The sequence below is a fragment of the Rhinoraja longicauda genome, chromosome 27 (assembly GCF_053455715.1).
Source record: "Rhinoraja longicauda isolate Sanriku21f chromosome 27, sRhiLon1.1, whole genome shotgun sequence".
NCBI lineage: Eukaryota > Metazoa > Chordata > Chondrichthyes > Rajiformes > Arhynchobatidae > Rhinoraja > Rhinoraja longicauda.
The window spans coordinates 11,358,961-11,483,353 of record NC_135979.1 but is presented as its reverse complement, the minus strand read 5'-3'; the positions used below and the strand labels follow the sequence as shown (position 1 = coordinate 11,483,353).

General features: G+C 43.0%; 6 protein-coding genes and 2 long non-coding RNA genes across 16 annotated transcripts; 7 read left to right on the top strand and 1 right to left on the bottom strand.

Moving 5' to 3' along the window:
• Nucleotides 1-2,182: 2,182 nt before the first annotated feature.
• Nucleotides 2,183-26,255, top strand: LOC144606758 (keratinocyte differentiation factor 1-like). The gene is made up of 4 exons (XM_078423104.1): nt 2,183-2,368; nt 21,907-23,007; nt 24,032-24,106; nt 24,997-26,255. The coding sequence occupies exons 2-4, from the start codon at nt 21,924-21,926 to the stop codon at nt 25,071-25,073; spliced, it is 1,236 nt and encodes a 411-aa protein (XP_078279230.1). The 5' UTR covers nt 2,183-2,368; nt 21,907-21,923; the 3' UTR covers nt 25,074-26,255.
• A 6,028-nt stretch (nt 26,256-32,283) lies between these two features.
• nudc (nudC nuclear distribution protein) lies at nt 32,284-44,840 on the bottom strand. The gene is made up of 9 exons (XM_078423186.1): nt 44,559-44,840; nt 43,284-43,361; nt 42,879-43,076; nt 41,507-41,584; nt 40,472-40,591; nt 39,602-39,796; nt 37,201-37,284; nt 35,254-35,372; nt 32,284-33,396 (listed from the first exon to the last, which is right to left on the bottom strand). The coding sequence occupies exons 1-9, from the start codon at nt 44,823-44,825 to the stop codon at nt 33,345-33,347; spliced, it is 1,191 nt and encodes a 396-aa protein (XP_078279312.1). The 5' UTR covers nt 44,826-44,840; the 3' UTR covers nt 32,284-33,344.
• A 6,276-nt stretch (nt 44,841-51,116) lies between these two features.
• Nucleotides 51,117-53,519, top strand: nr0b2a (nuclear receptor subfamily 0, group B, member 2a). Its single transcript, XM_078423114.1, has 2 exons — nt 51,117-51,657; nt 53,169-53,519. Exons 1-2 carry the CDS (start codon nt 51,117-51,119, stop codon nt 53,408-53,410), a joined length of 783 nt encoding a protein of 260 aa, XP_078279240.1. The 3' UTR covers nt 53,411-53,519.
• Nucleotides 53,520-58,803: 5,284 nt separating this feature from the next.
• On the top strand, nt 58,804-65,638 carry gpatch3 (G patch domain containing 3). The gene is made up of 7 exons (XM_078423241.1): nt 58,804-59,138; nt 59,789-60,222; nt 60,692-60,863; nt 60,993-61,070; nt 62,051-62,172; nt 63,027-63,154; nt 63,574-65,638. Exons 1-7 carry the CDS (start codon nt 58,808-58,810, stop codon nt 63,767-63,769), a joined length of 1,461 nt encoding a protein of 486 aa, XP_078279367.1. The 5' UTR covers nt 58,804-58,807; the 3' UTR covers nt 63,770-65,638.
• A 2,648-nt stretch (nt 65,639-68,286) lies between these two features.
• Nucleotides 68,287-75,829, top strand: gpn2 (GPN-loop GTPase 2). 2 transcript variants are annotated; one of them, XM_078423230.1, is made up of 6 exons: nt 68,287-68,507; nt 69,867-70,323; nt 72,829-72,985; nt 73,272-73,432; nt 74,058-74,188; nt 74,414-75,829. In XM_078423230.1, exons 2-6 carry the CDS (start codon nt 69,907-69,909, stop codon nt 74,526-74,528), a joined length of 981 nt encoding a protein of 326 aa, XP_078279356.1. In that variant the 5' UTR covers nt 68,287-68,507; nt 69,867-69,906; the 3' UTR covers nt 74,529-75,829. The 2 variants fall into 2 exon arrangements, with proteins under 2 accessions (XP_078279356.1, XP_078279355.1); XM_078423229.1 differs by having other exon boundaries at nt 69,834-70,323.
• A 3,506-nt stretch (nt 75,830-79,335) lies between these two features.
• Nucleotides 79,336-98,557, top strand: dhdds (dehydrodolichyl diphosphate synthase). Of its 8 annotated transcripts, none has more exons than XM_078423203.1 (9): nt 79,336-79,476; nt 83,883-84,117; nt 85,388-85,504; nt 85,990-86,132; nt 89,592-89,708; nt 90,774-90,875; nt 91,299-91,413; nt 95,616-95,723; nt 97,178-98,557. In XM_078423203.1, exons 2-9 carry the CDS (start codon nt 84,055-84,057, stop codon nt 97,427-97,429), a joined length of 1,017 nt encoding a protein of 338 aa, XP_078279329.1. In that variant the 5' UTR covers nt 79,336-79,476; nt 83,883-84,054; the 3' UTR covers nt 97,430-98,557. The 8 variants fall into 8 exon arrangements, with proteins under 8 accessions (XP_078279329.1, XP_078279321.1, XP_078279324.1 ...); XM_078423195.1 differs by lacking the exon at nt 79,336-79,476 and adding an exon at nt 79,499-79,664; XM_078423198.1 differs by lacking the exon at nt 79,336-79,476 and adding an exon at nt 79,502-79,650.
• Nucleotides 98,558-101,489: 2,932 nt separating this feature from the next.
• On the top strand, nt 101,490-106,526 carry LOC144606786 (uncharacterized). The gene is made up of 6 exons (XR_013548984.1): nt 101,490-101,654; nt 102,517-102,537; nt 102,623-102,652; nt 102,984-103,016; nt 105,220-105,324; nt 106,007-106,526. It is a non-coding gene; the product is annotated as an uncharacterized LOC144606786 (long non-coding RNA).
• Nucleotides 106,527-109,410: 2,884 nt separating this feature from the next.
• On the top strand, nt 109,411-119,397 carry LOC144606785 (uncharacterized). Its single transcript, XR_013548983.1, has 3 exons — nt 109,411-109,481; nt 113,069-113,395; nt 118,177-119,397. It is a non-coding gene; the product is annotated as an uncharacterized LOC144606785 (long non-coding RNA).
• The last annotated feature ends 4,996 nt before the right edge of the window (nt 119,398-124,393 follow it).

Sequence of the window (124,393 nt, the reverse complement as noted above, 5' to 3'; positions counted from 1 at the left end):
CGTGCCACCACCAGTTTGTCTGGCGGTAGCCTCCTGGCCCGAGCGAAAACAGGAGGGCCTTCGGTGCGGATGTGATGGACCACGCCGTGCTTGGCCGAAGACGTGTCGAAATGTTGAATGAGCAGCTCTGGAAACTCCGCCAGAATCTCAGCATACGAGTCGGGGGCCGCGACGACGGCCTGGACAGTAGGGCTGGGCGAGGAGGCGATTGTCGGAGCGACGTGCTCATCTTCGGCGGAGGGTCGGAGGTCGTTACCACGGACATCAGGGACCAGTGAAAAAGCCCAGAGAAAATCTGCTCCCAAGATCGCTTGTTTGACGTCGGCTTTGATGAATGGCCATTCGTACGTTCGGAGGCCTAACACAAGGGACATCTTCCGTATACCGAAAGTGCGAATTGGGCTGCCATTAACCACGATGAGGGTGGGACCTGTCTTACCCGATCTGGTTTCGAGGTCGGTCGGCGGCACTATACTGACGATGGCTCCCGTGTCCACCAAAAATTCTGTGTCCGTGAATCGATCATGGACATAGAGGCGCCGGTTCTGGCCAATCGTAACTGCCCCTATGTACGATCGGCCGAGGCATTTCCCGCGAAGGTACAAGGTGAGCGGCAGTTGCGGGATTCGCTACCCCATCGTAGGTGATAATAGCACCAGCCGCGCTTGTGCGGATCTTTTTGGCAGGCTTTCGGAGAATTGGCGGGAGACGTGGCGCCATCTTGCCGTCGCTGTGGCGTGGTCACTGATGTCGAGACCTTGTTGATCGAACCGCTTGCCTGGTCCTTTGCCTTGTTTTTAGCCGCTATGAGCGTGTCCGCTTTCGCTGCATATGCTTCGGGGTCCTTAAAAGAACAATCCGTGAGCAGCAGTCGGACATCCTCAGGAAGCTTCTCGCGGAATGCCTGTTCGAACATAGGGCAATCCGTATGCTCACCGGCTAGCATCATCATTTCGGACATGAGGACGGAAGGCAGTCGGTCTCCAAGATCCGGTAGGTGCAGAAGTCTTGCCGCACCACCATGCTTATTAAACCCGAAGATTCGCAGTAATACTTTCTTCAGGGCCTCGTACTTGCTTTCCGCAGGTGGATTAACGATGAACCGCATCACGCGCGTGGTCGTCTCCGATGATAGAGCGCTGACGAGGTAGTAATACCTCGTGGAGTCGTCCGATATCTTCTTTATATGAAATTGAGCTTCGGTGTGTATAAACCAAGATTGCGGTGCGTGCGTCCAAAACCACGGAAGGTGAACGCTTACCGCGCTTGACTCCGGTGTGCCCGGCGCGGCCATCGCCGACGAGGCGTCGGGTCCCTGCATAGTCGGTGATCGTCCAGATCACGTCGGGGTCACCAATATGGCGAGTCCGGAAACTTGTTGGTTGTAGAAGAAGTTTATTGCAGCCGCAATATTCGAATACAGAGTTAAACAACGAGGTAAAGGACAACCATCAAAAACTTACTGTCTTCTTCGAAGACTTCGCCGAACTAACTATTTCGGGCGCCAAACGCGCACATGACATCGCTGGCCAATCAGCGATGTCGCTCCCTGGACCAATCCCCATGGTCGCGTTCACACGTGACCTCGCTGGCCAATCCGAGGGTTCGACGACCTGGACCATTCTCTATGGTCGCTACATGGCCATGATTCTTATCTTTGGCTGGTCTATATACACCTTGAAACGATTGCACAGGGTGAAAGTTCAGGTCCTTTGAACCACCTGATTTGTGTCAGAAAATAACTGCAGATGCTGGTACAAATCGAACGTATTTATTCACAAAATGCTAGAGTAACTCAGCAGGTCAGTCAGCATCTCAGGAGAGAAGGAATGGGTGACGTTTCGGGCTTCAGACCTGATTTGTGTCTCTGGTCACTCCACATAAGAGTGTCATATAAGTGTGTGTCACTTGTCCAGCAACTCTACCCTTCCCTGAAATCACAGCTCAGACTCCAGCTGGATGTGTTTACCACCGCATGCTGGTTTTAACTTTCTGATGTGTGTTTATAATAAATTGCTAACTTTAAATGGGTTAAACTGAGAACGGTGGGAGGAGGCAACAATGTGGGTCGAATAGATCGATTTTATGCTGCAAATATTGGGTAATAACTTGAAACATTTGTCCCTTTTGCGTTGTGTATAAGTCAGCGTTTCCTGTTTCGTTTTTTCTCCCCTTCCTGGAGCGGCCGGTGACGTCAGTGCTCACCTGGTGCAGGTGAGGAGCTGCCGAGACGCGGCGGGACAGACCGGGATCGACAGGGAAACCCGGGCCAGAGAGTGGGGCAGCGGCCGGCTTGTAACCCGGAGCAGCGCTGGTCGCGGAAGGCGATCTCAGCGGGGCCTCGCCTCGCCTCCAGCAGCGTGTTATGGTAAGGATCTGGAAACTGCGGCCCTGCCCCCCAAGCCCTGGGAAGTTCTCTCTTGTTGGTGAAAAACTTTTTTGTTTTCCCCCCCACTCCATAGGGAAATGTAATAACTCTGGAGTGAGAGGGCAACAGGGAGAGGGAAAGAGAGAGAGAGAGGGAGAGAGGGGCGAGTGAGGGAAAAGTGGAAGAGAAGTCTGGAATGAGATGGGCGAAGGAGGAAAAAAGTAAAAGAATGTGAACAAGGAAGGTAACAGGAGAGAGAGCAAAGGGAAGGAATTTGGGGGTGGGGGGGGTGGGATGCGGAGAGAGAGGCCAGTAGGAAGAATCAAAGAGGGGGGTTTGCATTTCTGTAACACCTTTCAAGATTTATTTTTTGCAGCAAATAATATATATTTAAATTGTAGTCAATATTGTGATGACGCGAATATGGCATCCAACCTGTGTCTCACAGATTGACATAAAGTGCTGGAGTAACTCAGGCAGCATCTCTGGAGAAAAAGGATGGGTGACGTTTTGGGGCAGAACCCTTCTTCAGACCTGTGCACAACAGAACAGATTTATAGAAAATATAGGTTACAGAAGGCCATACGACCATCTTGCCCATGCTGGTTGTGGAAGAGCTACCTGAGCTAATTCCAACTTCCAGCATTGCCTTGCAGACAAAGTATAATAATTTTTCTGGGCTGCTTTTCTACCACCTAGAGTAGTCTTGGCTCAGAGATTCTATGAGACAGCAAGGATGTCACATTTCTTTTCTAAGGAAGCTTTGAGGAGATCCTTGGGCATTTTCTCTAGCCTCCTGGAAACTGATGTGATGCCAGTCAGAGTGGAGAGCTTGTTCCGTGAGTCTGGTGTTGGGATGTGGATGGTGTGGCCTGCCCTCGGAAGCTTGTGCGGTGTGATCAGAGCTGCTGCTCATGACCTTGGCTTGGAAGAAGGTGCTGACCTTGATTCATCAAGGCTGCCAATGGATCTGGATGATTGTGTGAAAGCAGCATTGTTGCTGCTTCAGTATTTTCAAATGCCTGTTATAATTATCCAACAAATTCAGGAGGGCAGGAATGATTTTTTTTGCAGCAAATAAAATATATTTAAATTGCAGTCAATATGGTAGACCAAGGCTCTTTTTAGCCATTTGGGAAAACTGATCGGAACATGGGATTAATATAGGATTAGTATAAATGGACTCGGTGGGCTGAAATGCCTTTTCCATGCTGTATCTCCTGCTGACTCTGTGACTCTAATCAGTCAAATGTTCTGCTTGTGTTGGAAGTCTGTGATTAATTTTGCTGTCAATGTCTGGCCTTGGGATGGCTCTTGTTATGTGGGAACTGATACATGTTGACCAACGGCAATAAGATCATAGCTGATTCACATCTAACTTCATCCACTTAACTTAATTCTGTAATGTTTTAGACCCTTGGTACTTTTTTTAAAATATATTAATCTCGGTTTTGAGATTTACACCCTGCCAGCTTGAGGGGAAAGTGTTCCAGCATTCAAGCAGACATTTTGAGTAGGAATCTTTTCAGACTTTGCTGCTCAACAGCCTGACTTTGTTATGATGTAGTTCTGGGCTTAGCTCAGTAACTCTGCCTCCCCACCTCACATCCCAAAGCAAAAACGTATTTCTCTTTATCCTATCAGTTTCTTTAATCATCTTTAAACACTTCAACCAGATCATCCTTTAATCTGCTCAACTCAAACAAGTACAAGCTTAGTTTTATTTTATTCAGTTTACCCCATGTTCATACCAAGACTGTAGATGCAAGGAACTGCAAATGGTGGAATATCACATAGAACACAAAGTGCTGGAGTAACTCATTGGGTCAGGCAGCATCTCTGAAGGGCATGAATAGGTTTCAGGACTATTCTTCAATCTGAAGAGGGTCCCACACAATATATCACTATCCATGTCCTCCAGAGATGCTGCCTGATCAATTAAGATACTTCCAGCACTTTGTGTCACACTTTAACAGTTTTAGTGAATTTGGTTTTGTGATTTCAGTTCTTGAACACTCTATGACCCATGGTTTTGAGTTACTTAACATTTAAGGAATAACTAGATTTGGTTGCTTTATCAGAATGTTCATGTGTCCAAGGTTGCAATCAGGCTATTTCATTTGGAGGAGCTTAGTTGTCAGGGTTCCGGTGAGTCAGTGCGGATGAAGTCATTGGCACTCAGTTAAGATTGCCCAAGGTTGCTGTGGAGCCTGAGCTCTTGGTATCATTGCTAGCCTGTACATGGTGAATGTATGGAGACGGTAAGACAGCTGCGCCCCAAACCCCATTTTATTTCTAAGAATAACTGACTCTCCACTCCTCCACCCACCATTCCTCTGGCAGCTCAGTTTCCAGTTGTGCAATGTTTTAGGACTGGATCATATCATATGATTCGGCTAGTTTATGTTGGGATTTGGTCTATACAAGCCTCATTCCATTGCTAATGCTTTAATCCTGCCATCATCTCCTTCTATTCCGTTCACCTTGTGCATATTTAGCTTTCCATTAAATATACCCGTGCTCTATTCCTTCACTGCTCTGTGTAACAGTGATTTGCATGTCTCTGGAACAGTAACTTTCTCTTTAACTCCTTACTGGACTTTGATATTCATTGTCTTGTATTTATGGCAAAGTAATTTCAAACTTTCTGTAAATGTAAACAACAACATCATCCCACCTGAACATGTACATTATCAGAAATCCCTGAACCTTCTCTTTTTTAGAATAACGAGCCTGATTAAACTTTCCTAATGGCATGACAATGTTTGATTATTATTCTAAAATGTCTTTTTTGTCTGGGATAGAAACATGCATGGCAGGGAACTATGCTGTGTTGGGGCAAAATGTCTGTGGTTGCCCGTTTTTGGGAGAGCCTGCTGTCAGATTAGACTCCCACAGCTGCATGTCCAACCATTTGGAATGTGGCAATGTCACCTTGACCTCTCTCTTTGCTTTGAGAAGATAGAACATAGGCCTGTTCCGATGCTGTACTGTTCTATCAGCACACAATGTCTGTGCCGAACATGATGCCAGGTTCAACTAATCTCCTTTGCCTCCACATGATCCACTTCAAAGAGTCAAGAGTGTTTAATTGTCAGGTAAACAGGCAGCAGAACAATGAACTGCCTTCTGCAGTCTTGATTTTGGTGTTCAACTTTGTTAGACAATTTGAATAATGTTCTCTAAGCAGCTGTTAATATAACAGGAGTGAAACCAGCTGAAATATTACAGGAATTGTTTGAAATAATCACATCCTGATGCTCGGTTGCTGTTTCTTGGCATACTTCCTGAATGGCGACAGTACAATGTTATTGCGTTCCATCATTACACATCAGAGGGTGAGCCTGCACAGACCCAGCACTGCAGACCCTAGTCTTGATGGCACTGAGTCTTGATGAGCAGTAGGGAGAAAAATGAAGAGGTCTCCGGATTACAACGGAGACCAGAGATCAAAAAGTGCTTGTGTAAGTTTTGGCGGCAAAAATAAGGAGGCAGATTTTATCTCAATGGTGTCAGATTAGGTAAAGGGGAAGTGCAACGAGACCTTGGTGTCCTTATACACCAGTCACTGAAAGTAAGCATGCAGGTACAGCAGGCAGTGAAGAAAGCTAATGGCAAGTTGGCCTTCATAACGAGAGGATTTGAGTACAGGAGTAAATAATTCCTTCTGCAATTGTATAGGGCCTTGGTGAGACCACATCTGGAGTATTGTGTGCAGTTTTGGTCTCCTAATTTGAGGAAGGATGTCCTTGCTATTGAGGCAGTGCAGCATAGGTTTACAAGATTAATCCCTGAGATGGAGGGACTATCATATGAGGAAAGATTGGAAAGACTAGGCTTGTATTCACTGGAGTTTAGAAGGACGAGAGGGGATCTTATAGGACGTATAAAATCATAAAAGGACTAGACAAGCTAGATGCAGGAAAAATGTTCCCGATGTTGGGGGATTCCAGAACCAGGGTCACAGTCTAAGAATAAAGGGGAGGCCATTTAAAACTGAGGTGAGAAGAAACTTTTTCACCCAGAGAGTTGTGAATTTGTGGAATTCTCTGCCACAGAAGGCAGTGGAAGCCAATTCACTGGATTAATTTAAAAGAGAGTTAGATAGAGCTCTAGGGGCTAGTGGAATCGAGGGATATGGGGAGAAGGCAGGCACAGGTTACTGATTGTGGATGATCAGCCATGATCACAATGAATGGCGGTGCTGGCTCGAAGGGCCAAATGGCCTCCTGCACCTATTTTCTATGTTTCTATTTCTAAGTAATGAGGGTGTGAAAGATGCTTTATAAATGTAAGAGGTTATTTGTTTCCAAAAGTTCTTTGTGTATCCTTTAAATACTAAAACACTAGGTACATGTAAGTGCTGCGTATTTGCAGTAACAGTTGAATATGTGTGGAAGGTCAAACGGGTCAGGTACATTACTGGAGAGAAACAGATAACTTTAAAGGAGACTCGGGTCACTGCATATGCTGGAATCTGGAGCTAAAAGCAAACTGTTGGAGAACTCAGGGAAATGACAGTCGCTGTGCCGGGTCGAGAACCTTCCTCTGGACAGTTTGATTTTTGCTCCAGCTAACTTTTCAATTTGACCACCTTTCATGGGTCTAGCAATTTAATTGTTGTCTGTATCCTGCTGATCAGTGAAGGAAGAATAGAGAGGCACTTTTCATTGCTTCATTTGACAGGTAGAAGATTTGAAATCGACGGAGCAGAACGATTGCTTGTTTAATAATATCAGAAGGACATGAGATTATCAATAATGTCTCTGTGACAGAATGGAACTTTGACTCTGGTCCAATGCCTGTTGAATAAAGTTATGTGAAGGCAGCTGGACAGGTGCTGAGTGACTTCAGTTTGTTTGGAACAAAATTGGAGATGATTCAGGGATGTCTGACTATCCCAAGCTAATTTTATTGTTAACATCCGTTATATGACGTTGAAACTAATTGTACACAAACTGAGTCTGTGCCTGAAGTGGGTGGCTCTTTGGTCTCTGAGTTAGATGGTTGGGGTTCATGTTTCAATACAGATCAGGGCTGTACTGAGAACTGGCTGCATTGTCCCTGATGAGGAATGGAACAAAAGCCGTACATTGAAGTAAGAAGTCTCAGTCACCATATTTTAAAAGTAATGAAGCTTAACTTGCCAACTGCATATTTGTGCGTACATTAATATTATTCAGAATTATATGATAGTGCAGTACAAAGGCCTGACCATCTGACCCATCAAGTATGTACCAGGTCTTTGATAGCCCAATCCAGTTAATTTTTCTTCCTGTCTCTTTCCTCGTATCCTTTGGTTAATTTCTCAGCCCAGTTATCCACAGTTCAGAAAGCTACTGTTGAATCTATAATCACTTCCAATGAAATGCCACGCTTCAAATCCCAACTATTTGTTATGGGTTTTTTCTCCCTGTTCTCCCTGATCCTTTTGGCAATCACCTTCAATCCGCACACTCTTATTACCAACACTTAAACCATTGCAAATAGTTTCCCTTAATTTATCCTGTATTAACCTTTTGTGATTTTAAACAGCTGGATTTCTGTGCTATGAGGGAAAGCAATTGCAGCTCTTTCTGTCAGTCCACGGATTATAGATCCGGAGATGTGTACTCCATTCTCACTCGAATCCTTCCAGTAAATCCTCTGTTGTCCTCTCCCAAATCTCCACCCCTTCTTAAAATGTGATCTCCAGCATTAGGCATCAGTGGGAGCTGAGTACTCTATATATTTATGCCATTTGTACCCTGACCCTGTTTATGATAATGATGTATTATGGAGATAAGGAAGAATGCTTTTGGCCAGAAGGTGGTGAATCTGTGGAATTCATTGGAAGCCAAGACATTGGGTATTTTTAAAGCAGAGATTGATAGGTTCTTGATTAGTATGGGCATCAAAGGTTACGGCGAGAAGGCAGGAAAAATAGATCAACTGTGATTGAATGGCAGAGTAGACTTGATGGGCCAAATGGCCTAATTCTGCTCCTATGTGTTAGGATTCTGGGTTTATAAGACCATGTGTTCCTTATTGACCTTTATGTTAGCATACTGCTACTTTCTAAGATTTAAACAGAGGCTTCTAAGTCTTCTAAAATGGTGCCATTTAATTTCTAGTTTTTTCTCTGAGTACATGACACCTTGCAGTTTTACATTGAATGTCATCTGTCAGGTGTTCACTAATCAATCAGCCCAATAGAACACTATGGGCCCACAGGTAACAAGTGGCCTGCTGGTTCATTTGTTTCAGCCACCGACAGAGGCTGTGTGTGTAATTGTTGCACTCCGAATCCCGCTAATGGCACAAAACTAATGGAGAACGCGAGCGGTGATTAGGATGCAGAGATACTCCATGCAATGTAGATAGGCAGAGAGAGTGACCAACTACATATCAGAGTTCAGTGTTGACAATTGTGCTTAAAAAATCACAGAAATGCTGAGAGTTTTTTATATGTTGAGTGATTGGGAAATGTCAATGTTCAAAGTGACCTGGGAATCCTTGATCAAAAGACACTGACAACTATACTCGGGGTCTGCAGGCAGTAACGTGTGCCCACTGCAGAATACCAGAAATAGGATCTTGTTTTATACCGAGGTCTCCCTCCTCTGTACCCGTGTGGAGTTACCATTGTGCTGAGTGGGATAGATCGCAAACATAACATCACAGAGGCGCAGCTGATAGAGCTGCAGCCTCACAGCGCCAGAGACCATCAAGTTTGATCCTGACCTCGGATACTCTCTGTGTGGAGTTTGCACGTTCTCTCTGTGACAGTGCGGGCTTCCTCCCGCTGCTCGGGTTTCTTCCCATATCCCAAAGAAGTGCAGGTTTGTAGGTTAATTGGCCTCTGTAAAATTGCCTCTGGTGTGCAGGGAGTGGATGTGAAAGTGGAATAACATGAAAACAGTGTGATCAATGGTCGGAGTGGAGTTGGTGGGACAAAGGGACTGTTTCCATGCTGTATCTTTCAATCAGTTCAATCAATAACCTGCAACGCAAAGGTGAACATTCATGACAAACTCTGGGCCTTCAGACCACAAGACTACAAACATTCCCCACATTCTGCAACCACTTATCCTGGCATAACCCTTGCACTGTTGTTGCTCTTGTGCTAGAGAAATAACCCCATTCAATGGATAGTGCAGATAGCCATCCCATGAGAAAACGCACACAAGTAGGCCACTTGTCCTCTCTTTTGCTTGGTCATCCAATACGATTGTGGCTGATATTTTATCTTGTTGCCACTTTGTACACTAACCCCATATCTCATGGCGCTGGTAATATCGAAATAGCTCTTCCTAGAATATAAGTGATCGAACATCCATAACTGTTTATGGTAGAGAATTTCAAAGATTTGACATCCTCTGCAGGAAAAATGTTCTTCTCATCCTTCAGGTGAATGACCACCCTTTGTTACGGGATGCCAACCTGCTCGAGCTGTACCAGAAGGCTACGTGCACGCTGAACAGCCAAGGCCATTTGCAATGCACAGCAAGTGATCCCACGCTAACGCATCAGATCAAAGTTCTGCAGTCTTGCTACATTCAGCGTGTTTGTGGATAATTAAGCAGCTGGAGGAGACTTTGAGAACATCCCCTCTTCAGTAATGGTGGGGACGAACGTATAAGTGCCAAAGGCAAAGCTAAACCATTTGTAACCATTTTCAGTCGATAGTGCTGAATGGAGGATCTACTGTGACTTCCTCTGTTCCTTCCTGTCAATCCAGAAGTCAGGTAAGTTTAGATTAAATTAGAGATACGACGTGGAAAAGCCCTTCGACCCACTGAGTCCGCGCCGACCAGCAATCCCCCATACACTAGTTCTATCCTACACGCTAGGGACAATTTACCGAAGCCAATTAACCTAAGCATGCAGGTACAGCAGGCAGAGAAGAAAACTAATGGCATGTTGGCCTTCATAACAAGAGGAGTTGAGTATCGGAGCAAAACGGTCCTTCTGCAGTTGTACATGGCCCTGGTGAGACCACACATGGAGTATTGTGTGCAGTTTTGGTCTCCAAATATGAGGAAGGACATTCTTGCTTTTGAGGGAGTGAAGCGGTTAATTCCCGGGATGGCGGAACTGTCATATGGTGAAAGAATGGAGCGACTGGGCTTGTATACACTGGAATTTAGAAGGATGAGAGGGTATCTTATTGAAACATATAAGATTATTAAGGGATTGGACACGCTAGAGGCAGGGAACATGTTCCCGATGCTGGGGGAGTCCAGAACCAGGGGCCACAGTTCAAGAATAAAGGGTATGCCATTTAGAACCGAGATGAGGAAAAACCTTTTCACCCAGAGAGTGGTGAATCTGTGGAAATCTCTGTCTCAGAAGGCAGTGGAGGCCGATTCTCTGAATGGTTTCAAGAGAGAGTTAGATACAGTTAAAGATAACGGAGTCAAGGGATATGGGGTGAAGGCAGGAACGGGGTACTGATTGTGGATGATCAGCTATGATCACGGTGAATGGCGGTGTTGGCTCGAAGGGCCGAATGGCCTATTCCTGCACCTATTGTCTATAAACCTGCATATCTTTGGAACTTGGGATGAAACCGGAGCACCCGGTGAAAACCCATGTGGACATTGGGAAAATGGGCAAACATTGCACCTGTTGACAGGATCGAACCTGGGTTTCTGGTGCTGGAAGGCAGCAACTTCTCCGCTGCACTGCTGTGCTGCCCTGGTCTTTAGCCACTTTGTTTCATGCCATGTGATATTAAGGGATAGTTGTGACTATGAAACAATACAATATTCTGTCTATCTATAGACATGGAGACTTTTGCTCCAGACATAGCAGTGTGTCGACTCTGGTTACCCCAATGGCTCATGAATGTCCTGACCACAAAAAAACAGCCCCAAATCAGTTTAGCTAATTATAAACCCATCAGTCTACTGCCAATCCTCAACCACAGGATGGAAGATGCCATTAACTCTGCTGTTGAATGGCCAATAACCAGCTTTCCAATGCTTCGATTGGGGCATTGCCAAAACCATTCACTCTGGACTTCTGTAGAGCCTTTTATCTGAATGTGGACAAATGAACTGAATGCTGTAACTGAGGCAAGAGAAACTGTCTTGACATCAAGGCAAGGTTTGAGTGGACACAGTGCCAGTGGGTCTTGGTGAAACTGAGCATTGGACATTAAGGGTAATGCTGTCTGTAACTCTTGTCGTAACTTGCACAATGGAAGATGCTTGTGGCTCTGGAGATCAGGGACTCAACTCCAGTATAGATAGATACAAAAAGCCGGAATAACTCAGCGGGTCAGGCAGTATCTCTGGAGAAAAGGAATAGGTCTGAAGAAGGGTTCCGATCCGAAATGTCACCTATTCCTTTTCTCCAGAACCTGACCCGCTGAGTTACTCCAGCATTTTGTGTCTATCTTCGGTGTAAACCACCATTTGCAGTTCCTTCCTACACATCTCAACTCCAGTATGTTGTTCTTCCTCAGTATCTGCAGCCATGTTATCTTCAGCTGCTTCCTCTATGATTCTTCCATTGTAAGGGGTTGGACACCCAACTAATCAGCTGCAGGAGCCAGTGGGAGGCAGGGATGTTCTGAGGTGACTGATTCACCTCCTTCCCACAAAGCATTCTAACTATAGTACCTACAAGGCGCAAGTCAAACGATGATGTTTGTCCTATAGTTCCTTCCCAACCTCCAACAAGCAACTGAACCATCCTATCACCAACTGGAGAGCGGTCCTGACCTAATGTCTACATCGTTGGAGACTCTTGGACTATCTTTAATCAGACTTGAATGAACTTTATCTTGCACTAAGCATTATTCCCGTTATCCTGTATCTGTACATTGTGGACGACTTGATTGCAATCCTGTATAGCCCTGTTGACGCAACAACAAAAAATGCTTTTCACTGTACCTTCGTATACGTGACTATAATAAACTAAACTATATAGTGTATATTGTCCTCTTGCCTGGATTTGTGCAGCAGCAAAAATACTCAGGAAGTTTGTCAGGCTCCAGAATGAAGCAGCCTGCTGGAATGGCACCCCATCTGATAATAATGTTCACACTCCACCACTGGTGCACGGTGGCTGTTCACAACATGTACAATTATTTGCCAGGGCTACTTTGTCCCAAACCCACAACCTTTCCTACCTTTCAGAACAAGGACAGCGTCCCTCCAAAACCCTCACCATCCTGATTTAAAAATGCATAGGTGCTTTTTCATCACGGGATCTAAATCCTGGAACTTGTCAAAGGTGATTATAGTCAGGCTGTAATTTGCCAGCAATGATCTCGTTCCCACACAGTGAATGAAAACAAGGCTATTGTATCACATATTTTCACATTCATCCCCTTTGTTACCTTATCAAAGCAATTAATTATTTAAAAAAACATGAGAACTAGGAGTATGCCCCTCTACCCCTTTGTTCCTGCTCTGCCATTCAATAAGGTTGTAGCTGATCCTTTATCTTGGTGCCACTTTTCTGCACAACATCCTTGATTATCTTAAAGACTAAAAATCTTTATCTCTTCCTCAAATACCTTCTGTGATTGAGCCTCCACTGGATGCCTGGGTCGTGACGTCCAAGGATTCATCACCATCTGAAGAAAGTTCTTAATGGAAAAACTCTTGTTTTGAGGCTGTGATCCTTGGGGCAGGAGAAACATCAGCTCCACAGACATTTACCTGATCAGGTCCCATAATAATTCTGCTACTTCCACTTCTTATACTAAACTCAAGAAAGTATAGGCCTACTCTGCCTAATTAGTTTGATTTGTTTTTTAAAATTATTGTCATGTGTACCATGGTTGGTTGGTTTGCTTGCCAGTCAGGGGCAGCGAACCTTGCCTTAGTACAACAGGTCATGCAAAAGAGAAAATAAACAGGGCAGAATATAATGTCGCAGCTGCAGAGAAAGTGCAGATTAAAAAAAATACAAAGGCCACAAGCGGTAGATTGGAAGATCGGGAAAAGAACAGCATACGAGAGGTTCATTCAAGAGTTTGACAGTAGCAGGGAAGAAGCTGTTCTTGAATTTGATAGTATGTGGTTTGAAGCTTTTGAACATTCTGTCTGATGGGAGAGGGGAGGAGAAAAGAACAAGGATGTGAGTGGTTCTTGATTCTGCGGGCTGCTTTCCCGAGGCAGCATGGTCGATGGTAGGGAGGCTGGTTTGTGCGACGGATTGGACCGTGTTGACGACTCTACAATTACTTGCGATCTTGGGCAGAACAGTTGCCATGCCAAGCTGTGGTACATCTGGATAAGATGCTTTCTGTGGTGCATCCTCGTATGAAAAATCTCCATCCAGGATTCCATCTAGTGAACCTTGGCTGCAATCCCTCTATCGCATCACCCTAGTTCAGCCTTCACACCGTCCATAGTGCACCATGGGATGATTTGTTACTGGATTTGTGCCAAGTTCCCAGCTCAGCACCATGCACCAGTGGGGCAGCCCATGGTTTGTGCCAGTTGTCTGACACAGCACCGCATCTCTCTCTGTTCAAGAGTCTGATAACAGTGGGGGTGGGCAGCAATCTTGAAACTGGTGATACTAGCTTTCAAGCTTTTGTACCTTCTACCTGATGAGAGAGGGGAGAAGAGAGAGTGACTGTGAGTGTGAGCGGCCCTTGATTCTGTTGACTGTATATAATGTAGTAATGATGCATTTCAGTGCTGATTTCATTGGTGCTTTCACTCCTGGGAACACCTGCTGAGCTCTAAGGGAAGTGCAGGTGTGTACAGGTTCCAGATTTGATCTTACTAGGGCTCCATACATTTGAGCAAGACTTCTCATCCAGGACCTAAATCTCCTTGTTTTAAAAATCAACACCAACATTTGTCTCTAATATGAGTGAGTTCAGCCTCTTGACATTTACTAGCCCAAGGTCACTCTTCTACTGAGGCTCTCTACCATGGTCACATGTACACCCCGTACATATACCCTGAGCTTGCATTTTCTCATTTCAAAATTGGGCAGCACAGTGGCACAGCGGTAGGATTGCTGCATTAAAGCACCAGAGACCTGGGTTCGATCCTGACCACGGGTGCTGTCAGTACAGTTTATACCTTCTCCCTGTGATCCCACGGGTTTTCCTTGGGTATTCCCGATTCTTCCCATTTTCCAAAGACGTGCAGGTTTTTTAGGTTCATTCTGTGAATTGTCCCTAGTGTGTACGATAAAACTAATGCGTGGGGTGATCGTTGGCTGGCGCGGATTCAGTGGGGTCTGTTTCCACATTGTATCTCTAAACTAAACTAAACAAATCACACAAATTCTGGGCAAAGAAGCAGTTTACAGAGCATCTAACAGAAGGAGGGTGGTGGACAGACTGGTTTTGGGAGGAATTTCCAGAGCATTGGCCCTGGAGTAGTTGAAAACATAATTACTAATGGTAGAGCAAGGAATCCACTTATCTCACTGTCAGGTTTATTGCCTGTCACTCCTACGCCAACTCGCAATGTAAATGCTTCACTCTACTGATGTACTGCACCCTTCTCAATAAAGCTGACCTAGAAGTACAAACGGTTAGCTACATCAACACATGGTCCAACAGTTCTCTCAGAGCTTTCAATCACTACCCATCTTTCCTCAAAACAAAACAGTGTTGGAGTAACTTAACGAGTCAGGCAGCATCTCTGGAGAACATGCATTGGTGTCGCAACCCTTCTTCGGACTGGTTTGGTTGGGACACCCCGACCCGAAACGTCACCTATCCATGTTCTCCAGAGATGCTGCGTGGCGCCGTGAATTACTCCAGCACTTTGTGTCTTTTTTGCAACCCAGCATCTGCAGTTCCTTGCACTCTCATCTTTCCTCTCCTTTTATTGCTTGATTTCTTTCCAGTTATTGGGTTCTTCTCTGAGAGAGCATTGAAACATCCCTTTATCGTAATCAGTAATGACACCCCTTTCCCATGCTGACCACGATATCCCATCTGCCCGCATTTGGCCCATATTCATCTAAATTTTTCCTATCTATGTATCTGTCCAAATTACTTTTAAACTGTGTAATAGTGCGTGCCTCGAATACCTCCCCTGACATTTAGTTCCATCGACTGAGTGAAAAAATTGACCCTCGGGTCCCGATTAAATCTTTCCCTTCTCTCCTTAAACTTATGTCCTCTGGATTTGGATTTCCCCTATTCTGGGTAAAATAAAACTCTATGCATTCACCCATCTATCCCCCTCATAATTTCATGCCCAAACGTCTTAGATCGAGAAGGTCTTGCATCGTAGTTCTTGCCCAATCAATTTTCTCCCAAATTCTCCTAAGCCATTCTTCCCAGATCCCTTCCATTTCTCAGTTGCCACCGTCAGCCAACTGACGATGGCCCATTTAACTTTTCTATCACCTTGTTCATCTACGCCTTGCCTCCTCCCACTTGATTATTCGGTTTCCTGGTCTATTTCCTTTCTTCCAGTCTCCCATCACTTTTATCATCACTTCCTACTCCCACCTGACATCTATCCGTTGCAGATATGCCAGGGCAATATATTTAATCTTCATCCTTGACAGAGTTACAGTGCACAGAAATGGGCATTTGACGCACCATGTCGTGTTGACCATCAAATACTCATCTATAATAATCCCATTCAACAGCTCTTGTTACGTAGATGTTTTCCGATCAACCAATTATTTTGGTGCTCCCAATCTATAGCCTAATCTTGAGTCCTTTGTACGTTTAATTGTTTAGAGATACAGCATGGAAACGGGCCCTATGGACCACCAAGCCCAACGATCACACGTACACTAGTTCAAAGTCAAAGTCAAAGTCAATTTTATTGTCAATCCTCAGCCAGTTTACACAGAAAGAAAATCGAAATACCGTTTCCCACAATCCCGAGGAACAAAGTGCATAAAACTAAGTTAAAATTAAAAAGGCACAGCAAACAACAATCAACATAAAATATAAAATATAGTCACTTCAAATGCGTTATTAAAAAAAAGTGTCTGGTGCTGGATGTGCGTGTGTGTGTGGTGTTAAAGTCCAGGTCCAATGGGGGCAGGGGAGAGAAGGGAGGGGAGAGAGTTCAGCATCCTGACAGCCTGGTGGAAAAAACTGTTCTTTAGTCGGGTGGTGCTCGACCTCAGGCTGCGAAACCTTCTCCCTGAAGGCAGGAGGGTGAAGAGGCTGTTGGAGGGGTGGGAGGGGTCACCCACAATGCTCAATGCTTTGCGGGTGAGGCGGGTGGTGTAAAGGACCAGGAGTGTTGGGAGTGAGGCGCCAGTGATCCTCTCAGCAGTGTTCACTATGCGCTGCAAGGTCTATGTTATCTCAGTTTTGTATCGTACACACAAGGGGAAATTTACAGGCCAATTAACCTATAAATCTGCACGTCTTTGGAGTGTGGGAGGAAACCCACGGGGTCACAGGGAGAAAGTACAAACTCTGTACAGGCAGCACCCGTAGTCAGGATTGAACCTGGGTTTCCGGCACTGTGAGACAGCAACTCTACCGTTGTGCCACCTCTTCTCCAATATTTTTCCCCTTGCGCATCCCTGAATTTCTTTGCTCCACTGTCGGTGGCTCTGCTTTCAGCAGCTTGGGGCCGAAGCTCTGGGGTTTCCTCCTGAAGAGCTCTCTCCTCTGCTTTACACTCTCCCTCTTGAAAATGCTCCAATATATCATCTTTTTGCCAGAGCTTTTGGTAAACCTCTGATTTGATTCGCATTGTTGTCTGAACATTACCTCTACAAATTATTTCAGAAATGTTGATAGGTTATCGGTGTTTCATATTTCATATTTCATATATTTCATATTTCATATATATACAGCCGGAAACAGGCCTTTTCGGCCCTCCAAGTCCGTGCCGCCCAGCGATCCCCGCACATTAATACTATCCTACACCCACTAGGGACAATTTTTACATTTACCCAGCCAATTAACCTACATACCTGTACGTCTTTGGAGTGTGGGAGGAAACCGAAGATCTCGGAGAAAACCCACGCAGGTCACGGGGAGAACGTACAAACTCCTTACAGTGCAGCACCCGTAGTCAGGATCGAACCTGAGTCTCCCGCGCTGCATTCGCTGTAAAGCAGCAACTCTACCGCTGCGCTACCGTGCCGCCCTGTTGTCAGAATGCTAATGGCTTTTCAGCAAGATTGGTAAATTATTGCATAAATGACTGTCTCTTTTTGTGTGTTCACTTTTTTCTTTCAGTAAAACAGCAGATGAGCAATAGACTCAATCGCCTGGAGCCTGAATTAGAGCTTGGAATAGATTTAATGTATATTAGTCATCTCAAACTGGTTTGGTGACAAATGCCTGAAGGTATAAAATCATATAATCTTGCAGCACAGAAGGTGGATATGCAGTGCATTGTGTTGGGCAGCTTGTTTGTTTTAGATGAACGTACTGCTTTTTCCTCCATTACCCTCCAAATTGGTCTTTCCATCCACATGCACAAACAACCCTTTGAACTATCCTGTGGAAAATGCTTCCACCGTTCTCTTTGGTCGTGCAGTTCGGATCTTAAGCACCCTGTCTGTGAAAGCATTTCCCTTCTTGACTCCCTTCATGTTCTTTTGCTATTTAATTGTGAACTCTGGTTACTGACACTCTGAACCGGGGGTACAATTTCACCTTGTGTTCTGTCAAAAGTTTGAATACCTTCAATAGATTTCACCTAAACCCTTTAGAAAAGCACATGGATATGCAGAGAATGGAGGGATATGAATCATATTTAAGTAGAAGAGATTTGTTTGTTTTCGTACTTGGCACAATGTGGGCTGAAGGGCCTGTTCCTGTGCTGTATTGTCCTGTGTTCTTGTTTGAGAACAATGCATGGTTACATAATCTCTCCACACAGCTGTGAATCCCAGTAGTCGGCTTGTTGCTCAAAACCTTGATGACCTTCTTAAAATGTGGTCCCCAGATCTGCCCATGGTCGCCCGGCTGAAGCTTAACTAATGATCTGCAAAGTTTAGCATGACTTCCTTGTTTTTCTGTTTAACAATCTTAATTACAATGCTAAGTGTTTTCAACTTGCCTTGCCACTTTTAACTGAATTGTGACTTTGAAAAGACAAGGCAACAACAGGCTTTTTGGGGAGAGTTGTGTTCAGTGACTATGTGCCTTCGACATGGGTGAATGAAAGCTGCAACCAGTGCCCACAGAATATCACTGGCATGGGTTCTGGGCATTTCTAAATCTAGTCTCCATAGCAAAACAAATGCAATTCCCACTCCCCTTCCTCCAGACTGTCCACACATTCACGTAGCAGACCCTCTCTTAGCCCTGTTTCATCCTCGCCTCTTTTCCCTCCTCTTTTCCCTCCCCTTTTCCTGTCCCTCTCTGCGCACAGCAAGGGCCTAGTAGAGATCTGACCACTTGTCTGCAGCACTGTTTGCACTTTGTCCTGATTTTTGTTTCCCAATTGATCCAGTTTCTTTCCAGTCACTTAAAGTGGCAATGCAGGAGTGGTTATTCTGGGATCCACCTATTATTTTGCTTTGTGAATTTCTGTCAATTGTGGACACTGAAGATTATTTCTGTCAGGGTCCAATCACGTGCAATGGATGTCCTTGTGCAGGGTATGGACAAATATTAGCTGCTTTTATGGGAGAATATTATTTTATGCATGATATTATTTGCTATTATTTTATACATTAGACATTGTTACGGCATTCTTTTATACATTGTTGTTTAAGGTTTGTAACTGCTTAGGCATTAGGCGCCTCTCTGTAACTAATTAAGGCACTCTAGACATTCCGTGCCCTTGACACGTCTCTGTAACACTCCTTTGTATAACACTCCTTTGCTTTAGCTTGTACCTTTGCTTTAGCCTTGATGATAAGGGTAGCAGAATCAGAAGGGATGCGGACATTCATCAATGAATGGGATTTAATGGTGGCGGGACAAACAGGTACTGCAAAGCAATGAAGGACTGAAGAAAGGGAGTGTGGGAGAAAGGGAGTGTGGGTATGAGGTAATGCAAAGGAGATAAGGTTTAGAATAACCCTATAAAAATAGGCTGCCCGGTGTACTAAGTGGGCAGTCAGATGGTTGACATCCTGATTGTTCCAGCCGTTGTTTGCAAATAAAGGCTTTTAACTTCTTGAAGAATTCTCCATGTCATCTGCTTCATTTCGAACACCGGTAACCACGACACTTTATTTAAAAACCGGCATCAAATAGTATCAATTGTGATCGCACCAATTCTCTTATCTTGATTATGCTTCTCCCAACCCCACTTACTGTAAGATCGCAACTCAATTTTCATATTTTTATCACTCTCTATTCATTCTGCTTCCAGCATCCAATATGTCTTCTAATGTTTTAGCCAAAAACTTCCCTTTTCTGTGAGCAACAGTTTGTGAGCGTCCCACATCCTGTAGTTCCTTGCTCCCTGCGCCTTGGTGATGGGATTAATCTTGTCGTCTTCATTCATCCCCAAATCCCTGCCAATGTACTGAACAGTTGTGTTCCACCATTTCCACCATCTCCTCTGTGATACAACACCAAACATGTCTCGGCATCCTGAAGGGACTTTTTACACCGTGGTCCACTCTTCAGCTATCTACACCTCGTGCCCTTTTTGTTCCAGTACATTTCTGTTCAAAGCCAGGAGAAACCACACCTCCCTCGTTGCCATTATCACGGCAACAGGTTCTCTGCTGTATGGAACAGTGGTTCACTTGCACTTTGTTCAATTTGCTGTTCATGTTGCATTCAATTTCCTTTGCATTGAGGAGGCATTGCAGGTTCGATGATTGCTTTGGTGAATCCAATTAATAATTCCATTGAACTTTATATTGAGAAACAAAATGTTATCTTTTGAGTGGATATTTTAGAGCACTTGTTGTGGTAACCATATATCCACAGTATTGTAACAAAAGGCATCAATAGTGTACAGGAATGATAAGAAAAAGCAATTGTTAAAATGGAGAGAGGAAACTAGTTCTGCTCTTTGTAGGAATGTATGTTGGACTTTAGGATTTAATTTTATGGGAGCTCATTCATATGCTGGGGTGCCCATAAGACAGGTGATCATAATCTGGGACAGCCTGTATGTGGTAAAATATCATAAGACAACTCATGTGAACATTAGCAAATTAAATTTGAAAGCATGTTACTTAAAAGCATTGTAGTACGTGTTCAGTGTTGAACGGCCTTGCAGCTGATGGTAATGCTGCAAATGGTGCAGTGGTGGTGCCTGTTTAAGGCCAGAATTGGGAGGCTTACATTGCTGCAGATTGCAGAGATGAGAGGCAAGGCAATGGAATGGAATTTTAAATATTGCCCAGTTAAAAACAATGCAGCCCAATAAGCCAGCAGCTGTTGGGCGAACAGGTGTAGTGTATTAGAGAGTTTTAGATGGCCTCACGTTTACAGAGGATAGAACTAAGGAAGACCAGTCAAGAAGTGCTCAAGTGTGGAGATTTAAAAAAAATGGAGGAGCATTTCCACAGAAGATAAGCCAAGGCAGCTATGGATTTAGGAGATGTTATGGAGGTAGAATTGACATTTGTAATGGATTAGATCTATCTTCTGATGCTCCTCTTATAGTGAAGTGGACCACGTGGGTTGTGAACTGTTTGGTTTATTTTGCATTGTTAAGAGTTAAGTTGATTGAAGGCAATATAGTTTATGGTGGGCACCAAAGACAATTGGGTTTATCTTTCCTTTATACTTCAGACTGTGATCGCTGTTCCTTTTCTCATACTTGCATAGGGTGGCATGCCAGTGAAGTTACCAGAATAGTAACCCAGAGTCCTAAAACAGCAAATTAGAAACATGATTTAAAATTTGTCTGCAGAATTTAAATTCAGTAGTTAATATGGAATTAAGATTCATAACAATGATCACAAAAAGTATTATTTACTCAGGATGGTATCCTCCCTAATCATCTTCAGCTACTTTATCAATGACCTTTCTTCTGTTACCAGGTCAGAACTGCATAATGTTGAATTCCAATCTTGTGTTCTGAAGATCATCAACTGAAATATTAGCTCAATTTCTCTGTCCACACATGTTGACTGAGCTACAGAGTATATCTGACCTTTTATGTTAAACTCCACCATTAACTTCTGCCAATGTTTATTTACATTTCTTCCTTTTGAGCTAACCGTATCTCCTTCAATTTCTACTGGCACGTTTGTTTGTCAAGCTTCCTCATAAATTCATCCTTGCTGTTCACCGCAGTTATTGCTTGTGGTTATGAGATGTACATTCGAGCCTTGTAGTTGGTAAAAAGATTCTCTGGATGGTGGGAAGAGAAGAGAGTGCATCTCCTTCAGCTGCAAGGGGAGTGTTGGCTTGCTAGACATTGTGTTGCCTGACTCCACCTGCTCTGGTTGGACTGTACAGTATCTTACCCAAGGCCATTTAATATTCAAATACATTATCCTAGTCTTACCAACACATTTGTAGAAGGTTTAGAGAATGGAAGAATGTTTTCCAAGCATGACCTTCCCTTTGAAATCAGGCAAACTATGTTATCTTTTAAACTATTTTAATGACTGTAAATGTTGGTGTGTTTGTTCTGGCTCTGTTCCCAGTGATTTGAGAATTGTGCACAATGTTGTTCTTAAGTAACGTCTTTCCTCCTTGTGGCCCACAGATCCTTCAGTTTCGGCCATGCAAGGCATTCAGCGGAAAGCCACATCGCAGCCAGCTGACCGTACGGCGAGGGGGAAGCTGCTCGCTCCCCCCGGTCTGCCGCCCGTCTCCGTGGACTCCCTGAGTCTGGAAGTTTACGAAGAGTCGACGCCGGACCACAGGCGACCCCAGAGGAAGGAAGGCAAACCGCTGGCGAAAAGTCCCAGCCGCAAAGCGGATCCCAGAGATTCCAATGGGAACAATTCAGAAAACATCGGGTTCATCCCGGGGTCGGCGGAGAATGCGGACGATTCGGACTTGTGCGTGTCGTGTGGCTTGGGAACCTGTGCTACGTGGCAGACCTTCAAAGCAGTCTTCTGCTGCGTGGTGACTTGTGGAGTGTACAAGGCAGACCCTGGGGGCTATAATCCGTGTACCAAGGCCACAGAGTCATCGACAGATGTTAAAGTTACTGAGACGGCCACTTTAAGATATGTTTCAAACCCAACACATACCAACACTATGAACTCCGACCCCAACCCCAGTAAAAAGGCCAACCTTGCGGGCAATAGTTTCAATTATTATGACATCAAGCTGCGTGGGGAAGAGGTGATCTGGGACAAGGGGAGAAGCAGTCTGTCTACGGACTCTTGTCGCAAGGACCTGCACATCTACAATTCTCAGAAGTCCGAGAGCCCTGGAAGCACATCGCCAAATTCTCACAAGCGCCTTTCTGATGAGTTCCCCTCCTTCCTGGAGGAGGATCTGGAGAATAATGAACTGAGCGGCTCGATGTCCAGCGCGGAGCTAGATGAGTACATTAACAAGAAGCTGCTGGAACTCTTCAGCATCCACCAAATTGACATGTTGGCACAGTGCACGTCTGACACCACTTTCATCAGCAAGAGCAGTGAGATCAGCGAGCTGATCGACAGCATCACCAAGGGCTACAAGATCAACGAGAAGGACGCGGAATGCCGAATAGTGACCGGGATAGTCCGGATCAGCACCCGGAAACCCAAGAAAAACAAGCGTAATGTGCAAGAGCCCAGTGAGGAAAGACTGGTCAGTCTGACCTCCACTGATGCCAAACCTCAAACAGAGACTTTTCTGCCAAGTGATGGTGAGGGAATGGCCATTAGTGGCTGCACAGGGGAGTTGAGGATATGTTGGGAATCGAGGGCTGAGGTATACTGGAGCTGCACTTAAGGTTGGGGTTGCACTGAACTTGCATGTTGAGGTATGCTAGAGATCCATTGGAAGTTCTGTCGGCATTTGAGGGCAAGGACCAAATTGGCATTCAAGTACATGAATTGCATGAAGGGTCTGGGCTGCCTAAATGATCAGGATTGCAGCACAGGCATTGGAACTGGATTGATCATTGCAGTGGACATGCAGTAGTGGTCATGAGAGGTACCTTTGGGACAGTGGAGACTGGATCAGGGGTTACATTATAGGCAGCCCCAAGTGGGTCCCTTTTTTTTCAGCCATCTGTAAGTCGATTTTGTCTGTCAGAAAAATACACAAAATCCCTCTGGTAATTCATGATTTATAATGAATGACATCAAAAACATAGAAGACCGATGAGAACAATTGCTAAAAATATAAAGAGAGAAGGGAATATAATTAAACATAGAAAATAGGTGCAGGAAGAGGCCATTTGGCCCATCGAGCCAGCACTGCCATTCATTGTGATCATGGCTGATCATCTACAATCAGTAACCTGTGCCTGCCTTCTCCCCATATACCTTGATTCCACTAGCCCCTATAACTCTATCTAACTCTCTTTTAAACTCATCCAGTGAATTGGCTTCCACTGCCTTCTGTGGCAGAGAATTCCACAAATCCACAACTCTCTGGGTGAAAAAGTTTCTTCTCACCTCAGTTTTAAATGGCCACCCCTTTATTCTTAGACGGTGTCCCCTGGTTCTGGAATTCTGCTGCCATTCGTAAAAATGTATGTATGTTCGTCAGACTTTAAAATTTAATGATATTATTATGGGAGCTTGCTAGTGTATGGGGTGTCTGTTGTTGGGCATTTGTAACCCGGGGATAGCCTGTAACCTTAGGGAGATCCATAGAGTTCAAGTATGGTTAGAGGCTGTTGTGATTGCAGAAGTATGACTTGAAACTTTGTTTATATCTAGATCTCAACTTGGAGATTTCAGTCGTGGATCCGCTCGATTTGAAGGCAAGGCAATTGCAGGGACTGGCTGCCCCAGGTAATTCCTGAACTTTGTGGTACTGACAGTCGAGTGTCTCGAACTTAGAAGTGACTTAGAAGTTCCTAGTCTCTAACTCAGTGAACTAGACCCGGTTTGCAGGGTGCGTAGGCCTGAGAGCCACAACTGGAACCCTGCCCCTTTATATTTTATACGTTTACTTATTCAGGTCCAGTAACAGCTCGGTGTCGGCCTCTGAATTAGAGGTGGGAATAAGCATGTGTAGACTTGCAGCAGGTGTTGATTGCAACATCTGTTCAAACAAATTCAAGTTACTCACGAATGCCTTAAAAAAAGAGGAAACAGAATAAACTACTCCCAATAAAAAATGCTAATTTCATATAATATGGATACATGAAATCAATCTAAGTACTTAGATGCAACATGGTCACCACCAAAATTGACATTTCGAAAATCCCATTCATCCCTGCTCTGTCAGCATTAATTAATTACCTTGCTGGCGCTAAATCCTCTTCTTCCTCCTCTCGCTCTTCACTTTCCATACCTCCATTAATTTATTTCTGTCTCATCCCTTGCACTCATCTCCTTCAATATTGTCTGTTCCATCTAGGTCCCTTGCTCCTCACATCCCATACCTCTATTAATTTATTTCTCTTTTCTCTCTTCGCATCCCTTGTACTCATCTTTCAATATTGCCTCCCCACCCTGTGTTCTACATCTATGCCTCACCTTTCTCCTTAACACATCCATTTCTTTGATCCTCCTTAACCAGAATCTGTACATTTCACCTACTCCAGGTTCTGTAGTCCTTGCCTTTGATCTGCTGTGCTTTTGACATTGCCTCAATATTGTTTAGTTTCCACATCCCATCCTCCATCACTCTAACTGTTCTATCTGAAAAGTCCTTATTGTTCCCTTTCTTCCTCCAGAAATCCCAAAAGATGATTCTCTTCAGGACACCGAGACTGACTCATCAGGAGCTCCGCTGCTCAAAGTCTACCTTTAGGATCAGAGGACAGACTCGCCCCACATTCTTAAAAGGACAAGATGGGTGGACCCAGTCAGTCATCTGGTGGAAATTATGGAGCAGAATCGCTTCCTCTCTGGGTCTTGACTGGTTTTCTCAGTTGTGTTGGTCCTCCCTCCCTCCCAACAAAACCTCGGGGATATTCACTGGTTCTCAGCTCGATCTCCCAATTTCCAGTCTGTTGTGACTGGCCTTTAATGTGGCCATTCTTCCATGAGTGCTCTTCCCCCTCCCCCTCCCTCCCACCAGCCACTTCACCCATTCTTCCCTGACGATAAGCCCTGCCTCGGTGCAGGAGACCAGGGTTCAGTGCTGTGGAACAATGAGAATTACTATAAATAAAGAGTGGGTCACAGGGTCTTTCACCAGGGTCTCGGTAAGTTATCACTCAAGTGGAAGGGTTATGGTTGTGTGTGTGTGTGTGTGTACAGTTACTTCTACCTTACACTGGTACCTTTGCTTAGCATTCAAGATGCATTCCCAGAAATTGAGTCAACACTAAAGTCTTTATAGCACTAAATATAAAGGGAAGTGTAATCAACAATGCTGCTTTGTTGGGGTCCTAAGCAAATCCGGCAATGAATTTCCCCAGGGCTTGACGATGAAGGCTATTAGAGAGGAATGGTGTTGGGTGGGCTGTGTTGGCCTGTGTCGTTGGGGATAGGTGGGTCTTGGGATTGCACTCTCGACAATATAGTGAGTGTGGGCCATTGTTGGGGCAACCTATGAGATTGTCGCCATGGAGAAATCACTGGATCAGGGAGTGCTGTGTATCCAAACACAGAAAGGGAGAGATAGCAGCATGCATTACCTCCACGAGGTGGTGACGAGGGAGACTAGGTGCTCTGTCAACATGTAGAGCAGGTGCTTCCAGTTTCCAGCACTGACTGCACACGCCCTCCCAGCTGCACTCGCCCTCCACTGCCCCAATGCCAGCCCTCCCATGGTGAGCCTTGTAGTGATTTGTTGCTGGAGATACATCAGTGGAGACCAGGGGCAGCTGGGTTCTCCCAAGCTAATGCCCTGGTGGTACGTAAAAGTGATTGTGTGGACTGATGGGTCAAGAGCGCTACAAACAATCGGCGTCTGAGGGTGACATGAAGTAGGGTACCAGTATATACTCCATTGATTTGTTTTGGATCACTGATTGAGATGCTGGATTTGTGGTGAGAAACATCAATGGATTTTAATGAATTACTTTTTATATTAAAAGAAAACTGTAAAATTGTCTGATCTTGAATATACATTCATTCCTGATCCAAACTCCCAACACAGTTCTGAATACCGCCAAGGTATGGACCTGGCTAATGTTACATGATTTAGGATTCTACCAGTCAGGCCATCGCTTATTCTGTTCTGTATTCTTATGATATGGACAAGCTCCGATGGATCAGTAACACTTTGTCCTCGATATCACGATCCACCAAAGTCCATGATCTGCAATGTGGGAGATCCAAGGGCGATGGAAGCTGACCTGAGCTCATCGAATCCTGTAGACCAGGGAAATCCAGGTGCAGTCCTCCATCTGGAGTTGTGACCGCCACATTTGTGGGAACATCACCAGTGTCAAGCTGCTTCTGTTATTGGTACACTTGCCCTCATCACCTGCTTTGTGAATAAGGTCAGCAAAGGGCATATTGGAGGCATAAGAGACTGCAAATGTTGGAATCTTGAGCAAAAAAACAAAATGCTGGAGGAATTCAGCAGGTCATTGCTGATTCGGTGGAGGGAAATTGACCCATTATTTTGGGTCGCTACCCTTTTTCAGACATTACTGACAATGCTGCCTGATCTGCTGAGTGCCTCCAGCAGTTTGTTTTCCACTGGGATTATTTGATCCCAGTCGATATCTACTCCATCGTATGCATGTCTTGTGAATCCTACTCGCCAAACTTCACACATTATCTGATCACTAAAATCTCTGGATGATTACTGACCTCCAAGGACAAGCACTGCATGGAACAGGACATCTTTCATAGTCAGAGGCTATGAATGATGCAGAGAAGGTCGGAGGAAGTGAAATAGGACGATTGAGCCTATGACTTTTGATTTTTTTGTTCTGGAGCTTTGGAGAGTGAGGAGTGACGTATGTAAAATTATGTGAGGCATAGATGGGGTGGATAATCTTTTTTTCCAGGAAATGTTAAATGTCAGAGGGCAATGCTTTAAGGTGAGAGGGGTGAAGTTTAGAGATTTATGAGACTAGTTTCTTTACACATTGTGCTAGGTTCCTGGAACATATTATAGACTTTGTGGAAGTAGTTATGGCAGCAACATTTAAGAGCCACATCAACAGGCAGGAAATAAAGGAATGTGGACCGTGTGTGGGTAGATGGGATTAGTTTTCAGACACAGACCAGGTGGACCTGTTCACATGCTGTGCAGCTCTATGTTACATCACCTGTTAGCTGCATAAGGAGACATTGAGTGATATGATTGAAAATTTAGTCACAAAAGGTTTGTTTTAAGAATGGTTTTATCAGTGGACGGTGAGGAAATGGAGCTGTTTTCGAATGGAATTACAGAGCTTAAAAATGTGAGATTAAGATACTGATGATGTGGTTGATGTTGTCTACATAGGCGTCAGCAAGGCCTTTGACAAGGTACTGCTTGGGAGTCAGATCCAGAAGGTTAGATCACATGGAATTCAGGGTGAGCTTGCCAATTGAATGCAAAACTGGCTTGAAGATAAAAAACAGTAGTGATAGTGTTTTTCAGACTGGAGACGTGCAACAAGTGGTGTATAATAGTCAGTACTAAGTCCCTGGTTGTTTATTATTTATATTAACAATTTGGATGTGAATATAGGAGGCATGGTTAGTAAGTTTGTGGATGTCACAAATATTGACGGTGTAGTGGACTGTGAAAAGGTTATATACAATTACTACAGGATCCTGGTCAACAGGAATGCCAGATGGAGTTCAATTCGGATAAATGTGAGGTGTTCCATTTGGTCAGACAAACCATGGCAGGATTTGTACAGTATGTGGTCGGGCCCTGGGGAGTGTGGGAGAACGGAGAGACCTAGGGGTGAGGGAATATTCCTTGAAGGGGATGACGCAGGTGGACAGGGTGGTGAGGAAGACATGTGGCACATTTGCCTTCATTGGTCAGGGTATTGAGTACAGAAGTCAGGACATCGTCATACAGCTGTATCAACAGTGGCAAAGCCACATTTGGAATACTGTGTAGAGTTCTGGTTGCCCTGCTATAGGAAGGATGTCATCAAACTAGAAAGGGTACCCAAAGAAGATTTATGAGGATTTTACTGGTTCCGGAGGATTTGAGCCTGGGTCTATTTTCCATGGAGCATAGGAGGCAGAGGAGTTCCCTTATAGAGCTATATAAAATCACGAGGAGCCTAGATAAGGAGGATAGCCAATCTTTCCGCAAGGTAGAGTGATCAAAAACTAGGGGGCATAGGTTTACGTCAACTTTATCACATGTATATGTGAAACAAGCTGCCACAGGATGTGGTATAGGCGGGTACAATTATTAAATTTAAATGACATGTAAGCAGATACATGGACAGGAAAGGTTTGAAGGAATACGGGCCAGGTGCAGGCAAGTGGGATTAGGCCGATAGGGCAACTTGGTTGCACAGACGAACTGGATCGAAAGGCCTTTTCCATGCTGTATGGTGCTACGACTCTTGAGTGAGGAGTCTGGTGCTGCACATCCCAGCAGGCAGATGGTGCTGTAGATCAATGTAGTGTCAGTCCTTTGCTAGGACATTTATGTATTCCAGTGCTCTATTAACCAATTAATAATTTTTCCAGTTTGATTAACCCATTGAAGCCACTTTCTCTGCTGAATAAACCGTCCCGATTACCTGCTATAAGGGCCTATCCCACTTAGGCGATTTTTTTGGCGACTGCCGGCGACTGTCAAAGTCGTAGCAGATCGCCGAACTTTTCTTTTACCCAACGACAATTACCACGACAAGCAGAGTCAGGTCACGATTACAGCGTCTTCTGAAACATCGCAAAAATTCCCACGCTGTCAATGCTTCTCCGGAGTCCTGGTTTTCGCTGAAATCACTGACAAGTCGGTAAGTACTTGAGAGTTTTGAACTATAACACCTTGTATGGGTTACTTAAAAACCAAGCTTCACTGTAACAAGGAATAAACTGGATTTACTTCCAGTTTACTAATAGCTGTATTAAAAAAAAAAAGATTTTAAAAGTGGTTACGTGGATTTTTGTGAAAAGTGTGTGGCATTCTTTGAAAATGTAAGGGAGATGTCTATCTGGTTTCTGGGTTGCATATCTGGGTTTGGAGCTCACTTTAAACGTAATGGCTGAGGCCAAAAACATCGCGAAAATTCCCATGCTGTCAATGCTTCTCCGGCGTCCTAATTTTCGCTGAAATCACTGACAAGTCGGTAAGTACTTGAGAGTTTTGAACTATAACACCTTGTATGGGTTACTTAAAAACCAAGCTTCACTGTAACAAGGATAAACTGGATTTACTTCCAGTTTACTAATAGCTGTATTTAAAAAAATAATTTAAAAAGTGGTTCAGTGGATTTTTGTGAAAAGTGTGTGGGCATTCTTTGAAAATGTAAGGGAGATGCATATCTGGTTTCTGGGTTGAATATCTGGGTTTGGAGCCCACTTTAAATGTAATGGCGGAGGCCAAAAACATCGCGAAAATTCCCACGCTTACCTGACCGTCAAACTGTCGCCTCCAATCTACCTGTCAAATGTCCTGATTGTAAATAAATTCGTTAAACACAAGCATTTTATGGTATTTTGAAATGACTACTTATTTTAATATTATGTGCTTCTAAATGCATCTTAAGAGAACCTATCAAACCTGGGGACAGCATGAGATAGCGACCGCAATAAGCTACGATACCTGGCGACATGCTAGCTGTCGCCGAGAAATTTCAAACCGTTTGATTTCTCAGCGACACGCCGAGATCCACTATGATCTTTGGATGACTCCTCACGATCATGCCCGCGACAGCCCGGCGAACTGTTTGCGACAGCCTAGTCGCCGGCAGTCGCCTTAAAATCGCCTAAGTGGGACAGGCCCCAAAGTAACCCATTGAAACCCCTTCCATAGAATGTTACCATGACAAATTTATGGTCTCACCAATGGTGTCAGAGCCCTTCTACCAAGTACACTAACCAATCTATGCTGTTTAACTTTGAGTTACATATTTTTGTCTGCATTATCTGCCAATTCTCACTGACTATATCTCCGAGTGTTGTTAATATCAGGTCGATTTCATCTATCTGATGGCCAACATAATGATGTTACATTTCCTGTTGTTAGTGTTTCTGTGTTTTTACTGAGATGTTTTACCAACTGTTTTGTGATATCTTGTAAAAACAAAGAACTGGAAATGCTGGTTAATACACGAAACTCCTGAGTGCTGGAGTAATTCAGCACATCAGACAGCATCTCTGGAGAAGATGGATAGGTAACATTTTGGATCGAGTCTGAAGGGTCTAGATCCAAACATCACTATGTTCTTCAGAGATGCTGTCTGACCTGAGTAACTCCCAGCACTTTGTGTCTTTATGTGACATTTTCTATTAACTGGATACTATTTTGGATTCAGTTCCATTGAATGTATTCTGGAAATACTACAGGTGGTGGAACGTGGTCGGGAGCTGGAATCACGATGGGCTAAATCAGAATAAAATCATAAACTGCTGATCAGGCGGCATATATGGAGGCAAAATGTTGGGTATTGAATATTCACGGTATATCAAGCTCTAGTTAATATTGATAAATGAGATTAGTATAGATGGGTACAATAGACATGGTGGGTTGTGGGGTTGGTTTCCATGCTGTATAACTGACTATTATAGTGAGAAAGATTGAAAACAGCATTAGGTCAGTGATGACCTTTGTTGGACAATGACCAAAATTGGTTCTGTTGTAGAACCATTGGTTAGCATCACAATTTTCATGTTAATTTTTTTTAAATGTTGGTTAATTCATTATTTTTGTACTTTAAAAAAACCCAGGGCTGAATACCCTGTTGGCCATGGGTTTGGCTTGATTCAGTGTAATCAGGTGGCCATGACAGGTCACAGTAAAAAGAACAAATAGTGTGTATCTGGCTAATGGACTTGAACTCAACAGCGTGTTTGGCGGGGGGGGGCTGTCTCTTCCCCACTCACAACCTTTAATCACCAAGCACAAGAAAAGATGCAGGAAGCTCAGGAGGCTCTGCAGGATGAAGAGGAACATACCACTTCATTGTACCCAACACCACTTCAGAATCAGGCACTCAAATGTAATTCTCTCATGTTACATCTCACTCCAAACAAACAGCCAAGGAGTGGAGCTAATCTTCAAAACCAACAGGAAACTTCCAATATGCATATGATATTTGGCCAGAAGTCTAAACACTCACTTCTGTTTATCAATACTAAACATGATAAATAAATGCAGAAATTAACTAAATATTTATTGAACAAACAAGAAAAGTGGACTAGAATAGATAATGGCTTTAACTTCCCTAATTTAATTGAAGGGAAATTATATTCTTGTTTTACTGGATATAATATGATAAACCAGAATGTTTGATAAGAGGTTATCAGCAAGTCTCCATGTGCTCTAGTTTGAGATCATCCGCTTTAGCCTGTAGATATCTATCTAAGATTTAGTTTGTTATTGAACTACAGCCAAAACGGTACACGATAGCCACAATTTTACCACCCCCTTAATCGCCATTGGTTCTTTTTTTTTTTTTCTCCACTTTTTAAACATTAAAAATCACCTTTTTAAACTTTAAAAACATCTTTTCCACGTGCCCTCCCCGTCGGCCGTGTATGACGTCAATCGAATTGAGATTAATTTTATTCTAAAAAAAAAGCCTGACCCTAACCCTCGATTTTCATTAAGATTCATTTTATTCTTAAAAGAAAAAATTTGATCTAATACTTATGTTTTCATTAATAACTCAAATTGTGTTTAGGTTATTTTAAAGAACAAACATGATTTTTCCATGTCACAGTGGGAATTCAACGAGGAATGGGCCCAATGGGTCTACTTGGTCTAGTGTAAAATTAAAAAACATCTAACCAGCTCTATTCAGCTTCACGCAAACGGAATCATTATTCATGTGGCGTTTTCACTTGTTTCCCAGGCATCATCACATCTTTTCGGCAGGATACCTTTGCTGTTAACATGCTAAAGTTACTGTTTTTTATGTTGAATATATGTAAAACCACAAACCATTGCCACACAACTGCCAGTGAATTGGCTTTATTGAGAAATGAATTTCAGCATCATGTTCCAGTGCATCAATGCAAACCAATATTTTAAAAAAAACATGTCAGCTTCACGCTAATTTATCTAGCCACCCTGTAACTGACCTGGAAACACAGACAAGGAATTGGAGAGCAACAACCCATATATTTACAACGCTTTGCCCTTCACCTGGAAGCGTGCAACAGGTCAGTCAACCAGACAACTTCAAAACCAAACACAGTAGCCCATCTCAAAGCAGCATGTATATCAACATGGCAAAGACTGGGCTGGAACACACAGCAACCAGCAAGAAACAAAATTGAACTAAAGTTCAACCATTTCCACTTCATCAGCAGGTGGGGTTTTGCATAACTCTCACTAAATAGCCTCAATGTCAAGTGAACAAGGAGAGCTTCTAATGCAGCTTGTTTGCATAATGTGTTGGTAGCCAAATGTGATTGACATACACACAGATCCTCATCTGAACAAGACAAAAGAATAGAAGACCATCAAAGCATTTTCTGGGTGGCTTCTGTTAAACGTTGCATTTCAACAGGATGCCATCTCTCACTTCAAAGTTTGTTATAAGGGTATTGAACACCATAAGAATTGGAGATCTCATGCAGTGAAATGGTCAGGAAAAGCCCTGTTGAAGCACAACAATGACCGTAGTGACAGCAACGCACATTGCCGATAGCAACTGATGGAGAGGTGCTATTGTCAGTGTGTCAGGTCAAAAGGAATCAAACATTCAATCTAGTTTACATAGAGTTTGTGAGATTGATACACCATTAAAGGTGATAAGATTGACATGAGGCCAGCCAGAAAATGCATAGGCATGGGTTAATGGCAGCTGAAGGATGCAGCATGGCGACTGCAACACAGATGTCAGATGCTTGATGCGCTGAACAACAACCCAAATGGTGCACGAACTTGGGGTCCATGATGCACATCACAAGGCAATGCTCAAAAGCTTTGTAGAAACTCTTCCAATAGTCTGAGTATCCCCTTCAGTGCCAGGGTGGGCCTATATCTTTAACTGAACTTAGCCTTTGAGAAGTCCATTTCAGGGTGTTGCTCCATGAATCTAAAGAGAAACACAGGAAGATTACATTTTACAAGGTTGATGCTACAAAATGAGCTTCTTAGGAGAACTATTGGTCTATTTCTCGGAGTTCATTCTGAGCTGCTTGGTTATAGACAAATTTCAGTACCCTGTTAGTGGCTTCATTCTGCTGTTACTGTTCTTAACTACACTTCCTAATCAGCCAAAGGCGAGGTTACAGCTCATAGCTTTGTTAATCTTTGACAATGAAGGAGGGGCATGATGACCTGAAAAATAACACAGCAACATGCATATCGACCTGGCTGGAAACAATCCACTTCCACAGGAGGCACAGTATCTAACACATTTCTATTGCATGTATTGGAAATTCATGAACCCTTTTGTGTAACTGGTCCACTTAATTCTGCTCCTTTAGCCACATGTCCCTTCAACACCAGGAAAATGGTGCATAACATACCAATCTCAACTAGCTCAAAATACTTACAAACCAAGAGATAAGCACTCTAAGGTAAGGTGAATCTGATGCCAGGATTATCTGAGTAAAATCATCAAAATGTCCTGAACGGTAATCTTTAAACCCTTGTCTAAATTGCAAGATGAAAATAGCTGTGCAGTTGCAGAGAAAGGATACCAAATCAGGTAAATTAGAAGAGACAAAAAGAAAGAGCTCTTAACTATTTCCCCTTCTCCTAGTCAGAGAAAGGACTGGTCACCCTAGCCCTTGCTTTCCACGTTATCAGCCTCCATATTCACAGATCATCATTCATAACTTTCGCCACTTTCAATGGGATTTCACCACCAGATGCATCTTACTTCATTCCAAAGGGATTGTCCCTTCATATATCTCTGGTCCATTCCTCCATCACTACCAATCATTCCTCTTATCCTGCTGTGATTCTAAGCAATCACAGGTGATGTAACAACTGCCCCATTATTCCTTTCCTTTCCACCATCCTGGACTCCAAACAGACCTTCCATGTGAAGGTGCAAAATTCTATGCATTTCTTTTAATTTAATGTTTTGTATTTGAGACTCCCATTATTGTCCTCCGAAAGCAGAACCCAAAAACAGATTTGATAACCACTTTGTGAAACATTGCTGTTCAGTCCACAAAGGCACCTTGTTTCCAGTCACCTGTCACTTTTCTTTCCCTCTCCCAGACTGATCTCTCCTAAATTGCTCCATTAATGCCCATCTCATTTACCAGCTAGACTCCCTCCTGCCTCTCCACTTGTTTCTTGTAATAGTTACTGATGGATTTTAAATGAATTGTTATTTTAGCATCTTTGGTCTGACCTTACCACAAATATTCCGTGTCTTTTTTCCATCCCTTTCCACAGCTTATAACACACTTGTTTTTTCATGTCCACAGTTCTGAAGAAGCATCCTTGACCTGAAATGTTGACTCTGTTCCTCTCCCCACTGACCCAACCTCACCTCTTGAATGCTTCCAACATTATTGGCTTGTGTGCCCACTTTCCAGGATATTGTTTCAAACACTAGATAGAATATGCTTGCTTAATTAAATACAAATCACAGATATCACTTCCTAGAGAAATGTAATTGGTTGTACTCTTGCATTTTTGAGATTTTAAGTAGTGCATTCTTTTGGGTTAGCTAACACTCCTCCATAATCAGATTTCACAATTGTATATATAAGGCCAGCTTTTACAGACTTAATTCCCGATTAACATAGAGAGCCCTGAAAGTGCTAGAGATTACTGATTGTACAATTGTATTGTGCTTATTGTATAATTTCCCTGTCAAGTAGAATCCCCAGACAAGTTAAAACAGGTTCAGGAGCTTCTGGAGATGTTGGACTAAGTGGCAGACACATGGCGGGTGTTGTTTATCTCAGAAATGTGAAGGCGTGCTTACTTTTTCAACATGTCTTGTTTTTTCTGCTCCTCTGAAGTGGGTAGTCCCATGGCTTTCTGGCGCTGGTCATACATCATCTTCTCTACCATGCTCCGTGTTTCACCATCCAAATCCGATAACTATAGACACAGAATACAGCAGTTCATCAGTGGGTCTCCATGTAACTCAAGTTATTCTCATTGTGAAGAGCAAAACTTTACAGATTAATATTGATGCCTTAAAATCGAGGAAACTTGAAAATCAAGGATAAGAGCAGTTGTGATCATCGTTTCAAGAGTTAACATGAAATAGGACAATGGACTAGAAAATACATCATGCAATGGAATATTCTGTGCCGTGTACAATGGGATTTTTCTAAAAGCACAGTTGCATATGCTATCATATATTTAAAAATTAGATGCAAATTTTCCATGCACAAGTTGCATATGCATGGAGGCCACTGGGAACCAAACATCAAAAGACATGCCACAGTAGCTTTTTAGCATGTGTGAAAATGCACAGAAAAGATAATGTCTCTCATAGATGTCACAAACAAATCCAAGTTTTAGCCAGACGAATGGAGTTTACTTTGGTGTTCTTCAAAGTGCTTGATTAAAGTGCTGATCAAAGTATTGATAAGGGTCTCGACCCGAAACGTCACCCATTCCTTCTCTCCCGAAATGCTGCCTGACCTGCTGAGTTACTCCAGCATTTTGTGAATAAATCGATTTGTACCAGCATCTGCAGTTATTTTCTTATAATGCTTGATTATCCATGTTGTGGAGCCTGGAATGTTCTTCTTCCTTCAGGAGGCTTCTTCCTTAAGCTTTATTACATAATTACACCCATTCCTCCCACCATCGCCCTGTCTCTGATATTTCAGATAACACTCCTCTTAATCATCGCCCAATTGACTCTGACCAATGCCAATTGTGTCCTGCATGAATATTTCACAATTCTCAGCATATCCTTTTCACCCCTCATCTATAGACATCATGTTCTCTCCCACCTGTTTTCCTGATAATTTTCTTCAACCTTTCCTAGCACAAATCAACTGCTGAAACAACTTTCTCCCAGATCTCCCATATCCACAATGCCAGGTGATTATGGAGGAACAGGTGAAGTTATTGATTAATTTCTGATCAGGAGCCATATAACAGCTTTGTTTTTCTTGAATGCTGAAGCAGAGAAATTTATAGCTCATGCATCCACCTGTTAATGATGACAAATAAATTAAAAGGGCATTTAATCTGGAATAGATGATTAAGAATAGGAAGTGGTGACCCGAAAATCTGAGCTAAAAAGTGGGTTTTAAGAGTGATCTTTGAAGGAGAATGCTGAAAGGTTTAATAGGAGGAATTCTGGTAAGGCCTAGAAGGCCTAGATAGTTGGAAGAACTTTACCAATAAGAACTGCCCATAAAGGGCAAATGGAAACTAATCACAAAAAGTATATTATGTCATAGGGAGAGTTAAAATAATGACAAAGAGTGGTATCAATGACGAGCAGAGTACAGGTTTGTGAATTAAATAAGGGGTGGCCCAAATAAGAATGGTGAGAATTAACTCATAGCTAGTGTACTTAATTTAAACAAGTCATATGTAGTGTGTTTTTGATTCAGCTATAATCTCCACAGGACAAAAAAACTCGGTGTGATTCTTCACTGCTACAAATGTTTCACGTTTGATGTCTTCCTGGCTGAGAAAGAACACGGTAGCCATGCTTCACAATTTCAGCAAGCAATTTGTAAAATGGAGGTAAACTATTCACACCAATTCAGTGCAACAGGCAACAATAAAATTATAAAGTCCACAGACAAAAATCAAAAACTGTGGTCTGGGCTCTCTGCATATTACAAAAGGTTCAAATAAAAACATGGTCATTTAAGGTCACTGCACTGATCAAGAAGCATATTAGCATATTCCCTTTCTCATCACAAGACAGGACTGAGGCAGATAAGACACTCACCTTTGAATTCTCAGGGTTAATTTTTTTGGTATTAATCTCAGGATCCGTTGTCATTATTTTGTTCCACCATTCCATTTTATTAATCTGGTAATAGAAAACATAGACAATGCAAACTGAACACAAATTAACTGAAATTCAGCACTCAGCCCCATGGGCAAGGACTATTCCCTCAAAACTCTCATGCCCCCTTCATTCCCACCACCAGTGGAAGCATCACTCACAGAATGTGGATCCCAGTATAATTATCACACACGACAGACACCTCACTTGCAGATCAGGAAGCTTAGACCAATCTTTATTTACAGAAAGAAGATCCTTCAAGAACAGTGCATACTCTATCTGTACATTCTAAACCCATTGGGCTAAGAGGCAATTTAAGGACCGGGATAGAAGCAAATATCCTGGATCTGCAGGCAAATGTAACCCCAATATCTAAAAATAGGAGGGACCAGAGGAAGCTACAAATCAGTTAGTTTGTGGAGAAAATCTGAAGTATTAGACAGTATGTGGTAAGAGGACAATTAATAAATATCAACATTAGGCAAAGTCTTCATGGGTATTTGACTAACCCACTGGAGATTTTTGATGACTAATAGAATAAATAAAGGACAACTAATGTATGTGATATATTTGGATTTTTACGACTGTCCGCGTAAGTGTGCAAAACCAAAGTGCATGGGATTGGAGACAATATGCTGGCATGATTTGGAAACTAGTTGACGGGAAACAAAGAAATAAACAGGCTTTTCTCATGACTAGGAGGGTAGTGCAGAGATTATTGCTTAGCCTCAACTATTCATAATAATTTAGATACGTAGGCATGTGAGTGATGTAAAAAAAAAAAAGAGGAAAAGAGCCGAGCGCTTGCGGGGGTCAAAAAATTGGAAAATTTACACAAAATTACTAGTTTCAAGCCTCTTTTAGTGCATTTCAAAGTAAAAACGGACATTACAAAATAATGTGAATATATCACTGTATACTAATAACATTTTGAAGTAAATGCGCACATTAATTGATAATCAGCCCAAAAAGGTGGTAATTGGCTTCTCTGCTGTGTTTTATATTTTAACCCCGTCTTAATTAATTTAGGTATATAATCTTGCACTTAAATTTAATATTTACTCATTACAGTTCCATCACTGATTTTCTGGCACTCTTGGTTCCAGAGCTTTGCTGGTTTATCGAGCCGGCCAAGGAAGCCGGCTACGGGGATAGATGTGCTGGCTCCAGCTGGGCTGGAGTTCCAGAGCCCCGGCCGCAGGTTGCAAATTCAATCCACCGATCGGATGTGGAAGTCCCGATGAGGTCGAGATTGGCTGCCTTGCCCAGCCTAGGTGCCACATTTTCGGGGAGACTTCTAGGGATTACTAGGGGAGACTAGGAACCCCTAGTGACCTCTTGCGGAACCCTAGTGTTCATTACTAGTCTATACATCGTTTCTTTTCTTTTTTTCCCGATCCGATTTCTCCGTTGGTAAGCGCGATTTTGGCAAAGTGAAAAACGCGGAAATCATGCAAAAAGTGCATTAAAAATGGATTTAAGAAATGCAGAGAAATGCGGAAAATTCACATGCCTGGATAAGGGGAAAAATGTAATATTTCCGAGTTTAAAAAAAAAATCATTTATATATATAAATTAATCTCCATATAGAGAGAGGAACACACAGTACAGCACAATGTGGATTAATGTGATGTTGCCCATTTTGATAGGAAAGACCGTAAGACGCACTATTATTTAAATAGTGATAGATTGGTAAACTTTGACGTAGAAAGGGATCTGGGTGTCCTTGGACCCCAATCATTAAAACAACCATGCAGGTGCAGCAAGCATTAAGAAGGCAAACAGTATGATGGCCTTCATAGCAAGACGTTTTAAGTACAGGAGCAAGGATGTTTCACTAGAACCATACAAGGTCTAGGTGAGACCACACCTGGAGTGTTGTGTGCAATATTAAAATTAAGAATATACTTCCTGCAGAGCTAATGCACCAAACGTTCACTAGACATTTGAAGGCTGAGAGGGAATCTTATTGAAAGTACAAAATTATAACAGTGCTGCACTGACTAGATTCCTGGCTGGAATGAGGCGTATTTACACTGGGGTGGGGGGTAATTAACAGATTCACATTAATACATAGGACTGAATGAGAAAAATATTTTTTCACAATAGTGGCAATTATGTCCCCAAATAAATTTAAGATAGAGAGATTCTGTCTTCAAGGCTTCAAAGGGTATGGGTGAGTGCAGGAATATTGTACCGAGATTGAGGATCAGCCGCATTTGCACTGAATGGCAGAGCAGACTCGCAAAGCCACCTACTACTGCTCCTATTTTCAGTTTGTGCATCTCCCCAAAAGGATATGGATAAGGTTTCATTTCACCCACCATCAATGTCGACTCACCTTCTCTAGATGTATATTAACACTTTTTCCATCTTCCAGCAGCCATGAGCTTTCCTCTACTTTCACATCATTGAACATCTCACCATCAATTATAGGCGGGTGGCCTTTCAAACCCAGCTTCAAGTGACGCCTTTGGATCTCCACAATCAGATCTCGGCTCTTCAATCTAAAGTTGACTTGGAATGGTACAAGGAGCTGGGAACGTACACCATGAAATTAAGAGTGATAGAAATGTCATTCAGACATACCTCTCTTCAGTGCAGCCTGAACTTATACTGCATTCAAAATTCATTTATTTCTATGGAGTCATACAGCATAAAAACAGGCACTTTGGCCCAACTTGCCCATGCCGACCAAGAAGCCCCTTCTACACTCATCCCACCTACCCACGTTTGGCCCATATCCCTCTAAACCCTTCCTATCCATGTACCTGTCCAAATGTCTTAAATGTTACGATAGTACCTGGCAGCTACCTCCTCTGGCAGTTCATTCCTGACACCAAACATAATCAGTGTGAAAAGAATTGCCCCTCAGGTTCCTACTAAATCTTTCCCCTCTCACCTTAAACGTATGTCCTCTGGTTCTTGACTCCCCTACTTTGGGTAAAAGACGCTGCACATTCACCCTATCTATTTCCCTCATGATCCTATAGGGCGAATTCTATTCCGAATTTTAAAGGGCAGAAAGCGGATAGTGCCCTGTGAAATATCCTGGTGCACAAAACATAGCTAAAGATAAACTTGGAACTAATTTCATCTGAGGTTATTCCTACCCATATCCTCACTCTGAAGTTCACTTCCTCATATCGCTGTTGCATCATTTTTTCGCTAGCCACCCCTAAACACGCTGTGCTAAACGAATGACACTTACATCCACCTCAGACAGGGTCTGGGTCCACCGGTAATTGGGCAGATCAGCACCATTGCCAGTGTTGGGCTTCAGTTTCCCTTTATCCTTCTCATCTTCTTCACCTTCAGACTCAGACTCTGCCTAAGGGTCAAAGGGACATATTTTAAGTTTCAGCATTAACTTTAGTTCTCAATGTACAAGTAGCATTTCACAACTGTGCACATACGTGTTAAGACATAAAACAAATGAGCAATAGAATCTGAGTTGTTGTGCCTATGGTCACAGATTATCTGGGGTAGTCACACAGTGAGGCTAAATACCATCCAGGCTGTACCAATTATAGGATTCCACTGTGAGAATTAAACATTTAATCAGATGAATCAAAAGGGACTGAAGCTTTAAAAATTACACTCGAATATGGAATAGAGTTGAAGCACGGTGAATGAGGGAGTCTTAGTCAGTGTTCTCAGGATACTCAACTTCACAGTTATCTCATTGTATGGTCTGCGATAAATGTCACAGGGCAGGGATTTAAGAAGCAGATTTCCACGTAGACTCTGCTCTGGTACATTTTAGAAATGGACAAATTTCAAATAGGCTATTCACACCAAGCAACCCATGGTTTACCTTTAACCCCAATGCATCTACCCATTGTTACAAGAACACTCCAACTCGTTTTTTTACCCATTCGATCTAGGATGTTGATCATTAAATCATACAACCTTTTTAGTAACTTCTGCTGTAAAGTACATATGCTCTGATTCATTCTGTGATTGAACAGCCCACCTGAGCCCAGAGAGAAAGGCCAGCTGTTGTGAACCACAAGGAATTTTAATAAATGAATGGAGACAAATTATTTTTAAATGCAATAATTTAAAGGTTGATAAAACGTGCATTTTTAAATGATACACCCATTTAGCAAACCCTCTCTGAAGAAGGATTCCAACACAAAACGTCACCCATCCTTTTTCTCCAGTGATGTTGCCAGACCCACTGAGTTACTCCAGCATTTTGTGTCTCTATCCCTCTTTCACACAGACTCAGCTTCCCAATTACCTGCTTTGATTCTTGGTTTTCCACAGGTTTTTCCCCATTGGCCGTTATTCCATCCACATCACTTTCTTGTTCCTTTTTCTAGATGAGAAATGCAAAGTCAATTTTTGTTAACAAAGCATACTTGACAAGCCATTAACCACAGCCTCAATTTATGTCGGTAACTAGTTCAAAAACATGGAAACACCAAAACCTGCAATGATAGGATATTGATCAAAACACAAAGTGCTGGAGGAACTCAGTGGGTCAGGTAGCATCTGGGGAGGGAATGGACCTTCCATTAAGTCTGAAGAAGGGTCCCAACACAAAACATCACCTGTCCATTCCACCCCCCGTTGTATGCTGCCAGACCCGGTGAGTTTCTCCAGGATTGTTTTTTAATTCAAGTTTATAAGTAGATCCAAAATAATACTCAACAAATAGGAACATAATGGCACAAAATCCATCATTGCTGAGATTAATGAAACGAGACCAATTTTCAGGTTGCAAATCCACCACATTAGATGCTGTGAAGGTGCAAAGTGCCTCAACAACCAACTCTAATGTGCCAGATACAAGAACCTAAATTACTCATCTACAAATGCTCTACATGTTCTATGGAGCACCACACAGATACTCTGTTTATGACAACTCAAACATGGTTCTTAAAGGGCCAGCAGAGGTAGCTCACAAGGTGGAATAATTTATTTTAATGGTTACATTTCCACAGAGGCACGAACTAGAGGTATGGAGGTAGGCATCAATGCTCCCAAGAAAAACAACCGACCTTTTTCTCACATGATGCATACTCCCAGAGCAACCACCCAACCTCCACCGAAAATAACATCAGCACAACATCCCCATTTACCACCCCTTTGACGCTAATGTAGATTAGAGATGGTCCATCTCTAAGCTTCACTGAAATTCCCGATTATCATCCAAAGTTGCTGCAATCTAATAAATATAGGTGCTCCCTGGCAACATACCTGTAGATGGGCTATTGCATGCTAGCCAATCGTAGTGCTTGTTAGTAATAGTCCCGCCTAGTATGTGCTTTATAATATTAAGAACTCGCCTACGTCAGGCAGATGTAGCAGCTCGGAGCTGTAATGTACTCAGCAAAGGGCTCTGGATAGCGTGTCTGCTATGTGCATGTCTTCCTTAAAATAATTTAAGGTGCTCATTCTCTGGACTTTCCTAATTTTCCCCTTTTACCTAATCAAATTACAATACACTATGGAAGGATCTCAGTGTAGATCCCAGGAAACTTCACAGCCTGCAAAGTTGAATGAGTAACCATGATCCCAACATTTTTGATTCCTTAACCAATTCCCAAATGAACCCCAAATTCATGGCCCAATTGTAAAGTAGTGATCGGCCTGTGCGATACACTCACCTGGTCAATCTCCTTTTGCAGTTTAGCTGCCTCCTCATCCGTTAGCTCTTTGATTTTCGGCTGCTTTGGTTCAGGCTCCGATTTCTCCTTTACCTCTGGCTCTACTTTCTCCTTTTTCTCAGCTTCCCGTTTCACCTCTTTCTCCAATTGAACTTGGACCCCTAACTTTTGGTGGTGCTTGAATGTGTCTGTGACCAACTATGGAAATAATGTGATCAGTTAAAAAACATTGCACCGATAGATCGTTGAAGAGACACCAGACTGTGTGACCTCTGGGGAGACTTCCCAGTATCCCTCCAACAGTCCCCTTAGTTTGTGAAGTCCCTACATCGAGCAAAATAGCAATGAAAGAAATGAAGTTATGGTATGACCTCCTGATGACTGTAAACGAGCCTCTATACTCACTTTTTCAGCCCCTCCATGCTCTCCACCAGTAAAGAAGTCTGTCTTACGCCTCAGGAAACTGAAGAATGTATCTACAAGCTGGACGAGTAAAAACAAACCAATGAAAATTAACAAATCACACATGGTTTGCCTTGTGAAGTGCCTGGTCACAATTTTTGCTTAATTCTCATGCTGCTAGTGGACCACATGTAACACCATCAGATCTCGACCCAAAACACCATCTTTCCATGTTCCATGCTGCCTGGCCCGCTGAGTTACTCCAGTGCTTTGTGGCACAAAGGATCTTACTGCACCCTGGGGAAAGGGTCTATCCACACACTAGTAAGGAATAATGGAATTTTCCACATCGGAAAGGAGATCAGTCTATACAGGTAAGGTTCTCAGCGATCGGATCAATCTACGTGATGCACTTGGTGGGAGGGGCGGAATATATGGATGGGATCTACCAAAAAACAGGACAAACTCAGCCACTGGCTCCTGGAGAGGGGGATCTACCCAGACTGGTTCTGGTGGTTCTTTACCTTTTCATACCAATAGTTTCCCTCTCTCCTTACTCTCAGTCTGAAGAAGGGTCTCAACCAGAGACTTCACCTATTCCCTTTCTCCAGAGAGGCTGCCTAACCCACTGAGCTACTCCAGCATTTTGTGTCTATCCAAGTGGTCAAAGATGAGACACACATAAAAGAGATGGATGAGAACACATGGGTGGTAATTAATCAAATGTCGGGGATGGGAAAGAATCCACCCACACATACTGTAGGAGCATTTTGTGTCCATCGACATGGTAGGAGAGCTGATCTTGTCACACACTGTGGGCTGGGCAGGGGAGGGATCCATTAGCAAGTTGTGTGGGGATGAGGGAAACATATCCACGTGCTGGGATATGTAGGAAAATAACTGCAGATGCTGGTTCAAATTGAAGGTAGACACAAAATGCTGGAGTAATTCAGCGGGTCAGGCAGCATCTCGGGAGAGAAGGAATGGGTGACGTTTTGGGTCGAGAGCCTTCTTCAGACTGATTATCATCTCTATCATCTGATTATCCCATCCATCCATCCCAGCAGGGTCTCGACCCGAATTGTCACCCAATCCTTCTCTCCTGAGATGCTGCCTGACAGATTTCAAATGGATGGCTTTTCACCAGGACAGGTTTCTCCGGACACTGCGGGCCGGAGCCGGGATGAGTGTATGGGGCCAGGCGTCGCCGGGCTGCGACCTAACGGCACAATGAGCCGAGGGAGCGACTCCATCCGCACAGCGTCGGCTCCCTCGTACCTGGTGCACGCCGTCTTCGTGCTGCTGGGCCATAGCGAGCAGAATGCCATCGAAGCGGTCCTCGGCGGCAGCGTCCCCCATGGTGTCCCGACTCCCTGTCGCTGCAACTCGGCCCCGCGCCCTCGGCCCGACCGGAAGTGGTGCCGCGATGACGGACAGGCCCAGCGACCAATCGGGAAACAACATGGGCGGGACCCACGAGCCTGGACCAACAGCGTGCGGCTGCGCGCGGTGTTGTTGGCGCGGTCGCCACGGCAACTGGAACATTCGGGAAACCGTCCGGTCGGGGAGCTTCACCTCTGCTCGAGGCCGAGGCCGACGCTTTCTTCGGGCCGTCTGCACCGTGTGAGGAACGAGGCAGGAAGCAGGAGAAACCAGAGGCACTGGAGACAGGTTGCATGAGATGTGAGGCACGGTGCAGGAGACAAGGCAAGAAACAGGAGAGGCCAGAAGCACTGGAGGCATGAGAGGATGGAGGCAGGAGGCAATGTTTCGTTCGCAGAACACACTCACTGGCTTGGTACCAAATCTCAGAGTACATAACAAGCAGAGAAAATTGTACAGGCGCAGAGTCTGTAATCTTTTGGGAATAAAAAGGAGACCTATGCTATGAAGGTTTCTGATAGACACAAAATGCCGGAGTAACTTTCTGATGGGGTTGCTGAGGTGAATTCAGAGCATGTGTTTTCAAATTCAATTGCAAGTGGGTTATTGAATTAAGTGTGCGTTGCATTAAAATAGAAGCTGAAAATGTTGGTAAAACTCGGCAAGTCAATCAGCATTTTGTGGAAACATAGACATAGAAAATAGGTGCAGGGGTAGGCCATTCGGCCCTTCGAGCCTGCACCGCCATTCAATATGATCATGGCTGATCATCCAACTCAGTATCCAGTACCTGCCTTCTCTCCATACCCCCCTGATCCCTTTAGCCACAAGGGCCACATCTAACTCCCTCTTAAATATAGCCAATGAACTAGCCTCAACTCAAGTCAAGTCAAATTTATTTGTCACATACACATACACGATGTGCAGTGAAATGAAAGTGGCAATGCCTGCGGGTTGTGCACAAAAAGAATTACAACTACCTGTCTGCCAGCCAGTTCTCTATCCACATTAATACTGAACCCACAATACCGTGTGCTTTAAGTTTGCATACTAATCTCTTATGTGGGACCTTGTCGAAAGCCTGAAAGTCCAGATATAACACATCCCTGGTTCTCCCTTATCCACTCTACTAGTTACATCCTCGAAAAATTCTATAAGATTCGTCAGACATGATTTACCTTTCATAAATCCATGCTGACTTTGTCCAATGATTTCACCACTTTCCAAATGTGCTGCTATCCCATCTTTAATAACTGACTCTAGCATTTTCCCCACTACCGATGTTAGACTAACTGGTCTGTAATTCCCCGTTTTCTCTCTCCCTCCCTTTTTGAAAAGTGGGGTTACATTAGCTACCTTCCAATCCTCAGGAACTACTCCAGAATCTAAAGAGTTTTGAAAAATTATCACTAATGCATCCACTATTTCTTGGGCTACCTCCTTAAGCACTCTGGTATACAGCCTATCTGACCCTGGGGATTTATCGGCCTTTAATCCATTCAATTTACCTAACACCACTTCCCGACTAACCTGGATTTCACTCAGTTCCTCCATCTCATTTGACCCCCGGTCCCCTGCTATTTCTGGCAGGTTATTTATGTCTTCCTTAGTGAAGACAGAACCAAAGTAGTTATTCAATTGGTCTGCCATGTCCTTGTTCCCCATGATCAATTCACCTGTTTCTGACTGCAAGGGACCTACATTTGTTTTAACTAATCTTTTTCTCTTCACATATCTATAAAAGCTTTTGCAGTCAGTTTTTATGTTCCCTGCCAGTTTTCTTTCATAATCTATTTTCCCTTTCCTAATTAAGCCCTTTGTCCTCTGCTGGATTCTGAATTTCTCCCAGTCCTCTGGTAGGCTGCTTTTTCTTGCTAATTTGTACGCTTCATCTTTTGTTTTGATACTATCCATAATCTCCCTTGTTAGCCACGGATGCACTACCTTCCCTGATTTATTCTTTTGCCAAACTGGGATGAACAATTGCTGTAGTTCATCCATGCGGTCTTTAAATGCCTTCCATTGCATATCCACCGTCAACCCTTTAAGAATCAATTGCCAGTCTATCTTGGCCAATTCACGTCTCATGCCCTCAAAGTTACCTTTCTTTAAGTTCAGAACCGTTGTTTCTGAATTAACTAAGTCACTCTCCATGCTAATGAAGAACTCGACCATGTTATGGTCACTCTTGCCCAAGGGGCCATGCACATCAAGACTGCTAACTAACCCTTCCTCATTACTCAATACCCAGTCTAGAATAGCCTGCTCTCTCGTTGGTTCCTCTACATGTTGGTTTAGAAAACTATCCCGTATACATTCCAAGAAATCCTCTTCCTCAGCACCTCTGCCAATTTGATTCACCCAATCTATATGTAGATTGAAGTCACCCATTATAACTGTTTTACCTTTGTTGCACGCATTTCTAATTTCCTGTTTGATGCCATCCCCAACTCTACTACTACTGTTAGGTGGCCTGTACACAACTCCCACTAGCGTTTTCTGCCCCTTAGGGTTTCGCAGCTCTACCCATATCGATTCCACATCCTCCAAGCTAATGTCCTTCCTTTCTATTGCGTTAATCTCCTCTCTAACCAGCAACGCTACCCCACCTCCTTTTCCTTTTAACAGTTAACATTTGGGGTAAGAACTGAGGGAGGATGACCTACTGAAAAATAGAACAAACACGGCCAGTGGTTCCTGGAAAGGGGATCTACCCAGACTCAAATTGGTCAAAGATGAGAGTTAATTTTCAGTAGGTGAGAAGGTGGAGGAGGAATGTGTAGAACAAATATAACTTTTAGCTCTTGAATCCCAGATTCAATATGATCAAAGATTAAACTCACATGATGGATGAAAACACATGGATGGTAGTTAAACAAATGCAAGGGATGGGAGGGAATTCATCTGCACACAAGGGCGGAGAGTTGATTCAGTCACGCACTGGGGACGAGACAGGGAAGGGATCCATTAACAAGTTGTCTGGAGAAGAATGTTGGCAATAAGATGAATTGGAATGGCTCATTTGGGACAGTTAATAGCAAAGATTACAAATACCTTGGAGTGTACCTGGAACTAAACTAGACTGGTCCAGGATCGTTGAGGCCCTGTGCAAGAAGGGACAGAGCCGACTTTACTTTTTGAGAAAGCTCCGCTCCCTCAATGTCTGCAGTAAGATGCTGCAGATGTTCTTTCAATCGGTGGTAGCCAGTGCCATCTTCTTCGCTGCCATGTGTTGAGGGCAGCAGGGCGAAGGCTGCAGACACCAATAGAATTAATAAACTAATCAGGAAGGCTGGCTCCATCCTGGGGGCGGAGTTGGATTCATGGGCGGTGGTCTTGGAGGGGAGGATGCTCCTCAAACTACGGAGGGAGAGCTCACCCCCTCCATGACACACTGGTCAACCTGAGGAGTACCTTCAGCAACAGACTGGTTCCACCAAGATGCAGGACAGGACAGAACACCACAGGAGATATTCCCTGTGGCTATCAAACTGTACAACTCCTCCCCCTTCTGTCGTGGGGTAGACTGAGACTGACACCCCCCTCCCCCCCCCCCCAATCTTTGCACATTCCCAATCCTTTCCACTCGTCACTTTAATGTATTTAGTGTTGGCAGATCAATTTTCCTCCTGGGATAAATAAAGTTCTATCGTATCGTATTGAATCGTTAACATACTCAAGTATTTTCTAAACAATAAGCTTCCCAGTGAAGACATAGCAGTGTTCCAGTGTTCACTGTTGTCCAAGTAGTTTCCCAGTCGCTCACTTCAATCAGACAGTTGGACTTTGAGGGTTAGTTTCGCAGTAGGCTGTATCATGTTCCTTCTCATTTAATTTAAGAAACCAATCAATGGCATCTCATTCAATGTCTAATTATAGTCATTTTACAGTAAAAGTCAGGAACTCAGAAACAAAAAGGGGACCATTTAATCCTCAAACCTGTTGCACCAGTCTGTTAATTTGTGGCAAACCTCTACTTCAACTCCATTTACAGTTTTTTTCAAAGTTGGACACCCAGCATTTTTCACTGCACACAATCTAATAGCCATAATTTTGGGGGTGCGAGGGTAAGATGGGATAATGAACAGACCACACTAAGGAAGTGGTCAGGCTGACAAGTCATGCTAAAGGAACGGGTAGGCTGATGGAGAGCAGCACCAGGGAGGCAGCCTTACCAACTCAATGGGTCAGGCAGCATCCCCGGAGAACAAAGGTGACATTTCAGACCGAGGGGACTCTGCCATGGTAATGGCCATATCAACACATACTTAACTGGCATATTTAATCTACTAGCACCTGTCAAGTCTGAGTTCATGCTGAAGAAAAAATATTTCACTGTATCTTCCTTTATCTCATATTCCTTGATGCCTTTTCCCCACATCCCTTGAAGTGTCTTTCCTGAACAAAACCTACAGATCTGGCTTGAAAATGTTCAGAGCTGGAAACTCAGTTTATCTCAGACAGAGAAAGAGGGATCTACTGCCCAGCGAGATTGATGATCAGTTGTCAGAAAAAGGTGGAATGCATTAATAAAGAAATAATAGGATTATTAAAGAATAAGGAAATAATGAGGATTTTTCAAAAGATAACATGTTTAAGCAGAGTCAGCAAAGTTTTATGAAAGGTGGATTTTTTTTTAGCAAATTTATTAGAGATCCTTGAGGTTGTAAATAGCAAGGTGTAGAAAGGAGAGGCAAATGATGTAATGTACTGTATTTGTTTTTCCATAAAGTAATCAGTAAGATGACACATTACAACTACTGTACAAAAAGTTTTGTGGGATTGAGGATAATATAATAATTTAAGGTGATCATTGGTTAACAGACAGAAAGCAAAGTAGAGATGATCAGATTATTTTCTGGCTGGCAGCCTTTAAGTAGTTGATTTGTTCAGGGATCAGTGTGTAAATCAATATTAATTTACAATCTATATGAATAAATTAGATGTAGTGTAATATATATCCAGGTGTGCTGACAATACATAAATAAGTGCACAATAACCTGTGTGGAGGACATAAGAGACAGCAAAGGAATATAGGATTTAATGAGGAGACAAAAATAAAGGCTTGTGGAGTACGATGGAGAGAAATTATCCTTTTTGCAGGGAAAAATAGAAAAGCTGAAAAATCTTTAACTGCTGTAAGATTATCAACATTTTCAAAGCACTTTTGATATTGTAAAATAATGTAGTGTCAGTAGGTGAGCACACCAATGATTAGCAAGGCAATGAATGTTGGAGTTTATTGGAAACAGTATGGAGTTTTGTAAATGTTAAGGAAGTCCTAAAACGGTTGAAGGCTTTCATAAGACGACACCTTGATGAGACTACATTTAGAATATCGCACAACATACAAAGTACTGGAGGAACAGTGGGTCAGGCAGCGTCTGTGGAGGGAATAGCCAGACGACAGAGATTCAGGACTGACCTGCTGAGTTCCTTCAGCACTTTGTGTTTTACCGAATATTCCAGCATTTGCAGTTTCTTGTGTCTCCTCGAATATTGCATATCGTTTTTGTCCCATTGTTCCTTGTCCCAGGACATACTTCCTTGAAGGTGTTCCAGTGAATGTTCTTTTGATTTATTTATGAGATGAGGGGTTGTCCTTCGAGGAACAATTGAGCAGTGTGGGTTTGGACTTTCTAATTATAGAAGAATGAGAGGTGATCACATTGAAATATATAAGATTATGAGGGGGCTGGATGGAGTGGATGATGTGACTCACAAGTCACTAATACTAATGTGCTTAGATAAGGTTCACAACATTAAGCATAATTTTGGTGAGAGAGAGATTGCTTTATTAATTCAGTTATCTGGCATCAGGTTGAATTGTTTGTAAGTTCATTTTCTACCAAGATTATGTTATAAACCTACGTGCAGGAAACATTCCTTATCTAATTGCCGAGCTCAGAATCAATTTATGTAACTGAGTGTACAGCATTTGCCTGATTATGTGAATGGCCTCTTGTAGTCCTTGGCGCAATGTACAGGAGGGTTTAAAGTCTGTGTACATGACATCAAGTTGATGATAAACTGTTTCCATCTGTCTGACCTGGTGTTTCATGGAAAAATATTATCTGCTGCTTGCCTGCACCGTAGTAACAGGTTCCATGGCCAATTAGCAACTGCAAGCTTGTTTTTCAATGAAAGCAGCTTGATTCCTGAAGCCAAGGTCACATTTAGTCACTGAAGGAAACTGCGTATAAATAGCGTCGGGTGCAACCAGCTCATTTAGTGCCCGTGGAGGTTAGTGTTGTACTGAGAGCTGGAGTTAAACAACCACTTTCAGCCAAATCTTGCACAGCACAGCTCTGACAACATTAGATTTGGAGTGTTGAGAGTTAGCGATTTTAGTTTCCAGTTAAAATCAGAAGCTGCCTTGAGCGGTTAATACCATTACAGTGTGGCATCAGAGTGCTAAATTGAGAGTGGTTTCAGCTTGGCAGTGAGGAGATTATGGCTTGTGTTAATGTTCTGCTCAATAAATGCCAATGTGTTTCTAGAGTGAGACAGAACACAATCTTAAAAACTATCTTGAGCCAGCAGAGCGATCTGAAGATTTGTTCTAAGTTCTCGCATTACAGCTGCCCCTGTGCAACTAGGCGGACAGTTTGCTTGAAAACTCCACAGGTTACCTGTCAGATAGTATCAGATGTGCTGGTAAAGACAGTAAGCTTTATGAAGAACCTTCCTTCGTTCCACCACCTTCCCAAGGCAGATCAATTGTTGTTGCTAGAAAGCTGCTGGATACCGTTGTTTCTGTTGGGATTGGCCCAAGAGAGGGTGAGCTTCGACGTGATAGAGACCCCAGGCCACAGCATGCTGAAGAGAATCTTGCTGAAGGGGCAAGACCTGATCAAGACAGGGGAAGAGGAAAGGAGACAGCCAACACTCGCAGGTGTACAGAGAGTAAGAATTTGGCTGCATAAGTTCTGGTGCTTGGATCTGAGTCCAACAGGATACGCATATCTAAAAGGAGCACTCCTCTTCAATCCTGGTAACTAAACACCCTCTGTTTTTATTCCAGTTACTGTATGTACTCATCTAAAATAATTGTAATTATGACATATTTACACAACGTAAAGTAGTTTACATGAACCTAAGAGTAATTTTTCTGTGACAGTAATGCTGGTAGCAAGGTTGCACAGCTCCGGAGACCTGGGTTTGGTTTTGTCTGTGTTGAAATGATGTGTTCTCCTTGTGAATTTCCATCAGTTTCTTCCCTCATCCCAAAGATGTGGCATTGTAGGTTAATTGGCTATTGTAAACTAGTATGGGTAAATGGCAAAAGGAATCAAAGGGGAGTTGATAGACATTTGTTTGTGTATGTGCTGGAGAGAGAATAAAAGGATAAGGTTGCAGAGCCACATGGAAACCCGAGAAGGGAATGGGATGGGATTGTTCTCCTGAGAGAGTGGCGTGGATTTGATGGGTTGAATGATTTCCTTCAGTGTCGTAATTAATAAGTAAAACATCAGCAGTAGTTTGAGAACCAGCCAGCGGTTACAATTCTGGAGGTCCTTACAACTTTCTGTGAATTTTTTGAAAAGCTAATTACAATTTGTGTATGGGATTATTTATTCAAAATTTCTGGCAGCTTTTTTCTTTAAATTAATTTAAAGAAACAGCGTAGAAACAACCCCTTCAGCCCATCGAGTCCACGCTGACCATCCTGTTCACACTAGTTCTATGTTATCCCACTTTCGCATCCACTCCTTACGCCCCAGGGGTAATTTACAGAGGTTTGTTAACCTACAAATCCGCAAGTCTTTGGGATGTGGGAGGAAACAGGAGCATCCAGAGTAACCCCAAACACTCACAGGGGGAATGTGCAAACTCCGCATGGACAACACTCGAGGTCAGGATTGAATCTGAATCTCTGGCGCTATGAGGCAGCAGCTCTACCTTCTGCACCTCTGTGATGCCCCAATCTTTCTTTGTTCTTCAAGATTTCCATCACTTATGGAGTACTAACTCCTCTGCATAACCAGCAGAATGCCACAGCCAGACCACACTGCCCAATTCTCTGGTTATGAACCTTTTGTGTGATGCCTAACACAAGGGTGGGTTGTGGTGGGGGCTGTGTTTTGGATTTGAGGGTTAGACAGTGGAAAACATAAAAATGACTCTAATCACAGAATGTCATGGAAACAAACAACTGGGTGTAATATTTATTTAGGATAGGTTAAATTAATTATGAAACAACACAAAGGGCTAATACCTTCAATATTGACTGTACAGGCTATCTTCCCTATCCACTTTCAGTCCTGAAGACTTTTAGGGTCTTCACCCGAAATGTTGACAAATATTTTCCCGCAACGGATGATGCTTAACCTGCTGAGTTCCACCAGCAGTTTGTTCTTTTTTCTCCAGATTCCAACATGTCTCCTTTCAATATTAGTGTATGTTGAAAATGCTCTGCTTCTTTGTACATTTGTAGTTTCTAGTTTAATTGTTTCCTTGGGTTTTGCAACTGATTGCAATTATTTGTGATTTTGCCTCTTACAGACCTGCCTGGACTCCAAGCACCTGATTACATTGAAAGCCTTCAGCGGGAAGCGCAGGGGGCACTCCATAAGGTCCTGGTGCCCATCCCTTCCAAGGACAACAGTCGCTTTGCCCATGTTTTACTCACCGTCTCTGCCCTAAAAACCATCAGCAATGATCTCATAACAGAACTCTTCTTCAGGCCAGTGATAGGAGCAGCCGATATGAGTGAGCTGCTGCTGGAGATGCTTTACACCAAGTGAAGAGCAGCCACCAGCATTTCTGCTAATCAACCGCCCACCTGATCCACACACACATTCAGTGCAAATGCGACTGATCCTCAATCTCGGTACAATATTCCTGCACTCACCCCTACCCTTTGAAGCCCTTATGACAGAATCTCTCTGTCTTAAATTTATTTGGGAACTTAATTGCCACTACCTGTGAAAAAAATATTTTTCTCATTCAGTCCTATGTATTAACATCAATCTGTTAATTTACCGTGATCATCCACATTTCCCTGAACTGTTGCTTGCCTCCTTTACTGTTATTTTATATTAAGTTATTTTTTTTATCATGAATAAATATATTTTGCTTATTTTAAACATTTTATTGCAGAGAGCTTAAGTGAGTCTACACTCATTTTCAAATCAAAGAAACCTCAACTATAAGAGTAGACATTTTATTCAGATTCAGATTTATATCAAGGATTGGTCAATGCTGCAATATACAGTGAATATTCTATATCAAAACATTTGGAAATTGAATAAACCCTCAGAATTTAAACATCTGCCTTTGTGATGCTCTGTATTTTGGAAAAAGGAGTAGTCATACAGCCCCATGAATCTATTTGCTTGTCAAGTGTGATAAATTAAAGAGACCGTATACATCACAAAAGGAAACATTGGGAAAAACGCAATAGGTCAGGCGGTATCTGTGAAAAGAGAAGCTGTTAACGTTTTGGATCTGCAACCCTTCATCAAAACTGGAAAAGAGAGACATGCAAGTTAGTTTTCAGTAGGAGAGTGGTGGAATCCTGATGTGTAGAACAAAGGGGGAATGTATGTGATAGGACAAGTCAAAAGTTTAATAGGGACAGTTATCAGCAAATTAGGATTCTAGGTCCGAGTCAGCATGGATTTACGAAGGGGAAATCATGCTTGACTAATCTTTTGGAATTTTTTGAGGATGTAACTAGGAAAATGGACAGGGGAGAGCCGGTGGATGTAGTGTACCTTGATTTTCAGAAAGCCATCGACAAGGTCCCACATAGGAGATTAGTGGGCAAAATTAGAGCACATGGTAGGGTACTGACATGGATAGAAAATTGGTTGGCAGACAGAAAGCAAAGAGTGGGGATAAATGGGTCCCTTTCAGAATGGCGGGCAGTGACTAGTGGGGTACTGCAAGGCTCGGTGCTGGGACCACAGCTATTTACAATATACATTAATGACTTGGATGAAGGGATTACAAGTAACATTAGCAAATTTGCAGATGACACAAAGCTGGGTGGCAATGTGAACTGTGAGGAAGATGCTATGAGGTTGCAGGGTGACTTGGACAGGTTATGTGAGTGGGCGGATGTGTGGCAGATGCAGTTTAATGTGGATAAATGTGCGGTTATCCACTTTGGTGGTAAGAACAGGAAGGCAGATTATTATCTGAATGGTGTCAAGTTAGGAAAAGGGGGAGTACAACGAGATCTGGTTCTCATAGTGCATCAGTCACTGAAAGAAAGCATGCAGGTACAGCAGGCAGTGAAGAAAGCCAATGGAATGTTGGCCTGCATAACAAGGGGAATTGAGTATAGGAGCAAAGAGGTCCTTCTGCAGTTGTACAAGGCCCTAGTGAGACCACACCTGGAGTATTGTGTGCAGTTTTGGTCTCCAAACTTGAGGAAGGACATTCTTGCTATTGAAGGAGTGCAGCATAGGTTCACGAGGTTAATTCCCAGAATGGCGGGACTGTCGTACGTTGAAAGAATGGAGTGACTGGGCTTGTATACTCTGGAATTTAGAAGGATGAGAGGGGATCTTATTGAAACATATAAGATCATTAAGGGATTGGACACGCTAGAGGCAGGAAATATGTTCCCGATGTTGGGGGAGTTCCGAACCAGGGGCCACAGTTTAAGAATAAGGGGTAGGCCATTTAGAACGGAGATGAGGAAGAACTTTTTCACTCAGAGTTGTGAAGCTGTGGAATTCTCTGCCTCAGAAGGCATTGGAGGCCAATTCTCTGGATGTTTTCAAGAGAGAGTTAGATAGAGCTCTTAATGATAGCGGAGTCAGGGGATATGGGGAGAAGGCAGGAACGGGGTACTGATTGTGCATGATCAGCCATGATCACGGTGAATGGCGGTGCTGGCTCAAAGGGCCGAATGGCCTACTCCTGCACCTATTGTCTATTGTCTCGTCTGTGTAATGATTTGTTAACGGTAAAATGGTAGAACTTGCCAGGTGTGCCAGCCAAAAAAACCAAAATGGAAAATGCTGTAAAAAAACTAACCACATTAGACAGCACCTGTGGAATAAGAAGCAGTTAATTAGGCTTGAGAAAGTGAGAAATATGTTCACTGGCACGGGGGAAATCGAGGAAATTCTCACGTGGCACATGGGATAAGGTACTATGGTTGTATACTGTGTTGCTCATGTGGTTCTGGCAAACTGGGACATATTCAGTAGGCCAGACTATACAAAAAAAAGAAAGGAAAAAGAATGGCAGGCAGAAATAGTTCTTATATAGACAGGAAGTAAGAGTATGTTATCTAAAGTTAAGAGAATTCAAGATGATGTCTGGAAGGCTGCAACATGTTCAGACAGAAGGTGAGGTGTTGGAGACATAAGAGAATGCTGATGCTGGAATCTTGAGGTAAAAATAGACTGCTGGAGGAATTCTGGTGGTCAGGCAGCATCTGTGGAGGGAAATGTTCAGATAGCATTTCAAATTTGGGACCCTACTTCAGAAGTGAATAAGGCTTCTTAACCTTATTCTTCAATAAGGTTTCTTAACCTTATTTTGGGTCTTGTAACGCTCCAGGAGCCCACATAAATATATATCAGATTGGGATTGGAATGGTGAATTAAAATGGTAAACAACTGAAAGCTCCGGGCCATGTATGTGGACTGAGTGCAAGCAGTTGCTCCACAAAGCAATCTCAATCTATGTTTGGTTTCAACAATGTAGAGGAGGCTACACACTGAGCACTGAGTACACTGGAGTAGAAGTGCAAATGATTAGTTGCTTTTCCTGAATCAATGTTTAGGTCCATGAATAGTAGGAAAAAGGTAAAATCACAATTATTGCACCACCTGCATTTGCACAGTTTAGCTTAGAACTGGGAATGGCAAGGGAGACAGAAGAGTAGATAAGGTAGTTGTGAAGGGAATGATCTCTATGAAATGTTGAAAGGGGAGAGGAGTATGTGTCTCTTGGTGTATCTGTTGTCCATCTATGATGTTGGTTCGGCTTGTTTTATCATCTTTTATTCTCTGGGAGTAGAGGACATGCCCAGACTGACCTGCAAAGGATGTCCTCCTGCTCTGCATTTCACAATTCCCATGCTCTTTTCGCTACATTCTTTTGTCTATGTTCTCCCAATTTAACTGCTCCAGTTCATTCATTCGCCTGATAACCTTGTTTACTTCTTATCCCTATGGTCACCCTAATTTTACCCTATCAGAGACCTAATCCTTTCTCCACCCTCCCTGCAACTAAGCAAGCTTCTTTTCTTTCCATTCAGTTCTGATGAAGGATCTTCATCCTCAAGAGATAACTCTGTTTCTTCTTCCACGGATATTACCTGGCATGCTGAGTATTTCCAGCATTATCTGCTATTTTAGATATCCAACATCTGCAGTTTATTGGATTTTAATACTTTAATATTTTAATCTTATAGAAACATATAAAATTCTTAAAGGGTTGGACAGGCTAGATGCATGAAAAATGTTCCCAATGTTGGGAGAGTCCAGAACCAGTTGTCACAGTTTAAGAATAAGGGGTGGGCCATTTAGGACTGAGATGAGGAAAAACTTTTTCAACCAGCGAGTTGTGAATCTGTGGAATTCTCTGCCACAGAAGGCAGTGGAGGCCAATACATTAGATGTTTCCAAGAGAGAGTTAGATTTAGCTCCTAGGGCTAAAGGAATCAAAGGATATGGGGAAAAAGTAGGGATGGGGTACTGATCTTAGATGATCAGCCATGATCATATTGAATGGAAGTGCTGGCTTGAAGGGCTGAATGGCCTACTCATGCACCTATTTTTCTATGTTTCTACACATTTCCCAAACCTTTGTACGGAAGTTATGTTGGCTGATTGTTACTGCTCCCTACTGATCAAATGTGCACAGAGAGATACAGCATGGAAACAGCCCTTTGGCCCTCTGAGTCTGTGCTGACCATCAACCACACATTTTGCACTAATCCTAGGTCAATTCAATTTTCCCCACATTCTTATCAACTTGCCCCCCACCCCCTCTGGTTCTCCCACTCACTTACAGTAGGGGAAATTTACAGTGACCAATTGTCTTACCTACCCACATCTCTTTGAGATGAGGGGGGAAACTGGAACATCCAAATGAAACCCACGCAGTTAGAAAGAATGTGTAAATTCCACACTGACAGCAGGATTGAACCCAGATCGAACGGAACTGAGTCAAGACCCTTCTTCAGAAATATTAGAATTTGTTTTTAAAGAGCATTTTAAATGAAGGGAGGAAAATGAAGAGCTAGAGAGATTCAAGAAATGAAATTGTTAGCTCGGGGTCTTGGTGGCTGATAGCACTGTCAGTGGTGGTGTGATTAAAATTAGTCAAGAGTGTTTAATTGTCATATGTACTGTCGATTCGGAACGTTGAAATAGGGATGTAAAAAAAGGATAGAATTGGAGGAGCATTAATATCAAAGGAAACAAGGAGTTAAAAAAAAGAGCAAGCTGCCAGGCCAAGGACTTCATGTCAATCTGTTAAATTCTGATTTTTATTCCGGCAACTCTGATGGTAACCAGTTTCAGCCACATTCCAAGGTAGGAGTCATGCGAAGGTTAAACACCCACCACACAGGGCAATTGTTTATATCCGGTAAACTTGATATAATATGTTTAAACTACAACATGCATGGATGAAAATAAAGACGCTGGTACGTTGAAATGTTGTTGAATAATTTCACCGAAGTTGCCAATATCCTCCACTGTCAAAGTGAAGCCCAACGTAAATTGGAGGAACAGCACCTCATATTTCCGTCTGAAGGGTCTCGACCCGAAACGTCACCCATTCCTGCTCTCCAGAGATGCTGCCTGACCCGCTGAGTTACTCCAGCATTTTGTGACACTTTCGATTTGTACCAGCATCTGCAGTTATTTTCCTACTCATATTTCCCTTGGGCAGTTTACAACGCAGCAGTATGAATATTGATTTCTCTAACTTCAAGTAACGCGTACTTTTTCTCTCTCTCCGTCACCTCCCCCATCCTAGATATTTATTCACAAAATGCTTCAGTCTGAGGAAGGGTCTCGACCCAAAACGTCCCCCATTCCTTCTCTCAGAGATGCTGCATGTCTCAATGAATTACTCCAGCATTTTGCATCTATTGGCAATATCAAACATGGCGACTCTTTGTTCCAACAGGCGCATGCGTGCGCTCTAGTTTGCCCATTACTAAGATGGCGGCCGCGGGCTGTGTTTACGCTGTTGTCAGGAACATTCCGCATGAATTCCGCTCTGCTGATCTCCGGCAATTTTTCTCACAGTTCACGGAGAGCGGTGGCTTCAGCTGCTTCCACTACCGCCATCGGCCCGAGCGGCAGCAGCACCAAGGCACAGGTCAAGAAGGGGCGGACGGTAGCCCGACCTGCTGCTGTGTGGTGAGGCTTTCAGCCGAGCGGGGCCCGCAGTTCCCGCGGATGTACGACGGCAGCCAGTGGGTGGACAGTGCCGGGGATTGGCATCGGGAACGCTGCTGCATCCGAATGGTCAGAGCCGGGGAGATGGCCGGTGAGGATCGCAGTCGGGGAGTGACTGGGAATCGGAGCCGTGGGGAGAGAAGTGGAAAGTGCTTAAAATACTCTGAGGTCTGGGAGCACGTGAGAGAACGACATACTGAGGTGGAAGGAAAAAAAACACAAAAGTGAATGTTTGTGAAAGGCTATAAAGAATGATCTATGTGAAAGGTTATCTCAGCTATCACCTTCGGTGATGCTGCCGTAGCTGCTCCAATCTACAACATTTGGACAGGTAAATGGATTAAAGACTACAGATGCTGCCTGTCTCACTGAATTACTGCAGCATTTTGCATCTATTCGTGAGCAATACACAAAATGTAGGAGGTACTCCTCCGGTCAAGCAGCATCTGTGGAGGAATGGACGGCAGTTATCCGCCTTTTAATATCTGAAAGGACAGATATTGCAGGGCAGTTAGGATAACCGTGAAAAATAAGAGGAAGGTACCCCGAGGAAACGACTGGTGTGGGAGACTGAGGACAAAGTCAAATTGAGAGTGGGATGGGGAATTAAACTGACGTGATGGTCAAAATGGAATGGGAGAGGGTGGATTGTATGGCTGGGTATATTTACATGTGTGGGTTTTCACGGTATTACAATTGTTTTCTGTGAAAGATCTTTGGTTACTTTTATTTGTAAAACAGATTTGGAGTTTTCATACAAAACAAGAAAGGAGCTTCGGAGTCGGAAAGCACCGAGTGCAACTTTCACCATTGAAGATTTGTCCAGATTGCCAGAATTAAACCCTCCAGCAGTGATGCCCAATGGGAATGTGGGAACTCCACTGAGAGTCTTCTTGGAATTGATCCAGGCATGTCGCCTGCCTCCCCGCATCATCACCAAGCTCTGTTTGAAGTTTCCCAAGACCAGCTCAAGTCGGCGTTATGGGAATGTTCCTTTCCAATACCAGAGTTCAACCTGGTATTCAAACAAAAGAAGGATTGAGATGGACGTAACAGAAGAGTACCAACAGCAAGATTCAGCTGCTGATTTACCAGAGTTCAAAATGAAGCACGAGGCAGGACATGAGGAATCTCCAGAGAGAGAGAAAGTGGAAGAGGAGTCCCATTCAGAGGACGTAAGCAACATTTTCATGTCATTAGTGAGTTGAGGACCTAGAGTAAAGTAAGAGCATTGCACCCTGATGATCCCAAAGGGAGATCCCTGAGAAAAATGGAGTTAATCCCTTGCTGCCACTTAATTTGAGGAATCTGTCATCGCTGATGATTACCTTGGCAGAGCAGGCCTCTGAACAGAGCCTTCCATTTGGTTGTAATAGAGCACTGATGGTGGTTCATGATTACAGGGTCTCAGCCTCGGCCGTGGGAATATTTCATGACTTTTGGCCTATCATGGGGAGGTTATGTTGTTCCAACTTTACTCTGTAAATTGCCCCTAACATGTAGGGAGTGTGATAATGTAGATCGAATGTGAATGGGTGATCGATGGTCAGCATGTACTTGGTGGGTTGAAGGACCTATTTTCAGTATCTCTGAACTAAATGCCAGGTTTTCATCTAACAATAATATTACTTTGGTTATTTCCAGGACAATGATGAATGTGAGGAATGGGAGAGACATGAAGCATTCTATGAGGATGTTACGACCCAGGATCGGTCAAAAGAGAGACTATATGAGGAAGAGATTGAGCTGAAATGGGAGAAAGGAGGTTCTGGCCTTGTGTTTTACACAGATGCACAGTATTGGCAAGAGAAAAAAGGTAGGATATGGCACAGTGTTGTTTTTTTGATCAGAGACTTGGAATGTTTGAGATCAGGATATGTTGTGGGCAAGAGTGTAGATTCGTGCAAATTGTTTGCTGAAGATTGACTTATGCTCTATCTTTCAGATTTTGATGAGGAGACAGCAGATGACTGGGATGTCGATATGAGTGTTTACTACAACAAAGGACGATCTGGAGAACATGGTAATTTATAAATTTCTCATCTGTTTGATGTGTGATAGCAATATGGCATTGCATAATCCTGATTCTTTTTGCAGTCCTTTAGAAATGTAACAGAACAAAGAAATATCTATCGAATTTAATTGTAAGGCAAATATCTAGGTTAATAAACAAAAGAATCAAGTATAAATGCAGAGCATCTAGCAAATTATTTTAGAAATACAATATGTGAGAGAGAACAAACCTGCAACTAATTAAAGAGACCTGAGGGGAAGAGGAAAGGGAAGCAAAACAGCAGAGCTTAAAATCTCTGCCCTGTATGGCATTATTGAATCTTACATCCTGCCAGGTACCTTGTACTGGTGCATGGGGATTAGGGCAAAAGACAAAGTGCTGGAGTAACTCAGCGGGTCAGGCAGCATCTGTGGAGGGAATGGATAAGTGGTGTTTCAGTTCAGGACACTTCTTCAAACTGATTGGGTGGGTGGTATAAGATGGGTGGTGTGTGTGACAAAGGCTAGAGATGAAAGGAGACAAAAAGGTATCAAACAAGGAAAGGAGTGAAATATAAAGCCAGAAGGAGGGCCATGGGAGGAAACCAGGGGGCTTTGGGAGGAAACTAGAGCATTAGGAAGGAACCCACATGGTCACAGGGAGAACATGTAAACACCACAAAGACAGCACCCAAGATCAGGATTAAACCTGTATCACTGGCGCTGTGAAGCAGCAGCTCTACTGGCTGTGTCATAGATGTCTGCATGCCTCATCTAAATTGCAACTGTTCAAAGGATTTGGCGGGGCTCACGTTGTCGACCTCCCCGTGGTGAGCTCTGTCAACTGACCTCAGTCAGGTGAATGACAACAAACAGAGACATCAGAAGCAGCTTCATAACTTCTGCTGCCTCAAACGCAAGAAGAAGAAGAAGAAAGGATTTGGCCTTGGTGGATTTCTAATGGGGAAAAAAAAGCAATTGTGAAGTAAATTCCTTTTGTATTTTTCACAGATGGAGGTGATAAGGATTCCCAAGATTATGTGCAGATGAGGCTGGAGCAACGACTGAGGGAGGGTCTTGAGACCATATCTGTGCAGTCCCCTCGTATTGGAGGCTTTGAGCAATACACTAGGGTAAGCATATCAGCTGCATTGGATGATTCAAAACAATACGTAATGGAAACAGATTCTCCTGTTTAAATGTATATTTTATGGAACTTTTATTCTGTGTCTGCAATAAAAGTTAGTTATTCCAGAGCATCATTCTGTTGCCATGAACCACAAGACCAGCTACATTATTAAATGCTCGTTTGTGTGGTCATTTTAAATACACTACAAACCAAATAAATCTGCTCAGAATCTTTGCTACAGCAGTGTTACAATAACTATTTCCCTTAAAATATTGTTTCTCACATGCACCATATGAAAAGGAAGGCTGCCATTCAACCTGTTTATCCAACTCGTACCAAGTGTTATGCTTTTTGAAGTAATATCGGCCCGACAACCACGAAAGGAGATAGATATCCCATTCATTTGGAGCAATGATTTTGGTTCATGGATGAATGTTGGTCAGGATATTTTTGAAAGCTTTGTGCTAATATCTGAAAAATGCCTTGGGATCTCATGTGTATGCCTCCTCAGAAGTGGAATGTTGACAGATGCTTCATTAATTCTGCTATGGAATATTCATCTTGCTCCTGGCTTACCCCTTGTATATACATTAAAAGTTCAACATGGTGCTGTTTACAAACTATTGAACTGAGTTCCTGGAAAGCATAATTTAAGCATAAGGTGATGTTGAGATTGGTATTGCTGCATCAGATCATTCAGCTCCCTGTCGCAGATTCCTGCCTAGATTAGTGCTTCTTGTATTTTGACAGGAAAAATAAAACATGGTTACTTAATCTGAGTTTGTCCTCTTGGCTCAGTCATTTACTTTCTTTGGATGCATTGCATGGATCAATGTGCTCTTTCTATCCCTTACTCAGGGAATTGGCAGGAAAGTGATGGAAAAGCAGGGATGGAAGGATGGTCAAGGCCTTGGCTCCAGCAGCTCTGGATTAGCTGATGCTCTTGACAACGATGGGCAGAATCCAAAGTGCAAGCGAGGATTTGGGTAGGTGATACCAATGGCTTTTTGCGTCACCATGGTGGGGGTGGGAGTAGTGTCTCTGAAGGATTGGTTACAAAGAGTCTGATACAAATGACAGTCTTCATTCTACAGAAGTATCAATTAATAAAGTGCAGTCGGTAAAAGAATGTCCTATTAAAGTCAGTAAAGATTTGTTGCTTTGTGTTCCAAACAATAATTATGCAGAAGCTGGAAATCTGAAATTAAAACAGATTACCAGAAATACTCAGCAGATTGAGCCGGGTAGACACAAAATGTGCTGGGACAGAACTTTAGTCCACCACAGTGATGCTGCTATGGTATCACCTCAAGTTCCTGCTGCTGATCAGAAATGTGAACTTTGACAATGATGATTCATTTAGATGTCCTCTTATGTTTTTTTGCTGCTTTGACACCCTGTGCAGATATCATGGAGAAAGAATTCAAAACTATCAGCCGATTAAGAAATTTTGTCGACAGCCCAGACACCTGATTTCAACTGTGTATGACCAACCTGAGGAGATAGACCAGGGTGACACCCTGCTCCGAAGACAGCCAGTGACCAGCATGAAGTACAGAGAGGACGTAAACTTTGTTAAAGCAAAAGACCGCAAACATTAACAGTGGCTTTTTACATCTGCTGGTGCATCCTAGGTGGAGGCTAGTTTTGTGAATGATGATGGTAGATTCTGTTTTTTAACCTTTCGATGATGTAGCAAAGAGCCTCTGCAGCCACTATCTCGCAGTGGTAGAGACCCAGGTCCAATTCTGATTTCAGATGCTGCCTGTGGAATTTGCCTATTATTTCTGTGACAGCAGGGCTTTCCACCCGACAGTCTGTTTTTCCCCCACAGCCCAAAGATGTACGGTTTGTAGATTAATTGGTCACTGTAAATTGCACCCAGTGTGTAAGTGACTGGGAAAATCTAGGGTATGTTGAAGAAAATGTGGACAGAACAACAAAATGGGATTTATGTAGGATGTGGAAAATGGGAGGTTGATGTGGACTCAGTGGGCTGAAGAACCTGTTTCCATGCTGTATCTCTGTATGACTACAAGGTCTTCTGTAACCTGGGGATCCCCTGCATTACCAATAGTGGTTGACTGGGTAATGTGGTTCCAAGGACAACTGATACTATGTATATATTCCATAAGAAGGGATTACATTTTTGGTTCAAATGCCTGATGGTTTCTTCTGGTTTTCTTTGTCCCCAGTCCGAACAGCTTGATTTGATTAAGGTGTTGCCATTTTCTTGCATAATTAAACTGCATGTACTATAGGACTGGCCACTTCAACAATATATTATGTGGATCCTTGTATAAGGGTCTGAGAATTGTACTAGCACATAATTTCATACAATTACCTGAGCTCGAATTTCCAGCTCTTTGGGTGTGTGGAGAAACGTAAGTAATCCATTTTCATTATTTCTGTCCCATTGCATGTGCCTTTAAAGCTTTCCACAAATCCTTCGTAAATTATCTTGGTTCACCTTTCATAAATGTGGGCATTAACAAATGTTCAAGTGTTCCTGGGTGTCTCTCAGTGAATTGTTGTTAGCTATACTTCCCCACCTAATAGTTATTTGTAGTGGGGCTAGGGGAAGCACCTTGTGTAATTTTGTAATTATATTCTCCTAACTCATTGGCTATTTTCACAATTCAATTTATTTCTTCCACTTTACTGGAGGACTGAAGATGATAGCTCAAGTAGCACATCCTTTCTAATGCTAAATGTTTCACAGAAGTATGCATGGCATATCCCATAAAGTGGCGCCCTTGATTCAGTTTCACTACCTTCTAGATAATTCTATGTTTACTGATAGCTTTTACAGCAGTCAATGCCATTGCTGCCTTGTGTGGGACTATCGATAAATTAAGGTTTCGACCAGTACAGGCAGAACGCGTTGCTTTACTTGGTAATTGGCACCTGATCTGGTCTGATTTTTAAATCAGTTTGAACGCACAGCAATGGTCCCTTGACTGTGTGCATCCTAAATGCATGATCTTCCTGTGGGGGCCAGCATTGTCTGTTTCTCTTTCCACATAACTTGAACCATCGACAAAAATGTCCTTTTTCTCAGGACATTTTACTTTTCCCACATTTCCTTTAATTATGGGCAAAACTCCCCTTCATTTTGCTGGCAAATTTAGTACAAAGTGGTCTTTGCAGGCCTTGCACTTTCCCCAAGATAAACCAGCAAATGTGGCCACAATCTGAGGAAAGCTCACAGACTCGCAGTGTATGGTATGAGCTGCTATCCAGCCATTCTTTCTTCCCTCACTACTCAACCAATTCTCCTGAGTCAATTCAAGCGGCCAATATGAATCAGAATAGAGTCACTTTCAGATTTCTAACCTTAATCAGGGGTTGTACTTTCTGACCTGAGATATGTATATGTTAAATATTTCATTACTCCAAAATGGATCCTGTACATTGTTTTGTATCATGGGGAGAAGCCTTAGAACCAAGTGTCCAATCCATTCTTACTATGGGAATAGTATTGTAATTATAAACTTGTTTATATAAATAAGAACTTTATATATTATTGTTTAATTGAAAAGAATATTTTGTACACTTTTTATTTAAATAAATATTTATTTAACTTTAATAGAAACAGTGGAATCATTAGTGTCAAATTATTTTACATTACACCATGACCGTGTAAAAAAAGTCTCCTTTAAACCTTTCCCTTCTCACCTTAAAGCTATGCCCTCTAGTCGCTGACATTTCCACCCTGAGAAATTATTCTGGCTGTCACGCCTATCTATGCCTGAAACTACAAGATAACCATAGTGCACCAAATTAAAAATAAAACCCTTGAAGAAGTCCCATATAAGAGCTTAGTGTGCAAAGCGAAAGCACCTGAGATGGGGGGATAATATATTTAATTGTTAATTGGTTTGACAGACAGGAAGCAAAGAGTAGGAACTGGGCTTTCTCAGAGTGGCAGGGGTGACAGGTCAGGTATTGTAGGGAAGTTATTTAGAAATATACATAAATTCGGTAAGAAAACAAAGTGTGATATTCCTAAATTCCCAACAAGATGAAACGGTAGGACTGAGAGTTTTGGAAGTAGTATCAAGTTGTTAGACTAGTTGAAAGAATAGGCAAATATATGGCAGATGCTGTATAACATGGAAAAATGTAGTTATCCATTTCAATACGAAAATTCAAAATAATTAATAAAATGAGACAAGAAACTGCAGTTGCTGAAGTATAAAGTGCTGGAGTAACTCAGCTGGTCAGGCAGCATCCGTGGAAGGAATGGATAGGTAACGTTTCAGGTCAGGACCGTTCTTCAGACTGATTGTAGTGAGGGAGAGAAAGTTGGAAAAGAGGTGGGGGGGCCTGGCAATTGATCGGTGGATACAAGTGTGGGGGATTTGATTGGCACATGGGTGGACAAAGTCGAGATGAAAAGGAGACAAAGGGGTGTCAGGTAAGTAGAGAACTGAAATGTAAAATTGTTTGCACTCTATTGTTGTTTTTATGTATTGAACTTTCTTTTATTGTTTATTATGGTGTCAACTGAGTACTATGGTTTTGTGCAGGAAGGAACTGCAGATGCTGGTTTAAACCGAAGATAGACACAAAAAGCTAGAGTAACTCAGCGGGACAGGCAGCATCTCTGCACAGAAGGAATGGGTGACGTTTCGGGTCGAGTCTGAAGAAGGGTCTCGACCCGAAACATCATCCATTCCTTCTCTCCATAGATGCTGCCTGTCCCGCTGTTACTCCAGCTTTTTCTGTCTAATTATGATTACGTATTGTAAGAAAATAACTGCAGATGCTGGTACAAATCGATTTATTCACAAAATGCTGGAGTAACTCAGCAGGTCAGGCAGCATCTCGGGAGAGAAGGAATGGGTGACGTTTCGGGTCGAGACCCTTCTTCAGACGTATTGATTACGTATTGGTTGTGCTGCTGTGAAGAAGGGTCTCGACCCGAAACGCCACATGTCTGAAGAAGGGTCTCGACCCGAAACGTCACCCATTCCTTCTCTCCAAGATGCTGCCTGACCTGCTGAGTTACTCCAGCATTTTGTGATACGTAAGATTGTCATTGATCCCTTTTGAGACATGACAATAAAACACTTGATTTTATACACACTTAAAGTGTGGAAGAGCAGGAATCAGCAAATAACAGCGTTCCATAAATGCTAGTAGCATTTCCAAATTTTTGAACAATGCCAGACTTTTTTTTTTCAGGATTTATCCTCTCTAGGTGCTGCCTATCCCGCTGAGTTACTCCAACATTTTGCGTCAATCTTCGATGCAAACCAGTATCTGCAGTTGATTCCTACACATTTATCTGTCTAGTGGACACAGCGATTGGCCTCTAAAATTGCCCCTAGCGTGTAAATATAAATAATAGATGCAGGAGTAGGCCATTCGGCCCTTCAAGTCAGCACCACCATTCAATATGAACATCCAAAATCAGTACCCCGGTCCTGCTTTTTCCACATTTCACTTTATTCCGTTAACCCTAAGACCTAAATCTAACACTCTAGGAAGTAGATGAGAGTGTGGGAATAACAGAACTAGTTTTATGATAACATGGAACTAGTGATTGATGGGCGCCAACTGAGGCCGCACTGAACCCACTCCGGCCGTGGGCTGAAGAAGGGTCGCCACCCATTCCTTCTCGCCGGAGATGCCGAGTTACTCCGGCATTTTGTGTCTGCCTTCGGTGTAAACCAAAGATACTAGAGGAGCAAGATGAACCACTCGGTCGAAATCGCCTATAATGAAAGGTAGTACGCAAAGGAGTGCAGCGCCCGCCATTTTAGCAGGCAAAGGTCGCCAGAAATCGTCCGCCATTTTAGTAGGCAAAACCCGCCGTACGCTATGCTTCTCGTGGTGTAATCAGTGTTTTGGGGGAACAGTATGCGTGATGATACCATTAAAATGCAGAATATTCCTTATCTATCAATGCACAGATTTTTGTTATTTTTCTTTTTAAATGTTTCTGCAAGTTTCTGCATACTAAAATGGCGCCGTGACATACTACGGTTTTAGGGTCGAGTGGTCTATTTTGCTCCTCTAGTATCTGGTGTAAACAAGCATCTGCAGTTCCTTCTTCCACACTCCGCCCGTGGGCCCCGCAGGTAGCACGGCGCACGCGCGGGAGTGTGGGGATACGCATGATCAATTGCGCCAGCGCGGCCTGGGCCCTGACCGTGAGGCGGCGGCGGCGGCTGTGAGAGTGAGCGCGGCTTTGGGTCAGTAGGTGCGCGCTCTCGTAAGCTCTTCGGCACAGATTGTTGTCTGTGAAAAGCGGGAACCCACAACAAGCCGAGGCGGAGGTCCGGGGTTACTGCAGGTGCAGGGGCAACCGGTAGCTCTTGCGTGACGGTGGTGAGTGGTGCTGCTACGAACCTTCTCGGGAATCAAGAGAGTCAATAAGTGTTTTATTGTTATACAAGTCCCCAAACAGAACAATGAAAATCTTACTTGAATCTGTGCAGTATCCGGCCATGGGTCTGCAACTCCAGTGCAAAACCAGAAACTATCGGAAATATAAAAAATACATGTGTTTATATATTAAATTATATTATATACTTTATTTACATAATGCGACATAGGTAGGATAATTGGTCTCTGTAAAATTGCCCCTAGTGTGTAGGGAGTAGATGTGAAAGTGGGAATAACATAGAACTTGTTGTTTCATGATAACGTAGAACTAGGGTGATTGATGGGTGGCGTGGGCTGAAAGCATATTTCCATTCTGTATCTCTAAACTAAACTCAGCACTTGCAGTAGTTATGGGGACTGAGAGTGAATGTTACAAGTTGGTAACATTCAAATAGGAGTAGGAGTAATTTTCCCTGAGAGCTTGCTCAACAAGATCATGGCTCCTCCAGTTTTAGCTTAAATAAATCACTTTCCCCACTTGCTCCTTGCCACTCCTGTAGGTAGTTCAAATGTCTGCTGACTTGCCTGGAATCTCGTTAATGACCTGCTCCCACAACTGTTTGGCAAAGAGAATTCTAAAGAGTAGCGACCATCCCAATCAAAGGTGTGACAAAAGGCCTGAAAAATCACCGAAGATAGACATAAAATGCTGGAGTAACTTAACGTTTCATTCGGCTTCTCCCACTTCATTTAAACCTGAAACATCACCTGTCCATTCCCTCCAAAGATGCAGCCTATTTTGCTGAGTCCCTCCAGTATTTTGTGTTTTGCTCAAGATCCCAGCTCCTGCGGTTCCTTGTGTCTCTAATAAAAGAAATGAATCTTATCTCTATCTTATTGATGATCTAAAAAGTTAACTGTTTTTCTGTGCATTATTTGCTGAGTACTTCTGACATTTTCTTTTTTAAATTTACATAATTGTTCTGAAATTTTGTGAATAGAATGTTTGGTCTTGTTGGAGAAAAGGTAACACAGAATTTTGAAATATTAGGGGATAAAACAAGGCCATTGTGTGAGCCAGGTTTGTGCAAGACCTGTGTATTTTCTTTCCAGATCCCAATAAACGTTCTCCTTAATTATTTATACATTTCCCCTCGAACATAACTATTGAATCTGGTTACATTGTCCATTTAATCAGTGTATTCCAGATCTCAGCAATTGACATCATGCCCTCTGGTATAAATGATCAAATTGGCACAATGAAATTTGAATTTGTGTTCGTTGTTTTTAGTCCACTAACAGCCACATCATTGTTCACCTCACTGCCAGCAATTCTGGTTGAGTGACTTTTCTCTGTTCCAGGCCTGTGGAGCTATAATGAGTACCTGAAGATACGATTAGGATGGCAGAAGAGACCAGGCGTGCCATGGTAACTTTTGGCCAGGTGGTTATTGGGCCAGCTGGCTCGGGGAAGACCACCTACTGTGCAGGGATGCAAGAGTTCCTTTCTAAATTGGGCCGCAAAGTTGCAGTAGTAAACCTGGACCCTGCCAATGATCTCATTCCTTACCAATGTTGTGTGGACATTGCGGAACTGGTGAAGCTTGATGATGTTATGGATGGTCTTGGTCTGGGGCCCAATGGAGGGCTTATTTACTGCATGGAATACCTAGAGGCAAACCTGGACTGGCTGCAGGAGAAGATGCAACAATTCAAGGACTATTATTTCCTATTTGATTGTCCAGGTCAGGTGGAACTGTACACTCACAATTGTTCCGTACGAAACATCCTTGCACAATTAGCCAAATGGAATTTCAGGGTGAGTTCACATTTGTACATAACAGATGGAGGGACCTAGTCGGTCAGTTAGCATTTGCAGAGGAAACCCCCCAGGTTCAGAGGTGAGAATGGAAGTTATATTTGAAGTCATAGTCATACAGCACGGAAACAGGCCCTTTGCCACAACTTGTCCATGCCAACCAAGCTGCCCTATCTTCACATGTCACACCTGCCCACTTTTTGCCAATAACCTAAACCTTTCCTATTCATGTATTTTAAATGTTGTTATAGTACCTGCCTCAACTACCTCCTCTGGCATCTCGTTCCATATGCCCACCACCCTCCGAGTTCAAAAGTTGTCTCTCAGGTTCCGATTAGATCTTTCAACTTTCACCTTAAACTTATGTTCTCTGGTTCTTGATTCCCCTGGGTAAAAGACTCAGTGCATTTACCCAATCTATTCCCGTCACGATCATATACACCTCTCTATAAGATCACCCCTCAGCCTTCTGCTCTTTCTAGCTTAACAACATCCTTCCTATAGCAGGATGAAGTATTACTTGTATCCTGCTCACCTTGATGGCCCCCCACCTTCCATATTCCCTTCCCAGCTGTTTGTTAGATTGCAGCTGACGATACAGCATTGTGGCTGAAAGGCTAGGGTCCTAGGTTCTGGATCCTGGTTTGAGCTCATGTTATCAGTCTTCAGTCAATTTCTAGGGTTCTTATGCAGGCATACAGCGCAGAAACGCAGTCTCTGGCCCACTATGTCAATGGCGACCATCAAGTACCTATCTACACTAATCTAATGTAGCAGCACTTTGTCTGGCCCACTATCCCTTGGCAATTCAACTGCTGGTCAGGTTGCTTCTGAAAAGTTGTGAGGGTACCCACCTCCATCACTTTCACATGTGCTGTGATTGCAGCCACCCTCTGGGTGAAAAAAATCTTCCTCTGTCCCTCAAAATCACTTACTTCTCACCTTAAACCTACACTCCCTGGTCTTAGATGCCTCTACTCTGGAGAAAAAATTCTGAACAATCACATAATTTTTAATATGTATACCAACATCAGGTATCCCCTCAGCCTTCTCTGCTCCAAGGAAAACAAATCCACCCTATCCAGTATTTCTTCATAACTGAAATATTGAATCCAGCCTGGTGAATCTATTCCAAACCCTCTCCAGTGTAATCATATCTTTCCTACAGCATAGTAACCATAATTGGACAATTCCAGCTGTGGCCTCACCAATGTTTTATAAAATTATACCAAGACCTCCCTGCATTTACTATCTGTACCCCAGTTAATTAAGCCAATCACCCTCTTTATGGTCCAGCTTTAGAGGCCAGAGGGAAGGTTAAGAACAAATTAACAGGTTGTATTTCAAGGGAGTAGTGATGTTTAGATAATTTATCATTACAACTGTTATTGTATTGTCTGAAATCATGCACAAACAACACAATTCCAGATATCTTTACAAATACAGTAAACCCTTACAATAACAGACCTCTATATAACCGATTCCAGTTATAGCAGACCAAGGCTCCCATTGTACAGCCCCCCACTTCCGCAAGGTTACCCAATGAGTTGGCTTCACATAGTGTACTTCTGGTTGCGGGAGCAGAGAGAGGGAGCAGCATGAATACCAGTCCCATCCCTGGCGCACCACATGTGGGGCGGGAACCTATGGCTCTCCGGTCCGTTAATTCTCACATTCTTGCTTGTTTCCACCCAACGCCTCGTTTTCTCCCTCCTGGCCTTGGGTTAAACTTTACCACCACCCCCCCCCCCAACTTGGTTATAGCAGACAATCAGCAATAACAGACACACCCCTCCCCCATTATTGCGAGGGTTCACTGTACTTCATATCCAGTATAAGTTGCCCTGTGAGGAAAGGGACATGTATTTGTGGTATTATGGTTCATGCCTGAATACTTTACACAAAGTCCATTATCTGTGAGGGTTAGGCACATGTACGAGAAGGTTTAATGATTAAACAAATCCAGATGCCATTAAGGCTATTAGTAACGACACTCAAGCTGCGATGACATAGAGTATTGACAACCTCTCCATGGCTATAAAATCTTCCAGCTTGTAAAACATGCGAGTAGTCAGGACCCTATCTCTGGCTGCAAATCTGTCCACGTTCCTGACGTTTGGTGTCCCCAACCCTGATCCTGACTACCACTGACTGGTCATGTTACTACTTGTCAGTACAAGATATCAAGAGCAATCCAGCTCATGGCAGTTAGGGTCACCAAACATGAGAGGGGTTTCTGGAGGAACATCCTATATCTATAACATCACTCTTGGTTATACAGAGGAAACTTCACGAGTGAGTGGATCCACACATAATAAGTCAGATGATTCCAAGCACTTGATGTATTCTTTAAACTATAGATGTGACCAAAAGCCCCCACAAATCAGGAACATACTGCCATCCCCGAGCAATATGCTTTGAGCCTAGAGTAAAGGAATGCGTACTGAGCCCAGTAAGGAAACAGTACATTGACCTCGTGTAAATCTGGTTTATGTCGTCCTGTAGTTAACAGCTGTTCACTTGGTGGATTCTCATTACTGCACCGATCCAGCAAAGTTCATCTCTGTACTCTGCACATCCTTGTCTACAATGCTGCACATGGAGCTGCCACATGTTAACATCCTCTCCAAAATGGATCTGATTGAAAAGTTTGGGAAACTAGGTACGGCTATTTGGTCTCTGGGTCTGCCGATAAGAACTGGGAGGAAGTGGAGTTGATATTAAACCACAAATTGCTCCTCAATTTTAACCTTGAGTCCAAAATTCAGTCTTTAATTTTTTAATTTGATAATTGACAATTGGAAATATTTTGTTTTATGTTCATTCACTAATAATATCGAAATATTTATTCACAAATGTAATCGGAGTTTTGATAGAGAAGGTGACTTCACAGGAGCAATGGATTATCAGATTTGTGGGCATTCATTGTACTGTGTTTTTTTTTCAAGCATTTAACCTGGAATATTACACTGAGGTATTGGATCTGTCCTACCTTCTGGATCACTTGGCCAAAGACCCTTTTTTCAAAAACTTTCAACGATTGAACAATAAACTTATAGAAGTAATTCAAGATTACAGTCTGGTCTCCTTTATCCCTCTGAATGTGCAGGTGAGTGGCTATCCATTAATAGCTTTTCAGCAACATCAAAATATTAACTATTATTTGAGAACATTGCAGAATGGTGAGTAAACAGTGAGGTACTCGGATTATTGAGGACATTGAGTGAGAAAATTGTCAGGATTCAGTGAAGATATGTGATATGTATTGGAATGCAAAAGGACACATTGTTATGATTATGAGGGGTTTCAAGTCATGGGAAATGTGGAAATATAGTGCACACTGTAATTAAAACTGAAAATGCTGGAAATATTCAGCATATGAGGTGATATCTATACATTAACTACTAATTTTTCATGTCTGTGACCATACATTGGAATCGTGTCAGTTGTCGCTGGACCTCGTTACATTTTTCCAATGCTTTTAGCTCTATTTAGAATTTAATCCACAGATGTGTGCTTGTGCAGTAGTACAGGGTATTAAGGGAAGCACAGAGAAGGGATGAAGAGGGTATTAACTGCCGCTGAGGGAGTGTTACTCTGTGGTGGATGAGGTTTTGGGTCCATGGAGAGTGTTTCAGCTTGGGGATATAATCAGATGTTTTAAGGTCAGTTAGTTGCCCAGCTTGCCTTCGTGTTTGAAAGATTTTGAAGAATATGCCTGGCTTCTCTCCTAGGATAAAGAAACTATGAAGTATGTGATTAAGGCTGTTGATAAAGCAAATGGGTATTGTTTTGGGAACTCGGAGCAGAGAACGTTGGAGGCCATGATGTCTGCAGCAGTGGGAGCAGATTTCCATTTCAACAAGTATCCTTTGCAAAGACAATTTACTCTACATTGTTGATTATCAGGCCAGTGATTTACAGATACACCATGGCAACCTCTACCTTTTCCCACTTACACTTCCTGCCCTTGTCCTCCATAATTCTGTTAACTTATTAACGTGTTTATTATATTGTTTATATACTTGTTTATATCGGTATAATGTATAATTGCCGAATTTCCTAGGTGTGTTTCCTTAGCTATAAATAGGTCTATGGAGGCCCAGGAGAAATATACAGGATCAATTGAAGAGGACGTGGAGGAGGATTTGAGGCAGTTTTCCACCGATGTACAACATTCCACACAGTGTGAATCCACTCACTGACTGTAACTTAGCCTACACCTACTATGAGAGACTCAGTGACCGAGACGGAACCTCGCAGCATGTTTCCAGGTGCGGCAGGAGCTGTTGTTCTCAGCTTTGCTGCAATTGAACCTCATGATCACTTGCTGATCATTTTTACTCAACCGTGCATCAAGCAGCATGATTTAAAAAATATATATTTTGTGAATTTGATCCTTTTTTTCTAATGTATTGAATAAAGATTTAGTTTGTACATTCTGCTCCTCCAGACTAGTAACATAGTAGTTTTTTTACAGTTTAATAATAAAGTCAACGGTCTTGTAGAGACATCAATATAGAAGATTTAACTTCGGAGGTGCTGGCAAATGCAGGAATATTTGCTGTCTTCCATCGTGTTTCATGCAAGTGGCATCATGGCATAACTAGGAGAGCTGCTGCCTCAGTGACCCAGGCTCAACCATGACCTCCGATGTTGCCTGTATGGACCTGGGACATTTTCCTTGTAACCACAAGTACATTCTAAAAATGTTTGGGTTGGTAGGTTAATTGGTCCTCTTAAGGGCAATTGGTAATGTGTAATTACTGTTGGCCCGTATCTCAAATTAATTGATGACAATTCTGGAAAACAATAGCTAATAAACTTTATTGACCCAGGTGTTGACTGTTGAGGCCTATTATGATTGCTGAGTGCTCTTCTATTATGGATGCCCTTATAAAGCATTTGGGGATCTAGAGCTTTAGTAGTGAGAGATTGAAGATGGCTGGCAAAACCCCAGACAGTTGGTCCGCACGGGTATTGAGAATGCAGCCAAGTACACCATTAAGGCTGGATGTTCTCCGAGAGTTCACCACCATGAAGGATCTGCACAGGTCAGCCTTCACAGGGGTTTTGGGGGCTTCTGAAGGTACATTTTGTCTCCTTTTTGAAGTGTTCATAGAAAGCGCTGATCTTTTATGGCAGTGATGTCGCTGTCACTTGAGCTACTCTGTTTCCCTGTGCAAGACATGATGGCATGCAAAGCCTGTTACAGGCAATGATGGAGAAGGTGTCACTATATGTCTTCTGGTGTTTGTTGACAACTGTGTGTAGTTCCTCAAGTGCTGGGCAAACATGATCAGGCCGGGATGTAGGCTGCAGGATGTAGACTCCCCTATTTTAATTCCAAACTCATGCAAAGAGAAAAATATTCAAAGACGTGGTCAAAGCCTCCTTGGAAAAATGGGGCCCAAGAACACTCAAGGTGAAAAAAAGTAAGAATTTTGGGGCAGCATTATGCATCAGGCAATCAAGTAAGAATGAAGAGTTGAGCTTACATCCACCCCCCCCCCCCCCCCCCCCCAGCAGTATCCTCCTGGCACAATGTGCAGTCCATCAAAAATAAGATTGAGGATGTAAGGGCAAGATTGTTGTTTAAACAAAGGGACACGAGGGAATGCTGTGTACTCTGTTTCACATAAACACAGTTCGCCTCCAGCCCAAATGTTTCTAGATCCATTGCATGGACTGGACGGTGTCATCAGGGAAAGGGAGAGGCAGCAGCATCTGCTTCATGGTAAACTCTTCATGTGTTTGGAAGTGGCGGTATTGACCAACTCTTGTTCTCCCCATCTGGAACATCTCGCAGTGTAGTGCCGTTCCTTCCACCTCAAGAGAATTAATCTCTGTCCTCTAGACTGCAGTCCGTGTGGAGGAAAATAGGAGGGTTCTTATTTGATGGGTAACCGAGGGAGGCACTTTGGTGAGGGGATTAGAGCGATGGAAGGGGCTGTGGAACAGGGAGTGATGGAAGAGGTTGTGGACTAGGGAAGGATTAGGCAGAGTGATGAAAGGGTATGGTCAACGTGTTTTTGTGTCCTCGTGTGTGTGCAGGTGCAATGCGCCAGTCAGCTGGACATTGCCGCATCACCTGTTCTTAATGGCAAAGTTCTTCCAGAGCAACATCTTTGACTACATGTCCATCGGGCAGTGGTCAGCACAGAACATCCTGCAGGAACTGCGGGGCAGGAAATTGATGGATCCTGTGGGGAGGTTCCCTGCGCCTAGCTTGTCTGGCGAAATGTCTCATTGTTGGAACTCACCAGCAAGAACCAAGGCCTTGGCTGGCTGGCAGGTGGGAAAGGATATAACCTGAGGCAGCCACATGAGTAGCGAGGGTGTTTCATGTAAAGACAGGTGCTAGCACACCAGGAATATTTAATGTAAAGACACTAAGAATATTGAGTTTTTGCACATCGTTGTCTATTTCTATTAAGAATAAAGTTTAATTTTGAAATTAAAAAAGATGCATTAAGTCTGCCAACGAGCCTTGTGTCCAGTCTTCTTGGACCATCATGTGTTTGGATCAAAAGTGTCGGAAGGAACTGCAGATGCTGGTTTACACCAAAGATAGACACAAAATGCTGGAGTAACTCCGCGCAGTGGAACAGGCAACATCTCTGGATAAAATCTGGATCTCTGGACGTCACCCATTCCTTCTATCTAGAGATACTATTATGCCTGTTCCGCTGAGTTACTCCAGCATTTTGTGTATGGATCAAAATGTAATTTTGTCAGACTAATTATAGCAGGTGTGTAAAAACCATCCCATATTAAAAGAATTGCACACTCAAGTATCTGCTACAAAGAAGGGGAGTGAATGTAAAACCTCCTTGGGTCCAAGGGACTTAAGGCAGGTTGTCATCTCGGCCCGTCAGCATTGCCTAATGTTGTATTATTAAACTTAGAATCATTGCCTATATACGCCTTTCAATCATTTAAAAAATGGACTAGTTATAAAACTGGACGCTTGTGTGCCAATTGAATACCTGTTCTTTCCACTCGCGTTCAGCCAATTTGTTTAAGCGGGGCATCAGTTTGAGGCTTCTGAAGTCCTGTGCAGACCAGCTGTGCGGAATAGTGAAGCATGTCTTCAATCTGAGCCTGAAACTGGGGAGAGTTCCACAGCTGTGGAAAACATCTTGCGTGGTATCGGTACCAAAGACGCCGCACCTGAAGGAACACAACAGCTACAGGCCGGTCGGTGGCACTGACATCACACCTGATGAAGACACTGGAGCATCAGGTCCTTGCCCATCTCCGCCCCCTGGTGAGACCATCAATGGATCCGCTGCAGTTCGCCTACCAGACTCGCGTCGGGGTGGAGGACGCCATCATCTACCTGCGGAACAGAGCTTTTTCACACCTGGAGAGGGCAGATAGCACTGTGAGAATCATGTTCTTTGATTTCTCCAATGCATTCAACACCATCCAACCGGGGCATTTGGGGGGCAAGCTGGAGCGCACAGGAGTGGATCACCACCTCACATCCTGGATTCTGGACTACATCACCAACCGACCAGACAAAGGACCTGGTCTCGGACAGGATGGTCTGCAACACTGGGGTTCCGCAGGGAACAGTGCTCGTGCCATTCTTGTTCACCCTGTACACTGCGGACCAGGCACAGCTCCGCAGACTCCTATCTCTGCCATTGTCGGCCTCGTCATGGGCGACGAGGACAGGCGTACAGAGAACTGATCAAGGAGTTTATGGACTGGTGCCAGCGGAACTGCCTCCGGATCAACACGGGGAAAACCAGGGAGATGGTGATAGATTTCCGCAGGCGCAGCCAGGTCCCCCGATACCGGTGAACATTCCAGGGAATGGACATCAAGAGGGCGGGTTCTTATAAGTACCTGGGTGTCTACCTCAACAATAAACTGGACTGAAAACACCGATGCGCTATACAGAAAGGGCCAGAGCAGACTTTATCTGCTAAGGAGACTCAGGTCCTTTGGAGTGCAGGGGGCAACACGGTGGTGGCATCGGCGATTTTCTATGGAGTGGTCTGCTGGAGCAGCAGCATCTCAGCGGTGGAAGGGAAGTGACTTGACAAGCTGGTCAGGAAGGCCAGCTCTGTCCTGGGTTGCCCCCTCGACTCAGTGCAGGTGGTGGGAGAGAGCATGATGGCAAAACTAACATTGCTGCTGGACAACGACTCCCACCCCATGCAGGACACTGCACTGAGTAGCTCCTTCAGTGACAGATTCCTTCACCCCAAGTGCGTAAAGGAGACGTATAGGAGGTCCTTCCTTCCCGCTGCTGTGAGACCGCACAACCAGCACTGCTCCCAGCAGACGAGTCAACAATAACAGCTAAGAACACACAGAAAACTGATGACAATTTATGTATCTTTTATTTATAATGAATGATCTCTTACTCTCTTGCTATCCACTTTGCTGCTGTAACACTGTAAATTTCCCCGGTGTGGGACGAATAAAGGAATATATTATTATTAATCAGCCTTCAATGCCACAAATCTATCATCAGCTAATAATTTTCTGTAATAACTGTTATGAAGTATCTGCTGGAACAAGGACGTTGTAATTAAATGTGGTCTGTGTACAATATTAACACCCCATGTGTTGTATTATAAATGTACACATCTCACTAACAGCATCGTCCATCCATTCATTCGGTGTTTACATCTGTCTGAACCGACGGTATTTATTCACAAAATGCTGGAGTAACTCAAGCAGGTCAGGCAGCATCTCAGGAGAGAAGGAATGGGTGACGTTTCGGGTCGACATTACTCTGTCTGAACCGAGCTCCCTGAGCAAATAGGCCCACAACAAAGAAGGGTCTCCCTTCTAACACCTAAAGAATAGAATTCTGCTAGATTTTCCTTTTTAATTTTAATTAATTAAAAGATACTTTATTTTTAGTATATAGAAACTGGAATGGAAAATCACATGCTGTAATAGAATCTGCATCAGACAATAGACAATAGGTGCAGGAGAAACATAGACATAGAAAATAGGTGCAGGAGTAGGCCATTCGGCCCTTCGAGCCTGCACCCCCCATGTAATATGATCATGGCTGATCATCCAGCTCAGTAACCTGTACCTGCCTTCTCTCCATACCCCCTGATCCCTTTAGCCACAAGGCCCACAACAAAAGTGCTTCGATATGAAGGAAAGCGTTGACAGAAGGTGGAAGTTTCACATAATCCAACCCCAATGGCTGATTCAATAACTGATGTTGTTAAATACTCTGAGAATGGAATAATTGTAGACTGCGGACTGATATCAGGGAAGGACGGCGGTGAGACGGTTTGACGCAGGCGTGAGGCGGAGATCATCAGGCAGGCAGCGCCTGGAGCGCAGGTACCGGCGGCTCCGTAAGTGCGGGCGGGAACGGGAGGCGGCGAAGGAAGGCTGTCCCTTACCGGGACGTGGAGGCAGCGGAGTGAACTCATCGGCAGTCGCCGACCTCAGAGTCAGCGGCGAGTGCGATCGGCCGACCGGCGGCCTGGGCGCGTTGGCAGACGTTGCTGTTCCCTATTGGGCCCAGCCGCGGTCGATCAGCAGCAGAGCAGAGGCCCGATCGGTGTTTGGCTCCGTCTCCGAGAGCGTGGGGATGTGGGCGGGATAACAGCAAGGTGGAAAGGCACAGGAGATGGCCGCTGTGTTTGAAGGAACTGCATCTGCTGGTTTACACCGAAGATAGACACAAAATGCTGGGGTAACTCGGCGGGTCAGGCAGCATCTCTGGAGAAAAGGTGTCGTTTCGGGTTTTGACCACCCTCTCTACCTTCAGGTCAAAAAGGCTTTTGGCACATTGGACTTTAACAGTCTGTGCATTTTTGTATAGATAGACACAAAATACTTGAGTAACTAACTCAGCGGAACGAGCAGCATCTGGATAGTATAGCTATCCCGTGACTTTCAGTCTGAAGAAGGGTCTCCACTCGAAACGTCTCCAGAGATGCTGCCTGTCCCACTAAGTTACTCCAGTGTCTATTTTGCGTCTATCCGGATAGAAGGAATGGGTGACGTTTCGGGTCGAGAACTATTCCGCTGAGTTACTCCAGCATTTTGTGCCTATCTTCGGTGTAAACCAGCATCTGCATTTCCTTCCTTCACATTGAGTATAGATGTTGGGAGGTCTTGTTGAAGTTATATAAGACGTTGGTGAGGCCGCATTTATAGAGTACTAGTTGGGCCCAAACCTCTCCTGCATTGGTGCAGCTCCCTGTCCTCCCCACTCTCCTCAACCTCCCCCTCCCCTCTTCCCCTCCCCCTCCCCTCTTCCCCACCCCTCCCCTCTTCCCCACTCCCTCCCCTCTTCCCCACTCCCTCCCCTCTTCCCCACTCCCCCCCTCTTCCCCACTCCCCCCCTCTTCCCCACCCCTCCCCTCTTCCCCACTCCCCCCCCCTCTTCCCCACTCCCCCCCCTCTTCCCCACTCCCCCCCCCTCTTCCCCACTCCCTCCCCTCTTCCCCACTCCCTCCCCTCTTCCCCACTCCCTCCCCTCTTCTCCACTCCCTCCCCCTCCCCTCCTTTTAAACTTTAAAATGTGAATAACTAAAAATATAAGACCAATTTCAATAAAACTACTTGCATTATCACTAAAGTGACAATGGTGAGTAAGGTGGGCCTAACATTGTCGCGCTATCGTGTACCGGTTTGGCTGAAGTTCAGTCACAAACAAGATAACAAACGAGAGGTTTAATATATAGGTTGCGTTCAGTTCTGGGCACCGTGTTACAGAAAAGATGTTGTCAAGCTGGAAAGAGTACAGAGAAGATTTACAAAGATGTTAGACAATAGGTGCAGGAGTAGGCCATTCGGCCCTTCGAGCCATTCAATGTGATCATGGCTGATCATTCACAATAAGTACCCCGTTCCTACCTTCTCCCCATACCCCCTGACTCCGCTAGCTTTATGTTGCCAGGATATGCTCTGTTATGTTGCCAGGATATGCTCTGTTATGTTGCCAGGATTCGATGCTCTGAGCTATAGAGAGAGGTTGAGTAGGCTGGGACTCTATGCCTTGGACTGCATGTGGATGACGGGTGATCTTATCAAGGTGTATAAAATCATGAGAAGAATAGATCGGGTAGATACACTGAGTCTCTTGCCCAGAATGGGGGAATTGAGGACCAGAGGACATATGTTTATGGTGAAGGGGAAAAAAATTAATAGGAATCTGGTGGGTAACTTTTTCACACAAAGGGTGGTGGGCTTATGGAAAGAGCTGCCAGAGGAGGTAGTTGGGGCAGAGACTATCACAACGTTAAGAAATAGTTACACAAATACATGGATAGGACAGGTTTGGAGGGAGGTGGGCCAAACACAAGCAGGTGGGACTTGTTGCTGGGACATGTTGGCTAGTGTGGGCAAGTTGGGTCGAAGGACCTGTTTCAATGCTGTATGCCTCTAGGACTCAATTCAGACTGAAATTCTGGGGAGAGAGAGACTAGAGGTATGGAAGGGTAAATGTGTATCTTTGGGAGTCTGCTTCCTATTGCACAGGGTAATGGTTTAACGTGTCTCGTCCTTCATTTTCCTTTGGTTATTCTCAATTTTAAATGTATAATATCTTGGGACCACAGATCTTTGAGGTCTCAATCATGGAACATAGAACAGTCTGAGTCTGAAGAAGGATCTTGATCCGAAACATCACCTATTCCTTTTCTCCAGAGATGTTGCCTGACCCGCTGGGTTACTCCAGCTTTTTGTATCTATCTTCAGTGTAAACCAGCATCCGCAGTTCCTTCCTACACATAGATCAGTACAGCGCAGGAACAGGCCGTTCGGTCCACCGTATCTGTGCCATATATGATGCCAATATAAACTAATCTCATCTGCCTGCACATGATCCACATACAGTGCCCTCCATAATGTTTGGGACAAAGACCCATCATTTATTTATTTCCCTCTGTACTCCACAGTTTGAGATTTGTAATAGAAAAAATCAAGTGGCCAAAGTGCACATTGTCAGATTTCAATAAAGGCCATTTTTATACAGTTCGGGTTCACCATGTAAAAATTACAGCAGCGTTTATACATAGTCCCCCCATTTCAGAGCACCATAATGTTTGGGACACAGCAATGTCATGTAAATAAAAATAGTCATGTTTATTATTTTGTTGCATATCCTTTGCATGCAATGACTGCTTGAAGTCTGCGATTCATGGACATCACCAGTTGCTGGGTGTCTTCTCTGGTGATGCTCTGCCAGGCCTGTATTGCAGCCATCTTTAGCTTATGCTTGTTTTAGGGGCTAGTCCCCTTCAGTTTTCTCTTCAGCATATAAAAGACATGCTCAGTTGGGTTCAGACCGGGTGATTGACTTGGCCACTCAAGAATTTACCATTTTTTTAGCTTTGAAAAACTCCTTTGTTGCTTTAGCAGTATGTTTGGGATCATTGTCTTGCTGTAGAATGAACCGCTGGCCAATGAGTTTTGAGGCATTTGTTTGAACTTGAGCAGATAGGATGTGTCTACACATTTCAGAATTCATTATGCTACTACCATCAGCAGTTGTATCATCAATGAAGATAAGTGAGCCAGTACCTTCAGCAGCCATACATGCCCAGGCCATAACACCCTCACCACTGTGTTTCACAAATTAGGTTTTATGCTTTGTATCTTGGGAAGTTCTTTCTCTCCTCCATACTTTGCTCTTGCCATCACTCTGATATAAGTTAATCTTCGTCTCATCTGTCCACAAGACCTTTTTCCAGAACTGTGGTTGCTCCTTTAAGTACTTCTTGGCAATCTGTAACCTGGCCATCCTATTTTTGCAGCTAACCAATGGTTTGCATCTTGCAGTGTAGCCTCTGTATTTCTGTTCATGAAGTCTTCTGCGGTCAGTGGTCATTGACAAATCCACACCTGACTCCTGAAGAGTGTTTCTGTTCTGATCTGTTGGACAGGTGTTTGGGGATTTTTTGTGAGATATGCTGTGAGATCTTTTATGACCACCTAAAAAAAATCACATGGGGTCCTATTTTAAGGTCCAATTTTACAGATGACAGTGTAACGCTTCCTCAATACGGGATTGAAAGTGTGAGGCAAACATTTTTATGTTCGGGTATTTGGGACCTGTCTTCCAAATCTTCAGATTCAGAGATGGTATTGTTGCAGGAGGCGTTATCAGCTTATTATGCTTATGCTGCCTTTTGGAAGGGTTGTCCATTTAAATTTTCAGGTGAAGTCTGCAGATAAATCCTTTTGAAATACATTTTGAATTACCTTTTGAAAGTTCCTAAGCAATCGGCTTCTACCATCAATCCAGGCTGTGCATCCAGATCATCAAGTGCTTCACATCTGGTTCTTTGACTAATGGTTTTAAATGTGTGATCTCAGGATATTTCAGAGCCTTAAACTCTAAATGTATGAATTAAAATTCCTCTCAATCTTCTCTGCCTTTATTCCTCATTTCACCTTGGCTGAGATGTACTCTTATTCAGGCATTGCCTCCATCTTAAAGTACAATATTCAGAATTGTGATTAAATTGTATACAATATAATACAAATCCTTGTGGAGATTGAGGGAGCTGGACTGACTTCTATTTTAATAATCGTGATATTTCTGGTCTTCCCTTTAGTGAATAATTAGCTTCCCTTTAGCCTGGAGGCTAGCATCCTGCAGGAAGTCGGGAAGCTCCATTGAGAAGGAGTGCATCACCTGATCCTTTGTGGTGTATCATAATCAACTCGTCTCCCAGATTATAGAATACCACTGACTCGGTGTCTACAGTGAAAGCCATTCAGCACAGTATGGCTTGGATCCAGGAGGCAGAGCTGAACTTTGTAGAGAGGTTGTGTGCATCCGTTCTAAAGGTAAATGTATTCATTTCTTTTTAAGGAGATAGAAAGTCAAGGGATTCCACTAAGCGTGAAAATTAATCACTTAATTAAAATTAAAAAAATTATGCATTCATTTTCCATTTCAGTCCTCTGCTAGAGTTGCTGATTGCTGAAGCATATTCCTCTGTTCATTTGGATTGCAGAGAATCTCTCCCTGAAAGTATAGTCGTTGCATGTGATAGGCATCACTGCTGTCATGTGTTGTTGGTGTAGACTCACTGCCTACATAATTGAGAATAAATACTGCTCATGTGACCTGTGGTGGGAAAATAGGTACTCTACTGAACTGATCTCCAAGAGCCTAAAAACAAATGCTGAAAGATCTCAGCCAGCCCAGCAGCATCTTTGGAGAGTGAAACCATTTAATCTTTCAGTTAGGAGAACCTTCATCCAAGCTGAGAAAGTGAACACGAGTTACTCTTGAGTAACAGAAAGTGCGGTAGGGTAATAGGTAGAACAAAGGGCATGTCAGTAATGGGGTGAAATGGTGGTAATGTCTAACTGAATGGACATTTGAGCTTCTTTGAGTAATATGTTGCCAATGTTGGGAAGTCAGGGTAATGTATTGACTGGCCCATGGGACAAGTAGAAGTGGTCAAAGAAAGTAAGTTATCTGCAATCGGAGAATTCAGTATTGAGTCCTGCAGGCTCAATGTATCTGAGTGAAAACTGAGGTGTGGTCTCACGAGCCTACGTTGGGCCTCTTTGCAACAGTGTGGAAGGCCACAGACAGTGAGATCAGAAACTTAGGATCTGGGCTCGGAATGTCTTTCCATAGATCCTGTCTGCTCTGTTGAGTATTTCAGATTTCCAGCATCCACATGATTTAGCATCAGTTCTTAACAGTTTTCTCAGGGTGTGGGAAATCTATTTGGTTTTTGCAGGTCATAGTCATATTCAATCATGCATTTCATAGAGAGGATTGTTCACTGTTATAGGACAATGCATTGAGCCAGTTGATCTGGATTTCAGTGATTGGTTTCTCACTGTATGATCCCACATTAAAAGTACCTGAATAATTAGTGGAAACAAGGAACTGCAGATAGTGATCTACAAAAAAAGACACAGTGCATTTTGGGTCAGGACCATTCTTCATACTGAAGAAGGGTCTCGACCTGGAACGTCACCTATCCATGTTCTTCAGAGATGCTACCAGACCCGCTGAGTTATTCCAGCACTTCATGTCTTTACCTGAATAATTAGTTATTTTACAGGGAAGAAACATTTTATTTCTGTTCTGCAGGTTGGTCCAATGCCTCAGCACGTGGCCTTCATCATGGATGGGAATAGACGATATGCCCAGAAGTGTCGAGTGGAGAGAGCACAGGGCCACTCCCAGGGTTTTGAGAAACTGGCTGAGGTAACAGGCGGCATCAGTTTCATGTGTCAAATGCTTATTTGTGGCATAAGTGCATAAGGATACTTGTTCTTTATAATCGGGTGGTGTTTATAATCTAGGGAGCTTCTGATTTTTTAAATTCTCTGATTTTTTAAATTCTCCTTTTATTGGAACATCAAGCTTTTTTTTGGAATATTGTCTGCCCTCTTGAAATTTTGTTTTTAATATATAGTTTATTTTTCAAAAGTTAAATTTGGGTTCAGCAAACAAAATATCAAGACCTCAATGCTCCAAGGGAAGCATGTTAACTTCCTTCCTGATAAATATCATAGACTTTTGGACTGATTATTTGGATCTGACAGATTAAAAAGAGACTCCAAATAACATGGATAACAGATCTAATAAAATCTTGAGTTAGAATTGTTGAAAAACTGGGAGTTTTTGACGGGATTTGAGTGCTGTGAGCTATTGCACTGAACTTACACAAAGTTGTTGTTCTACTGTAGACCCTTCGGTGGTGTTTGAATCTGAATATACGAGAGGTGACAGTTTACGCTTTCAGTATTGAGAATTTCAAACGCTCCAAAGAAGAAGTGGATGGGTTGATGGAACTTGCACGGCAGAAGTTCACAAGACTCCTTGAAGAACAGTAAGTTTTCAGGAAATTACACCACATTGAATAACTACGCATAATTAACGACTGGTTAGCACGCAACAAAAGCTTTTCTCTGTACCTGTGACAATAAACTAAACTGAACTAAACAATCTAAAAACAGGTTGCACTCCATGCCATAGCCAGAACATTATTTTACTGCTACTTTTAATAGTATTTTGGCAAAAGTCCTGTTTCTGAACCTTAGCAAAAATACCTGTCATTGGAGCCCATACACTCTGTCCGATTCTTCTTCAAAGGTGAACCCTGATCCCTTACTCGGGAATGGCAAGGCAAAGAGCTGCAGTGATCCTGGTGTCTCTGTATATAACTCGTGGTCACGAGGGAGAACTCCAGCTCTTAGTCTTATCTTATCGCTGGGTTAGAGTTCATGCATCTCATCCATATTGATCCACCTCTGGACTTTCTCCTTGAAACTAGAGTCTGCTCATATCCATGTGTGCTTTAACACCACTAAATGTACCAGTGATTGATGAGATTCTCCCTTCTAACACCTAAAGAATAGAATTCTGCTAGATTTTCCTTTTTAATTTTAATTAATTAAAAGATACTTTATTTTTAGTATATAGAAACTGGAATGGAAAATCACATGCTGTAATAGAATCTGCATCAGACAATAGACAATAGGTGCAGGAGAAACATAGACATAGAAAATAGGTGCAGGAGTAGGCCATTCGGCCCTTCGAGCCTGCACCGCCATTCAATATGATCATGGCTGATCATCCAGCTCAGTAACCTGTACCTGCCTTCTCTCCATACCCCCTGACCCCTTTAGCCACAAGGGCCACATCTAACTCCCTCTTAAATATAGCCAATGAACTGGCCTCAACTACCTTCTGTGGCAGAGAATTCCACAGACTCACCACTCTCTGTGTGAAGAAATGTTTTCTCATCTCGGTCCTAAAAGACTTCCCCCTTATCCTTAAGCTGTGACCCCTGGTTCTGGACGCCCCCAACATCGGGAACAATCTTCCCGCATCTAGCCTCTCCAACCCCTTAAGAATTTTATATGTTTCTATAAGATCCCCCCTCAGACTTCTAAATTCCAGCGAGTACAAGCCTAGTCTATCCAGTCTTTCTTCATATGAAAGTCCCGCCATCCCAGGGATCAATCTGGTGAACCTTCTCTGTACTCCCTCTAAGGCAAGAACGTCTTTCCTCAGATTAGGAGACCAAAACTGCACACAATACTCCAGGTGCGGTCTCACCAATGCCCTGTACAAAACTGCACACAATACTCCAGGTGCGGTCTCACCAATGCCCTGCAGTAGAACCTCCCTGCTCCTAAACTCAAATCCTCTTGCTATGAATGCCAACATACCATTCGCCTTCTTCACTGCCTGCTTCACCTGCACGCTTGCCTTCAATGACTGGTGCACCATGACACCCAGGTCACGTTGCATCTCCCCCTCTCCTAATCGGTCACCATTCAGGTAATACTCTGCTTTCCTGTTCTTGCCGCCAAAGTGGATAACCTCACATTTATCCACATTATATTGCATTTGCCATGCATTTGCCCACACGCCCAATCTATCCACCCAGCTTCGTGTCATCCGCAAACTTTGAGATGTTGCATTCAATTCCCTCGTCCAAATCATTAATATACACTGTAAATAACTGGGGTCCCAGCACTGAGCCTTGCCGTACCCCACTAGTCACTGCCTGCCATTCCGAAAAGGACCCGTTTATTCCTACTCTTTGCTTCCTGTCCGCCAACCAATTTTCTATCCACCTCAACACTGAACCCTCAATACCGTGTGCTTTAAGTTTGTACACCAATCTCCTATGTGGGACCTTGTTGAAGGCCTTCTGAAAGTCCAGATACAACACATCGACTGGTTCTCCCTTATCCACTCTACTAGTTACATCCTCGAAAAATTCTATAAAATTCGTCAGACATGATTTGCCTTTTGTAAATCCATGCTGACTTTGTCCGATGATTTCACCACTTTCCAAATGTGATGCTATCACATCTTTAATAACTGACTCTAGCATTTTCCCCACTACCGATGTTAGGCTAACTGGTCTATAATTCCCCGTTTTCTCTCTCCCATCCTTTTTAAAAAGTGGGGTTACATTAGCTATTCATTAGGAGGAGGCCATTCGGCCCTTCGAGCCATTCAATGTGATCATGGCTGATCATTCTCAATCAATACCCCGTTCCTGCCTTCTCCCCATACCCCCTGACTCCGCTATCCTTAAGAGCTCTATCTAGCTCTCTCTTGAATGCATTCAGAGAATTGGCCTCCACTGCCTTCTGAGGCAGAGAATTCCACAGATTCACAACTCTCTGACTGAAAAGGTTTTTTCTCATCTCAGTTCTACATGGCCTACCCCTTATTCTTAAATAAACTGTGGCCCCTTGTTCTGGACTCCCCCAACATTGGGAACATGTTTCCTGCCTCTAACGTGTCCAACCCCTTAATAATCTTATACGTTTCGATAAGATCTCCTCTCATCCTTCTAAATTCCAGTGTATACAAGCCTAGTCGCTCCAGTCTTTCAACATATGACAGTCCCGCCATTCCGGGAATTAACCTAGTAAACCTACGCTGCACGCCCTCAATAGCAAGAATATCCTTCCTCAAATTTGGAGACCAAAACTGCACACAGTACTCCAGGTGCGGTCTCACTAGGGCCCTGTACAACTGCAGAAGGACCTCTTTGCTCCTATACTTAACTCCTCTTGTTATGCAGGCCAACATTCCATTGGCATTCTTCACTGCCTGCTGTACCTGCATGCTTCCTTTCAGTGACTGATGCACTAGGACACCCAGATCTCGTTGTACGTCCCCTGTTCCTAACTTGACACCATTCAGATAATACTCTGCCTTCCTATTCTTACCACCAAAGTGGATAACCTCACACTTATCCACATTAAACTGCATCTGCCATGCATCCGCCCACTCACACAACCTGTCCAAGTCACCCTGCAACCTCGTAGCATCTTCCTCACAGTTCACCTAACTTTGTATCATCTGCAAATTTGCTAATGGTACTTTTAATCCCTGCATCCAAGTCATTAATGTATATTGTAATTAGCTGCGGTCCCAGCACCGAGCCTTGCGATGCCCCACTAGTTACTGCCTGCCATTCTGAAAGGGACCCATTTATCCCCACTCTTTGCTTTCTGTGTGTCAACCAATTTTCTATCCATGTCAGTACCCTACCTCCAATACCATGTGCTCTAATTTTGCCCACTAATCTCCTATGTGGAACCTTGTCAAAGGCTTTCTGAAAATCAAGGTACACCACATCCACCGGCTCTCCCCTGTCAATTTTCCTAGTTACATCCTCAAAGAATTCCAGAAGATTAGTCAAGCATGATTTCCTCTTATTATCCCATCTCAGTGCTGTTTCTCCTAGATAAGAAGTGTAAATGTTCCTGTGGTATATATTAATAATAAATGAACGGCTTTAATTTTTGTTCACAAGGGAGAATTTGAAGAAGTACAGTGTTCGCATCAGAGTCCTAGGAAACCTGAGCTTATTGCCGGTTGATATTCAGGAGCTGATTGCACAGGCAATGCTAGCAACACAGAGTTATAACAAGTAAGGATTTCTACTCTGTATACTTGTGTATACAACAAGTTAAAGCCTTGTTATATCAGACCGGGGAGGGGTGGGGAAGGGGGGAAGGGGGGGAGAGCGGAATGGTGTCCATTATTGCCGATTGTCAACCATAACCAAGGGGTGACTTTGAGGCAGAAACGGGAGAGAAAGTCATGTCATCGGATTAAGCTTAGTTTAGAGACACAGTATAGTAACAGGCCCTTTGGTCCATTGACTCCATGCCAACCATCGATCACCCGTTCACACTACTGTAGTTCTGTTATCCCACTTTTGCCTGCACTCCCGACACACTAGATAAATAGTCTCCTGACACACAGAGGCTAATTACCAAATGACTCGTGCGTCTTTGGGATGTGGGAGGAAACTACAGCAACACACAGACAGCACCTGAGGTCAGGATCACATCCGGGTCTCTGGCGTTGGGATGCATCAGCTCTACCCACTGCTCTGCTGTGTTGCCCCACAGATAGACAAATCTTCTAACTTATTAAGCCCCAGATCCCAGAATTAATGGCGTTTCTCTGTCACTTCCTGCTCCAGGGGAGAGAGGCCATCCACTAACTTTAACATTAAAAGATGATCACCCAATTCGAGTTCAAAGTGCAAGCAAACCCAAAATATTTGTTGTTTCCAGATGTGAACGAGGTGTTCAGGCTAAGAGATCGTTCCATTATTCATGAGGAGGGAATCTTTTCAGCCCATCTTTATTTCTCTCCCCCCCGTCCACTGAGTACCGACCCGTTCACTGGTCTCGGGTCTCGGTCTGTAGTACCTGTCAGAGGTTAACTATCAGGCACACAGTAAATCTCCATTTTATGAAGCTATTTAACTATTTTCAATTCTGAAGTTTTCGGACCCTTATAAAATACCAACGTTTCCTGACCTGTCCAAAATGAATGGACACCTCTGTTACAACAGATTTCAATCGCTATAAGCGAAATCCGTTATAATGAGGTCTGTAAAACCAAGGGTTTACTGTACGACTGTCTTCCAAGCACTAGCAGGAATGGATGTGGTTCCATTAATGGTTTGGCTTTATTTCAGATGTTTCCTGAACGTGTGCTTTGCCTACACCTCTCGGCATGAGATCACCAGTGCTGTCAGTGAAATGGCGCTGGGAGTTGAGGACGGGTTATTGAGACCCAGGTAATATTCCTTCACCAAGTGCACATGGAAACAGAGAAGTTAAGTCTCCCCCACTCTGTGGTAGACAGGGTCAGTAGTTGAGCTAAGGTTGGAAGTAAACATTGTAGAACCTGGGGAGTTGGTGGATTGTACTAATGGGAGGTGTGAGGATGGGAATGAATAGTGGGGATATTGGTGGGAGCAGAGACTGGACAATATTAAGCATAGAGGGGGTGAGGGAAGAGTGCCATGTAGTGGTGGGGGTGGTGTTGATTAGAAAGTGCTGGTTGTGGGGTCTGGCAGAGGGAGGGAGAGTTTGGGAGATGAGGAGTACATTTTATTGTGACTATGGTGGTTGTGTTTGTGATGGTGCACTTCAAGGATATTGCACCAGTGTTTCCTGCACTATTTCAAGGCAATAATCTCTAATATTTTGTGTCCCAGTGACCTTTCTGAGACTTTGCTGGGCAAGTGCCTGTACTCGAGCAGTTCCCCAGACCCAGACCTGCTGATTCGGACATCTGGAGAGGTTCGTCTCAGTGACTTTCTGTTGTGGCAGGTAAGGATCTGACGTGGGAACATTTGTTTACAAATTCTCACCACCAGTTGACCCATTCTGCTAATTTTTGATGAACATGCATTCTGCGTTTGGGAATCATGCATTTTAAGCCTCTATCCAAGATTTTAATAACTAAATGTACAAGGCAATCTGTACTCGGGATCACAAGGATTGAAAATTCTCATATTCCAGATGTCTGTGAAACATGCAAAAATTAATCCATTTTAAGCTAAATTCTAATCACCAAAACAGAAAGCATTTCAATTAGAAAGTGCACAATACATTTTTTTTACTGTGTTGGAGAATGTATTAAACACCATCGCTTTAATTTTATTAATAAAATTTTACACTTTTTGTTATTTTAAACATAGATGGAACTGGTTTGATTGTGAATACTGAAACAAGACAGGTGAACATGTAAAATCAATTAACCCCTCAAATAAAAACAGAAAATACTGGAAATACTCAGCAGTTTAGGCAGCATCTGAGGAAAGAGAAACGGAATAAACATTTGACGTAGGAGACTCTTCGTCTGACAATATAGACAATAGGTGCAGGAGTAGGCCATTTGGCCCTTCGAGCCAGCACCACCATTCAATGTGATCATGGTTGATCATTCTCAATCAGTACCCCATTCCTGCCTTCTCCCCATACCCCTTGACTCCGCTATCCTTAAAAGCTCTATCTAGCTTTCTTTTGAATGCATTCAGAGAATTTGCCTCCACTGCCTTCTGAGGCAGTGAATTCCACAGATTTACAACTCTCTGACTGAAAATGTTTTTCCTCATCTCCGTTCTAAATGGCCTACCCCTTATTCTTAAACTGTGGCCCCTTGTTCTGGACTCCCCCAACATTGGGAACATGTTTCCTGCCTCTAACGTGTCCAACCCCTTAATAATCTTATACTTTTCGATAAGATCCCCTCTCATCCTTCTAAATTCAAGTGTATACAAGCCTAGCCGCTCCAGTCTTTCAACATATGACAGTCCCGCCATTCCGGGAATTAACCTAATAAACCTACGCTGCACGCCCTCAATAGCAAGAATATCCTTCCTCAAATTTGGAGAGCAAAACTGCACACAGTACTCCAGGTGCGGTCTCACTAGGGCCCTATACAACTGCAGAAGGATCTCTTTGCTCATACTCAACTCCTCTTGTTATGAAGGCCAACATTCCATTGGCTTTCTTCACTGCCTGCTGTACCTGCATGCTTCCTTTCAGTGACTGATGCACTAGGACACCCAGATCTCGTTGTACGTCCCCTTTTCCTAACTTGACACCATTCAGATAATAATCTGCCTTCTTATTCTTACAACCAAAGTGGATAACCTCACCCTTATCCACATTAAAATGCATCTGCCATGCATCCCCCCACTCACACAACCTGTCCAAGTCACCCTGCAACCTCATAGCATCTTTCTCACAGCTCACACTACCACCCAGCTTTGTATCATCTGCAAATTTGCTAATGGTACTTTTAATCCCTTCATCCAAGTCATTAATGTATATTGTAAATAGCTGTGGTTCCAGCACCGAGCTTGCGGTACCCCACTAGTCACTGCCTGCCATTCTGAAAGGGACCCATTTATCCCCACTCTTTGCTTTCTGTGTGTCAACCAATTTTCTATCCATGTCAGTACCCTACCCCCAATACCATGTGCTCTAATTTTGCCCACTAATCTCCTATGTGGGACCTTGTCAGAAAGGCTTTCTGAAAGTCGAGGTACACCACATCCCCTGTCAATTTTCTTAGTTACATCCTCAAAAAATTCCAGAAGATTAGTCAAGCATGATTTCCCCTTCGTAAATCCATGCTGACTCGTAACAATCCTGTTACTGCTATCCAAATGCTCTGCAATTTCGTCTTTTATAATTGACTCCAGCATTTTCCCCACCACTGATGTCAGACTAACTGGTCTATTATTTCCTGTTTTCTCTCTCCCTCCTTTCTTAAAAGGTGTGATAACATTAGCTACCCTCCAATCCACAGGAACTGATCCTGAGTCTATAGAACATTGGAAAATGATCACCAATGCGTCCACTATTTCTAGAGCCACCTCCTTAAATATAGCCTGACCTGCTGAGTATCTCCAATATTTTCTGTTTTAGCTTTTAATTCCTAGCATCTGCAAGATTTTATTTTGATTTTCAAATAATCCCTTAAATTTGTCAGTGAAATTCAGTGAAATCATTGCTGCTATGACCTAACTACATATCCCTTAATATCTTTGGCTAATAAAAATGTATCAATCTCAGTTTTAAAATTAACTGATGAACCAACATTGAATGCCACTTCCAAAAGAAGATTCCATAGTTTTACCATACATTGGAATTACAGGATTAAACTTTCTTTTCTTGCACGCTTGGGACCTGACAATGGAAATTGCATGCGCCCAAACCAGCATCTTCCCCGTAACAGCTGTTTTAAAGTATGAACAATCCCCCGGGGCTACGCTAGGGTTGCAAGAACTGTCTGTAACCCAACATTTCTGTAAATTGGCTGAAATAGTTATCGTCTGGGATTCCAAAAGTTGCACAGATTAGTATAGATCTGCTAATTTTAGATCTCGGTTAGATCTTAGTTGGTTCTCAGTTGGATCTTGGCTAGAATTGGTTAATGAGCACAGATCTGTACTACAGATTCAAAATATGGGAGCTGCCAGACCACAAAATGGCGGACCAGAGTTTCAACTTGTATTTTTTTTCCTAAGATTACACCTAATGGATCTGGCTCTAAATTTTAACACAAGTCTCCCAGTCAACAGATTCTTCAACCAAACTTTTATTACCAGAAATTTGGATAAACTGTTCACTATTCTGTCACGTAAGTCATTAATAATTTGGTGAATAGGTGTGACAACAATATAAATGCCACTGGTCACTTTAGTCAACGGGAGAGAACTCCTATCATCCCAGTTGTTCCTTTTGCTGTTCAACTTATTTACGACAATAGCAAAATAGCTGGAAATTTGAAATAAAATCAGAAAATGGCCAAAATACACTGCAGGTGTATTTGTGGATGGAATCTGTGGTAGCATATGTGGATGGAAAAACAGCTGGTGCTCTAGGTTAAATACCTTTCATTAGAATGAATCGGTTTCCTAACGACAGGTCCTCCTCAGTTTACGAATGCCCGAGTTATGGACAGCCATACATACCATCCAGTGTTTGGGAGACTAGCAGGATCTCTTTGTCACTGCGGTGGGCTGCAGATATCCTCTGCTTGTGGGAAATTGGTTGGCGGCCACATTTATGAGTTGTGAACTGTTCAAATTATGAACAATTCTTAGGAATCGAACACTATCACAACCTGGGAAGGGTCGTAGTACAACAATTTGCAATCATTTCTATAAGTGTCATCTTTAGCTATTGATCTCTTGTGGTTTAGGTTTATTATTGTCACATGTTATAGTGAAAAGCATTGTTTTTGTATGATATCCAGTCAAATCAGATAACACTGTACATAAATACAATCAAGCCAAACTTAAGTACAAAAGTTATTTACAGGTGGAGAGAGATTTAAAAGAGTAGGGTGATTGTCTTGGATGATAGTAGATCCTCCTCTGGGATCAGCACGTAAAGAGTCGCCATGCTCCAGTGATATAAAGGACTTTAAAAAAAAACTCTGTTTGCTCTTATGAACAATACCTATGGTCTCATCTTTATTTGATGCTACTCAAAACAATTCAGGTTGGATTCCCTTTTATGTTTGCTGCCAATTGTTTTTTTCTCTCGTGTTACTCTTTGTCTTTTTTTTTTACCTCTGCCCTACACTTCCTGCAATTGCCCTGGTTCCCTAGAATATATAATTTCCCTTTTTTATTTTTCTCCTATCCTTTTTAGTCCTGCAAAGTATCTGGCTTTAATTTTCCTTCCTTCACCTTACCCCACCTCCTCATGAGAATGGCGCAACGCTGCACCTAAAGCATCTCCACTGTTCAGACCACCCATTGTTTCATTACTGATTATTTTTCCTGCGAAGATTCAAGTCCAATTTACTCTGGGTCCACATTGATTCTTTGAAAGAGCAATCCAATTATTCCATTCACTAGATTTCTCCATCAGCTTACTCCAACTCCTCCGAAGGGCAATGCCGAATTTCTATCCACCATCCTTTCGGGCAGTGCACTCCATTTTTGTCTTTCAATGTTTTATTCATTATTTCCAATCATCAATTGAATAATAATTGTTTGCCTTTACAGACCTCTCATTCATGCTTGGTGTTCCAGCCTGTGTTGTGGCCAGAATATTCTTTCTGGAATCTGTGTCAGGCCATATTGCAGTATCAGGTCAACTATCCCGCCCTTCAGGTGAGTGCTCTTCTCTCGTAAGATTTGTTGGGTTGGAAAGGAGGGCATTGAAGTGTAGTGGATACGGAAAGAGGAACAAGAAAATTAGGTTTCTTTGTTACCTTGGTCCTGCAAGATGCACTGAAACCATACAAACAAAGCTTCCTCAGTTGAGCAATCAATCTGCACTTGGAGCCATAAGAAACTGCGGATGAATGAAGCTTGAGCATACCATGGAATGCTGAAGGAACTCAGTGGGTCAGGCAGTATCTGGGAGGGAATTTACAGGCAACATTTCGGGTCGGGTCTGAAGAAGGACCCTGATCCAAAATGTCGCCTGTTCATTCCCTCCCCAGGTGCTGCTTGAAGTGCTGAGTTCCTCTAGTACTTTCGGTTTTGTCGAAGATTCATACATCTGCAGTTCCTTGCATCTCCAAACCAATTGTACACAGCTCAAATAGTTCCATCCCGGAGTTTACTGGCACTATTCTCTTCAGATAGATGAATTATATGTGAAGGTTTCAAGAGCCATATTGAATTTGTTTAAAAGTCACTAAGGTCCCATGTCTTCAGCAGGACCTTAATGACTTTTTAAACAAATTCAGCATGGCTCTAGAAACCATCGCCTGTAATTTAACTATCTGATGTGGATCAATGGCGTCTCTCCTGCCCAATTTAAGCTGTGCACAGTTGGTTTGTAGACACAAGATGCAGATGAATAGGTGATGTTTTGGGTCAGGACCCATCTTCAGATGAATGAATGAATGAGACTAAGAGTCACAAACTGAAACTTCACGGGTCTCTCAGGGTCTCTTCACGGGCCTCATGGCTGACTCTCGGTCTGAAGAGTGGTCTCGATGCGAAACGTCGACCATTCCTTCTCTCCAGAGTTGCTGCCTGTCCCGCCGAGTTACTCCAGCATTTTGTGTCTATCTTCACCTGTTCGTTTCCTCCACGGACCAGCTGAGTACTTCCAGCAATTTGTAGAATAAGTATGTAATGTATGACGTCCAATTTTTGTCGGGATTACAGTTGTTATCTGCCTACCATATGGATACTGCAAGTTGGACTTTTAGTAACATACACATAGGCGGCATGGTGGCACAGCGGTAGAGTTGCTGCCTTACAGAGCTTGCAGCACCAGAGACCCTGGTTTGATCCTGACTACTGGTGCTGTCTGTACGGAGTTTGTATGTTCTCCACGATTCCGCATGGGTTTTCTCCGAGGTCATCAGTTTCCTTCCACACGTATGGGTTTGTAGGTTAATTGGCTTGGTATAAATGTAAATTGTCCCTAGTGTGTTTAGGATAGTGTTAATGTGCGGGGATCGTTGATCAGCATGGACACGGTGGGCCGAAGGGCCTGTCTCTGCTCTGTATAACTAAACTAAATGCAGAATCACTCAACAATAAATGTGTACACATCTGCCAAATTTAAGTTTTGCATGTGAGATTAATTAAACTTTATTTTTCAGAAAGCAAAAATGTTGCAGGAGGCAGCATATCAGCAGCAACAATTGGACATAGATCATACCTGTGTGCTGGAACAGACACAGCCTGGCAAGGCAGGGGAGATGGGAGGCACAGACTGCAAACAGGAACTAATCCTAAAGTACACCAGGGAACGGGAGGAAAGAGTCTCCAACTTTCTACTGGAGCTGGAGAACAAAAGGAAAACATTTCTTACAGACCTTGTTAAGGGCTCCACATCGTTTCTACGTGTATAGATCTTGTTAGCTTCACACATAAGACAATAGGAAAAAATACCCATTATGTAAGTTGGTGAAAAATTATGTATCTGTGGTGGGACTGCTGATGTTGTCGATCCAAATAGCTCCACTATCCATTTAGCACGGAGTGCTGAATGCACGATCTCATCTCTTAATTCCTTTCTAGCAAGTTTCTCACTCTTGACCAATGAGCTAGTAGAGTGCAGCTGCCTCCTTATGTATGTAACATGAAGAAAAAGTGATGGCTTGATGGCTCCCACCGGAAATGCAAATGGCTTCTGCTAAAATCCTGCAGCCACACTATGTTGCGAGATATCATACTCTGACATGGAGGTTGAATATTTTTTTAATTTCTTAGTGCCTGGTGGAATGGAAATATGTAATAACCATACTTTTGTGCCAACCTGGTGCTAAAGATAAAAATGTTATGGTGCACTTACCATACAAGTGACATTCTGACTCTCTCCCACTGATGGTGGGATACCTTGTACCCATCAATTGTTTGCAATTTGAACTACAGCAACACCTTCCTAGCGCTGGTGTTAGTCCTCTATCCTTACCTCAACAATGATTTGAAACACTTTGTTACCAATGTCTCTTTCCCCCCATTAGTAAAACTTGCCACCCTTGCACCACCATCATCAAGATGGTTGTGTGACAGTTTGATTCACTAAACAGCTGCCGTTCCCCCCTAATTCCTCCCATGCAGCAGTCTTGTGACACCCTGTGATCACAATGGTTGAATGATGTCTGCGTACAGACAATAGCACGTTCTGTAACTCGCACATTAGAACTGGAACTCAAATTGCAATCAGTGGCAAATGAATCTCATCAAAATCCTGACCTACTGGGAGATGTAAGTCGTGAGTAATCTTGCGGTTCCCATTTCAGTGAATTACTTTTTCAGGTGAAAACTTGAATATCTGAGAAATGTGATGCAAAATATTTGTACAGATCCTCTTATGTGGAGTCCATTATTACAAGAAGTGTTTCTCCTTTGCAGTGAATCAGTATCATTTTACGGTCTGCTCCAAGCATTGTCTATTCCAGTCACAGAATGGACTTTGCATGCAGTTTCTGCCTATTCTGAGATTAAAAATTATGCCAGAATAATAATAAAATCAATTGCGTGTTAAGTATTTAAGAGATTAGATATATTAATGTGTGCTGGACAACTGAATGTAAGTCCTTAAATTGATTTCCCAGTAGCAAGGGGAAAGGTTAAATCCAGGCCCGTCTGCAATTCGAAAATGGCCCTACAGGATAGGACACAAAGCCTTTTTTGGCTGCTGTACCATTTTAAAACAAAATAGATAATGGTTGACTTTTTATTTCGGTGCTACTTTCTTCTACTAACTCCAGAGACCATAATACCTAAAGCTCTTTTAATATCTATCCCGTCTCGAATATTCTCAATGACTGAGTCTTCACAACTACTTGGCTAGAGAATTCCAAAATGCACTATACTCTGGGTGAAGACTTTGCCTCTCATATTTATCCTGAACATCCCAGCTGGGGGAAACATTTCCCTATATCTACCCTGCTGACCTCCATAAGAACTTTGTTCATTTCAATTAGATCATTTTGCATTCTTTTGAACTTGATTTATATCTTAGTTTGCTTAATCCTTCCTCTAATGAACGACCAGCAGTCCGAGGAATCAATCTAGTGAACCTACGCCGCACACCCTAACTTGAGTAGGGGCACAATATGCAAGATGTGCTCTCACCAGAGTTCTATGTTAATGGTGCAAGACATTCCTAGTCTTGTAATAACATTCTCAAGCAATAATGTTCAAATTACTTGCTTGCTGTTTAAAATTTAAAGTTCATGTGCCAAGGACAATCCAGTCTCTCTGATCTCCAATATCAGTCTCTTCCCAAGGACATGGTTTGCTGGCGAAGATGCTGAAGAGATTCACAAGGACAGATCCTAAATGTTCTATCCCAGGCAATGAGAAAAGTTGGTTAAGCTGGTTGCTGGTGATATATATTCCTAGGTTATTCCACACATTTTCACGATTAGACGTATTTTTAAATTTGATACTATCTTGAATGTATTTAGTTCATGACATATAATGGGTCTTGCTCTTGGATTTTTTCACCTAAAAATTTTGTGAATACTGGAATGTTTAGTACACTATATAAATATTCCATCAGCATTACTCAACTAGCTGCCTCTCTACCCACAATATTCCTGTACACTTGCAACCCTGGCATGTTTTGTGTCTACCTTCGATTTAAACCAGTTTTTTTTCCTACACATCTTGCCGCTCCACTGCGAATTCTCAAGGTATGCCTACTTTCAAGAAGTTCTCTTCGACGAGGGTTTAGCAACATCCTCTCTTACTGCTCCCCCTCTGTGATTCCTCCATCAGTCTGAAGAAGGGTCTCGACCTGAAACGTCACCCATTCCTTCTCTCCAGAGATGCTGCCTGACCCACTGAGTTACTCCTGTTTTTGTGTCTACCTATGATGAAAGGTGTCATTAACTGTGCTGTCACTGATGTTCACATTGTGTTTAAATGGTGCAACTCAGCTGCTGATTGCATCCATGATTCAAGTACCAACAAAGCATGTGGAATTAGGGGATGAGGTGTGCATTAATCAGCAAACACAACATTGATAGTCATGTCTCACACAAATGAAGAAGTTGATTAAGAGGCTTTTAAGATAGACACATGGAGATGAAGGGCTATGGATCATATGTAGATTGATGAGATTAGTTTATTTTGGCATCATGTTCAGCAATGTGGGCTTAAGCGTCTGTTACTGTGCTATACTTTTCAAAGTTCTGAGAAGAATTGTGCCACCTCGCTAGATATTATCAGCACTCCATATCATGAATCAGAAATTCAATTGGACAAGCCACAATGTGGCTCCCACTGGAGTTTAGAAGGATGAGAGGGGGTCTTATAGAGACATATAAAATCATAAAAGAGCTAGATGCAGGAAAAATGTTCCCAATGTTGGGGGAGTCCAGAACCAGGGGACACAGTCTAAGAATAAAGGGAAGCCCATTTAAAACTGAGGTGAGAAGAAACTTTCTCACCCAGCGAGTTGTGAATTTGTGGAATTCTCTGCCACAGAAGGCAGTGGAGGCAAATTCACTGGATGAATTTAAAAGAGATATAGAGCTCTAGGGGCTAGTGGAGTCAAGGGATATGGGGAGAAGGCATGCACAGGTAACTGATTGAGATCATGGCTGATCATATATAATGAATGGCGGTGCTGGTTCGAAGGGCCGTGATCCTGGCAACTGGCTCACACCCTTCTCACTTGCACCCCACCTGAGTATCCTTATCACAGCCCTTCAACTGAGACACCCCTCCGCAATCCTAACCTTCTGCACTTAAATTTTCTTCCTATGCCGTCATTTCCTATTCCCTCACTGCACACCTCCACCATAACCCTAATTTCTTCCTTATCTGCAATTACCCTCACTCCTTCCCTCTGCACCCAATACTTTTCCTCACTGCACCCCCCCCCAATTCTTTCCCCTATGCACATCCCTTTCCTTCTCTCCTTGCACTCCCAATTCTTTCCCTCTCCTCACCCAATTATTCCCCTCTGAACTTCCCACTATCTCATTCTTTCCCTCACTGTACTCTCCCTCCAACCCAATTCTGTCCCACCCTCACTAACCTCCCGCCTCCCTCATTCCCCCTCCCCCCCTCATTCCCCCTCCCCCCCTCATTCCCCCCCCCCCCCCCCCCCTTTCCCTCATCCCCCCCCCCGTCCCTTTCCCTCATCCCCCCCCCCCCCCCGTCCCTTTCCCTCATACCCCCGTCCCTTTCCCTCATTCCCCCTCTCTCTCTCCCCTTCCTTCCTTCCCTCATTCCTTCTCCCGCTCCCTCATTTCCTCTCATCAGGTCATATGTGATAGAAGCAGAATTAGGCCATTCGGCCTACTCCGCCAATCATAGCCAAAGATACTATCTTTGATCATGGCTGCTCTACCACTCCCCCCCCCCTCATCCCTCTCCACCTATCACCTCTCACCCCCAGCCCGCCCGCCCGCCGCCACGTGACGGCGCTGGCCAATGGGTCGCGGGCTGGGGCATCTGGTTGGAACCGGTTGCGGCGCCGCGGCCAGTCGACAGCGGCGGTGCTGAGGAGCGGCGAGTCGAAGCTATTGACGGACCCGGACACCCGAACGACCACCAACCCGATCAGCGCCGTGCTCCCAACCCAACCAAGCAGCCAAGATGCCCCGCGCTAAGGTTAATGCAGTCAGCCCGGTTTACGCGGGATAGCGGGCTGAGGCAGCGCGGGCCCGGGATGACGCCCACGAGGGAGGCGTCTCCGCGCCAACCCATCGCCGCCATCATCAGATTTTTTTTATCCAGCTGCGTGCACCGGTTCCCGCCTCCACTCCCTACCGGTAATCGCCCGGGTCTTCCCCCCCCCACCTCCTGCGGCAATCCCGCTCTCTCCCCGGCAGGGCCCAGCCGCCCCCCCCCCCTCTCTCTCTCTCTCTCTCTCTCTTTTCCCCCCTCGCGGAACCGCCAGCCCCGCCCCCTCTCTCTCCCTGGCGGGACCAGGTCTCCACCGCCTCTCCCCCGGCGGGCCCTCGTCCTGACCCCCCCTCTCTCTCTTCTTCCCCCAACCTGGCGGGACGAAAAGATGGACTTTAAGATTCAGTTTGTTGTTCTTTGTGCCTTCACAATTTACTGCTTCTCACTTGTTTTTGCGTCTCCCACATGCGTAGGGTTTTTGATTCCATTGGTGTGACAGTAGGTTATTAAATTTTTATTTCCACTGCGTGCTGCAATTGTTTTTCAAACCTTGGTCTCCCAAGGATTGTTCATAAATAGGCATTAAAGCTAATATCACTTTTATTTTACTCTTCGGACAATGATGTAATGAAAACTTTCATGACATCTGTTGTCAGAAGAGTAAAATAAAAGTGATATTAGCTTTCCTCAGCAAAGTGTTATCAGTAGCCTAATTTTTCTTGCCTTAATATGTGCTTCCTATTTACTTGCTGTCTATCTCAAATCAGTCTTTTAGCTGTTAATGTTGTAGGTATGTGTTTTTTTCTCATTTGCAATAAAATACTAATACTTATCTCTATTATTTTAGACTGAATCTGTAAATCCTATTGTAAGTATCATTATTACCGACCGGTTCGCAGTTATCCATGTTTAAAATTAATTTCCTGTCTTTAAACTCTTGTTTTGTTTTGCAGGAACTGAGGAGATCGGCACGAAAACTGCAGGTAGGTTTTATTTTGTCCCTCTGGTACCACATTAGCTGGTGTTTAAGTTTTCATGTCCATCACGACATGCATACAAAGTGTATAGTAAAGCCTCCTTGCAGGACTGGCTGTATCTCTAATATGTATCAAATCTCCAGGAGCTATAATCCTGGATGTTCAAAATAGAGATTTTTAAAAGGAAGAACATGGAGATCTAGCACGTGTAAATAATTAGCATGTTACTGTGGTCAACCCGTAAAAGTTATGAATGATCTCATAATTCTTATACTAACATGTACCTCATTATTGTCTGGAAGCTGTTTCTAACTCTTTATCTACTGATTCACAACAGAAAGTGACTCCAGCCAAGAAGCCAGCAGTGAAGGTAAGTTCTTCACGCCGTGGAAAGCTGTCATTGTCAACCGACACTCTTCTGCTGAGGTCAGTCGGGCAATGGATGCAGATCACCTTGTACTCACCAGGGGGAGGGGAGAGGAGTCAGAATGGTTCCTGATTGTGTTTTCTAATGAGTCCCACTGCAGGCTGAGTGATATCAGAATTAATCTTTAGCAAAACTTAATTTATTTCTGCAGCCTCTTGCTGGCTCTGAAGTGGTCATGAGCCTAAATGTTGTCATGCTTTTATGTATGATGACAAATTTCTCTATCCACTGAAGAGTCAATTAGGTTTATTCTGTGTTTTTATTACATTGTTGCAGCTTTCTGGGTTATAGTGGATCTTTAAGGGGCTACATAGTGAGTTGCGTGTGTCAGGAGCATAGAAAGGTGCAGTAGAGATTCGGACCCTTTTGACCCAACACAAGCATGCCAACTGTGATGTCTCTACACCAATACCATTTGCCTGCCTTTCCAGTCCAAGTACCCGTCCAAATTCCTCTTAAACATTGTATTTGTCTCTACCACTGCCATCTGCACCTCTTTCCAAGTGGAAAAAAGTCTCCCTCTGATTTCCTTTGAGTTTCTCACTCTAAACTCAACAGTCTGACATCCTCTGGCTTTTGTTGTCCTAGGTGTTTATTTGTTGTAACAATGAGGAAAGTTTAGATAACTTTATCTTTTATGGCAATGTTTTAATTAACGCTTTCATAAAACTTATACTGCTTAAAATGGAGCCCAATTGAGGATCGATGATCAGAAAATGGGAGACCGTCCATCACTTGAACAGTATTTAGCAAACTTTGGATTTGGCCTGCTAATGGTAAATGAGATAGTTATGGTGAAGTAGTCTGGGGATGATTAACTCGGCACTGGTCTTCGGTATTTTAGCCAGGGTGAATGTGACAGCTACAGGCATCATTTATGTTGGTTTTTAATGGAATTTAGGGATGGGAAGATATTGTTCAACCCTTGAAGTCAATATCAATGTTCAGTTAAATTATATATTATATGTCTGTGACTCGACTTTGGTTTCAGAAGTCTTGATCCATTTACTCCAAATCTGCATGTATTTTCAAAGGGCAATTAGTCCAAGGACTAATTAGGCAAGGACTCTTTCTGATATCCCTGCAGTTTATTCTCTCAATTTACTCCTTAAGAACTGATTTTCAATCTGGATCCTCCACACCGTAATAATATTTTCTGAATGACTACTTCTTGCTTCCAGGGGAACATTGCATTAAAATTATCCTTACATTGTCTCTGGTCCTTTTGGTAATTGCATTAATTAAGTAATGTTTAGTTATTGCCCCTTCCTGCCATTGGAAATTATTTATTTTATTTTCAATGATTTTAAACATCTTTATTGCTGTAAGGTGAATTCAAGATTTTACAGTCTGTCCAGGGTGTTTTATCCATGCAACAAATTCTTCATTCATGGGCCTGTTTTAGTAACCTCTGCTATATCAATTACCAAATCTTTCGCTCCTTACCGAAACATGCTCAGATTTGGGTGATATATTTTAGCTGGACACAAGCTAATATCTAAAGTTTTGTGTATTTCATTTCTCTAAAATTTCCACAGATCATTTTACCATTTCTGAACTAATTTTATTATACACTCTTGCTCTGCACTCCATTATCACATGATTTAGTTTCTCTGTGACATTGAATCCTTCAGTTATATCTCTTGAGTCCATCCTGGGGATCTGAACAAAAGGACATTTAGTAAACCAGATTCACAGAAAGTGGAGCATTTTGTGGAATAACTGAATGGAAAAGACGAGAGGCACAAAGATGCGGATCGCATAAGATTATGGCGGGACTTCTCCAGAGAACTCATCGATCTTAGCATTGGGTAAAATGGATGATTCAGGTACAGGTGGGGGAAAGTGATTCAGGTCTTGAGCTGGTGATCTGGTTAGGTGAGTGAAACTTATGTCCTGGAATCACATGTATTGTAAGTTTTGGTGGGTGGTTCTGAGGATGGTGGGAGAAACTGCAGTTTGGCAACAATTCAAAAGCAAAAATAAACTGATGCTGTTTGCTGAAAGAGGGTGATGAACAAATCTTCCTGCCAGACCACGCTGTCACTGGGAATCTGGTAGGGCTGAATGGACCGTGCACCAAATGACACGACAGTTCTGATTTAATGCTATTTCGTTTTTTGAGAGTTTAGTTTTTGCCTTGCAGAAAATTATTACGAAAGCTAAGAAACCAAAGGTCACCAAAGGCAAAGCAAATGATTCAAACCAGGAACCCAGCGCTACTCCAGCTCAAAATGGAGAAAATAAAGAGGTAAAATCATACAGCCCCTGTGTACTGCCTTGGTTATTCTGGCTGTGTCTGTGAGCCAAGAACTTGCCAGAATCTTCATTTATAATTGGTTAGAGTTCCAAAATTTTGACCTCGTGAGGTTTTAGCTGCATTAGCCATTGGGCAACTAGTTTTCTCATGGTGAATAGAGGTTATTTTTGATCTGAGAACCTGTGATAATTTGAGTTTCATAATTGTTGAGTTTCACTATTTGGACGTCTGTGGCAGTCCCCAATCACCCAAAAAAACGATTTTGTGTATTTCATCAAACAATTACATGTGTTGTGTAAACTTCAACATGTCTGGTAAGTTGAGAGTTCTTGACAAGAATAAGTGGGGATTCTCAACTTTGCAATTGGAAACTAGCTTCTGGTTATTTCACGGTGGCTGGTGGTGGGGAGCATGTGTGGAATGGAGAATTAAGCCAGATGGTAATGATGCCATTCATTGTGCAAAAGTGACCTTGCAGAGCAAACAATGGCCCTGGTAAGGCAGCACTCTTTGAGAGCTGTGGCTGCTGGGTTAGTACTGGATCAATCTTCGTTCCCCTTTGATCTCGTCTTGTGACCTCACCATCTCTATCATCAAGGAACCCATTGCTCTCTAATTAAACCTCCCTCAGGAATATGAATAACCCAAATTATGTCCTTTTTGTTTTTTGCAGGCTTGAGAAACAAAGTTGTGGATAGGCATCAGTCTCAACAGTGGAAGGCTTATCAATCTCCTGCAACTTGTGCAGTTGAAAGGAATCTTTTAATCAGTTTTTATAAAGGCAACATTTTTTTTACTTTGAGTGGGCAAATGTTGTGGGTGCTTGCATTGTTTTATTTTGGAAACTTTGTATACTGATTGCATGTTGAAATGCTTGAAATTAAACTCCTTTTTGCTCCCTCCTACATCCCCAAAATTTGACCATTTTCTATCTGTCCTGTCAGATGAAGCAATGTTTGTAATGTCTGTTCCTGTTAATGGTGTTTTCTGAAGCACCAGTGAAATCATTATTTTCAAATTTGGCAATTTAAATGTAAAAAATACAATTTAAAAAAAAATTACTGCTTGGAAGTGGAAATATTCTTTAGAATCTCTTCTGGCTCAAATGGAATTTTTAAAGTCAGTCCTATTTTGCTGAGTTTCCATGAAGTTTTAAATTTGCTACTTAAATAAAGTTGGATATTGTTTTGCTTTGTCACGTGTCTCTCCATTATATCCAAGGGGCACGGCTTCCATTAATGGTGGCTATTTATGGTTCGGCAGCCTATTCAGAATTTCAGTCAGATGATGAATGTAATCTAATCTTGACCATATGTGCAATGCACAGTTCAGAGATGCTTTTGTATTAAAACAAATTTTTACTTCCATTCTTCCTTGGCTGGAGCTAAATGTGTTGATAATTGTAGCTCTTGACTTGCCTGTCGATCACTTGCAATACACTGGCAAGCAGTGCTGTGAATTACCCAGAATTTCTTGTTATTTTTTAATGAGAGAAATGAAGACCAGCACTCCTGTTCACAATGAGGTTTCTTTTACACCCCTCCCCCAGAAGGTGCAGTTCATGCCATAGTTTAATTTCAGGATGCTTGAAAACAGGCTTTTGAGCAGAGGCAGTGGTGGCCAATGCTCTGGAGCAGGGATCTCCAAACTATGGCCCGCGGGTCACATCCGGCCCGCCACCAGATTTAATCTGGCCCGCAGCAAGCTCTTAGCCAGCGGGACCGAGGCAGAAGCTGCCGGTGAAGGATCGCCACCGACCCAGAGACAGGACAAGGCGAGAGATCGCAGCGCCCCCTCGCAAACAACAAACCCAAGGAAACTCCTCCTCACTGCCGCCACCAATCACCCTGGGGGGGGGGGGGGGGGAGAGAGTCTGGGTAGAGGGAACAGCAGGTGAGAGCGCGCGGAGGGTGTCGGAGAACAAACAAGTGAAACTTCCTTCCTCGCCGCCGCCACTCACCCCGGGGATGCGGGGCTTCTGACAACTGAAACGTGTTCTTATTTTGCTACGTTAAGAGGGAGACGGGGCTGGGGAAGAGAGTGTAGGAGCGGCGCAGAATCTCGCTGGCTCTGGGAGAGGGAGGGAGCAGCACCCGCACGTAGCGGCACTCCACCTCTGACCAGCTCTCACCCGCTGCTCCTACCCCGACTCTCGTCCCCCACTACCCTCCCCCAGTGGTGGTCACTGTATTTTTTCTGTTTTATAAATAATTGTATACCTACCGTATATATATAATTCCACTATTTCAAGCCCTTTTTTAAAAATGAATATTATTTATTTGTTGCCATATAAACCTAATGTAATCTAACCTAACCTAGTTTGACCTTTCCTAATCTAACGTAACCTAGTCTAAACTTTTTTGAGTTCATTAAATTTATACAACTCACACTTTATTTTTTCCTACGGCCTACAAAAATGTGCCAAATATATAATGTGGCCTTCATGCTGAAAGGTTTGGAGGCCCCTGCTCTAGAGCACATAAGGTGAGCCATAAACTGTACCCTGCAGCCTAACAGAGTGTTGCCCTGGGTATTTTTAAGACGGAGATTGATAGATTCTTGATTAGTAAGGGTGTCAGGTGACATGGGGAGAAGGCAAGAGGAATGGAATTGAAGGAAAAAGATCAGCCATGATTGAATGGTGGAGTTGATTCCATGGGCAAATGGCCTAAGTGTGCTATGACTTATGAACCTCTTCAACCTGTTAACTGCATCACCTCGATCTTGTCCTAACTCCATATTTGTATTGGAGTTGAAGAATTGTAACTTCGCCCACGATCTCAGTATAACATGCCAGAGCGCAATGGAATTTAATATTTCTGTCTCGCAACTGACATTATTTAAGTTAACAATTATTGGCCACCGGCTATATACAATTAGTTGATTAGTATGTGAAAGAAATTAAGGAGGTCATGTCCCTTTTGTAGCTCCTGTTATAATATTTCCTAGTTTCTTGCTCCTGTTATAATGTTTAGCTCATTGCCTCCTGCATTTTTGGTTTGGTGTCAGTCCACCATTCAGTTGAAAGTTAGATATTTTGATGTGAGTTTTATTATGTTAACGGAGACAGGTAAATATTTCCCTGCTTTTAACACACACAACAAAATGTGTCGGCTCAACTAGGTAGTGAAATTGTTTATTTGATCAGCTTTTTCAGACTGGAATGGGCACTGGGCCTCTTTCTGAAACCAACTCATCATGTTGAGTCAGACGCAGGCAATGGGGAATGATTTGGTCAGTTTTCAAGCTTTCCACATCAGAATTTACAGCTCCAGGCCTTGGCATTGCAGGAATCTGGACAGCAACCAATATGAAGGAACACTTGTTTTTACTTATATAAACGCAGCATTAATTAGACATGAGCCCAACACTGCAATGAGAAATGGCAGAATGTGGATTACTGTAGATGAAACTCCAAATTTGTACGAAATCAATAGGCCTCGTCCGTGACCTAGGATAAAGTATGCTTATTTAGTTATGGTTACCGCACAGAAACATCCTTGGGGGGTCATACAGCTAGCTATTCAGCATTAAAACAGGCCCTTTGGCTCAACTTGTCCATGCTGACCAAATCCCTCTAAACCCTTCTCCCAGTGGATTATCAACTACCTACATTAAACTTATTTTCAAAATCTTCTCATCAAATTCATTACCCCTCTGGGCGATGAGAGAGACCGATTAATCTACTTTGGGATGTGGGAGGAGGCCATTGGGCGAATGTGCGACCTCCGTGCAGACAGCCGGAGCCAGAAATGCTGCTAGGCGCGTCTTCAGTGACCTTAAAAAAGTGGCGAGGACGACTAATCCCTGATCCTGACACTTGATTCCCGGCGGGCAACCTCGAACATCAGCCCCCTAGGATCTATATGCAGACTAAGCCATGAATTAGGTGTCGCAACACAGTAATAGGACATCAGTGGGAGGCTATAATTCTGAGCCCCGATTGCCAGCAGTCTCCTCAGGTATTGGGTTGGACTTGGGGCGGACTTGGAGCCGCTCCCAGCGAGTTGTATTCAAAGGCGTGACCCGTGGGGCGGAACTGTTTACAGTATAGAGAGAGTTGCCATTCTCCGCTCGCAGCAATGTACTGCTGTTGGGGTCTCGCTCCGGGTCCCGGTAGTTCTTGTGCCAAATTACCGCCTCGCACGGTAAGTTCTCGGGTCTTTTTTTCGTGCTTTGTAGAGTTTCCCGTGCCGAAGCTAGACTAGGTAAGTAAAAGCGGCTTCGCGGGTTCACTTTCTGCTCAGTGACCGAATCTCGGTGGGAAAACGAGACGGAATGAGAAAACTAACGGAGTGACAGCATTTCTGATCGGCAATTTGAAAATTAAACTCAAGGACTGACATTTAGTCTGAAATGAACATCCTGTCTCGCTTACGTAAGTTACGAAATACAACTACCCTGATTCACGTTACACAAAGCATGTTAAACAGAATGATAGTATCGTTACTTTGGTGAGACCCATCTGAGCTATTGAATCCATGTAGAAAGAACAACGCTGTAGTTCCCATCCCACCGTTCTTTCATCCAATTATTTTCCCTCAAGTGCTTCTTGTCCAACTAACTTTTTAAAGCCCGGTCTATTTCCACGTTTGTTACAGCCAGTAAGTACCAGAGCAGAGCCACTTAATTTTTGGGAACATTTTATTTTTTCTTCCATTAGATTATCTTTTTTTCCCATCACTTTTCTGGAACGTTCAACATTTTCTGTTGGAGATAACTCTTTCTCAACTGAGTTTTGTGCACCTCCACCAAATCTTCGGTCCAAGAAAGCCTATCCCGGTCTTTCCTCACTAGTCCGTGTTAAAACTTTTGAAAGCATTCAACATCAGGAAGTTGTCTTTCCAAGCACATCCCATCTGCACTGTAAATCGATCATTGATTCTGGGATAGAATCTTGTTACCTGATGGAACATTGAGTACTTTTAAGACTAGTGGTTCAAGACTGTATCTCATTGCCACATTTTCACGGGCAGTTTGGATGGAGTAGGAAATAAATATTATCTTTCCTAGTGACATTCCATGAATATTAAACTAAAATCTCCAAAATGTATCACCTGTCACAATCACAGGTCATCCCAATGGTTTCACAACCACTGGATTATTGAACTAAATGCCTCCAATACTAATGAATATGGGTGTTGCCCACTGTTCTGAATATAGTTCTGCCATTGTTAACTTCACAGGTAAGGTTTGTGATTGACTAGGTGTTAAGACATTGGAGAAGGTGGGTTTAAGATTTGGGATAGATAGGGACAGGATAAGACCTTGAGAGTCAGTTAAGGTTACTCTGCCCTCTGGGTGGGGAAGGGAATATACAGGTTAACGAATCTAAAGGTGGGGAAGGAAATCTCTGTTGAAGGGATATGGCATTTTAGCTAGAACACAAGAAAATGCAGGTGGTTGAATATTGAACAACCACAAAGTGCTGGAAGAACTCAACAGGTCAGGCCACATGTGTGGAGAGAATGGATAGGTGACATTTCATGTCGGGACCGTTCGGGCATTTTATTTGGGTTTCTGCTTCCATGCCTTAATTAAGGAGCTCCAGACTTAAAGGGTTGAAATGATCATACCAAATTCATTATCAATTATTAAGTTGAGGATTGATGAGCCATGCGGTAAGGCGGAAAACTTGCTATTTGATTCACAGCTTCAAAATCCAAAATATTATGAGCACCTATGGCAATTGGCATTTTTATAGCATATTAAATGTGGAAAATATGCCATGATGGTAAATGACCTTTATTTAAAGGCATTCATTCCACATGGAAAAAAAGAGGCATTCAGCCCTGAAATCTGGGTTTAGGGACTGATGGTGTGGGGAAAAGAGAAAGCTTCAGAAGGGATTCCAGAGCCTACAGCCTCGGCATTAGAAGGCTTGGCCACTAGTGTTAGAGCAAAGGAAGTCGGGCACACACGGGTTAAAGTCAGAGGGAAATAATTTGTGGCATGTTCCAAACACAATAATTCCAGTATTAGTCTAGAATCCGGCCTGTGGCATGTGAAAGTTATTACAGAAAGTAAGTCTGAATGCTAATAATCTGTCTATGGCATTTCTTTCCATAGGATAATGCAGAAACAATTTTTAGATTTCTTTATTTCTTCCGTGGTCAAACATCAGCTTGCACGTTATGCACAATGATTTGTTTGAGGCAAACAAAATGATTTGGCCAAATAACCTGTCAAATTGTGATTTGTCTCCACCTTCCCCTCGGGCAGTGGGATAGGCAGGCCAACCAACACCTTGTTGTATGCAGCAGGTGTTGAAAAACTCATTTTTGATAAGTCATGGAGTGATACAGCGTGGAAATGGGCACTTCAATCCAAATTGCCCTCACTGGCCAACATGTCCAATCTACACTAGTCTGAAGAAGGGTCTCGACCCGAAACGTCACCCATTCCTTCTCTCCCGAGATGCTGCCTGACCTGCTGAGTTACTCCAGCATTTTGTGAATAAATCGATTTGTACCAGCATCTGCAGTTATTTTCTTATACTACACTAGTCCCACCTGCCTGTGTTTGGTACATATCCCTCCAAACCTGTCCCATCCATGTACCTGTCCAACTGTTTCTGAAATGTTGAGATAATCCCTGCCTCAACTACCTCCTCTGGCAGCTTGTTCAATACACCCACCACCCTTTGGGTGAAAAGGTTACCCCCTCAGATTCCTCTTAAATCTTTTCCCCTTAAACTTATGTTCTCTGGTCATGCCATTAAATCACTGGATGAACAGCCAGGATATTATTCCCTGAATACCTTGGATTTTTCTCGAAAAGATCCCTTGACTGTGTCCTGATGATTTGCCTCTTGCTATCTTCATGAGCATGAGGCTGCTTCACACCTACAGTTTCCCAAGTGTTGTGTTGCAGTTAGGAAGGTATCTGTTGATGAAACAGGGAATGAGTCCATTGATGACAATGATTTATATCACATAAAGTTGAAAGGTACAAATTCCATCTAGTCTGTGCTGAATTAGCATCCATCACTCTGCCTTGGCAGCTCAGGACAAATTAAACAGAATGTCTGGTGCCTGTGGTGACTCCTGCTGGCGTACGTAGCATCACACGAAGCATAAGCTTGTCTCGTTGATGAATAACCTGCATTTCTCACTGACTTGCACTACATTCAGTGCAAGTACATTCAGTTCCAAAGGCATGAATCCCAGGGAAAAAAAGCCCATTTGCAGTGCAGGAAAGACAAAGGTTAGCAAAGGAGCTGGTAGGCAAAGTTTCCCGCGATTATTGATACCGTTCATGGGTTCAGGGTTGCTCTGTCTGGCTTCTCAGAGAATATTGTCTGGTCTGTCCTCACAAATTGAGGTCGGTTGGTTGGGATGTGAGGCGGAGTTTATTGCCCACAGAGTGATTTTCACAGCTCTCTGAAAATGCACATCATAATCATGCCTCTATGATGTGATCCACTCGTACAATGGTTATACAATGTCGGCATTGAGGAGTGGGAGCGCAGAGTCGAGTGTTGATAATAGACAGATAGGAATGAATGCTTCTAACTCAAAACCCATGGCATGGTTGCGAATGCTGGTAACTGAGAAAGGAGAGGTAAAGTGAGTGAAAGGCAAACAACAGGCCACCTCAAAATCACCAGTTATCTGGTGGAAAATTGTGGACGTAATCGCGAGGTTGTTTGGTTAAGCCTGAGCCAGGACCCTTGAGTCCTGTCGGTACGGTGATCATGGAGAGAACTGATGCGTTTATGTCTGTTCCTCTGTAGAGCGACTGCCTTGATCCTGAATGCACAATGCTGATGCTCTTTGACAGATGGTACAATAACTCAATGACATCACTTGGAGCAAAAATCTTAGTATAAAAGGTCGTGTACAGCCAGACATCGGGCAGACCAGAGCTTGTGCTGAATCCCACTTCATCGTGCAGGACCGCGTTGGGATATTCCGGCAATAATGTGAAGTCGTCGCCTTCTCGGGAAGAACATTTGGAATTGCACGCTGCCCTCATTTGAAGCAAGTATAATTCTTTCTCCATGTTGGACATGATTATTCGACTGAACAGATTAACTCCTAGTTACTTCCGATTATTACAGGTAAGTAAAACAATTAAAATTGGGAATGTGCAGGGGAGGAAGCAAGACAGCGTTTGCTCAAATTTAGATCAGCATGCATTGAATTAATGGAGTAAACCTCAGGAGTATTTGCACAGTAACATGTTAAGTAGCAGAAAGAGACAATGAGGATTAAGTAGTGGATGTAATGTATTTGTATTTCAGAAGTCATTGACTATGCTGGTGCATTGTAGACGCATGATTAAATTCAGAGCATGTGAGGTTGAGACAAATAGCAGAATGAATGGTAAACTGGTTATGAAGCTCTGTTTTAACATGTTTTACCAGTCTGAAAAACTAACCCTTAACAGTTTTGTAGCCAACTATTACCTGGTATTTGTCCACAAAGATTGGTGGCGGGATCATCCATGTCCCTAATTTATAGAAATGATTTGGATTCCAAAATAAGAAGTAGAATTTCAAAATTTACAGATTATGTCATATTTTGCTTTTAGCTAATAGTAAAGAAGTTAGCACATGTCTAAGGTTGACATTAATAAATTTGAGCATGGAATTGGCATACGAATTTCAATGATTTTGTGGTACATCTGGTAGGAAAAATGAAAGGGACATTTGTTTATTTGGAAAAGAAGTATCCAAATTGATTAGAGGAATGGAGGGAACTGTAGCAACTGATCTGCAATTCACTAAGCTTAGCAATTTAACTTAATCTATTAATAATGAATTACTTGAACCGTTAGTACATTTCTAGAACAGCATAGTTATGTTAAATGTTGGCTAAATCTCACAATGCAATGTTCTGATGTTAATGTTTTAAAACTGTACAGAGACGTTGGAGGGAGTACAAAAATAATTCTAAGCTTAATACTAGAAATTAGAGATTATAATGATCTGAAAGGATTTAAATGGCTGGAGCTTTTTTTAAAGAAAAGAAAAATCTAAAAGGTGACCCAGTAGAGATAATTTATATAATGAAATCTTTGGGCGGGCTAGATATAGAAAAAAGATTCCAACCAAACCTGTGGGTTTTGAATTTATGGCAGCCATTAAGTCCAATGGGCAATCCAGAAGAACTTTCTTTACTCAATGTGTTCAAAATGGGGAACTTGCCACCACATTAGGTGTTGAAGAGATTGGCATGAATTGACAAGTGCGAACGGGAGAAAAGAATGGAAGAGTAAACTGTGGGGAAGTGGGGTGAGGGCAGGCCAGTGTGGACCTAAGCACCAGCTTACACCAGTCGGGCTAAATGATCTGTATTGCAGACTGATGTGCAGCTGGTGATTTGACTGATATAATGGTCATTATTCACAAATTCATTCGTATTAGCTGATGAGAACCTCTTAGGGGGTAAGAATCACATTTTCTCTCCATTTCAATCATTTAAAATTAAGATTGGATTGGACTTTCCTGAGACTATTGTGCATTGCTGGTGAATCTGGGGAGTGGTTTTATGGCAGTATTATGCAAGTGCTCAACCTTCACACAGGGACAACATTTGGGAAGCCAATCCACTGATTAGAACAGTACAGCCCCTCCTGATCTTGTCCGCATCTGGTAACAAGGCACAACAAGGCCAGCAGAGAGCTTACAGTCCCCACCTTTGGACATTGAGGCTAACATCAACAACATTATTGTGATCCTTTTTGCGATCTGCCAATTCATCCTAGACCAGGAGTTGAATCATAAATAGCGGGTATTTTGGCCATTGTGCTTACGACAGTTTGCTTGCAAAGCTCTCCCCTTTTCATTGCCCCTAGGCAATGTCCTTCCCTATCTTTTTAAGGGCAGGAACATCTTGAAACATCAATTCCTCTTCAGATTAAATAAATAATTCACAGGAACAAGTTTGCTATGTACATTTTCCACTCCCATGCGAAGAATGGACACTGAAATAATACACTGTTGGGTTTGTGGCTCCCATGGTACTGCACCCAGCTCAGGTCAGAGTGGAGGAGGGGTGAGGGGAGAGGAAATATGAACCATCTAAATTTAAGGTGGGATTGCATAGGAAGATGGACTTTGGCCGGATGCAGGGGAGTGGAATGGTGATGATGTGTGGGGAACAAGGACGGAAGAGAAATTCATTATCGAGATTCTTTGACCATTCTGAAGTGACAGCTGGATGTTTTTGTCCTTTCATTCACTGATTCCCTACTCTGGGTGGATTAGAATCAGCAGATCTTATGTAAGAAGCAGAATTAAATATTAAAACCAAAGCATCAGTGCTCTGCTTCACATGGCTGAGTTTTAACCCTTTTGCTGCAATGCTTAATGTTTGTTATTATTCCTACCAAGGTTCCAGTGAGAATATTAGAAAATTGGAGAATGTAGCACCTAATAATCCAGAATGTAATTGTGCGTTTCCTCCAGGAGTCCCGGTTTTCTCCCACATCCCAAAGCTGTGCTGGTTTGTAGGTTAATTGGTCTCTAAAATTGCCCCCAATGTGCAGGAAGTGGCTGTGAAAGTGGGATTATATAGAACTTGTGTGACCGTGTGGTTGATGGTCGGCATGAATTCACTGGGCCAAACAGCCTGCTTCTATGCTAATCTGATCTAAACTAATCTAATCTCTACATCTCTGTGAGCTGGCCATTCCCTCAATTCCCATTCACTATCAAGCTATAAGAATAGCCTTTACTGAGTTAGGTGCCCTAACACTGCATGAAGTATGTTACTGATAAATGAGATATGATTGAAGTGTCACAATCAATGTTGTATGAGATGTAGGCTCAGTAGAACCAGCACAAGTTTTATTTATCTCTTCCAGCACGCTGCTAGATACAGAGGGAAATGGCCCCAGAATCAAATCAACCCAGAGCTCTGTCATCTTCTCATAGTGATGAATTTAAAAGAGAGTTAGATACAGCTCTAGGAGCCAGCGGAATCAAGGGATATGGGGAGAAGGCAGGCACGGGTTACTGATTGTGGATGATCAGCCATGATCACAATGAAGGGCCAAATGGCCTCCTCTTGCACCTATTTTCTACGTTTTGATCTTATCATTTCCAGTTGAGAATAATGACCAGAAACCAGAAGGGTTCGTGATCATTCAAATTGGTAACAATGCTGGATCCCAATAAGTGACTGCTGGTGATCAGGCTGGCTATGTATTTCTGTGTAAGAAGGAACTGCAGATGCTGGTTTAAACCGAAGATAGATACAAAAAGCTGGAGTAACTCAGCGGGACAGACAGCATATCTGGAGAGAAGGAATGGGTGACGTTTAAGGGAAGCGAGAGATATAGACGGTGATTATGGAGAGATAAAGAACAACGAATGAAAGATATGCAGAAAAGTAATGATGATAAAGGAAACTTGCATTAGGTAGCTGTTTGTCGGGTGAAAATGAGAAGCTGGTGCGAATTAGGTGGGGGAGGGATAGAGAGAGAAGCGGGTTGTGTGGTGTTTCGGTGTAGGTTATCTATTCAATAATTCCCTAATCACAAAAAAGAAAAATCGCACCTTAACTAATTAGGACCCTTTACAGTTGTTTCAGAACCATCAGTGACAAGGTGTTATTATTGATAGCAGAATCAATACTAGTATTGAGATTAGAGGGAAATCAGATCAGCAAAAAGGTGCAAGGCAGAGGAGAAGGATGGGAGGTATTTATTTAAAACACAGGATGTGTACAGAACCTTTGGCAAAAGCTATATCCATTCACAACTAGGAGCAGATTTTTAAATAAGAGGCTTTAACACAGAAGGGAAGGGTAAAAGGGAGATAGTATTAAAAACTCTGATCAGTGAAAAGGAAGATTAACAGGACAGTCAAAAGGAATAAAAAGTTATGTTCTCTTGACAAAATCAGAAATGCTGGAAGCTCTCAGCAGCTCAGGCAGCATTAGTAGGAAAGATACAGTCAATATTGTGGGTCAAGGATACGGTTTAAGAATCTTTCCTCTGTATGATAGGCCTGCCACATCCACAGTTAAAATGGATTAAAGATTCTTGCCTTTATTAGTCGAGGCATGGAATATTGTAGCAGAGAAGTCATACTGAAACTGCTTAAATCACCAGCCAGGCCATAGCTGGAGGACCTTGTGTAGTCACCACACTATGAGAAGATGCTTGAGCACCAGAGGATACCCATACAATGTTACCATGGTGAAGCATTTAGTTACGAGGTGAGATTGGCTACACCAGGTTTGTCTCTGGGACAAAGAGGCAATGGGGAGATTTAATAAATCTACAAGTGTGGCCTATATAAGTGGGCTGGAAAGACCCATTTAACTTACTGAGTAAGTCAACAAACTAAGAGACACAAATTTAAGGTAATTGGAATGAGGGTCAGAGAGAAATTGCGGAAGAAGACTTTGGTAAAGGTTTAGAACTCACTGCCTCAAAGAGTAGCCCATAGTTCCAATCATGTTTTAAAGGTAATCTGATGGACATTTAAGGAGCCAGACTTTATAAGGAAATGGATTGAGAGTTGAAGAGTGAGATTTGGCCCAAATGGTTATGCTTTGGCCAGCATAAATAAAGTGTGTCAGATGGATTCCTCCTGTGCTATATTTTCATATTCTATGATAGATGGAGAGCCGAAGGTGGATGTGAGGGGGGCACAATGGGGAAATAAATCTCATCAGAAAATGTTTATATAAAAAATTGATGTGCTGAAAGTTGAAAAAGGTTCAGCAGACCGGAATACCAGGAGACTTTTAAGGAGAGGAAAAATGGAGAGGTTCCAACCACACTTATCTTAAAAAATTGGTGAACAATTCAGGTCAGGAAGGGGGTGAGGGATTAATTAGGAATTGCAGACAATTGTATTGACTGATGTGTTTTTGATTTGCATAGATGCAGCTTGCAGGTGAGGCCGTTGTCCACAGTACTGACCGACTCATCAACCTTTCTGCGCTGCTCTTTGCCATGATGGGCATTGGTCTGTCTTCCTACAGTGTCAGGAGGATGGACCGTGAAAAGAGACTCTCCAACAAGCAGCTGAAACTGTGACAAACTAGGAGACAAAGACCCAAGCAAACAATCTGCAACAAAATGTATAATGGACCGATATCCACGTAACATGGCCCCTTTGTGGTATTCTGTACAGATAGAGGGGGAAAAAACAAGGGAAATAGCTGAGAAAGTGAATGACCGATGCAGCTCCCTGAAAGGGATCAGTGGCACAATGAGAGTCTTTCATGTGGACTTGATAGGTGAGAAAATGTTGGCTGAGGTCCAGTGGAAGGTCTCACTGCAAGAAATCACTTAAGGTCGTTGTATTAACAGCAAACTCAAGGAGTGTTCAACGTCATTTGTAATAAGGACTTTCAGACTTGTGAGTCCAAACAATTAGGATTTAAGGGCGTACCAATGGTGTAGTGAATCAGCTTGTTGGGTTCAGGCCTTGGTTGTTCGATTTGAGCACTTTAACTCCCTGTATTCTGTATCCTGGATTTACATATTTCTTCAACAGTATTTACGAATGGTAAGAGATTGGCCTTCATGGACAATGAAGAGATTCACATTTGCTCATTTCTCTGTGTTATTTTCAATGGAAGTCCAGCTCAACAGCAGATTGAATCATGCTCTTCGATGTGGTGTTCTCGTGTCTGAATAAAGATGCTGCTGCAGTTGTACAGGGCCCTGGTGAGCCCGCACCTGGAGTATTGTGTGCAATTTTGGTCTCCTAATTTGAGGAAGGACATTATTGCTATTGAGAGAGTGCAGGGTAGGTTCACCAGGTTAATAGGCGGGACTGACATGATGAAAGAATGGGTCGACTGGACTTGTATTCGCTGGAATTTAGAAGGATGAAAGGGGATCTTACAGAAACATATAAAATTCTTCATCGAAAATGTTCCCGATATTGGGGGAGTCCAGAACCAGGGCTCACAGTTTAAGAATACGGGGTAGGCCATTTAGGACTGAGATGAGGAAAAACGTTTTCACCCAGAGAGTTGTGAATCTGTGGAATTCTCTGCCACAGAAGGCAGTGGAGGCCAATTCACTGGATGTTTTCAAGAGAGAGTTAGATTTAGCTCTTGGGGCTAAGGGAATCAAGGGATATGGGGAAAAAGCCGGAACGGGGTACTGATTTTGGATGATCAGCCATGTTCATATTGAATGGCGGTGCTGGCTCGAAGGGCCAAATGGCCTACTCCTGCACCTACTTTCTATGTTTCTATGCCATCATTGCTGAATTCAATTTGGCTGGAGATTTGAATACTTGTGTAAAAATAAGATAATTCAACTACTTCACTGTCTCCTGAACTGCCCAGACACACAATTCCAATAACATCCCAGCTTGAATTATGACAATGGGCAAACAAAGATCAGTTGTGTTGATGCCAGGATCTTAACAATTACAACAAAAGCAAATATTACAAAAATGAACTCATTAAAATCATTGACTGTCCGATTAGGAAAGTATGTTCCACTTGGAGACACACCTCATCTTCCCATAGTTACTGTCATGCTCAGCAGTTTGGATTGACATGCTCTTGGGTCCAATATGTACAAGAGCCTGTCGGCAGCTGTCTGGACAGTTTCCAATGGCACTAAAATGTGAGTTATATAAGGGCTGACGTTACAAGCTTTTCCTTTATGTAAGTACAGCCCCAAGCCTGGAGCTGCCCTACATACGCTTCAGAGAGCATTGTGTTTCAAACCAACCTTAACAGATGTGACAGTCAGAATGTTCCTGTGGGAGGAAACTCGTTAGATACAGTGCAATGCACTTCATTTCTGGACTGCATTTCAGCCTGGACTCCATTTCAGGCTTGTTCAGTCAGGGCTTCCTTGCTAACTCAGACATAACCTCTTTTGAGGCTAAAAGAGTCCTAACCCATACAAAGGGAGTTTGAGCGCTTTACGCTCATTCTGAGCTACTGAAATTGAAACATTACAAACCCAATTTCTGTCTGTGGAAAGCCCACTATATCCACTGTATTGGGATTATTCCACAGTTTTCAATTAGGACTGAGTTGAGGTCAATTCCTTCAATTCAAAAATGTTACTTTGAGGTTTTGATGCCCCAGACAGTCCTGAAATAAGACCTAGAGTGCTTTGAGAGTACATAAGCTGCCCAAATGCACTGAGCAAAGGAATCAAACAAAGATTGGAAGATCACTTTGCAGAGCACCTGCCTTCTGTCCACGGGGCCTGATCCTGAGCTTCTTGTTGCATGGTACGTTAATTCTCAATCCTGCTCCCGTTCAGATTTATCTTTCTGCAACCTCCCTAATGCCACAGTGAGGCCCAACGTAAACTAGAAGAACAACATCTTATCTTGTGTCTGGGCATGATCATTGCATTTATTAAATTTAAGGTAAACTGCTCTCTCATTATCACACTTTACTCTTTGTTTCTATAAACTCTCTTGCTAATGATCCTTATTGGTTGAACTACCTTAACCTAAACTATATAGTCTTCTGAGTCTGAACGGTCCTGGCTTGAAATGTTGTCTGCCCATTTCTTTCCACCGATGCTGCCTGACCCACTGAGTTCCAACAAACACTTTGTTTTTTTTAACTTAGGAATCTGCCATTTGCAGTTTTTTTGTGTCTCCATATTGTCTTCTATCTAACTCTTACCTTCCAACTTTGCTTCAAAGACTCTTCCTCTGGTTCTGAGGAAGAGTGTCTGGTCTGAAAAATTAGCTAGTTATCTTTCCATAAATGCTGCTTGGCTTGTATTTCTAGTTTGCTTCCTACAAGAATGCTGTTTGAGTGGGATGAGTGCACAGTCAGAGTTACCTGGAGTTGTGACTCCCATCCTGTCTCATTACACTACTTCTGAGTCCTTCTTTTGTATTAACACCGAGGTGTGAAGCTTCCTCAATGGGAAGGTACTGAAAGGAATGAGACTCACTGCCATTTTCTGGAGAGATGATATTTGCACTCACACCTTGCAAACTCTTGGAATGAAGCATAGTATTAAACAAACCTTTCAAACCTGGTTAAAGTTTGACGTTCTGCAGGACTTCCAACGAAGCACTGGTACTTAGGAACCCATAAATATCCTTTGATGCTGCTTGTGATACCTTAATTTTCTGTTCATCAGTCTTCTGTGGATAAGTCAGTCCTAATTATCCATCATGTTGATTGTTGCATTTAAAATGTCTGTGCTGCTTTGATGCGATATTAATGTGTGAGTTCCTATTGTGGCTTGTGATCCAATGGCTATGATTTCCAATCCTGCTGATGCAAAATGGCAAATTAAAGTTCTCTTCACACTCAGTTACTGAGAAAGAAACAATTACAAAAGGGTGATGACTTTCTGAGTTTGGAAAATTCGGAATCTGTGCTGCACTTGACCCTCTGACCCGTGAACTGTCTTTGTCTTTTACCAAAGCTCTCTGGATCTCCCATCTTCCCAAACCATGCCCAACAAAGGCTGTGGGGAAGAGGTGCAGGCATTGGCATTGCACATGTTATTCTGAAGCTGTTCTCTTAAGTTGTTTCTGAGGCAATGCAAGAAATCAAAGGGATTGAAACTAGTTTCCACTGGAAACCTTGCAGTAATTGGGGGTGTGTTTCAGAGAATCATAGAAATTAATGTAAAGAAGGCCATTTGACCTACCATGCCAAAAAAGGACCTTCATATTTGTCTCTCAATCCATTGCCTTATAAGTAATGGCTCTTCAAGTGCTCATTATGTTCTGCTCTAAATAAGATGACAGTTTCAACCTCCACCACTCTCTCAAGAAAAGAAAGCAATATATCTTCTATTCGTTCCTATCAATTATCTTCAATCTATGCCCGTAATGGTTAACACCCTTCTGCTGAGCAAAGGAGTTCATTTTGTTTACCCCATCTACACCTCTCACTAAAGTATCTAGCTCAATTTTATCTCTCTTTAATTTCCTTTGTTCCAAAGAAAATAACCAGATAAGCTCCGCTCAGAATTTAAAATTTCCAGTTCTGGCAACAAACTGCAAATCTCCTCTGCACCCTCAAGTGCAATTGCATCTTTCCTTCCTGTCTTGACCAGAACTATTCATTTTATTCCAGCTGTAGCCTATCTAGCATTTTAATTGGTTCTAACATGACTGGTTTGCTTTTGGTGAATAAAAGCAAAATATTCCACATGCCTTCTTAATTATTTTAGCTACCTGTCCTGCTACCTTCATGGGTCAATGGACATGCACCTCTAGATTGGTCAGTTCCACTAAGTTTTCTCAAATCCACCACTTATTGTGTATTCTCTGGCCTTATTTGTCCTCTCTATTACATTTTTCTGATAATCTCAATCTCATTTGCCACATTTATGCCTGTCTAACGAGTCCATTAATTCCTGTGGAGCCTTGCTAGACAGTCTTAAAATAAGCTATTCACCCCTATTCTCCATTTTCTCTCTGTTAAATTATTACCTTCTATGTCATGAGTCTGTGAAATATTTTTTTATATGGCAGCTTATTGAAAATCAATTTTGAAGTGCATATGTACAACACCCACTGTTTCTCCTTTATCCATCCTACCAATTATATCAACAAAGTCATAGAGTCTTACTGCGTGGAAACAGGCCTTTTGGCCCAACTTGCCCATACTGACCAATATGTCCCATCTGCACTAGTCCCACCAGCCTGCGTTTGGCCCATATCCCTCTAAACCTGTCCTATCCATAGTGCTCTTATTTCTTGATTAGTACAGATGTCAGAGGTTATGGGGGGAAGGCAGGAGAATGGGGTTAGGAGGGAGAGATAGATCAGAGATAGATTGAATGTCGGAGTAGACTTGATGGGCCGAATGTCCTAATTCTACTATTCCTTATGACCTTGTGTACTCCAATGAATTTGCTAAACATGATTTATCTTTAATTATAACAAATTGACGCTGCACTATTTTCTGAGTGACCTGTGTGACTTCCTTAATAATGGACTTCATTATTTCCCAAAATGACAGACCCTGAGCTAATGACAGACCCTGAGCTAATTGGCTTCCATGGTTCTCTGCTTCCTTTCTCAATCCTTTCTGGAATAGAGGTATTATATTGTAGTTTCCTAATTCACTGAAAGCTTTCCATAATCTATAAAGTGTTTAGAACGTGATGGTCAGCAATAACAGCGTCTCTGCGGAGCACAAATCTGAGGGAGCTCATCCTGCCTCAAGGTGACTCCATTTGTGCTTCCACCTCTGCCATTCTTACTCATTGCCTAAGATGGAATAGTCGGACTGGGCATTAAAGTACAGTAGTGGGACGGGCAAAGAGCAATAGAGGAATGCACAAAAGCCCTTAGTGATGAGATAAATCATAATATTGAATGGATGTATTGAATTGTTTGGTTGTGCACCCTGTTCTCATAACATGCCCAAAAGGATACACCGAGTTGATTTTCCATTGTATTGATAGATGGTCAGCACCAATGGGATGAATATGGGAATACAAAGGAACAAGGATATATATTTCCACATTAGGTTGGTGTGACTAGGAGACCATCTTCCACGTGTGGTTTCACAAAATGCTGGAGTAACTCAACTGGTCAGGCAGCATCTAGGGTGACGTTTCGGGTCGAGACACTTCTTCAGACTTCTTCACCTTCCACGTGTGAGAGGATCAAAGTGATGGTTTCCTTTGGCCTCAGGGTGGTAGAGATTGAGGCTTCACCATGTGCTGACGAGGAAGCTTTGATGAATAGCAGACACCCACTCTGTTCTAAATGTGTTCAAACCTTTTCAGTGTATTTACACAAAAATACAACTACAAAACTACAAACATCTTCCTTACCATAGACTTGGGACCTGGCACATAGCGAGGTGCCTTTGCAAAGTCAGGAGATAAATACCTTGCTGCAATATATGCACCCTCCAAAATGCCAACGATGATCCTCTTGGATTTTGTTTATGGGAAGGGTGCAATGTTTGAATGCCAATGGGAAATGGTTGGAGTTTAATGATGGGGGAATGAATTGGTTGGAGTTAATGGGGATGTGCATGCATAGAGTGTTGGGTATGTGTATTCATGCATATATGAATGGTATGAATACGTGTGTGGAAGTAATGGCTTTTTAAGTGTGTATATAAGTATAGCAATTCAAATAAAGGAGATGGTATAAATATGGGGATGGTCGGCC

What these genes read in the sequence shown, in the direction of transcription:
- gpatch3 (XM_078423241.1), top strand. Translation starts at nt 58,808, where the DNA reads ATGGCGGCCGCGGGCTGTGTTTACGCTGTTGTCAGGAACATTCCGCAT. An exon ending in CAGAGCCGGGGAGATGGCCG is followed by an intron (nt 59,139 to 59,788) that starts GTGAGGATCGCA and finishes TTTGTAAAACAG; the next exon opens with ATTTGGAGTTTTCATACAAA. An exon ending in AGGACGATCTGGAGAACATG is followed by an intron (nt 61,071 to 62,050) that starts GTAATTTATAAA and finishes TATTTTTCACAG; the next exon opens with ATGGAGGTGATAAGGATTCC.
- LOC144606758 (XM_078423104.1), top strand. Translation starts at nt 21,924, where the DNA reads ATGCAAGGCATTCAGCGGAAAGCCACATCGCAGCCAGCTGACCGTACG. An exon ending in GACTTTTCTGCCAAGTGATG is followed by an intron (nt 23,008 to 24,031) that starts GTGAGGGAATGG and finishes GTTTATATCTAG; the next exon opens with ATCTCAACTTGGAGATTTCA. An exon ending in GCAGGGACTGGCTGCCCCAG is followed by an intron (nt 24,107 to 24,996) that starts GTAATTCCTGAA and finishes TTCTTCCTCCAG; the next exon opens with AAATCCCAAAAGATGATTCT.
- nudc (XM_078423186.1), bottom strand. Translation starts at nt 44,825, where the DNA reads ATGTTCCAGTTGCCGTGGCGACCGCGCCAACAACACCGCGCGCAGCCG. An exon ending in ACGAAGACGGCGTGCACCAG is followed by an intron (nt 43,362 to 44,558) that starts GTACGAGGGAGC and finishes TTACTCGTCCAG; the next exon opens with CTTGTAGATACATTCTTCAG. An exon ending in AGACCCTGTCTGAGGTGGAT is followed by an intron (nt 39,797 to 40,471) that starts GTAAGTGTCATT and finishes GTACGTTCCCAG; the next exon opens with CTCCTTGTACCATTCCAAGT.
- gpn2 (XM_078423230.1), top strand. Translation starts at nt 69,907, where the DNA reads ATGGCAGAAGAGACCAGGCGTGCCATGGTAACTTTTGGCCAGGTGGTT. An exon ending in TAGCCAAATGGAATTTCAGG is followed by an intron (nt 70,324 to 72,828) that starts GTGAGTTCACAT and finishes GTCGTCCTGTAG; the next exon opens with TTAACAGCTGTTCACTTGGT. An exon ending in TTATCCCTCTGAATGTGCAG is followed by an intron (nt 73,433 to 74,057) that starts GTGAGTGGCTAT and finishes CTTCTCTCCTAG; the next exon opens with GATAAAGAAACTATGAAGTA.
- nr0b2a (XM_078423114.1), top strand. Translation starts at nt 51,117, where the DNA reads ATGGCTTGTGTTAATGTTCTGCTCAATAAATGCCAATGTGTTTCTAGA. An exon ending in AGCACTCCTCTTCAATCCTG is followed by an intron (nt 51,658 to 53,168) that starts GTAACTAAACAC and finishes TGCCTCTTACAG; the next exon opens with ACCTGCCTGGACTCCAAGCA.
- dhdds (XM_078423203.1), top strand. Translation starts at nt 84,055, where the DNA reads ATGGCTTGGATCCAGGAGGCAGAGCTGAACTTTGTAGAGAGGTTGTGT. An exon ending in GTTTTGAGAAACTGGCTGAG is followed by an intron (nt 85,505 to 85,989) that starts GTAACAGGCGGC and finishes GTTCTACTGTAG; the next exon opens with ACCCTTCGGTGGTGTTTGAA. An exon ending in GCAACACAGAGTTATAACAA is followed by an intron (nt 89,709 to 90,773) that starts GTAAGGATTTCT and finishes GCTTTATTTCAG; the next exon opens with ATGTTTCCTGAACGTGTGCT.